Raw genomic sequence first — 144,179 nt, 5'->3', positions numbered from 1 at the left:
GTCTGATCTGGTTCTCTGCCTACCTCCCCAGCATCATCTCTTCTCATGATGGTCCAGCCACAAGGTCCTTCATCCTATTCCTGTTACATGCCAGGCTCCTTCCTGGTTTAGAGCCATCGCTCTTGGCTGGTTATTTTCAACACTTACAAAATGGAGTTAGTGACACTTGACTTACGGAGTTGTTGTGAGGTTCAATAAACATAAATGTAGGGTGCTTTGCATAATCTCTACAAAAGAGGGAGTCAATAAATCACAACTATTATTTCTATTTATTTGCTTCATGGCTTGGCTTAGAGCAAGAATAAGTCCTGTGATAAGTGCCCCATTAATTTTAAATAAAAAGTTGGTATTCTTACCCATCTTGTGAGTCATAAGATATGACAATGTGAGCTTGGTCATGGGGCAGAAAACACATATCTCATATTCACCTTCCTTTCAAAAGTGGATCCAGCTATGTGGCTGCCTCCCCCCTACTGTTCCTCTCCGCCTACTGTTCCCTTCCCAGAACAGAGCAGTCTTTTCATTTTCTGGAAAGTTAGGAAGAACCAATTAGTGGTTCTAGTCAACACCACTGGAGAACCCAAGAACAGAGTGCTAAAGGAGGTGTGAACCATCTCAATCTTCTGCTTGGCATTCTTCTCTTTGCCACTCTCCCAGACCCCTGCAGAAGCCTCTAAAATTTCTTAGAAGCCAACATAACCCACCCAAATGATGTAAAGAGGATGCTGAGGTTTGAGATGTCTTTCTTTGTAGCTCACACTTTAGAGTTCTGTTTAACACCTTCGGGTCTCTTTCTCACTATCTGAGTCAAGGCTGTTTTCTCTTCTCAATGAAGGCATGAATCCCCAGTTTCTTCAGTTTACAGTCTTTAATCTCTGTCACAAAGGCCTTCTTAGTTCATTTATTTAACATCGAGACCTTTGTAGCTCCTGAATCTTCCACCTACCTTCTCTTCCAACCAGGAACAACTTCTAGAACCTTCCTTTCCAGAAAATGTGTACCAAGTTCCCTTCCACAGACTGGAAGTGGTGCAGACGTGGTATTAGGGTGGAGTATGTGACAAAACTGAAACCAAAACGAAGTGAAACTAAAAGATCCTTGTCCAGAGAAACATTTGAGACACCAATTATATGACTATCCAACTCTCCGGTCTCCTTTGCTAAGGTTCTTGTCTTGTGTATGGTGTCTTACATGTGTGGACACTTTCAGAGGTCGATAACATCAAGGGTATCTCTTACTAACTCACATTGTCTTTGAAGTGGTTCACCCACAGAAAGCCAGGGCTGTGACAGAAGAACCAAGAAGTTCTATCCCCTCTGTGATGAGCTGGAGAAGGGGATTCCCTCAGCAGCGCACATCTGCTGAAGGCAGCCCTGGGTTAAACAGAGGGTTTCAGCTACATATAAGGACAAGAAGGGGCTTAGAGTGTTATATTTCACCAAATGTTTAACCATCATCCTATTTAGTTATACTGGAGGATTAAAAAAATGGGCATTAAAATGTCATCACACTATGAATGTAATGAGCACAGAATATATTCAATATATTCAACTGACATTTATAAGAATCTGAAGCATGTCAACTGCTTTCATGTGTATTACTTCATACATTTACCAAAAAAAAAAAAAAACAAGAGCAAGAGGCATGTGGGAAAATGTTTTAAAGGCTATGAAAATGTAAGATGTTATCCTTTTATTTTTATACCTTACAATGAGAATTACCTATCACTTCTTCCTAATTAGTGTTTTTATGTTTGATGGGATTCATACATAATCTGGTAGGATTATGGATGATCAATTTTGTAGAAACTAAGCAGCAAATAAGAATTTTATTAAGAGTGACTTTATCAGGAAAGGTGCTGAGAAACGTAAGAATGCCACTGACCTACCTTCAGGAGTTCTTTTCCAAATCACAAAGTGGCTTCATTCCATCTGGTGTCAACAACATTCCTATAAAATTCTAAGAATAGGAGTCAGCATCCTCATTTTACAGAGGAGACAACTGAATCTCAAGGTAGTCATGTCACTTACTTAAGGTTGCACACACAGCTGGCTGAGTAGAAGAGGCTGGTTTTAAATCCAGGCCTTCTGACCCAAGCTCTTTTCTTCTCACCTAACTAAGACCAGGATGCTGTTCGTGGCAAAGGGACAATGGAAGCAATTCAGGCAGAACAAAGTGGAGAGAAGGAATGAAAGAAGAATCTAAGAGCAAGTCTCACTGCAGAAATTCTATGACCTCGATTTCTAGGACTATATAAAGTATATACATAATATATAATATAATGCAGAGTATGGGTATCAAGCAAAGTTGAAATGCAAAGAGATGAAGAATCACTGAAAATTAATGGGATTTGGCTCATTTTGAGTGCCATTATATAAGGTATAGTTCTGAGAAGTCTCTTTGCATGTGGTGAAAACCTAAGAGATAGGGTTACACAACTAGGGTGAAGTCGCAGCTCCACCATGTATTAGCCATGTCACCTTAAGCAAGGCTCATAACTTTTCAGAGTTTCAGTTGTTTTTGTGTATAAAATGAGGATAGCAATCTACCTTACAGGGTTGTAGTGAAAATTAAACAAGATAAGGTTCATAAGAGAACTTAATAAGCTATAAAATCCTGTAGGAATATTAAGCAGCAAAGAACTATGACCAATGTGTGGAAGTCACAGTGCAGAAGATTTCAATTAAATCTAATAAAGAACTTTCCAAAATGTAATATGGTCCAGTGCAGAAATGGGCTCCCTCACAGTATGGTGGGCCCTCTCTCCAGAAAGTTTTCAAAGAGAAGATGCGCTGAAAACATGTCCACCTGTTGAAAGTGTGGCAAAGAGGACTGCTGCCTTAAGAAGGGAGGTTGCCTTATATTATTTCTAAGATTACTTATGAACCCAGGATCTGCAATGAGTAATTTTTGGCAGTGGGGGCAGTTTCAGGTTTATACATGGCAATTTTAATGCACACTGTTTTCCTTCCTTCTTAAGACTGATATGGAGAAGTCACGTTCGTGAGAAAAGCTCAAGCAGAACCCAAAAGCTGGCTGGCCTCTGTGCCTTTGGTCATCAGGTGAGGAGCTAATCCTTCATGGTACTAACCCAATGATGTGCAGCAGGAAATGAAGCTCTGCCTCCATCACAAACTCTGCCTCCTACATAACAGCAGCAAAACCCTAATACAATAAATGGCACCGCCATCTACCCAATTGCTCACACCATCAGAGAATTATCATTTCTCTCATATTCCACACCCAAACCATCACAAATCTGGTTAATTCTAACATCAAAATGACTCTCAACCCCTCTATTAGCCATACCCTGGTTCAAGCCAGCCATCTTTCATCTGGAGTGCTGAAGTAGCCTGTGTATTGGTCTCCCAACTCAGAGTGTGTTCTCCATAAACAACCAGGGTGCTCCTTTTAAATCGTAAGTGAGGTCATGTCACTCTCTGTTCTTGGCCCTCTAATGACTTACTATGACACTTAGAATAAACTCTAGGGTCAGCCCGGTGGCACAGTGGTGAAGTGGGCATGTTCGACTTCGGCGGCCTGGGGTTCACCGGTTCAGATCCCAGGTGCGGACAGGGCACCACTTGGCAAACCATGCTGTGGTAGGCATCCCACATATAAGGTGGAGGAAGATGGGCATGGATGTTAGCTCAGGGCCAGTCTTCCTCAGCAAAAAGAGGAAGATTGGTGGCAGATGTTAGCTCAGGGCTGATCTTCCTCAAAAAAAAAAAAAAGAATCCAGGTGACAGGTGACAGGTGAGAGCCAGGAAGTCTGCTATAAAGTGAACTGACCAAAGAACAAGGCTTTTCCCTGAAATATCCAGAAATCTTGAAGACTGGACTTTTCACAGAATGTGGGATCGAGGTTCATGTCATTCTATTGAGGCGTAGAAGAAAGGGTAGCCCCATAAAGCTGAAGGACCTCCAAGTGGGAGATGAGGGACCACTGCATTGTGCTTTTCTCTGAAGATGTGCCAGCTACAACGGTGGAGAAATGTCTCCCAGTAAAGGGGAAACTTTGGCAAACATGAGGAAGTTATCACTGAGGGGATGCCTTCCTATCATCTGTAAGGAGCTGAATACTCACGTAACCGTCTATATTTCCAAGACTGGTTGGTGTCTAGGTGAATTCCAAAGGTCCCTGACTACCATGAATAGTTATATTATTTTGGAATAAGGTTCATTTCTGAGTCTGAAGACCCCAAGGAATGGGGTTCTGAATCTGCTTTCCTAGGATCACCTCGTTCTGTCTCTGGATGATCCAAAGCCCTGGGAAAGAAAAAAACATAGAAAGTAAAAATTTCTCTTTAATAACATCAGAACTTCATCAAATTCTTTGGAAAAAAATGTAATTTAAAAGTGGCCAGAACACTTTCTTAGATAAGGACCAGAGAATATCTACGGCTCAACCCCCTTAAGGAAATCTTATAGTCTGGCTTTGAGGAGGCAGGCTTCTCTCTCCAACTCTCCTCTTTCAAAAAGCTAGTGTTTCAAATTAGTCTCTCTCCTGAGGATGGTCCCCGGTAGAGCTCTTTTCCTGTTTAACTGTGGTAAGTCAAAAACTACTTCAGAGAATACAGAGTCACCACTCTGGGGGGCTGGAACAAAAACTATGGTTTTGTGTGTTTTTAGTAGTTTGAAAAGAAAGAAAACCTCAAACTGCTGAACCAGAAGCAACCCTTTGGTTTTTTCTTTGTAAGTGTTCTAGTTTGGGTTTAGCATTTTGTAAAGGAACAATGGCAGATCCTATTTTAATGAGCACATTCAAAAGTTTTAGATTTTTGACACTCCTTATGTTCCTACTGAGGTAAATAAGAAATAACTCAAGGTTCCTAAAGGAACTGTTAATATCCCTTCCCTGAAACTAGTACTTAAAACATAGTAAGCTATGATCCTATCTTCAGAAAATCCCAAAGACATCCTAGGACAGCTCAGACTTAGATGGATGAAATTGCTGGTAGTACCACCACTAGCTGGTGGCATCAGGTCATCTCAGGATGCCCCAGTGCAATTCCCACTTCCTCTTTGCTCTGGTACCATTATCTAGAAGGGTCCATTGACCCAAAAAAAATGATCCAGCAAACTTTCCATGACCATCACAACTGGTGTACTTGATGATTGGAGCCAAAAGAGAAGGAAAAGGATAAGGAGGATTTGATTGTGAGGGCTGGGAATACAGACCAGCAGCCAAAAGAAGGGTGGCTACCTCTCTGATTTTCTCCATGAGGTTCCTGGTCAGGAAGCTGATCACATAAAGCAGAGCAGTCAACAGAGGAATTTTAGGCAGAGCAGGTGGCACGCTCCCACCTGGACCATTCATTTTGCTCATTGATTTATTCAACCAATATTTATTCAATATCTTCTAAATGACAGTTTCAGCACTAGTTCCAGACAGTTTTCTTCAACAGTCTGCTGAATAACTCTTAGTAATGCCAGGAACTAAATTGTTCTTTCCTGCTTTCCAATGCTATGAAATAGGATGAATTATTTTTTTCCATCTGTAGCCTCAAACTACCATTGGATAATCTACTCAATGATGAACAAACACTCATATATATTCATGAGGCAACATTAGTATAGATTCACTTCTCTCAAAAACATACTCACGAACCCAAAACCAGGAGACTTTTGCCTTGTAATTAAGGTTATTCAGTCAACAAATATTTATTGAGTTTCTAATACGTGACAGGCACTGGGTTAGGTGATGTGGATACAGTGGTTAACAAGGCAGAAATGGACTTGCTTTTGGAACTTTTATTCGAGTGGGAAAAACCCAGATATTTTTTCAGTGGTCAAATAAACCATATAACCACAAGTTATGATAACTACTAAGAAGGAAATAAACAGTAATAAATAACGAATAAAAGAGAAGGCTCTAGGATGGTCTGAGGAGGTGGCATCTAAACTAAATCCTGAAAGGTAAGAAGTCAGCCATGTGAGGAGCCTACAGAAGAGCATTGGTGATTAAGGAAATGGAGCCCCTGTGTGTGAAGACAGCCTTCTCAGATGCTAGTCTCTCCAGGGAAAATGATAAATGCAACCACTGCTGGAGAAGGAAGAAGGCAAAGAAAGGTTTGGGGGTTTTTTTGGTTTGGTTTGTCTTTTGTTGAAAGGCGATGGTTGAACGTATATACGTGCTAGTGGAATTGATTTCATAGACAGGAATATATGAGGATGCAGAATAGAGAAGAAAGTTTTTAAAGGGGTAAAGCAGGGAAAACAGAATGAGTCTAGTGCACAAATGGAGGGCTGGTCCTCTCCCTCCACTGTGCAGATGAAAGAAAGAGGTCTTTCAGATACAGGTGGAATTGTGTTTTGGTGGTAGAAGTGAGGTCCCATGATGGGAGGAGGGGATATGGCTGGTTTGCAAGAGGAAAAGATATGATAATTGTCACAAACAGTGAAAAAATATGCTTACCTGGTTCTCAAAAAATTAAAAATAGAAATACCTTATGACCCAGCCATCCCACTGCTGGGTATCTATCCAAAGAACTTGAAATCAGCAATTCCAAAAGTCCCATGCACCCCTATGTTCATTGCAGCATTATTTACAATAGCCAACGTGGAAGCAACCTCAGTGCCCATCAACTGATGATTGGATAAAGAAGATATGGTTTATATATACAGTGGAATACTACTCAGCCATAAAAAAGGATAAAATCATCCCATTCACAACAACATGGATGGACCTTGAGGGTATTATGTTAAGCGAAATAAGCCAGATAAAGAAAGATGAACTCTGTATGACTCCACTCATAGGTGGAAGTTAACATATAGACAAAGAGAACTGATTGGTGGTTACCAAGGGAATGGGGGGGGGGAAGGGCACAAAGGATGAAGGGGTGCACCTACAACATGACTAACAATAATGTACAACTGAAATTTCACAAGGTTGTAAACTATCATAGTCTTAATAAAAAGAAAAAATATATATATACGCTTATCAGGGAACTGGAGACAAATTTCTGGGCAGTGTTGAATGCCCATTTGAGATCTGTCATCACTAATGTAAAGCAGGGCTTCTCAATTGGGGGTGATTTTTCTCCCCACCCCCAGCCTGGCAACATTTAGCAATGTCTGGAGATATTTCTGGTTATCACACATGGAGGAGGGGAAAATGTTACTGGCATCTAGTAGGTAGTGGGGGCAGGAATATACTGCAAAGCACAGGACAGCTCCCTCAACAAAGAATTATTTAGCTCAGGATGTCAATAGAAGCGAGGTTGGGAAACTCTGTGTAAAATGATGTGAAATTTATGTAGAGATCATCTCTGGAAAGCTACATAAGGAGACACTGATCCTCTTTATAGGCAGAAATGGGGCCATGGGACAGAGTAAGAAGAGGAATTATTTTCATCCTACATCTTTGTGTACTTTTACAATTTGTACTATGTACATGTAACACCTATTCAAATCAACCAAAAGATAGAAGTGAATCAGTGAATAGGTAAACAATTAAGTGATCGGTTTAAGCAGATTATGGATAAAAATAAAATGAAATCAATCAGTCTGTTTGGGTAATTTTTCCAGCAACTTCCAGCTGCTAGGATGTCAGCTTAAAGAAAATGGAATTTTTGGAAGAGGATACAGTGAAGGAAGCAGAATATTTTGTAGCTGAGGAAATTTCCAAGGTACTGATGGTAATGACAGATGGTAGAATCTAAGTTGGACGGAGAGAGGAGTAAAGCTAAAGAATGAGCTGATAGATATGTAAGAAAGTCTCAGTGTGGTAAAAAAATATACATATATTATAAGAGAGAAAATGTTGGAGTAATTGAGCTGGAATAATAGGAGATAATGTTATGAGAATAAGATGGCTGACATCAAATTCTAAAGGCGACACTGTAATTTTAATGACGACATAGTCTACGGGGTCCACGGTAGTGGGTGGTTGAAGAAAATAGGAAAAGGTGACTGTGAGCGACAAATGTGAGAATGCAAGAAACCAGATGTTTGGAAGGATCCCCCAGATCAGGGGCTTCTTCTGGAGGATGAAGTGCCTCTCAGAGAGTGGTTTATTAATAATGATAGATGCCATTTTTTGGCATTCTACTTTGTGTCAGATCCTTTATGTATGTATCAGCTCTTTTTTATCCAAAGGAGGTCAAGTGACCTGCTCAGCAACAGCATAGTTAGTAGGCAGAGGAACAAAGATTCAAATTCAGATTTTATAGCCCACAGTCCATGTCTTTTCCACTATGCTATGGCCCTAACTCCAGGAAAAAAACAAGTTGTCATCATATCTTGAAAGCTGGGTGAGCTTAAAACTGGCAATAATATTGGTCATGGAAACTTTGGATAATGGAAGATGGAGAGGGAAGAGACTATAGAGAGGGGAGGAGAGTCTGGCAAAGATGCAAAGATTTGCTTCACAGTTCTTCTCATCCCAGTAAATTCTTTATAAAGTGATCTTAAGTCATAATGAACGAAGAAGCCATGGAGGAAAGAAATAAAAGGGAAAAAATCCAAAACTTCGTGATGTCCAAAAAGTACATTCATAATGTTTATCTGTATTCTAAAATATAATTTTTATTACATGTATTCTTTTCATTAGAAATGCACAAAATGTATATAAATATTTGTTATATTATAGGAAAACAGTATCAACAGCTAACAATCAGAGTTCTGAGGACTATTAGAGTTGGTTGCCGGGAAGCATACAAACTCTGCCACCAAATGCAACCCATATTTTCCTAACATATCCTTCACAATCTCCACATTCTCTCTACTTATGTACCTCTTCTAGTCACACACACTCACACACACCTACAATTGCACTGGAAATATACACGCTGTGTAGAGAATGGACTGAGTTCCCAAAAGATCCCCTTGCTTCTCTGTTGGCATCACCTGGTGGCTCAGGCTATGCCTTTAGAAGTAAAGATGCTGCCGATGGGACACTGCCCTTCCAGTCTCTTTAGCTTATTATGCAAGCCTAGTTCTCTTTTTCCATTCCTTATACACTCATGTCACATCCATATACCTAAAAGACAGCCTCCCCTGAGGTAGACGTTAGACCCATCCCAAAAGGTGAGTTAATAGGTGTCTTTTTCAATGTGCCAAAATGTTCTTGGCCTCACTTAAGATGAGTGTCGAACATGCTGGTAGCTGCTTTTCCTAGCCTCTGCATCTTCACATGGAAGCCCAGGGTTTTATATTCTTCATTCATATTCCTCCTCCTGTCTGGCTCACGGACCTAAGGTGAGATGAGGAATTGTAGATCTGCTGAACCCTGTGGTCTTGAGGCCTTCCTGGTTCATGTCTTCTCACTTGACCTCAAGTGGGCTTAAGAAGACCCTCATTCAAGACAATATTCTCAGTGCCTATAACAAGGAACCATAATGGAAAGAATCCTTAGAGCTTATACAAGCCAAAAAATGTCTTAGATTCCTCAAAACTGACCAGAGAGAGTTCAGATACATTGACATACAAATGGTCAGCACTGGTGAGATTGAACACCGCCCCCAGGTAGCTGCTCCGGGCCCACATCTGGCCAGTAGTGCAGTAATTCATCATCTTCCCCTCCATCAGCACCAGGTCCTGGTGATACTTAGAGTTCCTCATATAGACCTTGTGGTTCAGGGGCTGGTTGTTGCAGGACTGACCCCGGAAGTGTACTTTGGAATACACAAAGTACAGCCCGGTATCATTGATCACAAGGCTGCCCTTCTTATACTTCACCCCGGAAACCAAGGCAATTCCATAGATGTCTTCCCATTCCAGAGGGTTGGATCTTGAGTTGGGTTTGCCTGAAACCAAATCAAAGAGGAACTTTCAGCCAGAAATGTTCATGTAGCCAACAAACTAAGCTTCCAGGGAAAACTTTGGGATCTCCAGAGCAAATGTTTTTTTTACCCAAAATGACACAGCACATATAGAACTGGCTGAGGCGTCAGACTTGATCCATCATTGAATTCTTTCAACACCTTTATCAATTGCCTGTCTCAGTTTTACCATCCACATAACTGGGACAATAATATACACCCCTAAACAATTACAGTGAGAAATTATTGAGATGCGTTTAGCTTTCTGGAACGAAGATTCTATGCTCTTCAGAACCAGCACCAAAACTGTTAGGCTTTGAGGTCCCTCCATGAGAGGAAAGGCCAAATCTCAGGAACTCTAAAGTTCCAAAGCTGAGAAGGACCTTAAGGATCATGTGATCCAGCTCCTCACCGCCAGAAAGGAGTCTTCGGTGCCCCCGTTGCCTTTATACCCCCACACCATTATATAATTGCCTTAAGCAGAGAACTGTCTCCAATACTGAAATTATCACTTATGCACCTGTCTTTCCCTACTAGATTTTAAGCTCCTTGAAGTCAGGAACCATTTTTTATTCATCTTCACATTCCCAAGGCTTGGCACACGGCATGTGCTCAATAAATATCTGTTGATCCAAACTGGATCATTCTACAGCCTCTGCTTAAATAATTCCAGGGCCAGCGGCATACCACTTTCTGTGATACTTTTCAGATATTTATAGACTTTACAGTGGGAGTGCCCGTACCATATTGCTATCAAATCATTTCACTCCACTCCATGACCACATGCTGAAAGTCCACTGGGGTCAGGCCTAGACCTCTCTTCTCACTCCTATTTCTACTCTTGGACAAAGCAGACTGAAGCTCTTCCAGAAAACAAGGGAAGCACTCAGTAAAATAATTTATTATTCCTACCTTCCCAGCTCTCACCTCTTGGATCTGTGTCCCAAATTCTATAAGAGTGGAGAATGATCGAAAAGACTGAGCTCCTTATGGGCAGCATCATTTCATCATCAACTCTACTTCTCCAATTTAGACCAGGGCCTTGCCCAGAGCAGGGGCTCAGAATGTGTGTGAGGTTGACCAGAGAGATGCAACTACTTTGGGGTTTCAAACACTGTTGCTGGAAAGTCACAGCTCCCTCAGAGCACAGTAATGGAAAGCAATCAGCTGTTCTGCTTTCTGCCAAAGTCTTTCCCGAGGACCGCTCCCCTGCCACGCCCAGCCCATACCCTCCAGATACAGACCTGTTAAATGGGCCACTTTCCTTGGCTCCTTTTTTTCAGAGGGTGGATTAGGGTGACCTGTATCAGAGAGAGATGAAAGATATAGGTAAAAATGAGATACCAACTGTTCTTTTGGTGGAACTCTAAACAGAGCATTTAAATAAAAGATATCTTTTCAAAGCATAAATGGCAACAATCAAACATATTCTAATCCTGCAAGTCTAAACTGGAAAACTCACAGCTGCCTGTATTTCAGAAACAGAGAGGTAACAAAACGAACCAAATTAAGGTAGATACATGCATAAATTATAATGTTGCGATAAAACAATATAAAGGTTGATTTATACAGAACTGTCCTATCAGTTACTGTATTTAGAACTTGCTACATCCCTTCCAGATAGAGATTATTGCCCCTCCTTATAGGTGGCAAAATGAGCTTAGAAGTTGGGTGACTTGTCCAAGAAGACCCAGCTACTCAGTGGCAGAGTGGGCCCCACACTCAGGTCTCCTGCCTCCAAATCCAGAGTTCCTCCCACTCTGGCTCGTCTGCCCTCAGAACTCTACAGGACAGAGGCCGAAGAAGACTGCTAATTCACCTCCTGGCCCCTAGGTCTGCCCCCAGTGGCATTCTACGATTTGCCGCAAATTAATTCATCTAAAGTCTCAAAGACCTTGAATGGCTCCTAGTTGAACGTGTAATTGGGTATAAGTCTCCCCCACCACGTGACTGCCACCCAGCTGTCCAGCCTTATCAGCTCTCCCCCCTCACACTGGACACTGCCACATGTCAGGGGTTCTGGTGTGACCTGAATGTACTCAGCTTTCCTACCTCTGTGCCTTTGCTCACGCTGTTCCTTCTGCCCAGATTGGCCTCCCAAACAGATCTCTGTGTCAAATTCCTATCAACCCTATAAACACCATCTGAAATAGCTCTTTCTTTGGGAAATCCGCCCAAGCCTTCTTAATCACATATGATTTTTCCCTCCTTTGAAATCTAGAATCACCTGTCTTCACCTCTTATTGGCCCTGACACTCTTTTCTGTGGTAACTGTGTGACTTGTCTTAGTTCCCCCAACAAACAGCCAATTCCTTACTGTATGCTTAATCCCTCAGAGTTTTTAGCTCAGTTTCTAACACAGAGCATGTGTCCAGTAAATGTTTGCTAAATTAAATTGAAGGAGTTAAAATAGACAATAGTTCTGAAAATAGACACTATTTCTCTGACTTCAATTATTTCAACCAAATAGAGTTACCACTTAGCAAACCAAGACATTCGAGAAAGATTTGTGGACAGGTGTTGGTCCCCATCAGGCCTGTAGTGATTAAGCCTTCCCACCTACAGCACGAGGAGGCCCCAATCAACTGAGAATATCTCCTGAGCAATCATCCCCAGTGTAGCCACCTAAGACCACTCATCATGAATGCGGTGTTAGAGAACAGGAAAGACAAGGCTGCATCTCCTCTCCATTCCTACACCACAAACCCTCTGTGCAGATATCTGGCATTCAGCCACATACTGACAGGAAATGGAACAGAGAACCGCATGTTGCATATCTTTGTATCCTTTGCAGAGCCTTGTACAGTGTTAGTCTCATAGAAGGCACACAGTAAAAATATCTGCTGGGTAAATACTGGAATAAATAAACTAGAAATATATCCTACACTTTGGTGGTGACTGATTCCTGCCCCAGGATCTTTGCACATGCCATTCTCAGTGCTGGATGCTTTCACCTGTCCTCCCACTCGGCCCCACACACATACACACACACACACACACACACACAAACAAGACCTTCTTAGAGGGGACTTTCCAGACCCACTCTATCTTAGGTTGCACTTAGTGTAATTTGAAATTATGCTGTCCGTTTGCTGGCTTTTGTTTATCTTCTCCAGTGTACTAAAAGCTCCGTGAGTATAGACCCCTTGCCTCTCTTATTCTTAGTCATCTCCCGCTACCCAACACCCAGCCTAGCACATAGGAAGCACTCCAAGAACATTGGTGAATGACTAACAGATTTAATGTGTTAACTGTGGAAAAATGGAAAATTAAAATGACGCAAATAAGAAAGCTTAATCTATAATAGTACCTCCCAGGGAAAAATTGCTGCTAACATGTTGGAGTATGAATCCTAGTTTTTCACTAAAAATATGCACATATATTTATATAGTGAATCTTAAACTAAACACACTGTTTCATAACTTGTCTTTTTATCTAACAACATAGAACGCACCATCTTCGTGCCATTAAGTGCCGTTCTAATACATAGGTTTTCTATTTCACTAATCTCCTATTAAGAGGCATTAAAGTTTTTTCTGAATTGTTTGTTATAAATAGCCTTATAAGGAAGTCATGCGCATCCTTATATACAAATTTTCAAGCACATCTCTGATTATTTTTTTAAAATAAATACATTGTGATAAGATTACCAGGTGAATTAACAGCTTTAGTCTTTTGATATATTTTTCCAAACTACTCTTCAGAAAAGTTATAGCAATTTACAAGCCCACTGGCTGTCAGCTAATGCTTAAGCAGACCCTTTTTCTTACATTTTTTCCACTGTGGGTTTTTTTTTCTTTTTAATCTTTACTAATTTGATGGCTAAAAATAGGTATATCCTTGTTTTAATTTGCATCTATTATCTTATCAGTAAAATTGCTGATTCGATTTCCATGTGATAATTCACCAATTTCTGATCCATCTGGGTTGATCTAGAGAAGATAGTGTGGTAGGTAGACCTGACTCATCTGTTCACTTGACTTTTAATTACTAAAATCACTCCAGAGAGTGGGTGAGAGATGAGTAATTAGGTACCTGTTTCACCAGCCACATTCCACTGATTTTCAAGCTATTTTATTTTAGAAATCCTCCAGGGGCTTTATTTTCTAACAAATATTTCTACTCTGCTTTTGTACATCTGAACTTTCTAACACATAGGAACTCGGATCCAGAACCGGGGACCCAAGCATCCTCAGGATGGCTTCTAAAAGAGCTGACATTCTAGGGCGTATGACTTGGTCACATCCTGAGAAATCGGAACAGGTTCTCCTTGCTGGTGACCAGTGCGGCCTTCTGTTTTCTTCCCAGTTTCTAAGGATGAGATTTGCCTATTGTTTTTGCAGAGATATCTTGCTTGTCATTTTTATTTCTCATTCCATAGCCATCAGAGGGATGAGAGTTTCCCTATTTAATGAGGCACCGGTCCATACACTGGAAAGCCCTGTAGCTGACAAGGCATCAAGGCTTGTGTTCCTTTTAGCCCCAGTTCCACACCAGTGGTCTTGGGCATATCACCTAATCTGTCTGGCATTTTGTTTCTCTTCTGAAAAATGAGATGACTAGACCAGATGCTCTTTAGCTCCCTTCCAACACTTACCAAATCTAAAGTTCAATGAATTAGTCTAATGAGCTGGAGTATCCTAAATCTCTCTGTCCACAGTTTCCGAAACTATATCCTGAAACTTCACGAAGTCACTGTTCCACGTTTTCATATTCTTCTTGTCCTGGATTTCATCTAAAGGATTTTCCTTTATTATCCAAAGTAGTTCACAAGTGCCTTTGTAAGTGAAACTGGGCTGCCCCTTGAGTAATGTAAAGTCTTCCCTCATGCCTTCCAGTGACTGCAAAAGAGCCATCCTAAGGTGAATGACTGGTTGCCCACTTTTTAAAAGCTTAGATATATCCTATAAAATATTTTTGGAATAAAGCTTGACTCTTAAAGTCATCTCTTAGAGAGCTTAAAGAGGAGAAGACTTTTCCCGGAAATGTCTTTCTCTGCCCCCACTTCTCCCTCTCTCCCAAGGAGTTCCAGCCACTGCTTTGTATACAGGAACCAGGAGGCCTGAGGAAGGGGACAGGCCTGGAGCCAGCTGCTCAGAGGGCAAAGATCTAACGTTGTATATGTGTGCCTCTTCCCAAAGTCAAGTGGAAATTATTTTTAATCATGTGCAGTACTTAACTACACTGATTTTGAACAATTAACTTAACTTCATATTTTAGGGCAGCTCAAGGAAGCAAAATGACCAGAGATTCAGAATTAGCCAGGATTCCTCTTGTAGCATACATATGACCAAGAACGGGATGGAATTCAAGGCATTCCGCCAACATGGTTCAGCCTGGAAGACTATCTTTGGAAACTCAATACACGTGCAGAGAAAGACTCACCTATTTGCTTCTCCAAAGATGATTCTACATGGCTTTGGCTGATGGACTGGTGAAAGAGAAGAAGAAAAGATGGATAATAAATATGAGGTCCTTGAAGCAAAGGAGATAGAATTGTTAAATAAACCAAGCCCTGGAACGGGAATCTAAATACCTCAGAACTTCTCCTAACTCAGACCTTGGCCAACAATTGTGCCTCGCCATGCCTCAGTTTTGTGATGTGGAATAGTTCCAAGATTTTTAAGTATTTTCAAGGAACTTTAGTTGGGCCATTTGAACACACTCACTTCTAAGCAAGACTCAACAGTTCCTTTTGTTTCTTGAATCACTAAGTGTGAGGTGGGCAGTGGCTCAGCAGGCTGACTTGCCCAGTGAGAAAGAATTGATCCTTTACAAGACAGAAAATATTCCTTTCACTCATTTGAGCCTCCATTTCTCTGCCCATAGAACAGAATGACTGGAATGATCCATTTCTAAGACAGGAAAAAAGGATTGAAAAGTACTTGGCAAGCAAGGCTGTGGTCCATATGGACCCCGATACTCCTATACCCTCCACTGTGGCAGAGCTGTCTTACATCCGCACCTCAGGGCATAGCAATCCACGTGCCATCTTACCTCTCTGAGTTCAGCCAGCTCCTTCTGTAGGTGGAAGAGCTGAAACATCCCCAGCCCCACTCCAACTAGGGCCACCAGAACCATGAAAAACATCATAAGGAGGCACAGGCCTGTGTTGTGGTCACTCCTCTTCTTCAGAGGTGGCAGCGGTAGTGGAGGCAGAGGTGGCCGTGGTGGTGGCAGCGGCGGTGGTGGTAGTGTTGGTGGTGGCGGTGGTGGCGGCCTCCTTTGCCCAGGCCTCCCTGGCACAGTGGACGGGCAGGGGAGTACTGACCCTGGAGAGGCCCAGGGAGAGCTGGCACTGCTGTCCACCCAGTAGATTTGGGGGTACGTGTAATTCAGGTGTTGCTGCATGGCCGTCAGTGACTCAAGCCAGCCCTCAGCAAAGGAGTTTCCTTCTTCTCAATCCGGTGCAGGCCTAGGGGGCAAGAAGGGGACTCCTGTTGCTGACTGCTCGAGAGAAGAGAAGCCAGTTCTCTCTTTATAGAGTTTCCATGGCCAAGGGAAACACCTCTCTTTCGTTCTCTCTTTCTTTCTCTTTTTGCTTCTCAGAGAGACACCCACTCACTCTCTGCCTCTGACGCTGAGAAGCCTCAAGAAGCTCAGCGAGCCTCGGGAAGTTTCCGCCCACAAATTTCTGATGAAAGCCTTCAAAGGTCTGTGCTACCTGAAAGGCTGGTAGGGAGGCTCGCCTTTCTCAGGCCCTGCGAGAGCAGGTAGCACTGGGTGCAGCCCCGTGGCCTCTGAACACTGCCCAGCCATGGGGAGAGTGGCTGAGGGGGGCGTGTCAGGCACTGAGGGGCGAGACCCTGGAGTCCTGGCTGGAGGAGTTGCTGCCGCGTCTTACCTTGTGCAGGAGGAAATCATCCCCCTGCGGCCACCCCTTCCCCACACCCAAGTGCTATTTACCCAGACATTGCAAAGCCCGGCAATTTACAGGTTAAAAACCTGCCCCGCCCACTCTCTAGAGATTAGATCAGAGGTTACAAGCCAGTGGCCCATAGGCCTTATGGAACCCACAGACTTGCTTTGTTTGTGCCTCAGAATGTTTTTGTTTTTCATTTGTTGTCCCCTTTTAAAATTGCGATATTGCCTGTAAAAATACATATTTCTATTCTGTTTTGAAACGTTAGAGTATTAAACATCCTCAAGGCCATCTCCGCAAACCCAGTCAGCTGGAGCTGGGCAGCAGCTGCTCCATGGACGAGACATAGGGGCTCCAGGTCGCCCAGCCTGCACCACCCTCCGCTGGTCCACAGCCCACCCGCCACGTGAGCTGACCTTCCCGGTCCCTGTGGACATTTCTTTTGGCAGCCTCTGTTACGGTTGTCAGATGAAATACACGGTGCCCAGTTAAACTTGAATTTGTTTGTTTGTTTTTTACTAAGGATGGCAACTCTACCTCCAGGTAGACCTCGTCCGTCTCTCATTCTCCCAGCAAACCAGAGAAACCTCCCACAAATCCTTATTCTCCACTCTACTGGAGGGCTCTCCTTTTCAGATTCCATTAGTTTTTATACCGTGCTTTGGCATTTCTGTGGCTGTCATTCTGGCTCTGCACCTGGACCAAACGAACAGCAAACTTCTTTTCCTGCCACATTCAACACACCCCAATGCCATCTACCCTCCCGACTCCACTCCCAATGCAACCGGTTTCACCTAAGGTCACTCTTTCTGATGACATCTACACCTCGTCTCTCTTCCTGCCCCCCAGCATTTAACCAGACACCCAGGACTGTTGCCTCTAGCTGAGACATGGTTCTCACCTCAGCACACCCTCTCCACTCCCATTTTTCCTACTGCTATTGCCTTAGGTCGGACTTTTACTCTCTCTCTTCTGAAACATTGCCGTGGCACCTCCCTGCTCTCCCTGCCACCAGCCTTTCCTAAGCCCAAGTCACCTTGCAAAATGCTGCAAGAAAGATATTTCTAAAAACAAATTCAATTATCTCACATCCTTGCCTAAACCCTTCCATTGGAAGGTCTGATTCCACGAGTGTCCGAACTCCTTAGCACAACACACAGGCTCTTTACAGCCAGACTCCAATGGCCGGCTCTGCCTTCTCGCCAGCACTTCTGCCCACATCCCACTCTCCACTCAGGAAACAGTGCAGCAGAGGAGACCAGAACAACTGCACGAGGGTCTCACTGTCCTCCAGAGGTGGGCGGGGCTAATGTGCTTCTGCACTCACCTGTGGCTTTATTCATAGTTATGAAAAATGGTAAGTTTGAAGTTCATAAGTAATAACCAGGAAAAATAATATTAAGAATTCCACCATGGGGCTGGCCCAGTGGCACGGTGGTTAAGTGCACACGTTCTGCTTCGGCTGCTCGGTGATCACCGGTTCGGATCCCGGGTGCGGACATGGCACCACTTGGCAGGCCATGCTGTGGTGGGCGTCCCACATGTGGGGTGGAGGAGGGTGGACATGGATGTTGGCTCAGGGCCAGTCTTCCTCAGCAAAGAGAGGAGGATTGGCGGCAGATGTTAGCTCAGGGCTAATTTCCTAAAAAAAGAAAAAAGAATTCCACCATATATTCAACCATAAAAAGAAAAACCCTCAAAATACCCTGAAAACACTCTACCAAAAATTGTATATAATCTATTTTTAAAGTTACAAAAATTTTACTGAAAGTGGCAAAGATTCAAATAAATGGAAAAATACCCCACATTGTGGATGGGGAGTATAGAAAGAAAGTGTTGCATGATGGTCAGGGGTGTTGGATGGTTCTGGAGTTAAACTGCCTGGGTTCAGGTCCCAGCTCTTCCACTTATTAGCTGTGTGACATGGACAGGCCACTTTCTCTCCTCTGTACCACAGTTTTCTCATCTATAAAAATGGGCATGATCACAATAGTACCCATTTCACAGGGCCTTGTGAGGATGGAAGGAGTAAAAGCATTTGACACGCTCCGTGATTGCTGAAGAAAAAAATGTATACATTTGCCTTCAAGAGATGCACTGAATACACAAACTAAAGGGATACCTACTTCTTCCCACCCGTCCAGTGTTTTGGCAGGGAAGTTGACTCAGTGGACTGGGGCCCAGAGCCCTAGACATGACTTGGCAGTAGCGTAGAGTGGCGCGTGATGAAAATAGAAGCCGATCTTCCCCAGAGATGAGCAAAGGCCCCAGTATACTCCTGGCTGGAGTTTGCTCACAAACATGTACCCTACACATTTTATGTCACTAAGTGTTTACAGGCTGCCCATTGGAGTGGCTGAATCTGTTGACACCAAAACCAGTTGCATGACTATCTTATAACATGTCTTCATCTCTGCTTGGTATTATTCACTGTTCTAATTTTTGCCAAGCATTATGGTTATAAAGTCGTATCTCATTTAGTGGTTTTTCTTTTTCTTTTCTTATTTTTTAAAGATTGGCTCTGAGCTAACATCTGTTGCCAGTATTTGCTTGTTTGTTTCTTCTTCTCCCCAAAGCTCCCCAGCACGTAGTTGCACATTCTAGTTGTAGGTCCTTCTAGTTGTGGCATGTGGGATGCCACCTCAGAACGGCTTGATGGGCAGTGCTAGGTCCACACTCAGGATCTTAACTGGCGTAACCCTGGGCCGCCAAAGCGGAGAGCGCAAACTTAACCACTTGTCCATAGGGCCGGCCTCTTTCCTTTCTCTGATTTCTCATGAGGTGTAACATCTTGTCATATTCTTATTAGACGTCCACATTTTCCCTCTCATGTATATTTCCTGTTCATACTTCATGCCTACTTTTTTTCTTTCTTTCTTTTTTATTTCTGGTGAGGCGGATTGGCCCTGAGCTAACATCTGTTGCCAATCTTCCTCTTTTTGCTTGAGGAAGATTGTCACTGAGATAACATCTGTGCCAATCTTCCTCTACTTTATATGGGACACCACCACAGCATGGCTTGACAAGCGGTGTTAGGCCCGCACCGAGGATCTAAACCTGTGAACCCCAGGCTCCGAAGTGGAACACAAGAACTTAACCACTAGGACACCAGGCGGCCCCCTGCATCACACCCATTTTTTAACTGGTTTCTTTTTCCTTTGGGGCTGATTCACAGGATTTCCTTGTACTTTATATCCTAGATATTAATCCATTGTTGCTTTTAGACATTGCAAATACCTTCTCCCACACCATCATGAATTTCATATTTAGGCTTTAATCTATCTGGAGTTCACCTTTGTTTACAATATGAAATAAGACTCCATCTTCGTTTTTCTCCATGTATGAACCAGTTATCCCAACACACGTCATCTTTTCCACCACTGAATTACATTGGGATATTTATCATATATCAAATTTACACATATAGTTTTCTGGGCTCCTATTTCTCTTTCCTTGATCTCTTTCTCTATTCCAGTATCTGCATCACTCAGTTTTTGTAATTACGGCTTTGTAGAATGTCTTGAGAGCTGGTATGGCAAAATTCCTCCTCTTTGCTCTGCTTTTTCAAAATTGACTTGGCTATTTGAGAATATTTAATCTCCTGTATATGTATTAGAAAAAATAACTATCATGTTCCTAAAATGTTCTCCTGGAATTTCACTAATTTTGGAGAAATGTGATCTTTACAATGTTCTTGCCCTATCCACAGTTTTTCATGTCTTTCTTTATGATCTGACGCATTCTTAGATGGATGGATGGTACTTTTAGATGCTGTAGTAGGTAGTCTATAAGACGACCCTAATGACCCCCTATCTCCTGGTATTCATGCCCTTTATAATAGCCTCCTCTTGAGTTTGAGCTGGACTTACTGACTCACTTCTAACTTATAGAGTACAGAAGAAGTGATGGGATATTGCTTCTGAGATTAAGTTATAAAAAGACTGTGGCTTCTAGATTGCAGATGGCCGACTTCTCACTGTATCCTCGCTTGATGGAATGAGAGAGAGGAAGCTCATCCAGAGCTGTTGTTGAGAAGTCTGTGATCAATCAACTCCTACTCCTTTTTAGGTATTTTGCTTTTTCCCTCCAGAACCTTTCGAAATGTTCTCTTTGTGTTATTAATTTCACTGAAATGAATATAGGCCTTTTTTCCCAATATAGCCCATGTGGCACTTCACAAGCCCTCCCAGTCTTTTATCTTTCTTTAATTTGGGGGAAATTCTAGGTCATTATTTGTTTAAATATTTCTTCCCCTATGTTTATTTGTTTTCTTCTGAAACTCCTATTATGAGGATGCTGACATTGCTATTCCACTCTCCTCACCTCTTCGCTTTTCTTTTAAAAGCTCTTTGTCTACCTTCTTGATGCTTTCCAGCTTTCAGGAATCTCCCAGCTCAGTGATGCATTCTTCAGCTTTATCTTTCCTGCAGTTTAGCATATCCATTAAGATGTTTGTTTCAACTATTCTATTTTTCAAATCCAATATTTCCAATTGGTTCTTCTTTGAATTGTTGCTCTTGATTAATGTTACCGTATTGCACTTTTATATTTTTAAGGGTATTTCTCATGCCTGTTTTAATCTTATTTCTTTTGGTCCATTAATTTTTCTTTGCCTGGTATAGTTTGTCCAGTTTGTTAGTTTCCTTTAAAGTAGTGTGTTCTTCTGATGTCTCTTTTCTTTGTGAGCTCACGTTTTCCTGGAAGCCTCAGCTGTCATGGAGGATAACGTGTAGCGTGTGTGTGTGAGTTGGGAGTAGGGAGACGTGAGGATGGTTACAGCCCGGGAATCCAGGAGGAACTCGCACTCTTCCTAGCAAGTTTAGGGAGTTGACAGTGAGATGCTCCTTTTGAGGAAGAGCCTCTGGCATTATAATCTGGGCTCAGTCATTCCTGTCTGTGGCCTACCTTGCCAAGTGAACCTTCCTGAGGTTCTGCCTGGCCTTGCTCTTTTCCAAGAGATTTCTTCCTCAGTTGGAGTCACCCGCCTAGAGCTCTTCTCTACCTCAGCCAAATTCCAGCACCATCTTGATATTTCTCCCCACACACCCCTGCTGCTATGGGGCAAGCACCGCTGTTTATCTGCCTCATAATAACAATCAGGCAATGTGGGAAAGAGACACACGCAGAATCATAAAGCTCTGGCCCAACCTCTCACCCTGTGGCATCTGACACTCTTCTCCTCTGAGCTTCTGTACACATACACCCACACGCACACCAAGGCCCAACCTCCACCCGTCTCCCCTCAAGAGTTTCTCATGTTTATGTGAGTTTCTCAGGCCCATCAAGACTCTTCTTGTTTCTTGGAGTTGTTTCAAGGGACAGAGTCAGAAACCCATGTTAGTGTGTCATCTTGTCAGCCCTGCTATGTTCTTTACCTCTGTCACCTCTAGCATTACTGTGGCAATTAATTAAATGAGGTAATTCATGTGAGGCCCTTAGAAGAGTGTCCGGGATATAGTACATGCTCTACATCTGTTAGCTGTAATTATTGTTTATCATCGTCATCATTATTAATATGCACAATCATCCTAAAAGAAATGCATATATTATCTTCATAGATGAATAAAGGACTTGGAGAAGAAAAGCAATCCTGGTGAGGGGCAGACCCGGGATTCATTCACATCCTAGTCTGTCTCATCTCCAAAGGGTGTGCTCTTTCTACTATTCATTGTGTATATGGACCATCTCTGCTCCCACCTCACAAGATCTGACTTGAGGTGGGAGCAGATCTGAGGTTGGAACGACATCTGACTGGCTCAGGAAAATTTGCAAGATGTCGAAGCGTTTCTATCTCACTCTAGTAGGTAGGTGGCCACAACTTGCTTTATGCTTCAATTTGATCTCTTGTCCCCCAAAGAAAAGCGACTTTGAGGCCCTTTTCTAGTATGAGAGGACAAGTTATCAAGCGTAACTCTCATTTCCCCAAGTCAAACCAGGTTGAAGGTGGGAAATCAAGAGGCTGTGGATGACAGCAGCAATGGGGTCAAAATTATCCTTCAGCCCTGATACTCCATGCAACAGTATTACTGGATCTCAAGACTACTCCCTTTCTTTCCCTGTTCCTTGTAAATCAGTTGGGGTCTGGTCAGGAAAACAGAAGACACTCCAAGCATGCAAAGTAAGAAAAGGATTAATGCAGGAATTAAAGGCTGGGTGAGCAAAAGTGACTTTGAGGAAACTTTGAAGTGCAAACTCATGCTGCATCCAAAAGTTTCAGCTGCCAGCAGCACTGATGTTGGTGATTCTTGGAGGACACCAGAAAGCTGTGAGGAAACCTCATACTGCCTCTGCTGTCTCCCCAAGCCTTTCAGTAGCTGCCATGAAAAGCAATGGCTTCACCTCTTCTTCCATCTTGAAAATCTCTTGCAGTTGCCTCTCACTGGTGGAATCCATATGGCATCCCACTTGCAATGGAGTCTAAGAATTGTAATTTTTAGGTTCTATACTCCTGGGCACAGGAAAGAGGGTAAAGAGACAGGGATGGTACTCAGTGTTGACAATTATATGTGATACACTGTGTCTGTCTTTTTCACTGGGCAAAAACTCAACAAATAAATCTTGACTGAATTAATGAATGTAGGAGGGTCCCAGGTCAGAAACAGGACTCTTTGGTGGGAATTAAGATTCTTCTGCAGCTTCATTCAGTGACACTATGTGCTCCATCTCCTCATGACACTCTGCAGGTGCTATTGGCCTGCTGCTGACTTCATTGTAGAAACATGACAACACTGCATTTTCCCTACCCTTCACTGAGATGGGCCATGTCACTTCTTCAGTTGCCACTGATGCAAATGTAGATCTGATCAGGTTGGTCTGCTATTTAAAATAACACTTCTGTGGCTTCCCATTGCCTTTAGAATAAAATCTGAACTCTTTACCATGACTTCCAAGCCCCCGCATTGTCTGGGCTCTTCCTATCTCTCCAACTTCTCTCCTTCTACTCTCTTCCTCTTTCAACACACTAAGACCACACTGGCCTTTCAGTTAATCAAAGGTGGCAAGTTCTTGCCGACTTCAGGACCTTTGTCTGGGATGCTCTTTGCCCGACCTCTGCCTCACTTTTACACGACCATCTCCTAGAATCCTTTAGTCCTAAACTAAATATCACTTCCTCAAAGAGGCCTCCATTGGTCACTACATCTAAATGAGATAATCCTCGTTAGTATTCTCTCTCATAATACTCTGGGGTTTTTTTCCTGTCTGGTCTTATCAAAAATATATATATATATATTCATGTCTATCTTCTGCACTCTATTTTATACCCAGCCTAGCACAGTACCTCACAACTAACATGCACTCAATAAATAAATGTTGAAACAACTCTTAACAGACTCCCCTAACGGTAGGTTTACAGCACCCTCGAGTTACAATTCATTCATTTTCTCAATTTATCATTGATTTTTGGCTCTTAAACCCTGAGACTAGTCAGAAGACATTTGAAAGGAACCACACAGGCTTACTCCCAAAGGCATCCATTCCTGATATTAATCCAACAGGATCCCAGGGCAGTCTTTGGTCTTTCCTGCTTCCAGATGACCTTCTTACCACCCAAAGCGCATCCCAAGAAGCCAGGGAGATATTGTCCTCCCTCCTGGCTCGGCAGTTTTAATATCATTCATTGCATTCATTGTTTCTCTCAGGAGGCTCATCAAGGTCTTTTGTAGTTAGAACCCTAGTGGCTGACCCTGACATGGTAAAGTTCAGGCAGCGGCTGTGCGGATTCACCATGTTTCTTCTCAGTCCTCATATGCAGGACAGTAATACATTGTGCACAACTGGGAGCAGTGTTGGAGGTCATGCATTGCTTACTAAATCTCATCAGTGACTAATTGTCTGAATTTCTCAAACAGAAATGGCTAAACATGAATTCCAAATCTAGAGTACTGCCTGGTATTGGAGATATCCAATAAATATCTGTTGATTAGATGAATATAGATGAGGAAACTGGCATTAAAATAAGTTAAATGACTTGCCTAAAATCACACAGCATGTTGGTGTTTGAGCCAAAACTCTAACCCAGAAAGGACAGAATGTGAGACACAAATGCTCAAGACAACCCGTGAGCAGCGCCCCAAGTGCGCAGGGCTGGGAGCCCACCGCCTGCAGGGCAGTGAGGAGGTCCCGTAGGGAGTGAGGTACACCCTAAACAACAGCTACCAAGACTGGAAATGCCTGCGTCTTGGTCTTGTGGGCTCTTTTATGAGCCCCACATTGATGTTTGAAACGCTTCATTGCAAAAACATGTGTCATGGTGGGTTTGCGGGAAAGTCACATGCACCAAAGACTGACTTAAATGTCAAAGTCGTTGCTTTTGTCACCCACTGTTTCCTTTGATGTTGGTCAAGGCTGTGCAGCTGGATGCCTCGAGAGCCTTTCATCCTCGGGGTCTCATGAGAAGCAATTTTGAGTACACAGCCTCTGAGTCTGGGGTGTGGTTCACTGCCTGTCACAGACCTTGGGCCTGCAGGAAAAGGACAGCCTAAGCCCAGTGAGTGAGGAGCCATAGGCCTTGTACCAGTTTGTTATTTTACAATGAAACTCTCTCTCCTGACCCTTATTTGCTAACCAGCCACATTAGCGTCTTATCAGCCCAAAACCTTCCACGGCTCTAGAATCTCAGTAATGTGGAGATCACCCTGCCACGTCCCTTATTTCACAGGTGTGGATCTGAGCTCCGGAGAAGTGAGAGGATTCTTCCCAGACCACAGCCAGGGGGTGGAAGAGTTAGGAAGGAAAACTGTAATGTCTCCTAGAGCTTCCCACCGCCTCTTCAATGTCTGGAAATGAAAAACAGCAAAGCATCTGTTTCTGTTCAAGTCCGTCCCTACATGTCTTGGGTACCTGACCCTGCCAAGCACCGTGGAGGGTGCAATTCCTTTAGGAGCTCATAGTTTGGTGGGTCATAACCCCGGCGTCATCTTCACATTTCCTCAAATTCACCTGGTGCCTTCTGTCCCTCATAAACAAAACACTAATTCAATGCTCTATTGGGATGGGTGGGGAGGAAAAGGAGAAGGAAAGAAACATTTATTTAGCAACTATATGCCAGGTTCTGCGCTAAGAACTCTGCATGTTACCGTATTTGACTCTCAAGCAGCCTTCTAAGATAAATATTATTGTCTCCATTTTACAAATGATTCAGAGAAGTTGAAGAACCCACGAAGTGGCTGAGCTTGGACTTGAATTCAAGTCTTTCCAACACACCACATAGTCACTCTTTAGCTTTTTCTTCTTCTCACAGCTGTCCTCTGGTCCCCGCATATTCTCATGTGTCTTTAGAACGCCTTTGACAAATAAGTTCCCCTCCCCCAACAAATAACATTAAAACCCTTACTTATCCTGCTGGGGAACCTGAACTCCAAGTTGAAGTTTCTCATCCTCACTTTCAAACCCCCACACTCCCCCGTCTCACTCTGCCACGCCTCCTGTCCTTCTAAGGTCTACCTGCCTCTAGAGCCACCCTCTCAACCACTGGCTGTACTTACCTCCCTCGATGGACTACCTTCCAGGCACTGAGGCTTCTCAGACTCCCCCACCTGCCCCCGCACCAAGACAGGCAGCCCAGGTGTTGTCACTTCCTCTATTGACAGAAGGCAACCCTGGGGCCCAGCTAGGCTGTATCCTTCTACACAGAAACTCCTGGGCCAGCCCACACCTCCACTCCTCGGGGATCCTGCTCCCAGACCTCACTGTACCACTCTGTGTGTTTTGTTCTCATGTCACATGACACATTTCCTGAGATTTTTTTCCATTTTCCAGAGCTCCCTCCATCATTCCAGCCCCTTCCTTGGTTTGTTCCCTTCATTCACAGTTGATCCTATTTTATTTTATTCTCACTGCCTAGTTTAGCCAATATCCCCAAGTTATGCCTGCAAATGTCATCTGCCTACAAAGTCTGCTCCTCTTCCTGGTGAACTTTTCCTTTCAAAGTCGGCTCAGACACCACTGTGAAGCTGTCCCCTGGCACGGGGAATTCCTCCTTCCTTAAGGTTCCTGTAGCCTGTTTATTATAACGCTTAATACACCAAGTCATTGGAAATCTCTCCCATTTCCTAAACTCAAGCATCCTAACCACTGGGACACTTTTTGGTAATTTTGCAATCTGTATTCTCTAGCCCAGAGGCTGGCACACAGGAAATGCTTAATAAATATTTCCTGAGCATTGCTTGTCTCTGTAGATCCTATGGGGTATAACTAGAATCAAACAGTGGAATGTTCTGCTTCTCTAGACTCTGAGCTCCTCTAAGGCGGGGAAACAACTTCTTCCATCCCTGGATCCCCACTGTGTTAAGAGTCACGTGCTGCAGACACGGAATGAGACACCTGGGCTACGGGCAGTTCCCAGCTCCGGGAGATGTCTTAGTGATGGATAAGTGATGCCTTGGCTGAGATTTGGGCAGGGGCTGCACTAGATGTTCCTGAGGTCCCTTCTAGCTCCGAAGATCATGGTTTCTGGGTGAGGGAGAAGTTGGTTAAAAGATCAAAAGACAGATGGGAAAAGTGGAGGATAAAGGAAGGTAGAAGAGAAAGAGGCACCAGGCAGAAAATAAAGAGTCAGTGAGGGAAAGGAGGCTGGAAAAAAAAGGGGATTGGAGGGACTGGCAAGAAGGAGAATGAAGTGAGAGAGCGGGGTCTCATTAACCACAGGTCGGTGCTTGTACGCTGTGCGTGATCAGACTCATGAGATCTCCCCAAGCCTGCAGGCACAAAGTCAGAGAGAAAACTAAAGCTGAAAGGCTGAAAGCTGCTACTATTGGAGATCAGTCAGAAATTCACTTAATGCCCATCCTACCCAAACAGGAACCTAAATCCTAAGAAAATCAGCTGCAGTTGACCAAAACCAAGCCACACAGGGACACAGTTAAAGCACTTACTGCCTTGCGCCATGCGGCCCTTCTCCAAGGTGCTACAGCCTGGCCAGCCCTGTGTCAACATGCCAAGAGCATCAGTCCTCAAGCAACAAAACCTGCAGGGAGGGCAGCCCACCCCCAGCTCTGGGCACCCACTGGCTCCTAACCCATCCCACACCCTCTAGCCAAACCTTATCAAACGTCACAGGTGGGGCCACTGGAGACGGCACCAACACCACCCTCTAGGACCAGTCCAACTTCTCAACAAGGCAAATCATAGGACCCTGCACTCCTGTCACCTTTGCTGCGGGTCCTGCTCTAACTTCGTACCTGGTTCTTATCAGCAAGCCACCCTCTGGTGCCCCCAGGAATGTTTACGAAGCACTCAGGAGTACTAATCTTGACAGAGTCCCCTTTGTGTCCAGACACTGAACCAGATCCTTTACACAGATTATCATGTTGACTCTTCAAAGTAACCCAAGGAGGTTAAATATCCCACTGGCAGATGAGGAGACTGAAGCTCAGAAAGCTTAAGTAATTTTTCTAAAGTTACACACACAACTATTCAGTGGCAGAGCCTGGATTCAAACTCGGGCTGTCCATCTCCAGGGCCCATAACACACTGCCCCCCAGGAGTGGAGTCCTGTTCCCCTACCCATGAGCCCCTGCCCACTGTGCCTGTTCCTCTCACACTTGGGCCCTGCTTTGCTTGCTGCTGTCTTCCCCAGGCCTGCTCTCCTCCCGGCGCCGTGCCCCCAGCCTTGACTGCCCTGACAGATGTCCCATCAGCCTACCCAGACACCTCCGCGGCTGTCTCCTGTCTCATACCTCGCTGCTGTGGAGGCCAGCCTGCTTGCCCTTTTGCTGCCAGCTTCAGAAACCCGCCCCCATCACATAGCAGAGATTAACCTTTGCATCTTGCCATCCTCATCTGATGGAACTGGTTTTAACATTTACTGAGATGCCTAAATGCATCCCTAAGACAATGATTGACAGCTGGCTGAATCACCTCCTTTGCAGATATCTAACCCATGAGTACCCCTGATCCTACAATGCGCTTTATTCTTGTCCATCTCATCTTTCACATATCCAGGATTACCTGATCATCAAGAAAGGGAGATCTCAGCCCTCGACCGGGCACTCCCCAGGCTCCAGTCCTCTAAGGGTAGGGATTTCAGCTGAGGGAGCAAATGTACCAAGGTTTCCTTCACCTCACAGCTCTGAATTAACTTATCTTATAGTTCTGCACCTTCCTTATTCCTGCACTGCGAGTACTTCTCTCACATTTGCATTCTGATGTGTGTGTGTGTGTGTGTGTCTGTGTGTGTGTGTGTTACCTCCTGCAAAAGTCCTGTTCAAGCTCCCTGCACTCAGGTTAACCAACACCACCACGAAAGGCGGAGGAAGGGTTTGAAGAGGGTCAGGGGCAGAAAATAAACACAGATAATGCCCAGTAATTGTGGTCACTAAAGCACTGCCATTTCCCCAACACACCTTCTGTTGATTCTGCTTCAGCTGCAACTCCACAGCGTGAAGGGTGAGTGGGCAGCGGGGAGGGTGGGATACTGAGGAAGTGGTCAGAGAGCCCCAGCAAGCACTTCCTTTCTCAGCAGTCCTTGGGGGCAGAAGCTAAACGTGATGACCTCTCTTTTCAAAAATCTCTTCTCCTGCCACACAACCCATTTCTCTACTTTACAGACGCACATTTTCCATGTTCTCCATTTTTTCACATCTTCCTACACCCATGTACTGTTTTCCCTCCTGGTGGGAGATCTCTGTGTTCACAGTCATGGGAGTTAGAACTGGAATTAATCTTAGTACTTAGCCATATGTTCATTCATTCATTCATTTGTTCACTCTGCACCTATCACATGCCCCTGTGCCAGGCACAGACCCCACTCTTGGGTTTCAACACAATGTGATTATTCAGTATAACTTCCTCAGTGTCTAGTTGGAAATCTTGGATGGAAAGACCTTCCCAAACTGAGCGTCATGGCTGGTAGCATATCAGTTCCGATAATGAAATATCTTAGAGCAATTAAATATTAATTATATTAAATTCCAAGGCTCCCTGTGCGTGGATGTCCTTCTCCTTCCCTGTCTCACATTCTCCATATGTCAACCTTGCAGGAGGCATCTGCTTATGGTTGGGGGCAGCTTCACACCACGAAGTGGACACATAGTAGTTGGTTGATCGTGTCCTAGAAACTAAGTGTGGTCCATGCTGGGTCTGAAGACATCCATGTCCTAGCGGCATCTCTTGTCCTGAAAGAAAGATGACCGTTACTGTCACTCACACTCTTCTTCTTGAATCAAGTTGAAAGGTTTTTTTTAACTGTTACAATGCTGCTTGGCCACCTACAAACATGGCAAGATACAACCCAGATTACTATGGATTTTGATGTCACCTAAAAACCAAATGCTCTAGAAAGGGAACAAACTATACTAGAAAGAAAACATCTAGCCCAAAACCTAATGCTAAATTTGAGAAAACTGAGACCCAGGAAACAAGTGAATAATTCAGGCTCACCCAGGATGCCGGCGGCAGAGCCAGGGCCAAACCTCCCTTGTCTCAACATCAGTCAAGGCCAGGTGGGTCCCATGGCTGACTCCAAATTCTCTACCCTCCTGGAGATAGGGCTCAAACCACAGGACATTTTGGTTCCATTCAGACAGATCTATGATGTTTGCCTGTCCCCGGATAATTAGTTTTAGAAACTTAATGTTTGTCCTTGTGGAGGAGCGGAGGTTGTGCTTCTTGATGGTTTCGCTTGAATGGAAAAAAGTGAAAAGTTATTTGATCTCTTGATGATTGTCCTCCACAAGAAAATATCCAACTTTCTAAAAAAAAAAATCAGCTCCTATATAGAACTGGGAGGGTAATAGGAAGGAGGAGACCCAATTTTAGAAGCCCAGCTCTTAGAGCTTAGAGGGAAACAAGTGTTTCTTTTCTTTTCTTTTTTAAATTATTTTTGGTGAGGAAGATTGTCCCTGAGCTAACATCTGTGCCAATCTTCCTCTGTTTTAAACCTGCCACAGCATGGTTTGATGAGCAGTGTCTAGATCTGCGCCCAGGATCCGAACTCACGAACCCTGGGCTGGCCAAAGTGGAGTGCATGAACCTAACCACTACGCCACCAAGCCGGCCCCCAAGAAATAAGTATTTCTATATGAACGCTCTTACATGTAGGAAGGATACAGAAATCCTTGTAGAGTGACTGCGCTTATTCATTATAATGTAAATTTGCCCTGCTACCATCATCCTATTTTTGCTAACAATAGCCCAGTTTTTTTTGAGGAACTCTGTCCTTCCTCTCTGTCCATGTGGTTTAGTTACAGCTAATTCCACCTGGACACCATCCTGCTCCAGGGATGGGCAAAGGACTCAGACTCTGTCATTAAAACCATGAGTCTCACTCACCTCAGTGATTGGATAGAGTTGGCCAAGTGCCCCAAACTGGGCCATTACTGAGCAGCTCCGGGGCCTTCGCTGGAGTTTCTGAGAAAGAAGCGCTCTGGTTCTGCTGGGCTTGTTAATAACGTAGAGAGGAGGCCTGGACCTGGTCATCCCAGTCGTCTGCATAAGAGAGCCTGAAGACAGCAGAGCTGAGAGATGGCAAAGACAGATACTTGGTGATAGCATCTGAGGATCTGATTCCAGCAGGGCCTTATCTTGGAGATTTACCTCTAAATTTTATAAATTGTGAAAGTTATTACATTTTCTTTCTTTCTTTTTTTTTTAGTATAAGCTTATTTGAGTTGGATTTCTGTCACTTACAACCAAAAGAGTCCTAATAAACCCACAACCAGGACACTGAGTGGATGCTTAAAGTGAAGAAGGGTTCAGTGAAAGGGTAGTGATAATATTTTGGGCAACTGGCCTGAGTCCTGCCAGCTCCTGAGAAGAGGAAAGGCTAACCCCACCCAAATAGGAGTGCTGCCCTAAGTAGGGAGCCCTCGTGGCAGAGCAGAGCTCACCAGGAGAGAAGGGCTTATCCTGGGCTGACATCTACTCCTCCACCCACCTAACCTTCCAGTGAGATTCAGTGTGAGAATGTGAAACTGCTTTGATGAGGTTTCGCCTACCTCTGACTCCCACAATGCTTTCCAGGTCCCCAGAATGAAATTTTTAATTCAGAGGAACCCAAAGATGCCTAAATTGGGGTTCATCACCAGCCACATTTTCTCTATTGCTGAACCCAAGCTTCCACCGTTTATAACAGACATCTGATCTCAAAGTTCTCCTTTCTTTGCTATTGCTGTCCCTCCTGGTGTTCACCCAGCATAAACGGGGAGACACCAACCCTTTAACAAAGGCATAGCATTAGTCCTTCGTGATCTACTGCAGATCCTTCTTTTTGAGTAGATGCGTTGATTTCCTGTTGCCTCTCATCATTGATTTTCTGCAGATCATCAGTCCCTCCTCCCCATCTGGAGTTGGAGAGAGGGGTCAGATCACAGATTAATGAGCCACCACAAAGCCGGGAGCCAGTCATTCTACCAACCCCTACTGAGCATCGGGCACCACATACCATTGTGGGGATACATTGGAACACAAGATATCCACTGTCCTCAAGGAATTTTCACAGAACACCGTCAGTGGCGATCTTGCTTGTAGCTCTCAGATTAGACAACGGCTGTAAAAGTTACAGGCAGTCAAAAGACACAACACGTTTCTGAAGCTCAGGCCGTCCTGTGTGCTCCACCAAGCTGACCTGATCTATTTGAAACATGTTGAGAAGACCTCCTGGCAATCTCCTTCCCAGAATGTGGCCAGGGCAGCCCATCAGTCACCGGGAGGGGGCAAGGAAAAGGGGGAGTCTAGGAGTCCTTTGGTTCTACCGTTCATCAGTGAGCTCCTGCGGGCTAAGCTGGGTGCTGCCTTCCTCAGGGAGGCGAGAGGAGCAAGCCGGTCCTCGCTGTCAGGTTGCCCACAGTCAGAAAGTAGCACGGGAGCAGAGAAGTCCTCAGGCAGCAGTAACTGCCTTATGAGGCCAACTGTGATCAAAACTCTGGGTGCCTCCAAATTCATATTGGGTTAAAAAGGAGAGAAGCCATACTGGGACTGAGGGTGGAGGAATAGACAGATTTGGTTGCTGAGGAAATAGCTCATGGAGGAGACTGAATCTGAGATGAGGCTTGAGAAATTATCTCCATTCATTTCTGTCTAACAACAACAACAAAAAAACTTTGGGCCTATCAATTAAAAAGGTCATATGAAGCAAGTAACCAGTTGGAGAGAAGTTGTGAATCCGATATGCAAGCTGAATCCTCATTGCTCAGTTTGATCAGAACCCAGCCTGGCTTGGCCGGTTCACTGAGCAGCAAGGTTAGCTGCAGCTGCAACCCCGCACTGTCCGTCCCCGTCCACGACCAGCCCTCCTCTCCCCAGGTAAGGCACACACAAGTGATGCCGGTTAGCGGGCCTTTCCCCACAGCCACCCTTCCAGGGCACAAGCTTCCCAGGCAGCCGCCTGTTCCCCTAGGCTGCTTCTCACTTCACGCAGGGTTCACGGCTGGTCACTTTCTTTTGGGGCGGCTCTGACACAGCTTGAAAGTCAGGGTTTCCAGAGATGAGACAGATCAGAGGCAGATCTGCCCACAGCACTCTGCGGTCTGCGCTCGAGAGCTCAAGCGTTCCAGAATGCAGTGGAACATGTGCGTGCTCTGCCCGCCGTGCAACAGAAATTCAGCCCTCATCTTGTTCCATGGGGTGGCAACACACAGGCAAAGGGAGCCCCAACCCTGGGTCTTCGAGAAAACCGAGTCAGCCTCCAGGCACACTCACAGGGTTCTCAGAATGTTAGACAAAAGAGGCCTTAACCAGTGAAAACTCAGGCAGCAGGAGCCAGACTGAACCACAGCACACAGCAAGTCAGAGATGCTGGTCAGAGACGGGGCTGCACCAGGAGCAGCCTTGTCAACTGCAAATATGCATCCTGTTTACCTAAGTTGCCTAGTACAACGGCACGTGCTTAAGTCTCAGCCTGTAGGCAAAGGGGATATATTTTTCATCTTCTTATGTGTATGAATGTGTGCATGAACGTGCAAATATGAATGTGCAAATATGAATATATGAATACACAAATACAATGAGTATATTAGCATCTGTCTCACAACCAGGTAAAGTTAGCTTTGGCTCCTTTGACTCACTGGTAATATAAGACAATATTTTATACTCATTAATAACCTGCCCCTAAACAAAAAGGACATAAACAATGTCCTTTAACTTGATTTTCCTAGTAACCACATGCACAGTTCTGTGTTTTGACAGCAGAGGAAAGTACTTTTCTTACTGGGAAAAGGAAAGAAGAAAACAGGGCTGGAGACTCTCTCTCCTACCCAGCAGTTTCCTTAGTAAAGATCCTCACAAAGAAGATGTTCCCCCAAATAGCCAAAGCGATCCTGAGAAAAAAGAACAAAGCTGGAGACATCACACTCCCTGATTTCAAAATATACTACAAAGCTATAGCAATTGAAACAGCATGGTACTGGCAGAAAAACAGGCACACAGATCAGTGGAACAGAACCAAGAGTCCAGAAATAAACCCTCAGATCCATGGACAGTTACTTTCAACAAAGGACACAAGAACATACAACAGAAAGGATAGTGTCTTCAGTAAATGGTGCTGGGGAAACTGGACAGCCACATGCAAAAGAATGAAAATAGACCATTATCTTACACCAGACACAAAAATTAACTCAAAATGGCTTAAAGACCTGAATGTAAGACATGAAACTCCTAGAAGAAAACATAGGCAGTAAGCTCTTTGACGTTGGTCTTAGCAGCATCTTTTTAAATATGTCTCATCAGGCAAGAGAAACAAAAGAAAAAATAAACAAATGGGACCATATCAAACTAAAAAACTTCTGCACAACAAAGAAAACTATCAACAAAATGAAAAGACAACCTAACAATTGCAAATCAAATATCTGATAAGGGGTTAATATCCAAAATATGTAAAGGCTCGTGCAACTCAACAACAAAAAACAAACAACTGGATTAAAACATGGGCAGAGGATCTGAACAGATATTTTTCCAAAGAAGACACAGAGATGACCAACAGGAGCATAAAAAGATATTCAACATCAATAATTATTAGGGAAATGCAAATCAAAACCACAATGAGATATCACCTCACACCCATCAGAATGGTTATTATTAAAAAGACAGGAAATAACAAGTGTTGGAGAGGATGTGGATAAAAAGGCACCCTCATATACTGCTGGTGGAAATGTAAATTGGTGCAGCCACCATGAAAAACAATATGGAGGTTCATCGAAAAATTAAAAATAGAAATACCATATCACCCAGCTATTCTACTACTTCTGGGTATTTATCCAAAGAACATGAAAAAACTAATTTAAAAAATATATGCACCCCTATGTTCATTACAGCATTATTCACAATAGCCAACACTTGGAAACAAAGTGACCATCAATGGATGAATAGATAAAGATGTAGTATATATGTATACAATGGAATACTGTTCAGCCATAAAAAAGATGAAATCTAGCCATTTGCGAAAACATGGATGGACCTTGAGGGTATTATGCTAAGTGAAATGAGTCAGACAGAGAAAGATAAATACCATATGATTTCACTCATATATAGAAGATAAACAAACAAACACGTAGATACAGAGAACCACTTGGTGGTTATCAGAGGGAAAGAGGGTGAGGGGAGAGTGAAAGGGGTAAAGGGGTACATTTGTAAGGTGACAGATGGCAACTGACTTCTGGTGGTGAGCACAATGCAGTCTACACAGAAGTCAAAATATAATGAAATACTTGAAATTTACACAATGTTATAAATCAATGTTGCCTGAATAAAATAAATAAATCAATGAGAAAAGATTCAGAGGATTATTGTGGGAACTGAATAAGAGGATATGTATTTATCATCCAAAACCATATTTCTTTTTATTTTTTTTCAACCTTTTATGTTTTATTTTAAAAGGTAAAGATCAGGGCCAGCCCTGCGGCCAAGTGGTTAAGTTTGTGTGCTTCACTTCAGCAGCCCAGGGTTTTGCTGGTTCGGATCCTGGGCACAGACCTAGCACCACTCATCAGGGAATGCTGAGGCAGCGTCCCACATAGCACAACTAGAGGGACTTGCAACTAGAAAATACAACTATGTACTGGGGGGCTCTGGGGAGAAGAAAAAGGGAAAAAAGTTTGGCAACAGATGTTAGCTCAGGTCCCAATCTTTAAAAAAAAAAAAAAAAGCAAAGACCTGGGAGCTAGCCTGATAGCCAACTGGTTAAGTTCGACATGCTCCACTTCGGTGGCTCTGGTTCAGTTCCAGGGTGCAGAACCACACCACTGGTCTGTCAGTAGCCATGCTCTGGTGGCAGCTCACAGAGAAGAGCCAGAAGAACGTACAACTATATACAACTATGTACTGGGGATGTGTGGGGAGAAAAAAAGAGGAAGATTGGCAACAGATGTTAGCTTAGGTGTTAAAGCTTAGGAAGAGGTTAAATCTTCCCCTTCAAAAAGATAAAAAATAAAGTTCTTGGTCTCTTTTAAAAAAATAGGATGTTTCTTCAATCAATAAACAGTTAAGGAAATATAGAATCCCTCAATTTAGTCACTATCTGGCAGGAGATACTGAAAAGTAAATATAAATTTAAAAAACAGTTATAATCTCATGGTAAGAGCAGGCACGAGTGCCTTGGGAGCCAGGATGAGGGTCACAAATCTTCAGGAACAGAGTGGGGAGTCAGAGAATATGTCAGAGGTCACGATGCTCAAGCTAAGGCTCAAGCGACAGGCGGGAAGCAGCTAAGCTGTGAGGGAGGGAGGGTCATTCAAGGCAGACAGAAGAGCCTGACAAGACAGCAAGGCATGTTCCACAACCTGCCACATTGAGGCTCACCCTGCTTTATTTTTCTCTATGGCACTCAGTGCCATCTGACATTTTGTACCTTTATTTACCTCTTGTCTGTCTCCCCAGCTAGAATATGAGCCCCCTGAAGGCAGAGACTTTGTTTTGTTGCCAGTTGTGTCCCAGTAACTAGACCGTGCTTAGCATATAGTAGGAATTAATAAATACTCCTGAATGCATGGATGTTGGAGAGGAGTGAAAAATGAAGCTGGACAGTCCAGCAAGGTCACTCCACAATCCAGAGGGCCTTATGTGCTATGCTAGCGAGTATGGACATGACCTTCGAGATCTAGCACAGGGTTTACAGACTGTCAGCCGAGGGGTCAAACACAGGAATGTTTTGCCTGACCTATACTGTGTTGTTTAAATTAGGATATTTTATTTTTTAAAAAATCTAGATTTCTGGCTTCCCTTAAAAAATGGGAGGGTGCAGTAATGAGGGCTGTAGTCTTGTAAGGCAAAGTCAGCGGGTGCCGATAGCAGGTGGTCCTCTCAATTGTCTTGCGTCAGGCCCTCCTTGCTCATATGTCACCTGTCTGATCCATCTGGATCAATGAGTTTGCAACCTCTAGCCTGGGATCACAATGTCTGGTTTAAAAATCCCACCCTGATAGCAAGTCTCCAAAATAATCTCCCAATGAACCATACCTCCCAGTATTTATGCACTCCCATGGTGGATCTGAGCTGGTCCTGTGTAACGAATAGAACGGGATGGACATGGCACTGGGTGACTTCTAGGGCCAGGACATAAGAAGCTAGTCATCACATCAGAAGTCTGACTACTCTGAGGCCTCCATGCTGTAAGGAAGCCCAAGCTAACAATAAGGAGAGGCCACAGAGACAGAAAGAGAGATGCCTGGGCAGTCCTCAAGGGCTCTAGCCAGCCCATCTGAGATGCTAGACATGTGAAAGCCACCTTTGACATCCAGGCCAGTTGCCATCTGAGTACAACCATATGCAATCATGCAGGAGACTCCAAGAGAGAACCATCCAGCTGCACCCATTCAACCACAGAGCCATGATAAATAACAAGAAATTGTTTTAAGCCAGTGTGTTTTGGGTGATGTGTTACACAGCAATAGATAACCAAAACACCTACATTACCATGTATTAAGAATGTGGCTTAGGCACAATATTCAGCATCTTTAAGCATCAACTTCCTCATATTTGAAATAAGGATAATAGTAGTGACTTAAGAGATTTTTGGAATTCAGATTAGATCACGAATGGAATGTACTTAGCCTTGAAGCTAGCACATGATAAGTGCTCAATGAATGTTAATCATTATTTTATTTTAGTTCTCATTAGTATTATTGTTGAAGTCTGTCTAGTGGGTAGCATCTCCTAAAACCAGCATGCCGAAAAGGGAGCAGAAGCAGTGATGGTACTGACAGACAGATCACGGTCAAGGAGGGTCAGCATGGTGTGTTTGTCTTGCTATCCCAAACTCTGGAGTGCTAGGCAATTGGCTATCTGCCTCATTTTGGTGTCTGTACTAAGGATTCTGGAAACTCCTATTAAGTTACAATTCATTAACTCATAACGCATTCAAAAATATTTATTGAGCACTGAATCTATATGTAAGGCATTGCTCTGGGTGCTGAGGATATAGCAATGAACAAATAGATAAAGATTCCTACGTTCATGAAGCTTCCATTCTAGTGCTGGAGAAGATATCAAACAAATAAGTAAATAAGTAAAATATGTAATATGGCAGATGGTGATAAGTACAACGGAAAAATAAATAAGTTAGGGTGATAATGAGGGTAGGGTGAAGGAAACTTGGTTTTAATTGCAAGTAAGTAGGTCAAGGAAGCTCTCCCTGAGTACAGTGGAAAGTGAAAGAGGTATCTTGGGTCAGGAGGGACCATCATACAGAAAGATCCAAACATAAGAAAGAGCTGGAGTCTCATGTTATTACATCTACTCATTATCAGTCACACTGATGGATATAGATGTTTTCTCCCAATGATTATGTAAGACAAATGTTATTCTACTTTATCCTTAATCTACTCAGTCACCTTTTTTCCTATTGTGCCATATTTCTCTTTAAGCTACTTTAACTTATTTTTGGAACAAGGCAAGATGATGTATTAGTCAGGTTAAGTTAGGCTAAGTGACAAACAATCCCAAAATCTCATTAGCTTAACACAACAATAGTGTATTTCTTGTTCATACAAAGTCCTTAGTGGCTGGGCTCCACAGTGTCTTCATTCAGGGACCCTGGTTAGCGGAGGCACCACCGTCTACATTGCCAATCCCTGTTGCAGGAAGAAGGAAAGACGGAAGATTGGCACCAGCTCTTAAATGTTGCTGCTGGAAGGGACATAAGTTATCACCTCTCTTACATTTCATTGGCCGGAGCAGGTCATGTGTAGCTCTGTGTGTGTGTGTCTGTGTGTGTATGTGATCGTCCTAAATGCCTAGAAGGAAAAGGAAATAGATATTGATGGATATTTTTTGTCTACCATAGATGGATAGAACAGAAATGATAGATGATAGTAAATGATAAATGATTGATTGATAGAAAGATAGATAAATATAGATAAAGTAGATAAAATAAAACTGAGGCTTAGAAATGGTAAGTAATTTGCCCAAGGTCAAACAGTTTGTAAGTAGCCAAGTCAAGATAAAAACCTAGATCTGTTTGGATTTCAAACTATTAATGACAGAGTACACAAAATCTATGGTGCTGAACACAGTTCTTCAAGATCAGGTCATATGTTAGCAACTGAACATGGCTTTCTGACTGGGTGTTAAGATTATCTCTGAATTTTGTTTTCATGAAGCACAATTTGAGAACCTCAGCTGTTTTTTCAGCAAATTTTAAAAGCTATCATTATTCAACTACCATAACAGAGGACCTCAGTCAGCTCAGCAGATCCTGCTGTTCCACGGGAACATAGTTTGAGAATCACTGTGATGAAAGCCTCACTCTGGGGTATTTTCTAAAACCAACAACCCTTTCTCTGATTCTCCAGACACCAACTTGGTGTTCAACAATTCAATTTTGGGCTGTCCCCATGGCCAAATGGTTAAGTTGGTGCACTCTGGCTCAGCAGCCCAGGATTTTGCCAGTTTGGATCCTGGGCGTGGTCCTAGCACCGCTCATCAAGCCATGCTGGGTTGGCATCCCACACAACAGAACTAGAAGGACCTACAACTAGAATATACAACTATGTACTTGGGGGCTTTGGGGAGAAAAAGAAGAAGAAAAACTTCAATTCAATTCTGACGATAACTTCCCAGAGTTAGCACAGACCCCTCAGCTTAAGGGCTTAGTCCCACAAGACTGCCCCCTGACTTCAGATGCCTGTTCAAAGTCCTGAGCCTCCTGTACTTCTAACTGACTGCCTATAAATCAGGGCTTCCTTGCCCTGTTGGGGCACACCACTCTCCTAGCTCCTTAATCTCTTTACCAACCTGTCATCTCTCCAGACTCTTTTGTTTAGGTGTTTTTATGGAGGTTTCATTACATAGACATGATAAAGTGAATCATTGGCCATTGGTGATTAACTCAATCTCCAGCCCTTCTCCTCTCCCCAGAGGTCAGAGTGGGGCTGAAAGTTCCAACCCCCTCATTACGCCTTGGTCTTTCTGGTGACCAGCCCCCATCCTGAAGCTATGTAGGGGCCCCCAGCCACCAGTAACCTCATTAGCACACAAAGATTCCTTAGGTTTAGGATAGGAGTGGCGTGCCAGGAACCCAGGACAAGACCAAACATTTATTTCTATATCACATTCATCATGCTCAGACTAATTTCATTCCAGAATATCCAAAATGTGCAGCTTTGAATGTGGAGACAATTTGTAACTTTCAAGCAGTAGAAACTAGATGGGGTGGGAGACAGCTGAGAGAAACCAATGTCCTCAATATTTCAAAAGTTGTTAAGTTGAATTGCTCCTGGATGTTACTGAAACTAGACATCACTTAAACTGGACGTCAGTACTGGAAAACTTCTACAATGATTTTCTATTAGGTGGTGTGTGCACGGTTTCTACAAAGTATGATATCCGTTGAGTTGTTGAGATGTGTACATGTATATATAATACGGATTTCAATCACTCTTCCATAAAGGTCTGAAAACTGGGAATTTTTCATGACTCATTTGGCAGTGAGCCCTAAATTGAATGCATTTGATGACAATATTTGACCTCAACTGCCATGAGGCTATTTAGATTCTTTATACAGAGTCTTTCTTCCCCAATAGTTTGACTATTCATATAACCAAAATCAAAATGTGAATTTTGATCAAATACTAGCTTGACCATGGAGAGCTTCCCCAGAGTGGAGGTGTTACATCTTAACAAGATACATATCGTGTTACATTTCTAAAAGAAAATATTTTTAAATTTTGAAACACATTTTACCCCACAGATTGGAATCAGCAATTGTGACCTAGATTATCACCTTTCCTGGTGATCAAACTGTCCAGGCATGTCACCCATGGCACCAGTTTAGAGCCAGCCTTCTCCCCTTGGCAGGGATGTCTTTTCTTACTTCCCCAGGCTGAGATGAGATACAACTATTCTGCCTTGTCGCTGGTGTCCTTATCTTGTCTTTGTTTATCTTCCTCTAGAAAAAAAAGTCCCTAGGGTTTCGTGATGCATTTTTGCAAGCTTTGCCTCACAGTTTTCTCTTTCTTCTGATAGTTATACTTATTTGCCACGCTCTTCTGTGTTCACGCATAAAACCTCCCCCTTCTGTACAGGTTCTGTTTGTATCTGAACCAGAGGAGAAATAGGGGCCTCTGTAGATGTTGTCTTCCCATTTCTTCCTCATTAGGATAATTTGTGACGTATTGCCAGAGTTTTGAAAGCAGCCCGATGGAAAGTGTTCTGATGTGATCATTTGTCCTTCAGATCTGTCTTTAGGGAAATGTGATGCCACATTGAAGGGAGGCTCCACCAGCTTTTTTCCTCCCACCACCAACTCCCATCCAAAAAGGAAGGAAGGACTTAAAACACATTGTATTAACCTCAGGGTTTTAAACCTGTTTGGGATTGACAGAGCCCTTTGCAAAACTGTTGAAAGTCAAAGACCCCAGACAAATAAGAGTAAACTCAAAATTTGCATAGACTTTCAAGTTTCTCAGACACCCTATATGGAGCCCGGATTAAGAACTCCTGTCCTAGACTAGTGGTTCTCAAAGGCTAGGGGCCCTGGGAGGTCCATTGGATCCTTGGGCAGCAGGCTCACACTTGACACAACTCTCCCCTCCAACTCTGAGATGCACATGTGGCATCACCATCTGAGAAACCTTTTGCATAATGGGAAATGGACTCCACATGTGGCCTCAGTCATGAGTTACTCAAGGAGAATAATTTCTCCAGGTGGGTTACCTCTTTGCTGTGAAAGTTTTTTCCTGTAAGGGAAAGTCATAATGGAAGGGGAAGATTTGCCTGAGATAAATACCTATTAGGATTGATTTTGTCCTTGAGCCAGACTTCTGAACTCAATCTCCCTCGTCATTTGTATCTTTAGTTTCTTCCATGCTGATTACTATTTAAAAACTAAATTTTTCTCTTATATTAACTTTGTGATTTTTTTCTATGTCCTCTGTGGAGAAAGACAATGAAGAAAATGAGGAAGTGACTCACTTTTCCCCACCGTTTGCCCAAAAGGGGTTAAAAATTCCCAGGGTGCCCATAGATTTTAGAAACAGAAGTTAATTTATTTGATTAGCCCAGAATAGAACCAACAAGGACCCCTAAGGATCCATAATCAAAGCCAAAGACTACTTCCTTGATCCCAGCCTGCCATCATCTCAAACATAAGCCTGTGGTCACAACAGGGCTACATAGTAGTTTGGAGGCCCCTCACCTACTAATTAATCTCCATGAGTAGAAAAGCTCATGACAGTGGCTCGCAATGGCATCTTCATATGATGCGAGAAAGCCAAGAGAAGATACAAGAATCTAGTGACCTTTGCCCTGGGAAAGAAATTGAAATCCATCTGGTCAATAACCAGTTATGGCTATGAAGCTTATTGTACTTTATGCCTTTGGGCTTTTTAGGGCTGTTTCTGGATGAAATGCCCTCTTGATGCCCACTCCGAACTCCTACCCTCCCCGACAATGCCCATCACCACTGCTTCCAGTGCCTGGTAAACTCCACTCATTCTCCAGGACACAGCTCGAAAGGCAATGACTGTGAAATCTGCCTTGCCAGGCAAAATTACACCCTCCTTGTTCCTATAGCTTTTCATCAGACCATTCCTGGGGCAATTATACATGACATTATATGAATGGTCATTTGTCTGCTCTTCTTTATCTACCCCTGCTCACTAGACTACAAGGTTCCTGAGATGGGGGACTGTTTTTCCCACATAACGTAACACTTAAAACAGCTCTGCCTGAAGCATCTGCACTTGTTTTTCAGGAGGCTTCATAACTGCAAAGTAATCTAGATGAAGATGTTTCAGAAGAGACTTTAATGAGGAATACATTAGTCATGACTTTTAGCTGAACTACACATACCTTTAGGCATTATTCCAGAACTTCAATCTCACAAGAACCTCACAGTTCTAGTAAGGAGGAGTGGATGTGGACCTATAAGCAAATTGTTGTCATCATAACATTATGATTAAATGTTAGAATAGAGGTGTGTGTGGAGAGATGAAGATGGTTAGAACATTTTTTTCTAGATGTGCATTTAGAAAGTCTTTGTCTGAAAGTTATGGTGTTTTTTCTCTTGGAAGGCACAAGCACATGCCAAGCATGTGTGTGGGTGCCGCACGCCCAGGTAGACTTGTCCAAGCTGTGCCCACGGGAGATGGGAGCAGGCCCAGACGGAGGCAGCGGGGTAGGTGGGCCTGACCTTCTCTTCTTCTCAGCCCACACCATGAAAGAAAATGGGAGAAGACTTGACACAACCCTGCAGCACCTGGACTGGGCCTGCTGGACCCCTCAACCCCTTATGAGGATTTTAAAGGACTGGGTTGTGCTACTCAGGAAAAGTTTTGAAATGGGTCAGGCAATAAAAGACCTTCTGTTAGGCCCTTTTTGAACTGAGAGCAATAAATCAGTTGCTAACAGTTACTAGATTCCACAGAGAAAGAGCCCTAGGACCTATAAAACGTGTGATGAAAGAAAGCAGATTATAGATTTGGGGGAAATTAGCTCACCTAATTGCCAGTGGAAGTTGGTGCGTCTGTAGTTCCTCTTATTGGAAGTATGAACTATGTTAGCAATTAATGTTTCTCAGTGAAAATCTTGACGCCAGGAAATCATTTCCTTAAATTTCATTTGCTGGATTATCTTTTAGTTATGTGACCCTTCTTTCATAAACGTTAGAGAATGGAAATGCAAACCCACAGTCACTTTTCAAGAGGGATGTGCTATTTCCTTGTCATAAACAACAGTTTGTGGATCAGTTTACAGAATCACCATAGGATTGACTAAAGGTGACCTCGTTAGTGCCAGGCTCAGACTCTCACTCCTGATAATACACAAGAGGCTTCCTAATCTTTACAACCGAATAGCCAGGAGGGATGGCCCTACGCTGGTCTCTCCTCTAGTGAAACATAAATACTCTAAAATGCCCAGTTTTATTTATTTGATGTAACTATAATTAGGTGAAAAGTAGTGTGACAGAGCTAGGCTGGGATAGGCAATACAGCCCTGTGGCAAATATTTCAGGTATTTCTGAGCAGCTTGACAAGCTCAGTGACTCTGGGATACCTAGGGACACGCCGATCAGAGCTAATGAAGCCCGGGTGGGGCTCGTGCCATGCATGTGAAGGGTGCTCTGGGCTGCAGGGGGGAGATCAGAGACTCTTGGGGGAAAAGGAGAGCCACAGTTTCCGTTCTCTGCTGTGCTGGTAGTTGTTATTTTTAAGTAAAGCCGCTTTGATGTGATGAACATTAGCATTTCATGCTCCCTCAAATCAATATTCTTTTTCATGTGGGGATTTTGAGTCATTTTTGTATTTCCTCTTTTAAAGTTCCATAAACCCCATAAATAAGAATTCTGATTGCCTACTCCTGGGGGAGCAGACTTTTCTTTACCGTTGACATAAATACTGTACATTTCTCCTCTTTGCTGCCTGGTTCTTAGAACTGGACTGTGCGGACTTCCTGACCCCTTACGGTTTCAGGGCTGTGGCAGTCTCTGCCGTGTCAATACAGTTCATTAAATACTTATTTCACCTCGTTGAACAAAATACTGCTTTGAAAGAAGGACTCCTATATTTTCATCTGGTAACTCTATGCTACCTGCCTTCTTGGCACATTTTTTTGGAAATCGCATCTTTTCTCTTAATGATTTTACTTCAGGCTCCCAATTTCATGGACCAATTCAAATTTTTTACTATTTTTCCATTAAGAAATTTGGTACTCAGAATCTGTTCAAAGAGCATTGTGAGAGTTCCTCCCCTCAAGCACTAGTGGAAAATGTAATTTTGGAACTTTCCTGATAACTAACTTTTTTAAAAAGTAGTACTGAGAGAACAGATGCTAAGTGCAACATTCTGTCCCAAATAGGTGTCGAGAGTATAAAGTTAATGCATTTCAGAGTCCTCCGCCTCACCAGGCTGTGACTACCAAATAAGGACTTTACGGGATGAGTTCCACCGGCCTAATGCCAGAAGGTGGTGCTTCTGCAAATGGTCCCCGCCTGCTCCTGAGCTTCTCAGAGGGCTCTCTCTCTGTCGGGCATTCTTGGTAAGCATCCCTCATGTCTCCACCAGGAGGCATTACAGCCTGGTGGTTAGGAGCTTAGGCATTGAAGTCTCACAGCCAGCCAGGTTCGAATCCCTGCTCTTCCACTTACTTACTTTGTGCCCTCTCTGTGTTTCAGTTTATTCGTCTTAAGCCTGGGACAATACCAGCACTTACATATGTAGATCGCTAAATAAGAGTATACCCTGTAGAGTGATTTAGCATAGGCTTGGCACATAGTAAGCATTATTCTATTAGATGGGAGGCTTTTGGCAATAAGTAACTCAAAAACTCACTGAGAATGGCTTACATATAAGAAGGATTTATTATTTCATTTAACAGGGAGTTCCTGTGGGGTGGCTCTGGGATGGGTTGGTTCAGTGACTTAGAGTGATGTCCTGAACAACTTCTTTTCCCACTCCGTCATCTTTACCATGCCAGCTTTTCCTCATATGGACTCCCATTATGTGAGAGATTTACATACATCATCCAGGCAAGAAGTGGTCCAGAGGGGAAATGCCCATCTCTTACTATAATTTGCTTTTTAACAGAAAAGAAAGTTTTCTCAGAAGCCCCTCTCTCATCAGATTTCTCTTCATTTGCCACTGGCCAGAATTTTGCCACATATCCATGCCTAAACCAATCACTGGTAAGAAGAATGGATTTACCATGATTGACTTAACCTACCCAAGACTTACCCCTGATCTAGGAATAAGACCGCCTCCCCCAGGAGTGCGTGCTCCCTGGAGTTAGCGAGAGAAGGAGCACAATAGGCCTGTGCCTGAAGTAGAAAATTAAAAAGTTGAGAGACTGCCTTGCGAACTACTCTGACGGTGTGCTACCATGTTGGGATTGGGCAGCATTCCCAGAATTTGTGGCCAAGGATGCATGTTTTCTGTAGACAAAAGATGGGCCACACAGGAGAGCCACCTGGCACGGGTTGGACTGAGTGTTCTCTATTAGGAATGGAGGAAATGCCTGAAGGAGCAGCAGAAAGAAGCTAGAAGTATTGCTCGATTCCTAGGAGCTGGGAAAGGAATAACTGATAACTCAGAGACTAGCATCTCTTCCATATCAAGGGAACACAAGGGAGAAAACCCCAGCAAGGGATTCCTCCAAAATACCCCCCGAGAGTGTCGACGAGGGGAAAGGTCATCTTTAAATGCCTGCCAGATGCAGAGTCTGAAGCCATCAACAGTACCAGTCCAGTAAGAGTTTTCTTGCTCCCTCTACCTCTCCTTTCCTTCGTTCCAATGCTGGAGGTGCCTGAAACTTCAGTTAGCAAGCTGAGGGGGACGGACGGAGTGGAAAAAGGAGACAGAAGACGCCAGCTATGCTCCTTTCACACAGGCTTCTCACCTACCTCATGTCTTACCTGGGAGCAGGAGAGTAGCTCTAAATTTGAATGAAATTGGAAGCTTTGCCTATGATATGGGACTGGGCATTCTAAACGGTAATTTGAGACTGCCTTTTGTAATTTAAAGTGCCCAGAGAAATGATGAGATCTGTCTAATTTTTTATCTAGGATCAAGGACAGAGTTAGCCTCACCAAACAGGTAAACGAAATTGTTGCTTTTAGGATTACATCTGTTTCCGCTTGTTAAATATATTAAACTTAATAATTCACAACTTTTGTAAGAAATGTCAGCTCAATACTTCTCTACAGGCCCAGACCTTTCCTTAGACCCCTTGAAATGGCCAGTGCGCCATTACCCCCAGAAATACACTAGGTGTCCTTCTGTGAGGGTTGGCAGTAACTCCTTAGGAGTCATGTAGGTAAGCGGCCTCTGGCTGTTAATCTCAGAGGCAGCATCTCCCAATATTTCACTAAAATGCCTGTAAAGCTATAGGAGAAGCTAAATATATGTCTATTTTACATAAATTGTGTCATTTTATAAATTATATCATTAAATGTATTGTTATAAAATATATTTAAATAAAATTTCTATCTTTGCTTCATACTTTCAAAAACTCATTGGGAGACATATTGAGAGTGGGGAAGCCCCACTCACAATAGCAACAATAACAACAAAACTCTAAGCAGTAAACTTAATACAAATTACAGGATTTCTATGAAGAGAATTACACCACCAAGAAGACTTGAATAAGTGGAGATGTACTATATTCCTGGATAGGAAAACTCAATATTGTAAAATCAACATTTCTCTACAGATTAATTCATTGATTTAATAAAATTATAAACAAAAGTTCAAAGGGAAATTTGAGGAATTTGACAAAGTAATTCTTAACATATTCACTCAGATATAGAAAACTACTATGAACGTTTTTAAAGAGATAAATGTGATAATGAAAACAAATCATTGGCTCAGCAAAAGACAGAAACATCAATGGAATTGATCCTCACTTGAGTTCTGGCTGGACTAATAATAAACCTGATACAAGACCAGATTAACAGGAGCAAAAACCAATTTAATACGTGCACATGGGATATCATGTTAATGATGCTTCAAGAGTGAGCAAAGCAGGCAGTTTATATATCTCTATACAAAGAAACAATAAATTTGTGAGGAAATGACAGGACAAAGAAACTTAGATTTGGGGTACTTAATTAATGAGGAATTTAAACAGTTTAGGCTGGAGGTAGTAAATTACTAAAAGTAACAAGGTTTGTTTATACAGGCTTCTTGGCCTTGAATTCCTTAGCTCTGTTGGTTAAGGATGTTTCTGTTTCCTGGTGCAGGTAGGGTGACTTTCACATGGGAGATTTCTTTCCTGCTTTGACGGGGAACAGAGGGTGGAGAGTCAAAACTTTAAGTCAAAACAAGTAACTTTAATTCAAAATAATCAATACGCTATTGTGGAATATTTTAGGGTGGCCAGCCCTGGGCTCCAACAGAATGGAGTAGAAAATCCTGGAACCGAGTCATAAAAACAGGAGTACTCAGCACAGGAAGTGGGTGAATATGGACTAGAGATGGTAGAATTGAGCCTTGGGGCAATCTAGCAATGAGAGGACAAGAGAGGAGAAGAGCAAGAAACCAAAAAGGAGTGGCCATTGTTGTAGAAGGGAAACTGCAGTGCCCCCTGAAGACGAGTAAAGAAAGTGTTGCAGGAAGGGAGTGATCAACTGAGTTAAATGCTGCTGATGGGTCGAATAAGATGAGAACTGAGGATTGTTCACTGGTTTTAGCAATGTGAGATCACTGATGCTCACAACAAGGGCAGTTTTCAGTAGAGTAATGAGGTCGATAGTCTGAGTGGATTGAGTTCAAGCAAGAACAGTGAGAAATTGATGATGGTGAGGGTAGACATCTCTTTCAAGTTTCGCTGTAAAGCAGAGAAGAGAAATAGGCAGCAGCTGGAGCGAGAAGTGGGGCCAAGAAGGTTAATAACAGGAGGGAGTAACAGTATGTTAGTATGTTGATAAGAGTGATCTATTTGAAAGGGGAAAAAAACAATGGTGCAGAACAGAAAAAAATGAAGCAATGTCCTCAGAAAGGTTAAATTAGGCATGAAATCCAGTCCACCAACAGAGCACTGGCTTTAAGGAGGAGACAGTTCATCTAAACTAACAGGAGGAAAGACAGGTCACATGGATACTGAGATGGGAGCTTGTGAGAAGGTCTTTGATTACTTCTATACGTTCTCAGTGAAATAAGAAGGTCATCAGCTAAGAGTAAGGACGTGAGAGATGGCATTTTGAGAAGAAAGTTTGAAATAGTTGAGGAGAATCAAGAAACGAACAGGAAAACGTACTATGATTGCCTGCAGCAGTAAGGGACCTACTTGAGATCAATAATCAGGAACTGAAATGAGAACGGTCATGGCGATGCTCCCTGGTCTGCTGTAGGATGCAAATGTGCAGTAGGCAGAGAATTGAATTTAACCAGTGTTGCGCTTTTGCCTAGCTAGTACATCAAGGCAAGAGAAGGGCAAGGAAGTTGAAGGTGTATGCCAAGGAGCAATTTTAAGGATTGACCACAGAATTCAAGCTAGGTGAGAAGCGGAGTAAAGACTTCAAGGGAGTGAGGGACAGAGCAAAAGTGGTACAACCAATGGACTGTAGGATTGAGTGAGATCAAAGAATTGTTAGAGTTAGGGTGTGAGGGGGCATGAGCTAGAAAAATGGGAGTTGGTGGCCAGAACTGGATGCTTAAAATTGATATTAAGGATTACAGATATTAGCAATGACAAAAACTAGGATTCAATCATGGGAGTAAGTGGCTGATACATACTGAAGAACAAGATCCCTGGAGAAGAGATGGAAGTTAACAGAGAAACTAGAAAAAATAATGTAAGGTAGACATTGAAATCATTAAGAATTATGACATAAGCAGTACTGGATTGACAGTGATCCCAAGAATGAAGATGAGAGGGCTGAGAGAAAACAGGGGTTCATTTGGAACAAGGAGAAATAGTGGATGGATAAGTTGTCGATACAAGATTCAAAGTGAGGAATTTTAGGGCACTGTAGGTTACGGAGACCATGTTGTCTATCTCCAGGCCTACCGGTCTAACTGGTGTGGAAGAAAAAAGCGACCTCCTAAAAAGTTCAAGACAAGTAGTTTCAACTAGAACAAGGAAGTGAAAGGAAGGCTAAGAGAAGTTACAGATCTAGAGAATTTTACTGATGATAGGTTTTGAGTTCCTGAGGGCACAGTGGACGTGTTTTAGGAGTTGGTGAGGGAATATGGATCCAGAAAGAAGGATGGGAAGAGCCAAACAGGGCTTCTTGTGCTGATAAAATTAACGGAAATCAAGGGCATAGGAAATTTGCCTTAATGGTTTTAAGGCAGAAAGTTGTGACAAGACCTCACATTGAGGAGTAGAAAGGGGTTGCAAGGTCTTTCTGGGAGCCCTACAGAGTTCTGGAGTGGCTTATTGACCCTTGTGATGGAAGCACTGAGGGATGGTCTTACTCAGAGTGCATTGGGCTCAAAACTCCCTGCTCACCTTGCTAACAGCGGTGTAGACTGAGGCTGGAGATGACAGTCTTACATCAAACATGAGCTCCTTTCTTGACCCCTGTTGGTAGATGCTCAGAGACCAGGGATAAGATCGAACTCTGAGCATCCAAACGTTAACAGCTAACATTGTGTGCTCTATGCTGGGCACATGATAGTTTTACATGTATTAGCATACTTGATCCTCACGATGATACTTCCAAGTAGGTACTAATATTCCTATCTGAGGTGAGAAATCTGAGGCTTAGTAAGACTGACTGTGATTTGTCCAGTGCCACACTCAGTAAGAGGCAGACAGCAAACATGAACCCAGGCAGTCTGACTTGAAAACCCCTGCTCTTAAATCGTATAGTACACCACCTACCTGGGGAATTATTTTAAACCATCGTGGGTTTAAAACTTTTTACCCCTATTCACTTAAAAATCACAAATGCTTATGCTAGCTCAAATAGACATTTATTTTATGAGTGTTTTAACAGAATGCATTTGCTTGGATTTTAAAAGCTGATTTGTTAAAAAAACAGAACACAAAGTTCATAGTCAGGGTGTGTGACCTTACAATCACAAGTGATGAACTCTGTTGTAAACAAATATTCTAAAGATTCATTTTGAAAATAATGAATTAATGTGGAGTATAATGTGGAGGTCATGAAGACATGTTCCAACAGGATATTTTTGGAAATGTCCTAATGTGTTAGAGATGAACACTTGTGGATTAGGATAAAATTTACAGTGACAGTATCAACCCATCACAAAAAAGCTCTTAGTGCCCACTTTGGTAGCCCGTAGACTAAAACTGTCACGATACAGAGAAAGTAAGGATGGCTCTTACAAACAGTAGACATGCAAAGTCATAAAGCAATTTGAATTCTTTTAAAGAACCTAGATAAATAATATAACCATATGTTGTACTGATTGTCTTGACTTGACCTTGAACCAAAAAAAAAACTGTATGCATGAGGACAACTGGAGAAATCTGACAATGGATTGTGTATTAGATATTACGGAATTATTACCGCTCTTAGGTATCATACTAGTATTGTGGTCATGAAGGTGAACATCATTCTTCTTAGAAAACACATGCTTAAGTATTTAGGGGTGTCCCAAATAACTTTCAGATGGTTCACAAAAAAAACAGTGTTTATTGTGTGTGTGTGTGTCAACATATATACAGAAAACCTAAAAATGTTAACTGTTGAATCTGGGTAAAGGTTCATGAGCGTTCAACATTTCTATGGATTTGAAATTTTTCAAATTAAGAAGGTGGGTAAAATCACGAGGTTTTTGTCGTTCCATGAAATGGAGAGTTAAAAGCAGTATTTCTAAATTGACACGTTACTTAATATACTATGATCTTAAATAGATTTGTTCAACTGGGTTAACAAATGTTTACATCTATTTCATCTTCATGCCTACAAGTTTATACATTTATACTGGGGACACATCTCAAACTGGAAAATTAATAAGTGGCAAAATAAGCACAGTAATTGGAGACACAGAGTTGAAAACAGTTGCTGCTGGGGAGCAAGAACTCCAGGGGGTTGGGGGGGCGGGCTGTGTAGCAGGAGAGGAGAGAGAATGGCTGTTTTTCGGTACAACCTCGTACAACCACTTAATTCCTCAAATTATATGTATGTGTAACGATATTTTTAAAGATGCAATTAAAAGAACTGTTTTACTTTGTACCCTTGCTCTCACTGATCTCTCTGTTTCCTCTTACTTCATACTGTTTTAATGCTTTACTTAACATTACAAGAAGAAACAAAATGAGGCTATCCAGGAACAGTGCAAGCCTATTAACTATATGTAGCTTTGCTGCTCACCAGGCGCAAGTCCACTACTGACAAGAATTGTCACTTTCTTTTCCTCACGTAGGTATAATCTCAGAGGAAAAACAGATCCCAAATTGTAAAATGTTATGCTCTATTTAGATATGGAAAAAATTAAAAATTAGTAGCCTTAAATATGGCACCTAAAAGAGAAAAGCACACACACGTTATTCTACTAAATATTCGAAACTCTCATTTTAGTGTCTGAAATGGTAAAATTATGATTGTATAGGGGACAAAACGTTTATGTGAAAGTTTGTAGTTAGCTAAAATGTGACCAATTATTTAATGGGATGCTGCTGCAAATGGCAAAAATTTAAATCTACGTTCAGAGTAACAAGTTTGTAAGTTCTCTTTCAAAGAACAGAAAAGCCAGTAATTAATAAAGACAAGTGTTCAGATTTATTTGGAAATTCACAGTTTCTAATGGCACTACAGCTCCGTAGTTACATACTGAAAGTCGTCTTTCCACAACACTGGATGCTGCACACAGATGGTGTAACTTCCCGCTCAACCTCTGCTCTCATCTGGACCTCTTTTCAATGGGTTTCTATACAATCAGGCCCTCTTGCTCTCAATGGCTAATTGTACAGACTGGAAAAAAAATTAATCATCTAAAACATACTGTTAACTGAAAGCAGCAACTTAAACAAACAGAAAAGGCTTTAAATAAATCACATTACAAACAATACCTCCAGAAAGGTATTAGACAAGTTTAAAAACAATTACTAAAAGTGCTCAATAAGTTATAACGTAAATCTTATAATACAAAATGGTCAATTCTCTCCCTTTCAAAAAGAAACTTTCCACTTTCACTCATTACTGTACAAAGACATACTAAGAAATCATTTTATTCAAACATAGTTGCTGCCAATTATTTTAAAAGAAAAAAAGACAAAATGAGACAGACACATTGACATCACACATGTACACCTTTGCACATGTGTAGCCAACACAAAGCAAACATTGAGGAATAATAATCCCTTTAGACTTGACCAGTTAGACAAGGCCTGACAAACTCACTAGCTGGTTCTATGCATATGTACGTAGGCAGTGATTATATCATATGAGACCCAGACCACCGTGACAAACCCTCAAATTTTTCATAGTAACAGAAAACAATTATCTAAAATCTGGAGGATTAGCACTTATTATGAATGTCTGAAATGTAATGTAGCTAAAGAAAACCTTTACTAGTGATTAAATGTGTCTAAAAGGTGAATTTATCAAAAATTTATTTGTAAATACCAGTCACTTGCAAGAAAAGATCCTGTAGTTCTTTTCTCATTGAGTTAGTAACTAAAGAAAACTAGAGTGAATAAGTTATATGAAAATAACATTAATAGTGTCACCACTTACCTAAAAGAATAGATTTTAAAATTCCAGCAAGTGTTTGTTTCAAGTGAGTTTGCTAAACAGAGGTCTGGTGGGCAAGTCTTTAGGACCCTTACATTGTCTGACCCACATTACTGAACATCAGGCACAGATCACCTTAAAGCCTTGTAGTGTTTGCAGCTTCAAAAACTAACAAAGTTTATAAAAGAAATCAAATGACAGAAAAAGTTCCCCATCCTCTTCCAGTGGCATTATAAATAGACAAAAGGCACATAAATATGGGAAGGTGCGAGAAACAGGAACAAAGCTAAAGGAAGAGGTTTAGCCTTTCATTCCTATCCCACCCCAGGAACCGGGCTTCCAAATTACTTTTGTCCCAGTGATTAATCTGTGAAAAACATCTTTATAAAATGTCTACCATTGGCCTCGTAGGAAGTGATCAGTCTTGTAAAACTGCAGCTTATTAACCAAGATTGACACAATCCCACCTACTTTTTAAAAAGGCAGGAACCATAATTTCTGAATACTTTTTCCATTAATATTTTCTCCCTCCCCCAAACCCTTCAAATACCACAGACTGTTCTTCAGAGAACAACATAAAAGTCCCCGGTACGAAAAGGTTGATTAATTTCAGATATGTCCCGATACCGCTGTAACACCAAATGTTCCCACGGTGATCTCTTTGTTTCCTTTGATTATGTCATGCAGGCTCGGCAATGATCCTGACTTAGTCTGTATTAGAGTTTTTATCAATTTCCCTTGGTCTTGGACTTTAGATCGCCGTCGTTTTAAAGCCCTCTTCTCAGTTTTTGTCTTTTGAGACTGTCCATTGCACAGACTTGTGCAAGCTGAAATGCCACAAAAATAAGACTCTTCTGACTGTGATGAAGTTTCTGAGCTTCCTTCCGATGGAGGACCCTTATAGGAAGAGTGATAAACCTCTCCCATATTAGAAAAGTCTCTCTGGTTCGTAAAGGGCTTCCTTCCTCTTATGTCTCCATTGGCTATGGGGTGCAATCGATCTGCTGGCTTTATGGTCTCAATTTTTTCAGTTTTGTACTTGCAGCGTTTCTTCTATCACACAAGTAAAAGAAAGGGTGGAAATTAGACCTCCGGTAGTTACTTAAGCAAACATCTAGAGAGCTGAGCTAATGGAGGAAAGTGCCACCTCCTGGCGACAAGTTACACAGTATTAGGAACAGCATAACACACTGTTATGTTCTGTGTAGACACCATCATTACCCTCCGATTTTGTAAACACTACTCAATCAAAACGCTTTACTTATCTGCCACCTCTGAACACAGATTTAAGCGTGATAACTAACATCTGAATACCTATCATGTGCCAGATACTACACTAGTTCCTTTCATGTGTATCTTACTTGCTAACTCTGAAAGGTGAGTATTTTATCCCTGGTTACTAAATGAGAAAGCCAAGGTTCACAGGTTTGGTTCCCTGCGCAAGTTACAATGTAGCGAAGTGGCCAAGTTGGGATGGAATCCTGGGCTACCTGACTCTAAAGCCCAAGTTCTTTCACCGAGAGACAATTACCTTTAATCAAAATGAGCACAACTTACTCTGAGAGGCAAAATGGAAAAGGCACAGACTTTGTAATCAGAAAAACCTAAGTACATTCTGCCCTTTGCCACCTATTTAACGGGTCATTTAAAGAAGACACAAACTCTCTGAGTTTCCGTTTTCTCACTTAAAAAATGGGGATAACATCCTCTTCAGGTTGTTGTGAAGATCACAGAAATAGTGCACACACTGTGCCTGACATGCACTGATGATAAATAATGACTATCAGCCAGGGATCAGCAAGCTGCTTCTGTAAAGGGTCAGACAGTAAATATTTTAGGCTTCACAGGCCACATACTGCCTCTCTTGTATATTCTTTTTTATTTTACAACTCTTTAAAAATGGCCCATACAAAACAGGCCATACAAAATGGCCTGTTTAAAAACAGGCCCATACAAAAGAGGTCTGTGGCCTCTTTTTCATAGTTTGCTGACTCCTGTAAACATTTACTTATATCATTACCATGACTGAAAATAAACAGTAAGTTTAAGGATCGCCTGAAGGTTTTATTAAACCTTTCAACCTATTTCTTCATGTACTACCACATAACACACCAATACACTTAAAAAGAAACAAAATATTACCTTTTTTTCTGGAGAGAACTTGAGGGGTTCTACGATGTACAAATCATTTGGGTCTACTATAAAGTAAGAAAAAATAAAAAGCAGATGTAAAATGTAAAGTAGATTATGCTATGATTAAACACTACAAAATATCATATTATCCCTTAGTGATTATCTTCCTAATAGAACCAATGAATTTATATTTACACCAGGTTAACCATATATTTATACATTATTAAATTAGTAAGCCAAAGGCAGCAAGGTGGGAGATGGTACTATTCTTATCTTGGGCTCGATTGGTCACCTTCAAATAACTTCCCTAAGTTTTTATCTAACAGGTGGCTACCAGCCAAAACAGCAAGGATCCTACTTTGGGCCCAGCCCTACCCTCTTACCTGATGAGAAATAACATTATGGGTTAGGTTAATACCAAATCTACAGATGGTATGAATATTTCCCTAAAAGACTAAACTCTACACTGTGTTGTAAACGTGGGTTAATAATGTGCAACCAGCTGTTGTGACCACGTCTGAAAGCCAGTTAGAGGAACATACACACAAACAGAGGTCGAAGAAATTTTTTCCAATTGTTTTTTACTACGATTTACTATGATCAAAGCTATGAACTCCAAAATCAAAAAACCACTTGAACATGCAATATAAATGACAAAGTAATAATGAATCAACACTTCTGGCACGGTGAGTAAATTAGAAATATTAGTTTTAGGTTTCTAAGATTGCATTACTTTAAATACATTCAAAACAGCCCTATGCCACCCCTATACTGACAAGGTAAATATAAAAGGGGAGCTATGAGACTTTAGTCCTATTCAATCCATTAAAAATAAAGGATTTATGGTCTTGACAGAGGCAAAAGTTTTTAAGTAGTAACTTCACTATAAAACTTCATACACTGGAAATTTACTAACAACATGATTCAATTAATTACAATTTTTTACATTATGTCCTAGAAATTTGTCAAGAAAGCCATCAAATACATAAAAATATCCAAACATTCCTTTAAATAGTCATTTCTATGAGATTACTAATCTCACTCACTGCTTTCAAAAAACATGAAATCTACTTCTGGGAATAGTGGTTAATATTATTCAGATCAACTTCTCCACTGAAAGCAACTAAATACAATGGTTTTTTTTTTTTTTTTTAATCACTAAAAACACTGAAGATCTGCCAAGATTAAGTAAGCAATCTCTAAGCCAAAACTGAAGGAAAAGTATGAATCCAGACAGTCAAGTGGAACACAGAAGTCATTTTTGTCCTGAGAGCATTTGTCAATTCAGGAATATGTGATGTTTAGTTCTGATTGTATCATAAGGGAATGGATCAAAAGTCAAACCTCAAGGCCCATCCAAAGTACTAGTCTAATAAGATACCCTCTCTCTCCACACAGTAAGCTGGGACTCCAGAGGTCTATATCCTCAGGGAAAGAACGAACCCATGCAGGGACTTACAGTCCAAATTCCCATCACCAGGTGGTCCAACAGACCTCAAGCCATGAATGTAAAGTATTTCTGAGTGTCAAGCACACACAAATATTCTCTGGAATAAGGACCTACATTCTAGCCCCTAAAATGATCTCTACAAAAAAGTTTTCAAAGAGAAGGCCTAGCACACAAAGGTAACCAAAATAACCTACAAATGAACTATTTGAGTAAAACAATATTGCAGTATATAAAATCAATATAAAAACCTAGGGACTTCCAGTTTCCAGTTTGGCATGAAAAAAGCTGTCCTAACAAGTGAAAAACTAAACAAACCGAAAATCAACTGTTCTTAGGTCAGAAAAATGAGGTCACAAGGCAAACTGCTGTCCCCAGACCTGGAGACAAGCAGGCAGACATTGTGAATCATTAGCTGGGCACAACCCTCTGCGGGAACCAGTGACTGGGTACGAAAACCTAAACTGTAACTGACAAACTGCTGGACACTGAGTGTGGACACGCTGTGAGTAAAAACTCCAAGGGGAACCCAGTCATAAGGGGGCCCCACACTTTGTTGAGTTTTACCTGCAGGAGATCCACCAGGCCCTCACCATTTTGAAATACTCCAGAGCATTCTGTTCTTCTTAACAAGGCCCACCTTTAGGAGAAAGTATTTTACCAGACTCTAACCTGCTGGGGATTTACTGGAGCCTAACCTGCGTGGGAAGGGGAAACCTGAGAGGCACTGGTGAAGTTCACAGTCAGGGACACAAGTCCACCAGTGGACTGAGACCTAATCATAGGACAATAAACACTTTCTCTACCACCACACCTCACCACCACATCACTAAAGATCTGTTTACCGCAGTTCTTTTTACCGAATAAGTCATGTCCCCCCTTCAACAAAAAAATTACAAGGCATAAAAACAGGCAAAAAACACAGTTTGAAGAGATTAAACAAGCATTAGAACTAGAGTTAGATATGGCAGGAATGTTGGAATTATCAGACCAGGAATTTTTAAAAACTATGATTAATATGCTAAGGGCTTTAATGGAGAAAGCAGACAATATGCAAGAACAGATGGACAATGTTAGCAAAGAAATTCTAAAAAAGTACCAAAAAGAAATTCTAGAGACACCTTTGATAAGTTCATTAGTAGACTGGACAGAGCTGAGAAAGAATCACTAGGCTTGAGGATACAACAATACAAACTAAAAAGCAAAGAGAAAAAAGATGGGAAACCACAACAACCCAGAACAGAATGTCCAAAACCACAGAATGACTACAAAAAGTATAACATGTGTAATGAGAATACCAGAAGGAGAAGAAAGAGAGAAAGGAACAGAAGCAATATTTGAAGTAAAATAACTTAGAATTTCCCCAAATTAAAAGTCAGACACCAAAATACAAATCCAGGAAGCTCAGAGAACACCAAGCAGAATAAATGCCCCAAATGCTACACCTAAGCATATCATGTACAAACTTCAAAACATCAAAGATAAAGAGAAAATTTTGAAAAAAGCCAGAAGAAAAACATACCTTACCTATAGAAGAACAGAGATAAGAATTACATCTGACTTCTCCTCAGAAACCATGCAAGCAAGAAGAGAGTGGAGTGAAATATTTAAAGTGTTGTGAGGAAAAAAAAAAAAATCAAGAATCCTGTATCCTAAGAAATTATCCTTCAAAAGTGAAAGAGAAATAAAGACTTTGTCAGACAAGCAAAAATTGAGGGAATCTGTTACCAGTAGAACTGCCTTGCAAGAAATATTTAAAGAAGTTCTTCAGAAAGGAGGAAAATGATGTAGGTCAGAAACTCAGATCTACATAAAGAAAGGAAAATCATCAGAGAAGAAATAAGGTAAAATAAAAACTTTTATTTTTCTTATTCTTAAATGATCTAACAGATAACAGTTCATTCATAACAATAATAGCAACAATGTATTTGAGTATGCTTATGTACCTTATGCTTCTGTAGAAGTAAAAAGAATGACAGCAATGATACAAGAGATGGAAGGGAGGGATTAGAAATATTTTGTTATAAAATATCTGCACTAGCCATGCAGCAGTATAATGTCATTTGAAAGTAGACTTGGATTATGTTGGATTACTTGGATTAACGTATATTGCAAATTCTAGGGCAACCACTAAAAAAAAGTAAAAAAAAGAAGTATACATAGTATATGTTATAAAAGGAGAAAAATGGAATTGTATACAATTCTCAATTAAAACCACAAATGGCGAAAAAGTGTGGAAGACAAAAACAGAAACAAACAACAAGGGTAACAAATAGAAAACAGTAAAAAATGTGGTAGATATTAATCAACTGTATCAATAATCACTTTAAGCATCAATGCTCTAAATACACCAATATAAAGACAGAGATTCTACAAGTGGATCAATAAACAAGACTCAATTCACGTTGTTTACAAGAAACACACTTTAAATATAAATACATATAACAATTAAAAGGATAGGAATGAAGAAAGATGTACCATGCTAACACAAATAAAAAGAAAGCAGTAGTAGGTATACTAATTTCACAGAGCAGACTTCAGAGCAAGGAAATTTATCAGGGATAAAGAGAGGCATTTCATAATGATAAAGGGTCAATATTCCAAGAAGAGATAATAATCCTTAATGTGCATCTGCCTCACAACAAAGTGTCAAAATATACAAGGAAAAAATGATATAACTGCAAGAAGAAACACATGAATCTACTATAATAGCTGGGACTTTAGTAGCCCTCTATTAGAAACGGACAGATCCAGCAAGTAGATTATCAGCAAGCACACAGCTAACCTCAACAGCACAAAATCTATTGTATTTCTACATATGAGCAAAAAACACACATGCGCGTGTGCACACACACAAGATATCATTCAGAACAGCATCAAAAAATATTCTAGGAATAAAACTCTCAAAAGTTTGACTTTTTTGGAGTAAACAGAGATATGCTATGTCGGTCTCAAACTGATATGTAGAGTCAAAGTAATCTCTATAAAAACGCTAATACTTTTCTTTAATGAAACATTTAATAGATTACTCTAAATTTATTTACAAACATAAGGAGCCAATAATAGCCAGGAAACCTGAAACAACTGAAAGTATAAAAGTTTATACAGGAACCCCTACCTAACACCATATACAAAAACATCCATTCCAGGTAGATTAAGGACCTAAAAATAAAAGCCAAAGTAAACATTTAAAAGAAAATATAAGAGAATATCATCCATAAACTTGGAGTAAAAAATTCTGTTTAAACAAGAGATAAAAAGCACTAACCATACAGAAAAAAAAATTCATAGATTTGATTACATTAAAAGCTTCTTTTAAAAGACTAATTAAAATTAGTAATCAGGTAAATGCAAACTACAACTGCAATGAGGTTAACAAATACTTTAAAACTTGACATTTCTAAGTGTTTGTTGGCAAGAATGTAGAGTGGAAATTCTCACAGTACTGGAGGAAGCATACACTGATATGACCACTTTGGAAGCTGGTCATCATCCTACGACCCAGGAATTTTACATCTAGGTAGTATTCCTAGAGAAACACATGCAACTATTCCAGCGTACAAAGAAATGTTTACAGCAGTATAATTTGAAATAGCCCCAAACTGTAAGTAACCGTAGAATGGATAAATACAGTGGTATTTAGTCAATTGCTGAAATACTATACAATATTGAAAATGGAATGAAATTATGTATACGAATCTTACAAATAGAATGCCAAAAGAAAGAAGATAAAAAAGAATACATATGCTATGACTCTATTTATCAAAAGCTCGATACCAGGCAAGAATCAAATTATATTGTTGAGGAATCCAAACGGTGATGGTAAAACTATTAAGAAAATCAAGAATACGATTATTTCAAAAGTGAAGATAGTTACTTCTGGGAGGAGCAATACCAAGAGTGCCGTGCTGGCCTTGTTCAACCTCTTGATCTGGGTGTTAGTTACAAAGGTGTTCACTTTGTAATCACTTGACAAGTTGTACATTTTAGGTTTTATGTACTTTTTTGAATTTCACTTATATTTCACAATAAAAATGTGTTACAAAAAAAATAAAAATAATTTTGGCCCACCTGGCTGGTCAACCAAAGTGACAGAGTTGCAAATCAAAGTATAAATGTGAAGAGAGAGAGGGAGGACACTAAGAAAGCTTATAATGAATTAAATAATTTAAGTTATTACAACATAGATCATCTAAGTCCACCTATTACACAACCTCAAATGCTTAAGAGGTAGGAGATTATGTAATTTGCCAAATGTATTAATAGATATCAACTTTGTACAAAGTACTAACCTTTATATAAAGACATGAGGAATTACAACCAATGCCACAGAAATAAAAAGGATTATAAGAGACTACTATGAACAACTGTACTCCAACAAATTGGAAACCTAGAAGAAATAGATAAATTCCTAGAAACACAGACTTACCAAGACCAAATCATGAAGAAATAGAAAATATGAACAGACCAGTAACAGGGAGATTGAATCAGAAATCAAAAACCTCTCAACAAAGAAAAGTGCAGGACCAGATGGCTCCACCAGAGAATTCTACTAAACTCTTAAAGAAGAATTAATATTAATCTGCCTGAAATGCTTCCAAAAACTGGAACACTTCCAAGCTCATTCTAGGAAGCCAGCAGTATCCTGATACCAAAGCCAAAGGCACTACAAGAAAAAAAAACTACAGACCAAGATCCCTAATGAATACTGATTTAAACGTGCTCAATAAATACTAGGGAACTGAATTCAACAGCACATTAAAAGGATTATACACCGTGATCAAGTGAAATTTATTCCTAGAATACAAGGATGGTTCAACATTCAAAAATCAATCAACGTAATATACCACATAAATAGAGTGAAGGACAAAAATCAAATGATCATCTCAATTGAAGCAGGAAAAGCATATGATGAGATTCAACATCCTTTCATTCTAAAAATACTCAATAAATTAGGAACAGAAAGGAACTACCTCAACATATTAAAGATCATTTATGAAAAGCCCACAGTTAACATAATACTCAATGGCGAAAGACTGAAAGCCTTTCCTCTGAGATCAGGAACAAGACAAGGATGTCCACTCTCATCACTTGTATTCAACATAGTACTGGAAGTCGTACCCAGAGCAATTAGGCAAGAAAAGGAAATAAAAGGCATCCAAATTGGAAGAAAGGAAGTAAAATTATCTCTGTTCTTAGATGACATGATCTTATATGTAGAAAACTCTAAAAATTCCGCAAAAAAACTGTTACGACTAATAAATGAATTCAGCAAAGTTGCAGGATAAAATATCAACATGCAAAAATCAGTTGCATTTCTACACAGTAACAATAAACAATCCAAAAAGGAAATTAAGAAAACAATTCCACTTATAACAGTATCAAAAAGAATACTTAGGAATAAGCCTGACTAACGAAGTGAAGGACTTGTACACTGAAAACGACAAAACATTGATGACAGAAATTAAAGAAGATACAAAGAAATGGAAAGACATCTCATGTTTATGACTATAAGACTTAATACTGTTAAGATGTCCATACTACCAAAAAGATCTACAGATTCAGTGTAATCTCTATCAAAATCCCAACAGTATTTTTTGCCAAAACAGAAAATCGCATCCTAAAGTTCATATCAAGTCTCAAGGGACCTCAAATAGGCAAAAGAATTTTGAAAAAGAAAAATAAAGTTAGAGAACTCACACTTCCTGATTTCAAAACACATTACAAACCTACAGTAATCAAAACAATGCGGTACTGGCATAAAGACAAACAGACAAATGGAATAGAAAAAAGAGTCCAGAAATAAACCCTCACACATATGGTCAAGTAATCTTCAACAAGGATGCCAAGGCCACTCAATGGGGAAAGCACACACTTTTCAACAAATCGTGCTGGGAAAACTGGATATCCACACGCAAAAGAATGAAGTTGGACCCTTATCTCATATCACATACAAAAATTAACTCAAAATGGAAAAACTAGCCTAAACCTAAGACCTAGAACTATAAAATTTCTGGAAGAAAAAATAAGGGGAAAACTTCATGACAGTGGACTTGGCACTGATTTCTTGAATATGACACCTAAAGTACAGGCAACAAAGCAAAAATAGACAAACAGGACTACATCAAACTTAAACATTCAGTCCATCAAAGGACACAATCAACAGAGTAAAAAGGCAATTTATGAAATGGGAGAATATATTTGCAAATCATATATCTGATAAGGGGTTAATATCCAGAACATATAAAGAATTCCTACAATTAAACAACAAAAAAATCAAATAATCCAATTAAAAAATGGGAAAGGTATTTGAATAGACATTTCTCCAAAAATAATTTTAAAATGGGCAACAAGCACATGAAAAGATGCTCAACACTAATCATCAGAGAAATGCAAATCAAAATCACAATGAGCAATCACCTCATGCCCATTAGGATGGCTTCTATTAAAAAAACAAAACAACAAGTGTCGGTGAGGATGTGGAGACAACTGGAACGACTGTGCACTGCTGTGAGATTGTAAAATGGTGCAACTACTATGGAAAACAGTATAAGAGTTTCTCAAAAAATAGAACTACCATATGATCCAGAAATCCTACTTCTGGTTATCTACTCAGAGGAACTGAAAGCAAGGTCTTGAAGAGATATTTGCACACTCATTTTCATAGCAGCACTATTCACAATAGCCAAGAGGTGAAGGCAACCCAATGTCCATCAACAGATGAATAAACAAAATACGGTATAAATGTACAACAGAATATTATTCAAACTTAAAAAGGAAAGAAATCTTGTCACATGCTACAACATGGATAAACCTTGAGGACATTATGCTAAGTGAAATAAGCCAGTCGCAGAAAGACAAATACTATATGATCCCACTTACATGAGGGAGTCAAATTCACAGAAACAGAAAATACAGTGGTGGTTATCAGGGGCTCGGGGGTGGGGATAAAAAGGGAGTTGTTTAACGGATATAAAGTTTTAGATTTACAAAATGAGAAGGTTCTGGAGATTTGTTTCACAACAATGTGAACATACTCAACATTACTGAACTGTACACTTAAAAATGATTAAGATGGTAAATTTTATGTCATATCTTTTACCACAATAAAAATAAACAAAATAAGACAGTCCCTTCTCATAGACCTTACAACTGAAAATAAGGCATGTACAGAATGGCTAAAATCAAAGCAGACTATAACAACTGCCATAAGAAGAGATTTAATTCAAACAGGAAAAGAAATAAATCAATTAACTAACAGGAGAATGAGAATTAAAGCCAGTTTTCTGCCTACTGTACTCAACTTTTTTTAATTGTAAAGATGAACATGACATAGTTGTTTAAAATAGAATTTTATTATCAGGTACAAAAGGCTACTCTATTTGGCCTTGAAGAGTCACATAAAGAGAAGAAAAGAGAAATAGTAAAATAGTCATGATTTCAACTAATTTAAGATGAGACTAGAAATGCTGAGAAGGAAAAAACATCTCTAACATACTTCCTAATTACATGACTAGAGCTCAAATAATTAATGCATAGACACCCACCAGAATGGCTAAAAGACCAAGGATACTAAGGTTAGTGAGGATTTGGAACAATTGGAACTCTCATACATAGCTGACGAGAGGGCAAATTCATACAATACTCTGGAAAACTTTGTGGCAGTATTTATTAAAGCTGAATATGATGACTGAGCAATCCCATTTCTAGGTATATACCCAACAGAAATGTACACGTGTTCACCAAAAGATATGTAATACCCGTAAACTGAAAATACTCCAAATGTAAATGAATACTGTGTAGTATATTTGTCTCATGGAATACTATACAGGAATGAAAATAAACAAACTACAACTATACTCAATGACATGGCGAATGTCATAATCAACAATTAGAAGTCAAAACTGTGGCCACCCTGGGAGGGAATGGCTAGTAACTACAAGAGCACAAGGAAGTTTCTGGGATGTTGGCTAACGTTCTGCTTCGTAATCTGGGTGTTGGTCACACAGGTGTGTTCAGTTTGTGAAAATTCATCAAGTTTTTACATATGGTAATTACACATTCTTGTATGTAATACTTCAATTAAAAATTTCACTTATAAAAAGACATAGTCAAAAGAAGAAACAGAGAGAGAGAGAGAAGCAGGAAGGAAGAAGAGATTTACTAATCTTAAGTAAACACACATGTTAATGGGTTCAGTCTGTAAAGCTCTGTGATAACAGTAAACCAGTAAAGCTCTGGGATGATTACTTGAATGATTTAATCAATTCGAACATGCTGCTCAGTTACTAAATCCTAAAGAAAGAGGAGCGAATGATTATTAAGAAAGCACTCCTGATTGAAATATATAATTAATTTGGTTATTTCAATATAGGAATGAAGATAAGTCTCTTAATAAGCACTAACTAAAGCACAACTTATAAAAGTACTAATATAGAAAAATACACATCCATTCATTTAAATTTCAGTATTCACTGAGTGTTAGACAATGGAATGCTATTAGAGACTCTGGGCTACAAAAAAGAAGCAGACCAGATTATTTTTCAGAAAGTGCCTCACAGTCCTAAACTAGAGACAAAAGGAGTCCTACCTGTACAGGAAGAGGAGGCAGATAAGCAGAGGATGCTATGGGAGCACATTCAGGTTTTCCATATCTGCTGAACTTTCTCAAACATCCCTTTCTAAAAAGAAATACTTCTAAACAGCAGCATGTGCAAACCAAGCTACCAATGGCTAATTAAACTAAGCCCTCCCCACCCATCCTCTGGGCTTTTAGGAATGAAGGTAGATACAAAGTATGAAAAGGACAAGGTGGCTCTGACACAGCACAAACACAAAAGTTACATATACCCATTATTCTGTTGCAGATTGTCTCAAACACAACATTGACATTATACTTATGCAAGAAATAAATTAGATTCACCTTTATATATACATATAACACATCCACAAATATCTACCTTCTTTTCCAGTTAACTGCAGAGACTTGGATCTGATGAGTGGGAATGAAGTTCTCCTTTTCAAATTCATATCATCATAGGAAGAGAAACACCTAACATATTAAGAAAATGCAACATTGGGCACAATAAGTAAACTACATATAATTATGGGGCTAAATCAAAGCTATTGAGAATTGTACATGCCACAGAGGACTAATCTCTAAGATAACACTCCAGTTTTTGTTAGTACATGTAAAAAAAAAAAAAATTTAAGGCTCATTCTCCAAAACGTGCTATATTAAAATACCTACACCCCTCCCCCTTTGAATTCCACATTTTTCAAGCATCTTTCACAAGCAAAACATGTCAAAAGCTTTTATGCACTTACTATTAGTGTTTTCTCTATTACAGTCTGAGAACCTTCCAGGCATAGGACTGTCTCACTAGGTCCAATGATGTTTTTAACATTTTGGTTTCACGATAATCATATGGGGAAAGAAATTACCTCAGTAACCCTTTATTTGCTAAAATTTCTCAGAAATATAAAAGCATAGTAAAAAAAGAAAATTGTGAAATATAATGTTGATATTACCTTTTAGGGCTTGGATACTGGTTGCTTTTAGGAAGTTTTGAAATATAATCGCCATCAAATGGAGAGGTGTTACGACAACGCTGCATACAAAGCATCAGGCCCAAGACAACACAGAGAACCAAAGATATGACCAGATAGCTTTGTCGATCTGAAACCTGAGATGAGAAGAGAGTTTAATAAAAATTTAAAAATCGCACTAGGAAAAAACACAGTGGGATCTAAAATTTAAAGGACAAATCATTTTAAACATTTTTCTCAATGTGCTTCAAAATCATAAACGCAGGGCATGCTCTTTGAAAATGCACTCCTAAGGCAATCTTTCACTTTTTCTTCTTTTTCCCCCAACTCTTTGACAATTTTCAAACCTATGAAAAAGTTTTAAAAATAGTACAATGAACAAATTTATGCCATTCACCGATTGTTAATATTTTGCTACTTTTGCTTTGTCTTTCCATCTGCAGTATCTCCTCCTGGGGGTGAAAGAAAAAAACTGTGCTCTTAGCTAGTCTTTCTCATCTTATAAAACTAAACCACCAAGCATCCAGTCACTTAAGCCAAAAAAAAAAACCTGAGGATCATCCTTAATTCCTCATCCCACACATCCAATCTTTCAGCAAGGCCTGTCTTTCTACCTCTTAAATACATTCTGAAGTCAGTAACTTCATCCTGTTGTCCATTTCTAAAATCCTAGTCCAAGGCAAGGTTACCTCACCTAGGCTACTGCAACTGCCCCTAACTAGTTTCCTCCCCACATCTGCACTTGCTGTTCCCTAAGAGACAATTCTCCACAGAGCAACGAATGGGGAGTTTCCTAAAGAGCTGTCAATGAGCTGATCCATGTCACTTCTTTACTTAATACTTTCCAATGCTTGCAATGATTAGAATAAAATTCAAACTCCAAATGGCCTACAAAGGTCTATATGACCAGGGCCCTGCCAAAATCCTGAACTCATTCCTGACCCCTCTCTTCTCTCATTCACCCGCTCCAGCCACACCAACTTTCTTTCTGCCCTCAAACACATCACACTGTTTCTAATCATGGGTCTTGTGCCCTAGTTCTGCTAGTAACAAGTGTGGTGTAACCCCAGGCTCTATGTGGCTGCTAACTCCTTGTGAGCACTCAGTTCTAATGCCACCTCCTCAAACAAGCCTTCCAAGATCACTCTAGCTAAAGCAGCAATCCTTACCACCACCACTCTACACACACACACATTTCTTTTTCTATCCCACTGTCCTTCATATATATTTACTGTATGTACTCATTTGCTGTCTCCCCCAGGAGAGAGGGCCCTATGAGGCCAGATACTATTCACACTGCTGTATGCCCCAACCTCGAACTGTACAGCTCATGCCTCACATATTTGCTCAATACATACTTGTTAAATCAATGAAATTTTTGCTCTGTTAAGCACCTTAATGAGCCTTTTTGAACTGAAAATGAAGTGTGCATGGCAACTATCAATGGTCTGCAAAAGGCCTAAGAGAATTGCTTTATAGGTGTATTTTAGGTAAGACGAACTACCAAAGCCCTGCTTTCCAAAGATTATGGTAATTAATATATTCCCAAAACTTTATGTCACATTCTGCTGTTCTGAAAAAATTCTCCATAAATGACAGTTTTGTTTGGCTAAAGTTCTTAGATACCATGTTCTTAACAAGACTGCCTTAATAACCACCTCTACACAAGCACTGTGTCTGATAAAACCATCGGGAACACTTACCTCACGTTTGAGTTCTGCTACTGTTGTTGATAAGTTCGACACAAGTTGTGTCATGTTGGTCAGCTGTGCCTGGAGCAACTGGATGGCTTCAGTTTGCCGCTGATCCTATGATAAAGGAAGACCTAAGTATTATTTTTCTTTGTGTTTCACCTGTACATTAACTATTATAAATTCAATCTGGATAATCTAACAAATTCCTCAGAGAAAAAAATATATTACTAGGAAGATTTCATGAATGAATATCATAAACTTTGACCAGAAATTTTAAAAAAACAAAAGATACTTCAAAAGAATCTGAGACTGTCAACTCTCCCCGTCCCTGAAAATACCATGCAGAACACTGTCTAACAGAAGTTAGTAAACGTTCAAATTGATATGGGCTCTGTATGTATAAACCAGCACATAACCAGCTACATGCAAAAGAGCCACTTAGTCAAATATGTGTTTTAAACCAAAACACTTGGCACAAAGACATGTTGAAAACTTTTTGAAGAATGTTTCTGGACATAAAGCAGGCTCAAGAAGGTTTTAAAGTTCTATTTTATAGTATATTAGGATGGAACTTAGGATATCACACTGTCAAAACCTACAACTGATCATCTAATCAATACTAGAATATCACCAATGAGCAGAAATTCACCAAAAACACCCATCTTCCCCAGCTCTGAATTTTAGAAACTTTTATAATCAACAAACATGTCTTGATTTAAAATATCATTAGCATGCATATTTTGGGGAGTTATGCATCGTACTCATATTTATGAACCTCTATAAGTAGACTGTACTGAAATTCAACTTATTAATGAATTTGGAGAGGAGGAAAAGAGGACAGGAAGAAGTCAAGGAAATCTAACACTCTCATTTAGGACCCTATATGAAATAGCTACATAACCATTTATTATTCTAGATATAGTTTTTTAAAATTTAGACTTAAGTTTTAAGTCTCAACTGTCTATGTGTGTGTGCATGTGGGGGAGTGGATGTGTAAAATTGTAACAAAAAAAGTTTCACTTACTTCCCTTACTGTCATCCACTGTACCTTTTATCCTCATTTAGCTTTTTAAAATGCTGAATATGACTTATTAAATTGTTTCTTTTGATGACACATTTGACAAACACTCATAAAGCTTAGACAGTTATAAACATTTAAAGGACAAGCTATTTAAATTTAATAAATTATTATATTTATAAGTTGGTTAACACTTCTAATCAAGATTTATTTACAGTAGTGTTAATAATACACAAGATTATTTAAAAGTACTTTAAACAAGTATTTGAGACATAAGGTATAGAAGATACATATAAAGCAAAGAAAGTATAGAGGGGAAATCATTGTATTAAGATTAATGAAGAACTAAATAAATATTGTGTTCATGGGTCATATGACTTAATACTGTTAAGAGGTCAACTTTCCAAATTGATCTATAAATTCAACACAATCTCAATTAAGATCCTAATAAGTTTTTTTTTTTTTGTAAAACCCGACAAGTTGATTCTAAAATCCATATTAGCCAAACCCAGATTAGCCAAAACAATTTTGGAAAAGAACAAAGTTGGAGGATTCACACTGCCTGACTTCAAGAGTTCCTATAAAACTACAGTAATCACAACAGTGTGGTATTATCACAAAGACAGACAAATAGATAAACAGAACAGAAGAGAAGCCCAGCAACAGACCCACACATACACACGGTCACTTGATTTTTATCAAAGTGCAAAGGAGGGGCCAGGCCACTGGCGCAGTGGTTAAGTTTGCACGTTGTGCTTCGGTGGCCTGGGGTTTGCCAGTTCAGATCCCTGGTGCAGACCTACGCACTGCCTGTCAAGCCATGCTGTGGCAGGCGTCCCACATATAAAGTAGAGGAAGATGGGCACAGATGTTAGCTCAGGGTCAGTATTCCTCAGCAAAAAGAGGAGGACTGGCGGCAGACGTTAGCTCAGGGCTGATCGTTCTCAAAAAAAAAAAAGTGCAAAGGAAATTCAGTGGAGAAAAGAGTCTTTTCAACAAATTATGTTGGAACAAATGGATATTCATACGTTTCTCAACTCTCTCCCCCCCAAAATGAACTTTGATCTATACCTTGCAACACATAAAATTTAAAATAGATCATAAACTTAATGTAAAACTAAAGCTATAAAACTTCTAGAAGAAACAACATGAAAAAATCTTTCTAACTTTGGGTTAGGGCAAAAATTTTGTAGAGTGAAGAAAAAATGGATAAATTAGGCTCCAACAAATTAACTTCTGCTCTGAGAAAACAAGTAACAGACTGGGAGAAAATACTTGCAAAGCATCTCTGATAAGGGACTTATATTCAGAATATGTAAACAATTCTCAAACCTCAATAATAAAAAAAAAAACAGTAAGGGAGGAACTTTGCATGGACCCATGATTATAATGTGCTGTGAATTGAGTCAGATACTGCTAAACTATCCACAACCTGAGGCCTCCTCACCTCACCTCACCATCCCCTAGTTCCAGATAACCTTTTAGAAAACTGTAAAATTTCTTTATCGTGGTAATGGTCTATAAAAACTTATTAATAAACATCACACTTAATAGTGCAACACTGAAATTGTTCCCTTGAAATCAACAAGACAGGGGAATGGCCACGATTGCATCACTCTATAGGTCTAGGCAAGAGAGAAGAAAAAAATAAAAAGGTATAAGGATTAAGCAGAAAAAAGAGAGTTGCTCTTATTTGCCATTACTAAGATTATCTACATAGAAAGCCACAGAAGATTTCAGAGTGTAACAAAGTTGCACAAAAGTCCACTGCACTTCTACACACATACACACACACACAAATCTAGAAATGCAATAGGGACAATGCTCAAGAAAATTTTCCTTACAGGACATGTTGATGCTAATAGCTTGGTAAGTTTCCAAACATGACATCACATAACAGCCTTGATAATTAGCTATCAGAGGAAAAAGTGAACCAACATTACTTATCCTTCTTACCAGCGAGATCCTACAAAATTCAATGGAAATTTATGTAAAAAGTAAATAAGGTATGAAGATGACCAACCTGCTCCTCTGCTATTCTTGAAGTATTCTGAAGTTTAACTATTGTTTTATTGAAAGCCTTTTGCATTTCTTCCATTTGTTTTCGGTACCTGTGGAGTAAGAATTGATTTAAATTAGCTTTAATTTCTTATTTATTAATTTATTACTGGAAATACACTTCTGATTTCAATATATGAGATAAATCCACTTTTCTGAAAATGGCTCTTATTGAGGCCCATGCAATACAGGAATACTTACAAAGGTAGACTAAAAAGGTCCCTCAAAGTTTTCGCTACCTCAACATCAACTCTACGCACCTCACTGCCATATAAGATTTATTAGTTACATATATGGTCAATTTATTTACTACAAAGGAGCCACGACTATACAACAGGAAAGGACAGCCTCTTCAATAAACGGTGTTGGGCAAACTCGACAGCCACACACAAAAGACTGAAACTGAGTCACTATCTTATACTATACACAAAAATTAACTCAAAATGGATTAAAGACTTGAATATAAGACCTGAAACCATAAAACGACTAGGAGAAAACATGGAGGGAAGCTCCTTGACAACAGTTTTGGAGACAGTTTTTTGGATTTGGCAACAAAAGCCAAAATAAACAAATGGGAGCACATCAAACTAAAAAGCTTCTGCACTGCAAAGGAAACCATGAAGAAAATGAAAACGCAACTTACTGAATGAGAGAAGATATTTGCAAATCATGTATCTAATAAGGGGTTAATATCCAAAATATATAAAGAACTCATACAACTCAATAGCAAAAAAACAATCTGATTAAAAAATGGGGAGAACGGGGACTGCCCTCGTGGCTTAGTGGTTAAAGTTCCATGTGCTCTGCTTCAGCAGCCAGGATTCATGGGTTTGGATCCCGGGTGTGGACCTACTCCACTCATCAGCTATGCGATGGAGGTATCCCTCATATAAAGTGGAGAAAGACTGGCACAGATGTTATCTTAGGGCTAATCTTCCTCAAGCAAAAAAAGAGGAAGACTGGCAGTGGATGTTAACTCAGGGCAAATCTTCCTCACCAAAAAAAAGCAATGATAATGGGCAGAGGATCTGAATAGATATATTTCCAAAGAAAACATACAGATGGCTAACACGTACATGAAAAGGTATTCAATATCACTAATCATCATCAGGGAAAAGCAGATCAAAACAACGAGTTATCAGCTCACACCTGTTAAAATGGCTATTATAAAACAGACAAGAAATAACATGTGGGCAAGGATGTGGACAAAGGCAACCCTTGTGCACTGTTTGTGGGAGTGTAAATTGGTGCAGCCACTATGGAAGACAGTATGGAAGTTCCTCAAAAAATTAAAAATAGAACTATCATATGATCCAGGAATTCTACTTCTGAGCATTTATCTGAAGAAAACGAAAACACTAACTTAAAAAGATATACGCAACCCTCATGTTCACTGCAGCATTATTTACAACAGCCAAGATTTCAAAGCAACCTAAGTGTCCACTGATGGATGAATAGATAAAGAAAATATGGTGTGTATATATATATAATGGACTATTATTCAGCTATAAAAGAAAAAAAAAATCATGCCGTTTGCAACAGCCATGGGTAGACCCTGAGGGCATTATTAAGTGAAATAAGTCAAAGAGAAAGACAAATACCTTCTGATCTCACTTATATGTGGAATCTTTAAAAAATAAAAAAACAAAAAAACCCCCCAAACTCATCAATACAGAGAAGAGATTGGTGGTTGCCAGAGGCAGGGGGTGGGCAGTGGATGAAATGGGTGCAGGTCAAAAGGTACAAATTTCCAGATATAAAATGAGTAAGCCATGGCGATGTAATGTAATAGCATGTTGACTACAGTTATAATACTGTATTATATATTTGTTTGCTAAGAGAGCAGATCTTAAAAGTTCTCATCACAAAGAAAAAATTTGTGGTGATGGATGTCAACTAGACTTCCTGTGGTGACCATTCTGCTACATTCGATAGAAACATCGAATCATTATGTTGTACACCTGAAACTAATATATGTCGATTATACCTCAATTAAAAAGAAAAAGATTAGTGATTTCTGTGGTTCCTTTATGGGGATGGATAGGGGTGCAGGTGGGGAGGCAAGAGCAGGTATGAGGTAGCTAAGTGGGCATGCACAAACACACACACACACACACACACACAATTTGCCAATAAAGTTATGTGTTGATTAGGAAGAAACCCCCTTTAGGATATAATGACTACCTTTGTGACAACTCATTATTAGCACTTCAATTTAAGAGGAGTAGGAAAAGGTAGTGTTTCAGAAACTCTGGACAGAAACTTAGTACCTAGGTGGTTACAAAATCTTGAAGGAGAAGCCCTAAGGACATTGGACGCTTAAGGGATAAAAAAAGAGTTAGGTTTAAAAAATGGAGAACTGTGCCTGGGGTCTTAATCACTTTACAAGCACACTGGCACTGCCTCTGGCACTTACGAGCACAAGAGCATAAATTATTACAACTAGAACTAGGATTCCAGGATTTGTTTGAAAGAGTGCAAATGTTCTCTAATTATCCAGTTCAGTCTACTCTACTCTTCACTTATTTAAACTCTTAAAATGATATCTTGGCAAGTTCCACCAAGAGCTTTAAGATCTACAGACTATAATTTTTCCCATGAGCTCTCTGGGAATCAAGCAGAAAAAGTGGCTAAAGTTAAACAAGAGAAGAAAAGGAGAAGCTGATTACAGATAATTCAAACATTATAAGCCTAATAATAAAAGTGTTACATCCCTTAGTACTTTTAAAAAAGAAAAACAATTCTTTAAGTCACTGATTGACATCCAAGTAGCTTACTTTCTCTCTCCAGCTAAAATAGCACTTACTACTATTATATCATGAGAGAATTAAATCCTCTCCTCCTCTAGTCACAGATCATATGCTGCTACTTAACTCACTATGCAAAGTAGATTGTGCTAATTCATAATACACCTTACCTTTGGCTAAGCTCCTCCAGATAGCGACCACTGAGAGACATATTAACTTCTAAGGCTTTAATACGATTATTAAGTCTCATAAATACTGACTCCTTTTGATTTGATCCATGTACAAGATTTCCATTAGCATACCCTAGATCTGTAGAATTTTGTAATTCAGCATAAAAATCTGTAGCTGTCCTCTGTAACCCTCTTAAAAGGGCATCTTCTGGAGACTGTTCTTCCTCTTTTACTTCAGGTACTGAAGAAGAATCTACAACAGGAGTCAAAATTTGCTTTGGTGTGTCAGCTACGCTCATTTTGGCTTCTCCATCTTCACTGTCTGGCACAGTGGCTGTGTTTACAGGTGGCACTATTGTTTCAGTTAGCTTTGTGATAATTTGCATGGAGTTTAAGTCTTCTTTTACAATATTATCCATTACTTCATTAAGTTTATTTGTTTCATAGATCACAGTTGGCTTCTCTACAGAACTAAAACTCTCAGACTTCTTTTCTGTTTCATTATCAACTTCAACAGAACTCTCTTGGGTAATCACTTGTGATGGTGTATGTCCTGCCTCATATTTAATAGGCTCAGATAATTCTGTTTTAGATAATGAATTGATTTCCGGAGTAACATCCAAGAGAACAGACTGAGAAAGAGTTTGAGGATGGCTTGGTTCAAGTTCAATTGCATCTACTGTGCGATTAATCAAATCACCTTGGTGCATATCACTTACGTCACCCAGAACAGTAGTTTCAGTCTCCTTTTCCTTACTTTTACCATCCAATTCTCCACTCGGAGGTTGCAATACTGAAACGTCTACTGATTCTGCAGGCAGTAATAATGGTGGTTGAGCTGACACAAGATAATCTTTTTCTTTACTCACATCAGTTCTGCTGCGTTGCCGATAAAGAGCAATTCTGACTGAACACCATTTATATATGTATTCCGCAAAACTAGAAATACAACAAATTGTGGTCAATTCACTGCAAAATATTTGCGTCTCTGACTCAAACCAGGGTGATGATTCATCCTCCTGTTCACCGCTACCCAAAAGGGTCACTGTAGATGGACTGGCCTCCTCTTCTTCTTCTTGCACTAGTTGTACAATAGGACTCTCTTTGGGAGTATCTGGTGATGATGGCTCTGTGTCATGTACACGTCCTTCAGTGGTTACAAACCTAGAAATACATACGATAATTACAAATCACTTTAATTAGAACTCTAAAGCTAAAATTATGTTTATGGAAAATAAATGTATCATACACAAAAAAGGCAGGAAATATAGAAGAAACTCAAATTTTTTTGCATGAATTTTTCCCCTTCAAATCATTTTCATTATAAAAACAAATATTCAAAAATGGTAACAGAAAGACCATTTATCAAGTGACCAGCCAGGTGACTCAAATGATCATATTTACCAAATCAACCTTGCTTTTCTTTAATCTCTGTTTAAGAACCATTTGTATGTGAATACTTCTACTTACTGAATGTATCGTGTACCTTTCCTCCCACAAATAGTCACTAAATCTTTTTCAAGCCTCATCACCCATTACATAGAAATTGAGCAACCCAAGGACTATAAAGTCTCAGAGCTAGAACTAGAATCCGGGATTCTTAATACTTATGGACTTTGTGCTTGAATATGCAGCTAGATTGATCAAAGATAATTTTTCTGTGGATGATTGAGGAATTCCAACGTGGCATTACACACTACACACACACACACTCACACACACACACTCACGATTATCTGCTTTAGGGAGAAGAAACATATCCCTCCTCCCCAAAATAATCTTAATATCATCTGGGCTAGTTTTTCATTATTTAAAGCCAAATACTTAACCACTTTAGTGAAGATCTTGACTAATAAACTTACAGTGCCACTAACTCAATCCCATCTTTGGGCTCCAGAGTATGTGTGTAGGGTACGGAAGAGTGGGGAATAGAGCTAGTGGGAATAGTGCTGTAATTATGTCTGTGGTTCCCTCCAAGAGAAAGAAAATGAATTTCTGGGTGTGGCCCTTACAGCACAAAAGGTACAACCTGGAAAAATAATTTGAAAACTAAAAAGAAACATCTTCATATAAAAATTTTCCTACTCTGAAAAATTACTAAGAATGCCAGGAAATGTCTTCAAATAAAGACTAATATCACAATAGCAAAGGTAGGAATAAACTAGACAATATCTAAAAGCTGGACTTTCATTTTGTTGACAGGAATAGTAAATAGACCAAACTAAAACATAATTAGGCTACGTTTCTCCAAAGACAATACAGATATATACACAAGATCTCTAATAACATTTCTTACATACTCAGGTGGTATGTAAGGTGGTATGTAAGAAAGGTGCTTATTATCTACTAGATAACTATGACAGTAGAAGGAACAATGTCTGAAGAAGGGGAGGGAGAAAAACTAAATTGAACTAATTTGGTAAAAATTAAGTTATATAACATCTATGTACAACCTAATTGGAGCCATACTTAAAAAAAAACACATCAAACTTGGGAAAAGAAAGTCAGTCATCTTTTCCTAACTTCATCAGTGACACTCTACCATGGATTCTTTTATTTTCATTTATTTTCTTTAAAGGATTGCCATATAATCATCAAAAAGAATTTAAGACAAACATACATGAAGAAACATTAAGTAAAAACATAAACAATTATGTAAAAGTATCTACTAAAAACCAAACTCTAACATAGAAAAGTAAAAACTGCTACATTAGCCTGATGTGTTATCTTTCAACAAATATTCATACATATATATATGTATGAATATTCATATTCATTCATATTCAACAAATATTCATACATATATATATATATGTGCTGTGTATATGTATGTATGTGTGTGTGTGTGTATATATATATAGGTAAAATTAGTTTCATTTAGTTTTGAAAAGTAAGACATACTATGTGTTAACTGAGGAAGCATCCAAAACCGGGACTAGCAATCACAGCTCCACATAATCAAAAACACCAAGAATGACTCTCCCAACTAGATTTCTTAGGACCTTCTAAGAATGACACATAATGCTACATAATCTCTCTAACCACCCAATAAATGCCTTTAGACACTTTCAGGATTAACATCAGAGAAAACAAATTTGTCACTGTGCCCATCAAAGCACAAAAGGCTCATTTTTCAATTAGTATGGTACTTACGAATTACAGCTCAAAGATGTACTCCACATTGCAGATTTCAGTACATATTACCTTGCACTAACTGTGTCATGTTCAAATATCTTATCCTCTTGAATAGAGCACCTCTGAGAGAAGGGCTTTCAAAGTTTTACAGGGCTATATCTAATGAAACATACACAAACTAAATTTACAATAACTACACCCAATTACCCAAATCATTATGAGCTTATCTATTATAAATTAGAAGTAGAGGTGCCAAAAAAAACCTTACATCATCTCTGGTAAAGAACAAAAGATGAGGATATTTTAGACACTACCTACCATATACACCTCCCTGCCCAAAGTGCCCCGCTGCAACCTAGGGAAAGACCTATATCATTCAATTTGAGAAACTGAGCACTGTACGAGTTTGCTGTGTGACCAACACATTATATACGGATCACTGTTCTAGCTATTTCAGGTACCCTTTAGAGCTTTTCTAGGCATAGCAAAGATACTTAACCAATGTTTTTAAATTTGAACTTAATAAAAACAGGCCTTTAAAATTTGTCCTCAAACCTAGACCTGTAGAGTTAGGTCAATTATTTGCAATAAGGAAAAGATTCAACGTCATGAATAATAAAAAGTAGTACATAATATCAAAACAACAAACATTTGATCTGCAGTGAAGTATATTCCTAGTACCCAAAAAGCAACTCAAAGATACTTTAAGTAGCTGTGGAATGTCTGCCCTATGACTCAGAGCTTTCTATAGATAATCATTTCACATGCAAATCACAAGTATCTTTTTATGTACTCATATACTTAGTTCTCCACTTTAATAGAACTCTAATATCACAATATGACTTACTCAGGTGATGGAACAGGAGTTGGAACAGGAGCTGATTCAGGCATTTTAGGTGCAGTTGTGGCAGTGGCATTCTCAGATATACTTTTATTTCCTATTTTAAGAAAGATGCCCATGTTGAGTTTAATTTTAAAAAGCTATATCATGAAAATATTTTACTATAACAAATGAAAAAATCTTTAGTTTCTCAGGGGAGAAGAAAAAACTCGAAGAGGTTTGCTACTGCAGACTTTGGATTTTTCCATCAAAGCTCTTTAAGAAAGAAACAATCGTACCAGGTCACAACTACTAGTACTGCATACTTTCTCAGCTTCTCAGATAATTAAAGCAAGTCAGGTGACTATGAATTCTGTGTAATCTTATATGATTAATGTCTTGTAGACACCTGAAAGAGTTACTAAAGAGAATGAGAAGAAATAAATGGGTCATTTTAAGTTGGCACTTGGAATTAAGTATTTTTTTAAAAACAAAAAAGGCAAGATTGTTTCTCTTTGTTAATAATATTATTTGGCATTCTGTAAGGAAAAAATTGTTTTCTATATCGAGTAGCTATTTGATACATAATAGAAAAGGTTACGTGAAGTATCATTAGGGCATCAAAACCTCAGGAAAGAGATAAGGGATAAAACCATTACTTCTACAGCAAGGAAGAGTCAAAAAACAAATTCATGAATTTTAGACAGACAGGATCCTATTATAAAAGAGAACTTGTGAAATTCAAACAATGAATTAACAGAAGATTAGAAAGTTCCTCTGGATCATTCCTATATTCCTAAATGAAAAATCATATTACTTGGCTTATTAATTAATTTTCCTAACTAGAAAGACCCCCAGAGTATGTGATATTTAAAAGACCCATAAAATGATTAGGTACCTTCCATCAGGTCTTCAGTTTTTGCTCCCAGAATATTAGCGGCAATATTCACCATATTTAGAATGGCATCTAAAACAAAATTCAATCAGAAAAAATACCAATACTCCCAAATATTCTCATATAACTTAATATCAGATAGTCAAAAAACCATTGATAATGGTCTTTGAATTTTTTTGGACTAATTACCTTTTTATTTATTTTACTATGTAAGTCCAATATAGGACACAAATTTTGGCCAAAAAGTATAAAGCATAAGTCTCAATTTTTATATTCAGAAGGAACTTAAAATTTAAATATACTTTTTTTGTAAAGCTTCCCCAAACATTTTATCAAAACACTATCTTCACCATATTACAAAATTCAAGTATAATTCAACGCATCGCCTATACTGAGACCAGAAAGAAATGTGACAACCAAAATTTATATTTTACAGAAAGTCTGTTTTTCTTTAAAAAAGGTTCTACAGTTTAGGGGCCAGCCTGGAGGCACAGTGGTTAAGTTTGCACGTTCTGCTTCAGCAGCCTGGGGTTCGCCGGTTTGGATCGCAGATGTGAACCTACGCACCGCTTGTCAAGCCATGCTGTGGCAGGCATCCCACATATAAAGCAGAGGAAGATGGGCCTGGATGTTAGCTCAGGGCCAGTCTTCCTCAGCAAAGAGGAGGATTGGTGGCAGATGATAGCTCAGGGCTAATCTTCCTCAAAAAAAAAAAAGGTTCTACAGTTTAAAACAAAACAAAAAAGCTGGAAGAAACAAAAGCTTTTCCTAAACAGGTGATGATAATGGGCAAAACTAAACAAAATGAGGAGATTATTATCCAAAGGACAGCAGAAAGATTTTGTTATTTTTAACTACGAACATGTAATATCTACTGGTAATATGGTTAAATCCCAAATTGATACTGAATAGAATCAAATTTCTTCGATGACTTTTAACAATGTTTTATGGATAATAAATCACACAAATTCTTCTGTGAATTGGGTGGGTATGGGCATGGGCAGATTAACTAAAAGTCAAAGTCATAAAATTCTAAGTGTTGCAGGTAGAGCAATCTGCAAACTTTCTAATTATGCCTCTCTTTCCAAAGAGGATATTTGGAAGATGAATAAAGTGGTACAAACCTTAGTATCTACTTAAATAGCTAAAGGTACATGAGGACCACAAAACAGCAGAACTCCAGGAAAGGCTGGTGTTGGGAACAGGAAGCTTCTTGATGTAATTTCAAGGAAAATTAACTTCCAATCCCAATCTAATCTCTGAAATTCCACCAGAAGCAAATTCATCAGTCTCAGATATTTCTCCTATTAAAATACTAAAATCTGGCTGGGGATAAATATTAAGCCACATCAATTATTTCCGTCTTAGTCTCCTTTCCTAAAAGGGATCCATAGGGTTTTCATCACACTTTCAATAAAAAACAACAAATGTGACTCAGCCATAAAAAAAGACAAAATGATCCCATTCGCAACCACATGGATGAACCTTGAGGGCATCACGTTAGGCGAAATAAGCCAAACAGAGAAAGACAAACACCATATGACTTCACTCATATGTGGAATATAAACAAAGTTACGGGCAAAAAGAATAAATTAGTGGTTACCGGGGGAAGGGGGGTGGAGGGTGGGCACAAGTGGTGAAGGGGCATACTTATATGGTATATGATAAACAATAATGTACAACTGAAATCTCACTATGTTATAAGATATTATGACCACCATAAAAAACACACACACACACAACAGATGTGAAAAGTAGGAAAGGATCTAAGGGGGCACAAGCTAACACATCAAGAAGGTTGGGAACAACCCAAGCACTGTCACCTGGAGCTGACCCTGTAAATACAAGCTTTACAGTAGGAGAAAGTAGTAGGAGATTTTACACTGCTTTAAAAGTGGTAACTAGTAGACAGTTATTAATTACAATCTTTAGATAATTATGATTCTATAATTTGAAAGACAACAAAGCAGTGGTACCTTGTTTCCAATCATTAGTATAACACACAAAAGCTTTATATTGCTTTTTAAATGTCTAGGATTATAGGTCAACCTTGCCCTTTGACCCGGCAAATTGATAAATAGAGAAGTGGCCTTGGCTCTTAGGCTAAAGAGATGCCTCAGCATGAGATAAAAACAAGAATGGAAACTCCGTATTTCCTCACAAACCAAGATAAAGTAGCAATGGAAACTCTGTTATTCCCTCATAACCCCGCTTTTAATGCCAACCAACACAGCAATGGTAGGATGTGATCTTCTACTTAGCCCTCAGGCGAAAGTTTGGTCAAAGCTGACTGCTTCACAGATCCCAAATTTTGGAGTCAAGTCTATACTCTCAGATTTCAAATTTTTTGGCATTTATTATCAAAGAATTCAAGAAAAGAACATATCTATTAATCTGAGTAAAGAAAGTAGCTTTAGAGTATTATTTTTTAACCTAAATTTTAATACTAGCACCTACAATAAGGAAGATTTACACTATTCATCATTTTAAAATATTATTTATTATCACCATTTCAGGGGGCCACTTAGTAAAAAAAGCAAAATTTGGCAAATTTCTACTTCTCAGCCTATCTAACCTATAAGAAATAATTTTGCCAAGTTCACAGAACACTGCCAAATGTAGTCTAATTTTTCGTCTTTTGAGAGAAAGCAGCTTTTTGAATATTCTATTCTTACCATTCTCAATTTGCATCTAAACATATGACAGCTTGTCATGATAATCTGCCCACTAATAAGCATTCCAAATAGGCTAAGGTAATAATCTGGAATATAGTGCCAAACTAGATACCTGTCCCTAATTTCTCCTGGATTAGCCAACATCTTTATCTTTGAGTTGGGCAACTATTCATTCCACCTCATTCCTTCAGGAATGAATCCTCCTAGGGACCAAATATCAACATGCTATACTCAGTTTCCAGCACACCAATGGGTCTTTTTGAAACAGAAAATGAACCACCTATGCTACAACATAACAAGACAAAGCAACAGAAAAACTACTTCCTCCCATGTGTATTCAGCTACCTCTGCAACATGTCCACCTTCATTCTCTCTTCTTTCTAGGACCTTAAAATACATACATTCATAAGGAATACTTTGACTTAAAAGAAAACAAAAGGATACTTTCTTGTTACATGTCTTAAACATATACACAGAATCCTGGTGTTTAGTAGATCTGACAATTCTAACAAAATGCAGACCATATTTAAGAGTAAAGGTAGACTTCCAAGAATATCAAAGTAGAGCGTGATCTGGAAAATCCACACGACAAAGCACAAGGAAAGCAGTCATATGAAGAATTCTTGTTGATGTAAAATATTTAAATGTTCTGGTTAAAGAACGTAACAAAAGAATCAGGCAGAAGCATTGCCAAAACTGGCATACACACAAAGCCAAGAATGCTGCTCTCTCCAAGACAGTTTCTCCCTTTTGGCAGTTAAGTAAATTATATAATATCAAGAATGTCTACATCTACAGTATGCATGCTTCATGACAACCAAGTCCCATCAGAAGCAACCTACTCTGATAACATGTATTTCCCATAACCACTAACTGCTCAACAGCAAAAGGAAAAAGGAGTGTCATTAGGATTAAAGCCACAGAACTCTGTTTGGGAGACACCAGGTAAATATTAAAAGCAAAGTAAAAATTGGTCCAAAACTGACCAATTTCAAGCTAATTTAGAAAGTGGTGATGATTGCAGTTAAACTGGGACATTCAAGTGCCAGAGACTAGCTATCTGGCTTGATTCCACTCTGTCATGTACTCCTTACGGTTACACTACCTTGGAGGCAGTAGCAAGCTCGGGCTTAAAAACAGTCCCAGACCCTTCAGAGAAAACTAACAGGATCCAGGTATAGAAAGCTGCAGTGTTAGGTCATGCCTATAGGCTTTATGACAGCAAAGTCATATCACTCAGCTCCTACTGCCTCTCTCGCTCTAAAACTTCAAGAGATGGAGATCTTTTTAAACCTCATCTTCCACGCTAGGGTCAGTAGACATCCTCCCAACCCATCTTGTCTCACTGTATAAATTCTTGCAAGACCTAGAACACTGGAAGGTAAATGACTGCCTTCCCAGAGAGCCATAGAAGAGATTTTTAGTTAACAAGAAACACACCATCAAGGAGAAAGAGCCAAAAGGTAGAATCTAAAGAAGATTCTATGTCTAAGTAATTAAAACAATAGCTTGGTCAAAGACGTGACTACAAATAGGGAAATGTCCTCTGCTGAAATATAGCTAGGTTTTACTGGTGTCTAGGAGTTAATCCCAAAAGAAAAGAGAAAAAGAAACCAAGAATATCAATAGCGTTTTCCTTTACTATGGTAAGGCATTACTTCCCTAAGGTGCCCCCACCCTTCCAGTAACCACAAGAAGCTAGAGATCTTTTAGTCTGGGACTATTTTCTGGCCCCATAAAATAAAGATGCTCCCTCACAGCTAATTCAGCATCACTGAGCTATGATGACTATTACGTAACAGAATTTTTTAATACAAATTTAAGGACACCAACAATAACATAAATATCCAGATAAATAAAATAGCACCATTTTTCACTCCTAAAAAGCTACATCCTACAGCAGTGAATGACACATCTAATTTTAATGCCATCACAAACTAGATAGCTAAGGACCCTATTAAAAGTAATCAGTAACAGGGGCTGGCCCGGTGGTATAGTGGTTAAGTTCCCGTACTCCACTCTGGCAGCCCAGGGCTTGCAGGTTTGGATCTGGGTGAGGACCTACACATTGCTCGTCAAGCCATGCTGCAGCTGTCCAACATACAAAATAGAGGAAGAACGGCACAGATGTTAGCTCAGGGACAATCTTCCTCAAGCAAAAAGAGCAAGACTGGCAAGAGATGTTAGCCCAGGGACAATATTCCTCACCCAAAATAAAATAAAATAAAATAAAAAGTAGTCACTAATATCTAAAAAGGTGACTAGCAATAGAGTAAAATAAAACACTGAGCTAATATGTAACAAAATTAAATAACAAAAAAAGGATTTTCTTTTTAACACTCTTCTTCCTGTTCCTTAAAAAGTCTACCTAAGTCTATAGCCTTTCATGGAGGGGAAGAGGAGAAGGAGAAAGGAAAGGGGAAAAAGAAGTGACTCTTAACTCCATATACCATAGCTCAGGTATATAAACCTAAGCACTACTGGTTGAGTATCTGCAAGAGACAATGTGCACAGTGAGACTGGGATTCAAGCAGTTCAACTCACTAAGTCAACAAGGGAAATGCACAAGCAGCTAATCTTCAATTTTACTAAAATTTACTTATATTAAATTCAATTTAAAAAGAAAACTTCTTCTAATAAGTTTTATATTCTTCAGGAATAACCAAAAATAACAAACATTAAATATACCTACCCACATTCCAACTGTAATAATATAAAGTACCAGTTGGTAATGGTCTTTCCCGGAATCTCCTTAGCTAGCCGACCACTAGGTTCGGATACCAGGTTGGAATGACAAGAAACTAAACCACTAGTATCTTAGTCATTGTATCTTTAGTTTACAAGGAGTATATTATTATTACTATCATTGTTATTGATTGGGAGTCATTATTATTATAGACAAGAACAGCTGTTATATTTTGTAATTAAACAGGGACCAAATATCCATAGATTAAAGAATCCTCATTTTCTAGGATTTCACTGATACACAGCACCTCTGAAACTACCGTCCAAATTCCTTTCCCATCCAGTATGATTACCCAGATGCTCCCATTCACATGGTCTAGGACCTATTTAATAATTCTTTCCCTAAGTAAATTCACAGCCTTTCTTCACTCTACGGAATTTGCCAAAAATATGAGCATCTAATTATTGTAGAAGAACCAACTTATGCCTTTTTTTCCTCTCCTCATTCTTTTCATCTACTCTTCTATTTTATTTCCACAGAAATTCTTTTGAAAAGCCACTATCTTTGATTTCAACTCAAGTTCAACACTGGGAGTAGGAGCCTCCTAAACTATACCACAACAAAATGTCCACATGTGTCAGGAAAAAAAGTTAAATACTTAATTGTTACTAGGAAAACCCCAATATACTCACTTGTAGCAGAACCAAGAAGATTTTTTGAGGATTTATCCTCCCCATTATTATAATCCAGTGGATAATCTGTTTAAAGAGAAAATGAAGGTAGTGATGCTGAGAAATATCTCCAATAATATATTTAAAAGCTCCAATTATGTCCTGTCAAAGTTAGCTGATGTTTGGGGCCAGCCCCACAGTGTAGTGGTTAAGTTCGGCACATTCCACTTTGGCAGCCTAGATTCACGGGTTCAGATCCTGGGCATGGAACTATACCACTTGTCAGCCATGCTGTGGTGGTAGCCCACATATAAAGTGGAGGAACACTGGCATAGATGTTAACTAAAGGCTAATCTTCCTCAAGCAAAAGAAAAACAAGGAAGACTGGCAATGGATGTTAGCTCAGGGCTAATCTTCCTCAGCAGAAAGAAAAACAAAGTTAGCTAATGTTTAAGACAAATTTTGTAATAAATATTCACTATAAATCTAAAATATGTTCACATTAAGAAAATGAGATTCCGAAGCCATTTATCAAACAGATGTAAACCAAGGAAAATAATTCTGCTGCTTACCAAAATTTTAATCCCTTTTATAAGATTTTTATTCAAACTCTCAATGTAATTTACCAACCCCTAGTAAATATCTTCATTTCACTTACGGGAGATCTAGGGAAGGGAAAATTTAGATTGTCTAGATTATGATTTAAGATATTTTAAAACAAGGACTTGATAAGTAGAAATGGAGGGTGTCATAAAACCTTCTCCTATCCCCTCAACCTCACAAGAGTTTCTCAAAGGCTCAGGCCTCGATGTGCTTGCTCTTGGGCTCAAGACAAATCAAAGGAATTAATGCTCAATTCTACTATTTCAGTTACCTTATGAGTTTAATAGGTTTTCAGGCCCGGCATAGGGATACAATCATAATTTATAGCACTGATACTATGGAAGGAAGTTCCAGTTACAAATAACTGATTGATAAGCTTGGAAAGCAACTCAATTTACAAAGCAGAAAATCATTTTAGAAAACAGGTTTAAGAAAAACTTAGTCATTAGGGTTAAAAACAATGAAAAACTGGGGCCGGCCTCATGGCCGAGTGGTTAAGTTCACACGCTCTGCTTCGGTGGCCCAGGGTTTTGCGAATTCAGACCCTGGGTGCAGACCTAGCACCACACATCAGGCCATGCTAAGGCGGTATCCCACATGCCACAACTAGAAGGACCCACAACTAAAATAAACAACTATGAACTGGGGGGTTTTGGGGAGAAGAAAGAAAAATAAATAAATAATTTATTTAAAAAGAAAAAGAAGAAACTAAAGTCTAAAGACAATCATCATAATGATTTTTTAAAGGCACCTATACTTACCCATTATTATTCAACTTAAAAAAGCAAAAATACATACATAGTAGTTACCTGTTTGAAAGCCACTTACCATAGTCCTCATCAAATAGTTCTTGGCGTTCTGACTGATACTGGGAATCAGCAATCTCTTCGTATTCTTCCACCATGCTAGTGCCAAATACCCTATTAACAACAATTTTATTAAAGACTTTCAAAACAAAACAGAGTTCCTACGACTCACCTCTTCACAATAAATGACAAAATACAGTAACTTTGGTCATATTTTGAGGGCCATTAGCTTTTCGACTCCAAAATAATGACTGCTCCTTACACTGAAGTCATACACTTTTCCATTAAAATGTAAAATTAATCTATTTAAGGCATTTAAAAATATAATGACCAAGTACTGATTTCAGTTAAAATGTTTACATATATTATCATGACAGCAAAATAGCAAGCAAACTAAACCAAACACATAAAATGATGATTATTTTTTCTCAGAGGAAATTTTGGCATTTTTCTAAAATGTATTCAAGAGCAAGAAAGGCTTAACAGCTTACATTTCTATGGTATACATAAATTTCATATAATGGAAAATTATTTCTTCACTTTAAACAAACTGGGATTTTTGTGTATCACTTTTTTTAAACCCACTCAGTAGATGTATTTTGTTCTATATTACCTTATAAGACTTAATGGACAAAAGTGCTCTGATCCAAAATGTGATATCAACTCCACCTAAAGAATAAAATGACATGAAATGGGAAGCCAGCACCATGCATGTGAGATTATCTAACAATATATTCAGTTTTTTTCATTACAACATTTATAAAAATAAAGTCCTATTTCCCCCAAAATCAATACTTGTAAAGTTCTGCTTTTTTGCCATGCAGTAACATGCCACGCCCTGTTATTTAATATTGCAAAAGAGAAGGTTGCTAACCTTTATGTACTTGATGAACATCTGAAGCAAGAGAAAGGAAAAGAAAAAGAAATCAGTTCCAAAGTCTGGATAACATGCCATAAGCAACATTTAATATTCGTAAATCATATTGCATAATTAGAGAAAGCAATGTACTGTGATGGATAACATTGTAGTACTCTTAATTCTTTGCAGACATCAAAGCAATGATTTAATTTTTACCATCACAACTAAAAAGTATAGTCTAATTGTAATAAAATAACTTTTTGGTTAAGTTAAATAACCTAAAACTCAATTGCTGCTGTTTTGTTTATCTGTTAGATAAGAAAGCATTCTAAAAGTAATTAATAAACAGTATCTAGAGACAACTTGCGCATTATATAACTTTAAATATTATTGAGATGTATCACGTTTATATCTATATATGAATTTATATATTGATATATGTGGACATACCCATGTACATACATACTGATGAAAAGATTAGCTAGCATAATATAAAATGGTATTTATTCTTGTATAACACTGTATACAAATTGTTTTAGGGAAAGCATGAGTTTTTGGTATGCTATGTTATTTCAAGTATAACTCAGAGAACTAGAAGCTGGATATTAATCCACTTTTAAAATACAAACTATTAAAAAGTAGTTTGTAGATTTGGGTTTAGTTCTTTTGGGGACAAGGAATACCCAGGTCAACCTGTATAACATTTATTACTATAACATAAGAATCAGAAGTAATTAGTTTTTGCTTTTAGACTTAATCCTACCAAAAAGGGCTTTTTAGAAAATTAATTGTCAAAATGCTCTAGTCTCTCACCATAAAAGGGAAAAGGTACAGAGGTTTATATGGCATTTTTTTATGCCACCAATAAAATGTTCTTCCATTATTAACAAAGTGGATGCTATAAAGAATGATCCTTGAAACTATTTTGTAACATGTGAGTTGTCTTATTTGTAAAATTAAATGCAATTGTATCACCTGCCAAATAATTTTTAACAATTGTTTCCTATAACTATCCTATATAAAAAGGTTATTAAAACAATTGTTTCAGGGGTCACTTTGAAAGGAACTAAAAATGTACCTTCATTTTTCTGAACATCGTTGAATCATTAACTGAGAATATCAATTGCATTTTAAAAATAGAATTTAGCATGTTTATACTGAGACTAGGAATACTACAAGTTTACCCATTCATAGAAGCCAATTTAACACATGCTTAAAAAAGACACAGACAGTAAAATCCCAGAAGACAACTAGATAAGTTGTAAGTTCTCACATGTGAAGAAGAAAAGACAGAAGTTAGAGCTGCTGTCATTCCAAAGTTCATATTATTAATGCAGCAGTACTTTAAGCTGTGGCTATTATTTTAAAGAAAACAAGGAGGGGAGGAGAGGAATAGGAAATTCCCATATTTTGTCTAAATCCAATTCAAGAGTAACAATTCTACTTGATTTATCAGTGGAGGAAGCAGCAGAAACACTGAAAATAAATGTCTAAAAGTTTACTTTATTTGAAATTGGTATTTTTTTAATTGAATATACAAAGAAATGGCAAAATCTATAATAATGACAAATAATTGGACACTAAGATTGAAATGATCTTAGAATCAGGTTCTAATCAACACGTTAAGAAATCAGACTTACTTCAAAGACTTCAGTGACTAACAATGATTTGGGTTTTGAAATAGAGAGAAATATAACATTATGAACATTTTATATAAAGACTCAAAAAATTAAGAGTTATAATGTGGAATTTCATCAGAGCCACAAATATCAAAAAACTGGCCTCGGTTTCTAGTTAAGCAGAAGGGAATGTACTGATATTTATAATATTAATAAATAATAATTTGCCTCATAAAATAATATATCCAAGCAAGAATTGTTTTACTAAATTGTATACTGCAGTAAATTTCCTCTTAATTTTTCTGATTTCTGAACAGGTATGGTGAGGTATAAAGGATGAATAACACGATAACACGTGTATTTTCATTACAGAAGACAGTCCTGTATTTATTAACATTACCTTCACATATTTTGCATACATCTGCTCATCTAAAGGGAAACTCTGGACATTCCTCTCATCTCTCCCGTGAAAAGTACCCAGCTTAATCCACTTATTTGTAGGGTATCTAGAAAACATAAAATATATTCTTTTAAAAAAATCATAAAACATATATTGAGAGGTTCCATCTCATGTGCAAAATATATCCAGTGTATCTTTTTTTCTTCTCCAGGTGAACACACTGCCATAACATAGTTTAAATCTGAGTTAAACATTGAGTTGAAGAAATACATTTTCTTTTCCAATTAAAACTAACAGGTTTCTCTTTGCAAGGAAAGAATATCTTGAAAAAATCACACCATTGTCAAATGCAACGGAAAACAGGAGAAGACAAAAGTAGGAGCAAGACGTCTTCCTGGGGTTTGAGAGGGCTTCCTAGCAAACTGGAGGGTTTAAGACAGAAAGTAGCAAGAGATTGTTTTGGAAGAAGAAGGTACTACTCTTCACGTACTGACAAGTGTCTGATGATAGAAAGTACAAATAAAACTACTGGTGGAAAGGAAAACAGAAAAATCTCTCTAACATCATATTTAAATTTCACAGATCTTACAGAGCTACTCCCCCTTTAAAAGGGAATCTAAAAAAAGAAAACCTAAATATTATTTTTGTTTACTACAGCATTTAAGAATTCCTCAAGTAATGAATGCTCTATCACATTAAAAAAAATACACTTCACTTGTCAGATCTGGATATGTCCATTGACATATTACAGCTTAGAGAAAAGGAAGTGATCTGAGAAGCTTAGTGGAAGAAAATGGAATTCTCAAGAGGTCTTGAAAACTAATTTCAGAAACTATACACATGAAATGCTAAGTGTGGAGTGGGGGAAGAAACACCTGGAAAACCTTTAAGGATCAATGATAGAAGAATGGTTAAATAAATAACAGAATCCTACACGGCATATCGTGAGCACTCAAAAAGTACTTATGGGGGCTGGGCCCGTGGCCTGGTGGTTAAGATCAGTGCACTCTGCTGTGGCAGCCCAGGTTTCACTCCCAGGCACCGACCTACATCACTTGTCAGTGGCCATGTTGTCACAGCGATCCACATACAAAATAGAGGAAGACTGGCACAGGTGTTAGCTCAGGGCGAATCTTCCTCAGCAAAAGAAAAATGTATTTATGGAATGAATAAACACCTCCACTGAGGGGGAAATATTAAGTACTCATTTAAAATATGTGTTTAAAAGACAACAGGATATTCTCAGGATGTAAGCCATAAAAATTGAATATTTTTGGTAAGATTAGTAAATAAATATAGAAAAGGCTGAAAGGAATATATTAAAATGCTAATAATAGTTATCTTTGGTTGATAGGACTATGGTTCTTTACCAAATTCCTTACAATGTATGTTTATTCCTTTTATAATCACACACCCACATAACACAGTTTTAAAATACACTTTAACAAAAATATAGCTCACGATACAAAATGAATGTTTGTTTTTTACGTGTGTTTGTTTTGAATGACTCTCAGAAGAAATATTTGGAAGCAACAGAGCACAGTAACTAAAAGTAAGGACTTTAACGCCATACAGATCTAGGTTTGACTCCTGGTTCTCCAAATCACAAGTCACGCGACTGGGCAAGCTAGCTAACTGCTCTGTCTCCTCACTCTAAAGTAATAATACAATATGGTTGTTAGAAACACTATATAAGCTAATGAAAGTAAACTGATTAACAAGTGTCTAATTAGAGTAGTAGTATTAGTGTTCTTACAAATTGATACATTCAAATGAAAAAGAAAATGATTAAAGTCTTAAAAAGTGACTCAATTTTAAATTTTTATTCTGGAGATCCAACATAAACTCGTAGAAATCAGCTTTAGAATTTACCTGTCACTGATAGAAACCAGAAAGTCTTTAGGAGTAGAAGAAAATAATTCATAATTTGCAATATCAAGTTGTTTTACTTGAATTGGTTCACAAAGTTCAATAACAAACCTTCAAAAAGAACACAAGACAATTATTTAGATAAACCAACCAAAATAACAGTTCACATTAAACATGACATTAATGGTTTGTATGAACTAGATTTCCATTAAGTGACTCATTAAAAAAGGAAGGAGGAGGATTTTCGACCTTAGTTACCCATAACGGAAAGATGACCAAGATATTTTTAAGCCAAAACTTAATTCAAGGTGAAAAATAGTGTGTATAACATACTAACTTCTGTGAAAAGCAAGAGATAAATTAGAATCCATATTTGTATTTGCATAAAGAAATCTAAAACTTTAACACTGAATAGGAAGACAGATGACAGACATTAGAAGGACATTTCTCACTCTAACTCCTCTACCCTTTTTAAATACCTTTTTGTATTTGAACCATGTGAATGTATTACTTATTTTTTAAATTACATACTTAATTTAATTTAGGATTCATATCTGCCCACAGGCTCAAATGATTTAGAGTTGAGTTCCAAACTTAGAACATGTCTTATGATGCAAGGTTAGAAACACTGTCTTCAAAATAAGGAATAAGATGAGATTGCCTACTATCACTATTTCTACTCACAATTTTCTCAAGGATCTAACCAGCATGTGATGACAAAAAAAGTAAAATATAATAAAAAGGATTAAAAATTTTTTAAAAGGAAAAAAACAGAGAGAGAATCTATAATTTTCTACACAGAAATCCCAAAGGAATTTAGAAATAACAAGAGAATATAAGAAGGTAGCTAGATATAAGACCCATATATAAAAACAACTGTGTATCTGTAACAACAAATGTAATTTTTTAGAGATATTTACAATAGCAACAAAAAATAGCTGGCTACAAACATTTAACAAAAGATATACAATACTTTTATAAAAATTTTTAAAAATAATAATAACCTCATTGAAAGACATTAAAAACAACTTAAAGAAATACAGACCCTATCTACAGATAAGAAACTCAGTATCTGACAGTCATCTAAAGATTCAATAGAATTCCAAACAAAATCCAACACGACATTTGGGGAATTCAACAGGATAAATCTAAGATACATAAAAAAAAGCAGAAGCAAAAGAATAGCCAAGTTAGTCCTTAAGAATATGGTACAAAAACTTGCCCTACGAGATATTAAGATGTATAAAGCTAAAGAAAATGTGGTGTTACCGCAAGTAATGATAAACTGACCAATGGAACAGAACAGAGTCCAGAAAGAAACTTATGCATACAAGGGAACTTTATGATAAAGGCAGACTGTAAACCAGAGGGAAAAATGTGAAATATTGAATAAATGATTATCTCAACAGAAAAATGGGGAGGGGAGAATGAATCCCTCCTAAACATCATATAAAAAACAATTCCACTGGGATTCAAAAAAGAACTAAATGTGAAACACAAAACTTTTAAACTCTGGAGAAAAGGTGAGATACTATCTTTTTTTAATATCAGAGAGATGTGACTTAAAAAATCCAAAATTATAAGACAGATAAATTCAACCCCATTAAAATTAAGTTTCTATTCATCAAAAGACCCTATTAAGAAATTAAAAGGACAATTCACAAGCTGTAAAAACTATGTACAACATATATAACTTATATATCCCATACAGAGTTAAGATAAGCTGTTACATTGTATCCATTCTGTAAGGTAAACTGCTAAATCACATTCAGACTTTTACTAGACAAGTAAGAAAAAAACAAATATACCAAGAGAAACCATGGGAAAAGACAAGCATTTCAGAGGAGAGGAACAAGTGGTAAACATTAAATTATGCTCAATCTCATAAGTGATCAGGGATTGACACCTCTCTAGGATGTAAGATTCACAGCAGCAGTGATCTCAGTCTATTTTTTAATGTTACTCCAGTGCCAGCAGCATCACATAATACGTGCTGAGTAAACACTGAATGAATGAATGAACGAACGGACAGACTAACAAAAGAATAGGAAGACTCAAAATCCTATATTGTAAATTCTCCTGAAATTCATCTAGAGATTCAATACAATTCCAACAAAAATGCCAGCATGAATTTTTTTGTAGACCTTGACAAAATGATTCTAAAATTTCAAAAGAAAAAACAAAGGGACAAGAACAGTGAAGACACTTATGACAAAGATGAGGTATATAAACTTATTCTACCAGATATTAAGACTTACAAAGCTACAGTGAGACTGTGCGGTCTTGATATACCTTAGGTGGGGTAACCCACTTAAATCTGGTGAAGTGAGTTAAAATTGCTCTGACGTTCTTTAATTATACAGTGAAGAGACACACATATAAATGAGCAAAAAGTAAAAGACACAGTAAACACACGTATACAACTACATGCTGCTGGGCAGAAATGTTAAAACACAAATGGACAGCTATGATCACTTATTCTGCAAACCAGAATAAAGCAAAATGATTGTTTCAGAAACTTCATTCTAGCATGTCTTTGCTCAAAATACAAAATTTTGCAGCATAAAAAAAGGAGTTTAAAAAAAAGGACTATAAAAGCTTTTACAAATAAAAACAAAAACTCAAAAATAACATTTTGATTATGATCTCAGACAATCATTTTCCTCACATTCAATTTACAGACCAAAAGGCAAGAGGAAAAATTAAGTTTTTTAAATTATCCCCTAATACTCTTAAATAGTTTTAGTGTTAATTTTCAAATTGAATCTAAATGTACATATTACCAAAAGGGGTGAAGGCCAAGAGTAGAAAAGAATAAGCATTATCTTCCATTAAACTAAAATAATAATAATTTTATATATACATACACATACATATTTTTTTTTTTAGTAAATCAACATGATGGTGATTTACCTCAGTTCTTTTTTTTTTTTGAGGAAGATTAGCCCTGAGCTAACTACTGCCAATCCTCCTCTTTTTGCTGAGGAAGACATGCCCATCTTCCTCTACTTTATACGTGGGACACCTACCAAAGCATGGCTTTTGCCAAGCAGTGCCATGTCTGCACCTGGGATCCAAACCGGTGAACCCCGGGCCGCCGAGAAGCAGAATGTGCGCACTTAACTGCTGCGCCACCAGGCTGGGCCTCCTACCTTAATTCTCTTTTAAACAGAGGCTTTTAAGCAATGAAATCAATCTAATAAAACTTCGGTATACCAAAGCATTATTTCCCGCCCATAAATCTGTTCCTTTGCCTATATTCTTAGTTAATGGCAGAATCATAGATCTAAGAAGTAAAGTCAAAATCCTGGTAGATTTCCTCCATGCTTCTCTCTTGTTCATATCCAATTACTAACCAAGAGCTGTCAAGTTATCTGCTATAAACAACTTTCAGATAAATCCCTCCCTCATCTGTATCCAAATTGCCAATGCCTTAAAGTCCTCATTTCTCACCTGAGCTATGACAACAGGTTCCTAGCTGGTTTCCCTGCTTTCAAATACACTCTGCTGTAGGCCACCCTTTGAGGACAAGCCTCTTAAAATTCCAGTGGGATAATGTCACTTCCATACTTAAAGGCTACCCCCCTCCTTGGCCTTTAGATAAACTTCAAAAAATTCTAAGCTGGGTATACACAGCATCGGATGGCCTGGTTACCGCTAAACTAACTCTCCTGTCCCATCTTCCTCAATTACTCTAATTTTATCTTTATTCTTGTTATGACTAAAATAACTTTTTCAGGCTGCTTCTACTTATAGTTGCCCAGAACTATGTTCCTTTTAGCATTGTCCCCTTATTCTTACAGTTCCTGAATCTCTCTGTCTCCCTCAATGCCACTTCCTATGAATCCTTCAAGACTCAGCTCAGAAATTACCTCTTCCAGGAAGCCCTCTCTCACTCTCTCTCGTAGTCCCATATCATCTGCTCCTATAAAACCTTTTCAGCAGTACTTTTTACACTATTTCATAATAGTTTGGCTAGATCTGTCCTTGCTTTTTTTCACTTTCTTAAAAGGAAAAACATTTTGTCTTCAGTTTTGCATCTTAGGATGTAAGTACAGTACCAGCACCAATCAATCATAAATGCTTATTAAGTGATTAGATGAACAAATCAATCTAACCCTTACATAAAAGTTTAACACAATATCTACATACACAAAATGTGCTTTATTAAATTTTATATTACTTACCAAATTTTAGTGCTGCAAGGATTTAACATATAAAGATCCATATTTTCTATAAGAATAGCAGATGTGCTCTGTTTTAAAAAGGGGGGAGGGAATAAATTACTTAAGGAAAAAATGTCTATTTCAATTCTTAAGCTTTCTAGAATTTCTATATTTTTAGATATTAAAATACACTTAATACTCTGAAAAACTCATTTGGCTAAAATTTACCAGTTATGGTTATAGCATTGTTAGCTTTATAACAAAACATTTAAAATTAAATTTCTGTTAACATAAAAAATGATTTTCTATTAACTATTTCCTTTTTAAAATTTCACACAGGTTTTAAAAGTTAAAAAACAGGGTGTATGACCTTCAGTAGGTAAATGAATACATAAAACCGTGGTACATCCAGACAACAGAATATTATTCAGTGCTAAAAACAAATGAACTATCAAGCCATGAAAAGATAGGAGGGAAACTTGAATATTACTAAGTGAAAGAAGCCATCTGAAAAGTATGATTTCAACTATATGACATTTTAGAAAAGCCAAAACTATGGAAACAGTAAAAAGTAGTTGCCAGGTGTTGCAGGGAGGGAGGGATGAATAGGCAGAACATAAAGGAGTTTTAGGGTGGTGAAAATAGTCTGTATGATACCATAATAATGAATTCCATGGGTTTGGACATCATTATACATTTGTCCAAACCCATAGAACACACGCGTGAACTCTAATGTAAACTATGGACTTTGGGTGATAATGTGTCGATGTAAGTTCATCAGTCGTAATAAATGTACCACTCTGGTGGAGGATATATTGATAAAGGAGGAAGCTATGCAAGTGTGAGGGCAGGGAGATATGGGACATCTCTGGACCTTCTTCTGAATTTGCTGGGAACCTAAAACTGCTCTAAAAGAATAAAGCCTTTAAGAGAAAAAAAGAAAAGAACAAGGTGCAATGTATTAACCAATATAAGAAAGAATTCACACAAGAAAATGTTTTTAAAAGCATAATCTTGCATAGTTCCCAGCAAACCACTGCCTATATTTAATAAAGTCACTGGTTTCCTATATACATAGAAGAATTTCATACTTAAGTACCTTGGCTTCTGGATTAGCTGCCAAAATTTTGGCACCACATTCTACTGAGGCATAATTATTTCGATTTTTCTGGACCTTTTTTGTGGCATGTAGACCTCCATTAGAAGATGGATGCATTGACTGACCTGCAGATAAACCATATTATAAACATATATAGATGATAATTATGATTGAAAATATCCCAGCAACACAATGATCTCAAAAGTAACAGGCTGCCACCTAGAGAAGAACCAGTTTTAATGCTTAAGAAAATATTTAAAAAATCCATTAAGAAATTCAAAATGCTTATCTCAATAGCTTTAAAATATCCCTAACAAACAAATTAACTACAAAAATCCACATTACTTGAATTACGTCTAAGTAATATAACTCACAAAATGAAGCTTATCCATAAGAATCACAGCTTTTAAAATATAAAACATATATTTTATTCCATTGAGTCTGAATGTTATCCTTCTATCTCTAACCCCAATATTAAGAATTCTTAACTCTGAGAATTACTCTACAAAAGCAAACAGACGGTGTAATACTTTAGCTCAACTCTATTTAAAGTCTTATGACTCAGAACTTTCCATGCTTCAGTTTTCCTCTTATAAATCGTGATGAAAATCACTGCTCTGCCTTCATCTTATCCTCATATTCTAAGTTACAAGAACGGATTTGAATAACATTAAAACTATGTATACACAGGTAAGTTACATATGGTTAATCAACAGCATCTTGGTAAGCTTCACCTTTAAAAAGTTTTCAAAAGTTTTATTTTATTTTATCAATTAAATAAAGAGAACAGCATATTTAAACCAGTCCCTTCAAAAAAGAAAAAAATTACAGTGCCTCCTTACTTTTTTCTTTTTCTACTTCCATAACTTTCTTCTTCCATTCATCAAATGTTGGTATATCTTCTGGGTCTTTGGGACTTGTTACAGATGTAGGGTCAATTTCCCCTGGTTTTGTATAATCAGAACTCTAAAAGGAACAAATAGATTTCAACTTTCAAAGAATACAGAGAAAAGAGATTAATAAATTACAAAAGTAAAATACAAAAGTAAATAAACTGTTTCTACCAAACTAAAGTTGAATTTTATAATGAATGATATATAGTATATTGAAAAAATGAAAAACATAAAGAGAAAAGTTTTGGTTTACTAAAAGTTGAGTTTCTTTTGAAAGAATTAAAATCTTCTATCTTAAGCACCACAGGATGTATTCCCTCACATGTTAGCAATATAAGCACGGGTTGTAGAAAACCCTATATTATATCCTAGGCAAACAGTTACTCACACATAAACTGTACAAAATTAATAGATAGTATAGTTGTAGTGCATCCACCTTAAAATGTAAGTTAAAATAACATATATACATTAAAGCAAGTGAATTGATTTTAGACATAATATATTGTATCTACAAAATCCTTAATAGAAATTACCATTTACATAAAAATGTTAAGGTGGATTTAAAAACTTAAATGTGATGGCTGGCCCGGTGGCACAGTGGTTAAGTTTGCATGTTCCACTTTGACAGCCCAGGGTTCAGTGGTTCGGATCCTGGGTGCAGACATGTCACCGCTTGTTAAGCCATGCTGTGGCAGGCGTCCCACATACAAAGTAGAGGAAAACAGGCATGGATGTTAGCTTAGGGCCAGTCTTCCTCAGTTAAAAAAAAAAAATCTAAATGTGAAAAACAAAGCTTTAAAGAAAATATGTATAGGAAAATGTCTTTATGATTCAGGCTATAAAAGGATTTAACAACATGAAAAAAGCATAAATCATTAAAAAAAAAGGTGATATATTTGGCTGGATTAAAATTTAAAAATTATATATATCAAAAGACCATAAACTATATGGTACAATAAGCCACAGACTGAAAAAAAGTAGTATTTGCAACACATTCAGCCAACAAAGGATTATTACCAACTATAAAGACTTCCTACAAATCACTAAGGGAAGAGGGGGAGAGGGACAATAAATTCAGCAAAGACAAAATACAAGATGTTCAATTCCAGTAATAATCAGAGAATGCAAATAAAAATCAGAGATACCAAATAAAGTAAATCATTCTGATAGAGGTTAAAGTGTGACAGTCTGTCACCAAGTGTGGCGTGTCTGTTGGGCCATGGGACATCTATTAGACTGCTGCAGCAAGTTTAAAATTTAGCGATATTAAGTAAAGGTGTGCGTACCCTATGACCCAATAACTCCACTCCTATGTATAAATATCAGTGAAAACACACCTAAGACAATATGCATAAGAATGCTTATTGCAGCATTGTTTGTAACACAAAAACATTAGAAATCTAAATATCCATTAACTGAAAAATAAATTGTGGTAGAGTTGAATACAACAGTGAAAACAATGAGTAGACAAATCTCGAAAACAATGTTGAGTAAAATGATACTTAAGGCAAGAATGATACCATTCTATGTTATTCCAAAATATGAAAAATAATAGTATATATTGTTTATAGTAATGCGTATTTAGAAAAAGTTTAAAAACATGCTCTAAAATTTTTTTTAAAAACACTAATTCAAGATAGTGGTTATATCTGAAGAGGAGAGAAAACTGGGGAAGGGTATACAATTCAATCTATAATTTTTTCCTTAGGCTTAATAAACTATGCAAGGATGTTCATTCCATTACTTAATTATGTTTGTCTTCCTAAAATAATGTATAACGTGGTGCACTGAGAAGTGCAGAAAATCTATTTAGACAGCTCACGCTGGTAAACAGCACAAGTCTCATACGGTATATATTTGGATCTTAGGGCATGTTTTTGAGTATTAATACTAATGCTAATTTAGTGCATTAGTGTAATAGTAATACACTAATACAAATACCCAAAATCTCCCCTTATGGAAGACTTAGCAAATTGGTTCCCATACAACCCCCACGTTGGAGTGTTTTGCAGAACAAGTTAACTTACTAAATAAACTATGTGGTTATTGAAAATAGATTAAAGAGCTAGTATTAACATTAATTTAATTTAAAAATTAAATGATAAAAATCTAGTTTGAATATAGTGAGAAAATAAACAAGAAATATATATTTACAAAAATTAACCTAGCTGAGATACTCAAGAGTAAAGCCCAAAATACTAAAAGAAATGCAACCAAAAGTAAGAACATACACACACTTTGAGTCGCATGGAAAGCAATCACTATCAGCTCTTAGCGATAACGAACTAAACAATACAATAGAATCACTTTGTAATGCACTGTCTGTGAGCGTAGTAAACAGTGTCTTGCATATCCTTAAAGGAACAGGCACAGCACAAGATCTACCGGCATCAGAAAACAAACTCGCTCCTGCTCACACAAACTTAACTGGGCAAAATTATCCTGAACTGGATAATACACGAAAGTACTAGATACTTTGTAATATATTCATTATCCGAAAATTTTTCTGAGATATTAATTTATTTAGGAGGTAATTAATTCAGTTAAAAATTCCACCTTTCTACCTGTGAGCAGACTCACAAACCATTTAAGTCTCTTAGTTAATGAAGAGCAGTCTCAGTCTGCTAATGGTTAATGAGAACAAGTGAATCTAGGACAAAACCAGCTGCCACGCTTGAATCTTACATTTGATACTTAAATAGTTCCAAAGAAGACATTTTTATACCGTGTGCCTAATTGTATTTATGACTGTAGTATTTGGTTTCATTGGGAAAACTAGGTCCTTCAGAAAGATGTTGGACTATGAAATGCTGAGCTCCTATATTTACAAGAAACATCATAGAAAAAGCTGGTTCAGTGACAGTAAAAGGCTCCAGAATGAAGTTTTGCTAGGTGTGAGTATAGATTCACCGAAAATACATGAAAGAGAAGGTGAAAAACAGAAGACCCAAATTAAAAACGACAAATGTGGATGTGGTACTTGGTACTTTGAACTTCTCTCTGAATCCACGTTTTATTTTTGTTAAGTTCATGGAGTAGCTTTCATCTCTTTCACTTAGTTATTTCTTACCTGAAGGGAGCCTACACTTCTCTGTCAACATTTCTTCAGGAAATTCTGTACTGGCCTCTACATGAAGTCAAAGTAGAATTCAGAAGGAGAAAAGAAAGTAAAACTGCTACACTGGGATAAGCCCTACCTTTATTGTAAGAATCATATTCTTCAATATAAGCTGGTCTAAGTGTATTTTGCACACAAATAATAAAAGGCAAAATGTCCCTTTAAAATAATTCTGGTTGAAGAGCCTAAATTTAACCTTGCATTACTGAGATAAACTTACATTCTGAAGATACTTAAATGTAATGATCACAGCTGCTTCTATATAGCTCCCTAAGAAATTGCTTAAATAAGGACTTTATGTATCTGGTATCAAATAGTTGATAGCGGCAGAAAACCATTTAATTATATATAACCAAAGAGAGTTCATATTGGAACAACTTTATGTATAAACAGTACACTGGTAACAGTACCATGAAGTAACCACTTGCTCTCAGGGAGCACAGCTCACCTCAGTTCCACATTCGTCATTACCTACTTAATCCCTGATTTTATGGCAAATAGGGTTAGCAAATTACAAGATTACTAATAACAAAACTGCAGTGTATCATAAAGTAGGAGATATTGCAAGTTATATACCCACCTCATTTTTTAAATTATCTGAAGCATTCAACGCAGATTTTGGATCACCATTACTCTGATCACTTGCTGAAACTTTTGATTCAAATTCTGATTTTGTTATCTTTCCTTTGCCATGCGAAGATGACACATTTTCTATATGCTGGCCAACAAGGCTATTTGAAATGAAAAGACATAGTAAATAAACAAATTTTAGCAGAATAACAAGTTTATACAATCTAAACTGTTATAATTATCACGTGCAAAGTAAATCAAGAAAGGAGCACAAAGGGATCAGCTTTCTCTCAATCATAAAGTAGAATTAAGCCTGCACCAAAGTCCATTCAAACATGACACTGTTGTTATTACAGAATCATACAAGGGGCAAATAACTGTTCACACCCACCTTTCAGGTGGATTGACAAAGGCTGGCTGGTCAACTGGAGCATTGGCCTCAAGGGTCTCACCAACATCACAATCAGTTTCAGATTGCTCAGTTTCACGTGGCTTGGCTATAGGAATAGTACCAGATTTTTCTATTTCACTAAAAATAGAAACAAAAAAGACAATCTGGCAATTTAATAGACATAATGTAGCAAAGTTAAAAATTATATTAGTGATTTGCAAAACATGAGCCAGAGAAGAATGCTTTACAGTTCTGCAGACTGTTTTCAAGAATTCACTTATTTTAAATCGTGTAAAGTGAACTGTTTACTCTTGCTCTGTTAGTGCCCCTGGCCTTTAAATAGCTAATTACCAAATTTTAAAACAAAATATTTCAGGTTAATATTCAGTCTTGTCAAAAATAAGATTTTTAAATTATTTATTCTAAATGCATCTTACTCTAACATTTCACTTCTGTTAGTATATTCTACCAATGTTAAGAGTTGTTGCCCACAGTATCAAAAAAATTATCTCAAAACATTTCACTAAAGCTCTTAAGGCACTTTTAGAATTTAACAAACATATACCTAATATTTCTTCCCTACTTCACTTCTATTTCATTAAGTAGTCACGTTAGATATAATGGGAAAAAAAATGTACCATTCAGATGTGTAGTATCTAGCCTTAAACTCCTTCTGGAATAGTTATTTAAAAATTTTAAATACTATCATTATTTCTAAGCATGTCTTCTGATCCCCTGTCCCTTACTGGGACAAACTCCTAAATGGTAACTATAACATCTTTGTGTACAACTCCTTCAACCTGGTCCCTTACATTCCTTTTTTTTTAAAGATTGGCACCTGCGCTAACATCTGTTGCCAATCTTTCTTTTTTTCTTCTTCTCTCCAAAGCCCCCCAGTAATAGTTGTATATTCTAGTTGTGAGAGCCTCTGGTTGTGCCACATGGGACGCCACCTCAACATGGCCTGATGAGCGGGGCCACGTCTGTGCCCAGGATCCAAACCAGTGAAACCTTGGGCAGCTGAAGTGGAGCACGCGAACTTCACCACTCGGCCACACGGCCAGCCCCTCCCTTATATTCTTGAGGAGAATACATGTTTAAAAAGTGCTATGGGAGCCAGCTTGGTGACACAGCGGTCAGGCTCATGGGCTTCACTTCACCGGCCTGGGGTTCGCCAGTTCAGAACCCAGGTGCGGACCTAGGCACCACTTAGCAAGCTAGGCTGTGGCAGGCATCCCATGTATAAAAAATAGAGGAAGATGGTCATAGATGTTAGCTCAGGGCTAATCTTCCTTCTTCCCCTGCCAAAAAAAGTGCTGTGGTAGGGGCCCGCCCAGTGGGGTAGTGATTAAGTTTGCACACCCCGCTTCTACAGCCCGAGGTCCACAAGTTCAGATCCCGGGCGTGGAGCTACACACCACTCATCAAGCCATGCTGTGGTGGCAAACCACATACAAAATAAAGGAAGATTACCACAGATATTAGCTCAGGGCCAGTATTCCTCAAGCAAAAAGAGGAAGATTGGCAACAGATACTTGCTCAGGGCCAATCTTCCTCACCTAAAAAAAAAAACTGCTGTGGTTAAAAAAAAAAGTAGAGATAATAATAATGATATTAACTGACACATATATTCTTATTATGCATCAGATATTATTCTATGCACTTTATATATATTAACTTATTCGATAAAGGAAATGTTTCACGTAGTATTAAGAGAAGAGAATTTTGTTCTTTGTAGTGTTGCTAGAGGAAGCCAGGAGTACACAATAGATTTTCTAAATTAAGGAAACTTTAAGCCTAGATATCCTGAATATTTATTATCAAGTTTGAAAAAGGCAGCTATTCACACAAAGAAATAACTATGAATGGAATGTCACAGTGATACTTAACGGAAATGAATAATTGAACATTTGAATTTTTAATAATTATAGGAAAGATTATTCAAATAAGTACTGTGCTTCCTAAACAAGTAGAACCTCACTTTACCCACACGATGTAAAGATTTCATGGTTAGGAATCTAATCAGCTTCACTGAGTTAAGCAGCAAAATAAATACTCATTATAAGATCATTACATTAAAAAATAATAATAAAAACACACAACACAGGCATTATAACTTAGGTCTGCTATATTGCCTAAACTTCAAAACTGAGTACCAAGCTGCCTTATCCTGTAAAGAAATTCTTCTATCATTATCTAAAGAGATTCTTTTTTTTTCTTTGCAACGACTTACTCAAGCTTTGAGACCAGAGTGATCTCTGAGGTAGATGAGCTGGAAGTATTTTCAGTGTTTTCACTGCCCACAACTACACTGGAAGAATCTTCATGAAGATCAACTGCAGGGAGCGTCTCAATCACAGAAGGACTTAACTTTTCTGATTCCGTATTCTGTTTTTAAAAAAGTCAGTTATATTAAATGTTGAGATTAATAAATTATCTCTTTAGCTGAACAGGATTTTATAAAATGTCTCAAAAGTGACAATATAAAGAATTCTCACTAAAAAGTACTTTTAGAAAAACTTCTTCCAACATTACCACCCAAAAGAATATATAAAACTATAAAAATACAGGCTCTACATGTTTTTCATGGCATTTCATAAACTAGGACAAAGGAGCTTGTCTTTCTTCTTTCCTATTTCCTATTTTGTATAAGGACCCATAAATACTTCACTTTTACTGTAATTAATTAATGCCAGTAGCAACATAGAAATCCTATGTAAATATACAAAATAGTACAACAGTAGCTCTTGCCTGTAAGCAGTTTAGACCTGTAAGGAGTTTAGAAGATAACGTGTATCAATAAACAACAATACAAGGCATTTACAAGTAACATTACAAAACAATACATGATTCTTGCCTCTCCTTCAGTCCTGGATGCTCTGGGCCAGTCACTCCTCCAAAACACAACCTGCAATCTACCTAATCCTAAGGCATGTGTGAAAACCCCCGTCAGCACTCCTCCCCCACAATCACGCCTGAACTGAAACAGCCATTCCCGTTCCTCTCTGCCTCCACTGGTCTCTGTACAGACTTGGATGACGGCATCTATGACACCTCAATTGCCTGTATTTACATCCCCTTCTCGTCTTCAACTATGCTATACATGTCCTGAGTGAGGAGTACGTTCTCTTGATCTTCATGTTCCCAGTGTCTAGCACAGTACCTAGCACACAGTAGGGATTTAATGCTTACTAAATGAATATCAAGTGAGAGGTGCTCATGCTCAGTTCAAGGGAAAGAGAGACTACGGACTATTATGGACGAAAAGAACCAGGACTCTGAAGACAGGGAAGGCCAGCATGGGAACAGAAAGGAAACACAAGGCATAGAGTCAGAAGAATATAAAATGTGATCATTTGAAGAAGTATTTACACTGGAATGAAAAATTCACAAAGGAATGCAAATAGTTTGTATTTTATGGTGGAGGCCTTGAGAAAAAGACTACTACATTATTACCAAATATTGTATTACCATTTCAACATGTATTCAATATAAAAACATTGAGATATTTTACATTCTTTTTTTTTCTTTTACTAAATCTCTAAAGTCTGATGTGTATTCTATACTTACAGCAACTCTCAATTTGGACTAGCTGAATTTCCAGCGCTCAATAGCCACATGCAGCTAGTGGCTACTGAACTGAACAGCACAAGTCTACATACTGCTGTAAGTACTTCAAAGTATTTGAGCAAGAGTACACCATGATAGAAATTCTAGAAAATGAACAATGGCAGGATTGTTCAGGATAGTCATATAATTAGAAGGACTACAGAGTTTATTCTTCTCTTATTCTTATGCAGAAACCTTTGGCAAATGTCTTCCAGAAGCCAATAAAATGAAACTCACTACATCTCCTTAGATAACCCAATTAAGTCATAAAACAGCTCTGGGTGTATTGAAAAAAGAGAACTCTCACTCTCCCTCATTTTGAGCTGAATTTTGTTTTTGTTATTATTTGAGATATTTAGTTTTTCCTTAATCCTTTTTCCTCCAGATCAAATACCCCCAGTTTCTTCATCCATTCCTGATAGTAAACAGTTTCCAGATGCTTCAGCATTCTGGTCAGCTGACATTCTGGTCTAGTTTTTAGTCTCTCTCATAAAATCTGGTACAAAATGGAAAATAATATTCAGGATGTAATATGAGAGGAAAAAACATTTTAATGCATTATTTATTAATTCATATTCCACACTAAGTGATAAAACTTTGATATCAAAAGACTCTGTTCTACATACAAATACTTTCTTTTGTTGTATGTTAGAAAAAATTTCCAGACATCTAAAAAGACAAGACACATTATAGTGAGCCAAAATGGAACCTAAGAAGAAATGATGACTTACACCCAAACTTTTACTACAAATAAAATGGTCACATTTTTTATTAAATGTGTAATTTTGCATTTTCTCCAAAACAGTAGTCATAGCAGGTGAATAGTATTAAGGTGAGTTGCATGGTACTTCAAAAAACACTAACAATACACAATATGTTGACCAAAACAGAGGTTTTCTATCTCATAAAGTAGTTTGAAAAGGCATTATCATTAAAAATTAAAGCAATACAGCTTACTTGTACATCCACAATGTAGTCATCTTTTAATTTATGTTCTTCTGGAGGAATAGGTAAGTTTGAACCCACTTTTCCTGATAATTCGGCATTGATAGGTCCCTCTCTTTCATCCTATATTGCAACAAAGAATAAAGGCTAACTGATAAAATTGTTTCACAAAACAGACCTGAAGCAATATTGAAGACCATCTCTTTCTACACTTCACAACCAAAACACTGTCTGGTAAGCATTTGACTTCAATTGCCTTTATCTGTTTACGTGTTTATTGTCTATCTTCCTGCATTCTCCTCCTTACCACCACAATTAAAATGTACACTAAAGGGCTTTAGGAACTTCATTTGATTTCTTAATAAGTACTTTAGTCCGACCATCCAGCACTGTGCTAGGCACATATTAAGACTTTAGTAAATATCTGATAAATGAGTAATGAATGTACATATGGCTCTTTGTGTCATCTCTCTTTTGACACTCACTTCTCAAGCTAGGATTTCAGATACCTTTATGTCTTTAAAAGTATCTTCTAGAGTATAAGTTTCAGAAAAGCAGAGTTCGTATTCATCTTTGTTTAATCTAAGCCTGTGTAGCACACACTAGATACCTAAATGTTTGCTAAACGAAAATGTTTTCCTCCCCTTAATGCTTCGCTTAAATTCATTCTTCCAACACGTATTCTTCAAATTTCGCAAAGAACAGATTAGATCTAAGTCTCATAGACTGTGAGTGAATGCATAAAATTATACTCTTTATGGAGAGATATTCAGCAAGTCTTCAAAATCCTAAATATATTCTGCATCCCAGAAAAATATTCTACATGACTCAAAAATTTAAATAATCCACTTTAAATATCATGCCAAAAAAAAATCCACCCAAGCATGTAACTATAAGTATGTATGTTTACATACACACACACACAACTGTACACACAACACGCATGCACACACACACAGCTGAGAAACAATGGAAGTCTGTCAATTAAGAAACGTTTTATACATTATGATGTATCTATACAATGGAATAAAAATGTAGCCAGAAGATATTCAGAAGAATATAGCAAGATAAAAAGTTGTCCATGAGATATTATTTGGGGATGGGGGAAGTCAATTTGTAGAATATTTATGACCTTTTAATGAAAATAAAAATACTAATTTGTGAGCTATATAATGGTATAATCTATACCCACAGAAAATGGTCGGAAAGTTTTCCAAGAAACAGTAAATTGTGGTTTCTTTGGGAAGGGGAATAGGATATAAATATGAATATTTTACAGTCAGTATAAACTACTTCTCTATTTTACATTGATTTTGCGGGGTAAGCCAAATCTAGTCAATACTCACCTTTCATCATTTAAAACGATAAAATAATAAATGATTTAGAGAACATCAGGTTTTTTGGACTCTATATATTAACTCCACCCAATTATATATGAACAATTTTATAAATGAACTACATAGACACCAATTGCGGACTCTCTCTATAATTCTCATTTCTAATAGTTTTTAATTTATAGGACTGGGGTTTCTTTAGAAATCCTTTCTATTCATAGTAGCATTACAAAGTAAGCCACTAGTTTTCAGTTCTCTGAATAGACGCTATTTTTCTCCCTATTATAGGACTAAGAATGTTATGACATTGCAAATATAAGCAATAAGAATAAATATATAAATATCTGAGAGGTAGCTTAATTGCAGAATTACCTGAGTAACTCCTCAGATTATAGCAAGGAAAATTACAGATCTCCACCCAAAATTATGTCATAGTATTTCTGAAATTACTTTTACTCCAAATGTTCTGAGGAAGTCTTAGAAAACTGACACACAAATTATATCCTCAACTTTATTTAAAGTACCTTTTTCTGGAATTGTACATCTTCATTTTCTAGTGCGCAATTGTCATCTTGAGAGTAATATGATGAAGCTGAAGAACTCTCTTTACAACATACACGCCAACTGGGAAGCCTGTAAAATATCCACCATCACCACCACCAAAAAAAAAAGGAGGAAAAGTTGTTAAGCCAAAATATACCCTACTATGGGCTAGAATTTGAGGCAATAAACAGATGGTTCCTATCCTAACGTCCCTAAGAACTTAACGATTTAATGATGAAGACAAATGTACACAAGAGTTTTTATTTAATGCCCCAAGAAAAACATCAACAGTGTTGTTAGCATTCAAGTAAGGCATTATGAATTTCTTGACAGTAAAAGAGGAAAGACTTCAAGGAGCAGAAAAAGTTGTCAGAGTTAACCTCCTCAAAAAGCACCACATACCAATGATATTCTAAATCCTACCAAATGTTTAAGAACAGCTAACTCTAAAGCCACCCAAACTATTTCAAAGCATAGACATAAAGTTTTCAATTATTTATATGGAGAGAACATAACAATGATATAAAAAACTAACAGAAATAGCACACACAAATGAATACTACAGGCTAATAATACTTATGATATCAGATGCAAAACTTCTAAAGAAAACAATAAAAAAGTCTCTAGGAACATATCAAAGAAATAATATACCACTGTTATGATCAAGTAGAGTTTAACTCTGATATTCAAAAGTGGTTCAGTAATAATAAAATCTATTTATTTAATTTGCCATGCAAAAGTAACAAGGAAAAATATCTTATGATTATCTCCACAGTCACGGAAAGACATCTGATAAACTTACATATCCATCAAGATTTTTTAAGTCAACAAAATAGGAATCAGTAGATATTTAACATGGGAAACATATATGCATAATACACAAGCCTAAAAGCCAGTATCATACTTGGTGAAGAAACCTAAAAACACCCCTATTTAGATCTGAAGCAAGACAAGAAAGTCCATTATCAGTAGTATTGCATAATATGAAGATAAAAGAGGTGTAAAAATGGAAAAGGAGATAGTAAAATTATCATTAATTGCAGATAATGAGTTTATATAGGTGGAAAACGAAATAAAATCACATATTAAAAGTCTTAGGTATAAAAATTATATTCCTAGGTATAAAATTAAGAAACATATCAACAGACTCACTACTCAAAGCATCACCACCAGTTACACATTGTAACAGGAGTCCCCATTTACAGAAGAAACAAAATACTAAATATAAACTTAGCCAGAAATAGTCTATTAAGTAGAACTGTTTGAAACAGTCAATATGTATTTGACAATTCTTTAACTTGAAAAAGAGTCAATTTTACACAATCCAAGGTAATATATGGAAGATTTGAAAAGCACATACTGAAGAGGTAAAAAAGGACAATTTTTAAAATTAGGTAGGCTGACTTAAGAGTATATAAACAGTAAGAATAGTCAAGAAGATTTTAACGTGAGGGAACTAGATGTCTACAAAACCACAATAATTACAACAACATGGTTCTGAGATGAGAGAGGGAAAGGGAATCCCCAGGTGGCTGGAAAGAGAAATCCTAGAATGACAGCCATACACAAAGAACAGAGGACAACCAGTCTAAACTGGATGTTTTTCTAGAAGAGCCTTCTGACAGCACACTTGATGAGTCTTTCAGAATCTCAAGTACAGATTTATATAACTGGCAGATCATTTGTAATTAAATAGAAAAATAAGCAAAACAATAAAACAAATCAAATATTAGTTCCAGGAAGAAGGAAACTACAGAAAAGAAAAAGTAATCATGTTTTACTAGATGGTTCAGTTGTGATTAGCATTCATATAGTTATAATAATATAAATACTGAATACTGATCTAACTCAAATTATGACAGAACTATATTATTACCAGCATGTAGTCAGAGAATCTGATCAGCTGCAGTAGAATAATACTTAAAAATGACATTACAGCAATTATTTTAGAGACGAAGCAAATATAAAATTAATCAGCTAAGAGATGAAAGTGGTTTCCATGAAAAGGGAAAATGAGGAAAAGAGGAACAAGGAATGGCTTCTTTGCAAAAACACACAAAAAACCTTCTAGAGCTATCTGACTTTTTCATATGAATACATTATTTTGACAATTAAAACTAAAAAGAAACCAGAGGGAGAAAAGCAAGGTATATAATAATATATACATATACTATGATACCATGTGTGTACATGTGTCCTACAGGTATTCATATGTGCATAAATTTCTCTGGAAGAATTAAAAAAAAAAAAGTATCACCTTGGTTGCCTCCAGAGAGGAAAACTGGATGGCTGGGTGACAAGGGCAGTAGAAGGATATTTTTCACTCTATAATACTCTACGTCTTTTGAACTTTGAACCACAAGAATATATTACCTATTTAAACTTCAAATAGATATATCATTTTTTATTAAACATTTCCTTTATTAACAGACTTTTGCACTGTTTCTCAGCTGTGTGTGTGTGTGCACACACGCATGTCTGTTTGCAGGTACACTTGCGTGTCTGTATGTCTATATTTGGGACAGCAAAAAGTTTTAGATATCCAAAACTGTGAATATTTGAATTTTCATGATTATGTCCCCTTATCTTTTTATCCCTTTCTATACTTTCTAAATTTCCATCATGAACATGTATTAGTTTTATCATCAAAATCTCTGCATGTGTGTACATGTATGTGGGTGTATAAGTCCTAATATTCACAGTTAGTGTGAAGATGGCCAATGGACGTTAACTATCATAATCAATAAATCTCACGATTGATTTTACTATTATAAAATCAAATCCTATTACCCAAAATTCTGAGTTTTTTGGAAATGAGATTAGCATTTGAATCAGCGGACTCAGTAGACTGCCTTGCCCATTGTGGGTGGGCATCATCCAATCCTTTGAGGGCTGGAATAGAACAAAAGGTGAAAGAAGAAAGATTTTGCCCTTTTTATTCCTGCCTCATTGTTTGAGCAAGAACATCTATATCATCTTCTCCTGCTCTTTTACTGGGATTTCTATCTTCAGCTCCATTGATGATGAGGCCTTTGGACTCAGCCTGAACTATAGCACTAGCTTTTCTGGGTCTCCAGCTTTCCAACAGCGAATCGTGGGACTTCCCACCTTCCATAATTGTGTGACCCAATGCCTCATAAAGAATACATATGTGTGCATCCTACTGGTTGTGTTTCTCTAAAGAACTCTAATACACCTGTCATTAATATGTTACACATTCTTTACCTATCTACCCTATTCCTCCTCTTAATTACAGCTTTATATATGGTATCACTTAAACACCTCTAACATATTAGTCCTTACTTAAGGATGGATGTGAACTAAGGATGGACCTATAAGAGATAACCTTAACTTTCTGCATAAGAAAAAGTCTAAAATGTATAAAAATTGTCACCAAGAAGTAACTGTCAAGAAATTTTAAATCACCAAACTAAATGAAATACCCAAACCCACTCCAACTCTACTGCAGATGAATGAATCTCTGTAATGGGGTCCCTACTTTCAACAAGTTCCCCCAGGTGAATCAGATATGCACCCTTTCTCTTAAGAATCAGACGATTACACTATAATGGCTGAGGGCACTTTGGTGCATGACTAAATGGGTCTAATTCCATGCTATTTAAGCAACTTCCTAAAATAGTACTACAGAAATTCCAAGCCTGATGAAATGAGTTTCCAGACTTTTAAGAAGTTCAACACCAGAAATTACATCAAGATAAATGGTAATCTGTGAACCCCTGAGACTATCTCTCACTTCAAAACGACTGACAACTCCATAACTTAATACTCTTTAGTTGTCCTACAAAGCTTAAAAAACAAACTCTTTGAGAACCAATTCCATATTCTTAATCACTTTAACTCCTCCCTACAAAGCCAAGACTTGCAAATACAAGGTGCTTAATAAATATTTGTAAAAATGAATGAGGGTTCTGCGGGGAACTGTTTTGTAGCACATAACAGAAAGCAAATTCAGTCACTTTTTATTCCTGTCCCATCACCATCATAACCTCCACCACTACCACTCCGCAGCTCATCACACACAGCTCAAAAGAGAGAATCTGGAAACCAAGAGGATATTTATTCCTTTTTGTCAATTTGTGACAGAGGATTCACCATTCATATAGAAAAGTATTAACTTTTAGAGTAGATGTAATTAAATATCTTGTAAAAATCACATTTGAGCACCATTTATGATAACAAACTTTTACACATTTTAGTGAAACAAGTGTACCATATATGCTGGTGTTGTGCTTACTGAAAATATCACTAACATCAAGTCTGAAAGTCTTAGTAGTCATAAGTACTAGTAGTTATAAAATGTGTGCGTGTGTGTATGCTTTTCAACAAAAAAATGACCATCTGGTTTTGAGCAAGAAAAATGTTTAAAGGAATTAAAAACAGTAAATCTATAACAAAATGAACCAAAGTAGAGTCTACATGGTTGAAAACTTATCTTTAAAAGAAAACTTATAAAAGAAAAACAATTATCAAACAAACCCAAAACAACAACAAGAAAAAACAGGCAATAAAATCACTTGTAAGGTAAAAGTATAGCAAAGGCAGCAGATCAACTACCTGTGAAGGTAATATAAAGGTTAAAAGACAAATGTACTAAAATTACCTATTTCAATGATAAGAGGGTAATGGGTATACTACACACTAAACAAAAGACTATATATGATGTGAAAAACATATAATGTGGGAGGAGGGGAGTGAAAAAGTAGAGCTTTTAGAAAGAGGTCAAGCTAAAGAGTCTATCTACTCAATATAGACTGTTATATGCATAGTATATTAAATAGGATCCTCATGGTAACCACAAACTAGAAACCTATAACAAGCAGGAAAAAAAGTAAGACAAAAGCAATCAAACATATTACTAAAGATAACCATCAAACCACAAGTGAAGAGAGCAAAAGAAAAAGAAAGGAACTGAGAAGAACTACTAAAACACCCAAAAAAAAAGAAAAAGTGACAAAATGGCAATAAATACATATTTATCAATAGCTACTTTAAATGCCAATGGATTAAATGCTCCAATCAAATGCCATAGGGTGGCCAACTGGATAAAAAAACAAGATCCATGTATATGCTGCATACAAGAGACACACTTCAGACCTACAGACACTCACAAACTGAAAGTGAAAGGATGGAAAAAGATATTCCATGCAAATGGGAAAGAAAAGAAAGCAGGGGTAGCAATACTTATACCAGACAAAATAGACTTTAAATCAAAAACTGTAATAAGAGACAAAGACAGGCACTACATAATAATAAAGGGAACAATCCAACAAGAAAATATAACACTTGTAAATATCTACGCACCCAACATAGGACCACCTAAATATATAAAGCAATTATTAACAGACATAAAAGGAGAAATAGTAACACAATAATAGTAGGGGGCTTTAACACTCCACTTACACCAACGGATAGATCATCCAAACAGAAGATCAATATGGAAACACTCGCCTTAAAGGACACATTAGACCAGATGGACTTAGTAGATATATACAGAACATTCCATCCAAAAACCACAGAATACACGTTCTTTTCAAATGCCCATGGAACATTCTCCAGGATTCATCACATATTAGGCCATAAAACAAGTCTCAATAAATTTAAGAAGATCGAAATAATATCATGCATCTTTTCTGACCACAAAGGTATGAAACTGGAAATCAACTACAGGAAGAAAACCAGAAAAGCCACAAAAATGTGGAGATTGAACAAAATGCTACTGAACAATGATTGGGTCAATGAAGAAATCAAAGAAGAAATAAAAATATTCCCGGAGACAAATGAAAATGAAAACACGACATGCCAAAATATGTGGGATACAGCAAAAGCGGTTCTATGAGGGAAGTTTATAGCAATTCAGGCCTACCTCAACAAGAAGAAAAATCCCAAATAGACAATCTAAAAGTGCACCTAAAGGTACTGGAAAAAGAACAACAAACAAAGCCCAAAATCAGCAGAAGGAAGGAAATAATAAAAATCAGAGCAGAAATAAACAAAATAGAGACTAAAAAAAAATAGAAAAAAATAATGAAACCAAGAGCTGGTTCTTTGAAAAGATAAACAAAATTGACAAACCCTTAGCTAGAAAACCCTCACCAAGAAGAAAAGAGAGAAGGCTCCAATAAATAAAATCAGAAATGAAAGAGGAGAGATTACAACGGACACCTCAGAAATACAAAAGATAGTAAGAGAATACTATGAAAAGCTATATAATCTAGAAGAAATGGATAAATTCTTAGAAACACACAACCTTCCAAAACTGGACCAAGAAGATGTAGAAAATTTGAATAGACCGATCACCAGTAAGGAGATCAAAACAGTAATTAAAAACCTCCCAAAAAATAAAAGTCCAGGACCAGATGGCTTCCCTGGTGAATTCTACCAAACATTCAAAGAAGACTTAATACCTATCCTTGTCAAACTCTTCCAAAAAATTGAAAAGGAGGGGAGGCTTCCTAAATCCTTCTACAAAAGCAAACATTATCCTGATACCAAAACCAGACAAGGACAACACAAGAAAAGAAAATTACAGGCCAATATCACTGATGAACATCGATGCAAAAATCCTCAACAAAATACTAGCAAATCGAATACGACAATACATTAAAAAGATCATACATCATGATCAAGTGGGTTTCATTCCGGGAATGCAGGGATGGTTCAACATCCACAAATCTATCAACATGATACACCACATTAACAAAATGAAGAATAAAAATCACATGATCATCTCAATAGATGCAGAGAAAGCATTTGACAAGATACAGCATCCATTTATGATAAAAACTCTAAATAAATTGGATATAGAAGGAAAATATCTCAACATAATAAAGACCATATATGACAAACCCACAGCAAATATCATTCTCAATGGAGAAAAACTGAAAGCTATCCCTCTAAGAACAGGAACCACACAAGGATGCCCACTGTCACCACTCTTATTTAACATAGTATTGGAAGTCCTAACCAGAGCAATCAGGCAAGAAAAAGAAATAAAAGGGATCCACATTGGAAAAGAAGAAGTGAAACTGTCACTCTTTGCAGATGACATGATTTTATATCTAGAAAACCCTAAAGAGTCCACTAAAAAACTTTTAGAAATAATAAAGGAATACAGTCAAGTTGCGGGATACAAAATCAATGTACAAAAATCCGTTGCATTTCTATACACTAACAACGAAGCAGCAGAAAGAGAAATTAAGACTACAATCCCATTTACAATTGCAACAAAAAGAATAAAATACCTAGGAATAAACTTAACGAAAGAGGTGAAAGATCTGTACACCGAAAACTACAAAACGTTGAAAGAAATCGAAGACACAAAGAAATGGAAAGATATTCCGTGCTCTTGGATTGGAAGAATTAACATTGTTAAAATGTCCAACCTTCCTAAAGCAATCTATAGATTCAATGCAATCCCTATCAAAGTTCCAACAACATTTTTTACAGAAATAGAACAAAGAATCCTAAAATTTATACAGAACAACAAAAGACCCCGAATAGCCAAAGGATTCCTGAGAAAAAAGGACAAAGCTGGAGGTATCACACTTCCCGATTTCAAATTATAGTACAAAGCCATAGTAACCAAAACAGCATGGTACTGGCACAAAAACAGACACACAGATCAATGGAACAAAACTGAGAGCCCAGAAGTAAACCCACACATTTATGGACAGCTAATATTCGACAAGGGAGCCAAGAGCATATGACGGAGAAAGGAGAGTCTCTTCAATAAATGATGTTGGGAAAACTGGAAAGTCACATGCAAAAGAATGAAAGTAAACCATTCCCTTACACCATGCACAAAAATCAACTCAAAATGGATTAAAGACTTGAATGTAAGACCCGAAACCATGAAACTTCTAGAAGAAAACACAGGCAGTACGCTCTATGACATTGGTCTGAGCAGCATATTTTCAAGTCCCATGTCTGACCGGGCAAGGGAAACAAAAGAAAACATGAACAAATGGGACTACATCAAACTAAAAAGCTTCTGCACAGCAAAGGAAACCATCAACAAAACAAAAAGACAACCTAACAATTGGGAGAAGATATTTGCAAACCACATATCAGATAAGGGGTTAATATCCAAAATATACAAAGAACTCATACAGCTCAACAACAAAAAAACCAACAATCCAATTAGAAAATGGGCAAAAGATCTGAACAGAGATTTCTCCAAAGAAGATATACAGACGGCCAACAGGCATATGAAACGATGCTCAACATCATTAGCTACCAGGGAAATGCAAATCAAAACTACAATGAGGTATCACCTCACTCCGGTCAGAATAGCTATAATTAACAAGACAGTAGACAACAAATGTTGGAGAGGGTGTGGAAAGAAGGGAACCCTAGTTCACTGCTGGTGGCAGTGCAAACTGGTGCAGCCACTATGGAAAGCAGTTTGGAGTATCCTCAGAAAATTAAGGACAGATCTACCATATGATCCACCTATTCCACTGCTGGGTATTTATCCAAAGAACTTGAAAACACAAAGGCATAAAGATACTTGCACCCCTATGTTCACTGTGGCATTATACGCAATAGCCAAGACTTGGAAGCAACCTAGGTGCCCATCAAGGGACGAATGGATAAAGAAGATGTGGTATTTATACACGATGGACTACTACTCAGCTATAGGAAATGACGAAATCCAGCCATTTGTGACAGCATGGATGGACCTTGAGGGTATTGTGCTGAGTGAAATAAGTCAGAGGGAGAAAGTCAAATACCATATGATCTCACTCATAAGTAGAAGATAAAAACGACCAAAAAAAAAACAAAACACATAGCATTGGAGATTGGACTGGTGGTTACCATTGGGGAAAGGGGGGAGGGCAAAAGGGGTGATTAGGGTCACATGTGAGGGGATGCACTATAATTAGTGTTCGGGTGGTGAACATGATGTAATGTATCCAGAATTTGAAATATGATGTACATCCGAAAGAAATAAAAATTAAAATAATTAATTAATTAATTAAAAGAAAACTTACATTGAGCAGACCTTGGATTTTAAATTTCTCTTTACACAAAGTTAGAAATGGAGTTCTTTTTTGGAAATCCTATCTACATACCACCTTATCAAGACAGTAGTGTTGCAAATGTTCTGCCAATCAAATTGTGATTTCCTTTTACAATGTAGTTGACGTTTTAATTTAAATGATACAACTAAACAACATATTTAGAAAACCTAGCAAAGGCACATGGCAAGTATTCAACAAATAATCAAGTAAATTCTTCTCCCACACTTTTCAAAAACCATTTTCAACTAAAAGTATGTGTAGGAATACGCTCACACATACTATACTGCATATGGAGAACATTCTTATGCAAAACAAAATCATTTTCTGGGTAGGAATTTTGAGGCTGAGGGTGAGAGGGGTAAAACTACCACTACATCCAGATTTGGTTCTCTAGCTTCTTATTTTCTTGAACAGTGAACCACAAAAAAAGAAAGAGCCTTTCAATGAATGCCTAAGAACTGTGACAAATCAGTTTTACTTACACAAGTAACGATAACTTTTTTTAAAGTTTTGCAACAGGAGACCCAGTTACAAAAAATTAGCACTATTCTCTTATGTTTAAAAACAATAAGAAAAACTCGCAGCAACCATTAAGTTGATTAACAAATTTCATGAAATAATAAAATAAAAATAACTAGATAAAATTTCAGCTGATATAAAGTTAGAATGACCTAATTAGAAAAAATTTATCTAAGAGCTCCAATTTCCACATAACTTCCTCAAGACCTTTAAACAATAACAATTTCAAAAGTTCTGGCCTATAGCAAGTAATTACTGGGGTCCGCTGGTAAGTGAAAAGTAATAAAAATAAAATTTAAGCTAGAATAGCATTTAAAGAACACGCCTAGTGTGAGCATGGCTATCTCTCATCAATCTTTTATTCAAATATTTCCTGAAGAAGTGCCTCAAAAAGTTTATGAGCAAATGAATTACTACTACCTCAGCTATGTTATAGTGTAAAATTACAATTACTACTACAATTGACAGGCGAGAGGTTTCAAATCATGACCACTGACATTGAATTTGGTACTCAAAATAATTATTAATGGAAAAACAAAGATAAAACTTCATAAAACGGATACAGCAGTGAAAGTCTTTTCATTTCTTCAGGAGGTCATTTGCACGTGATTTCTAGGTCAATTTACTTGATTGTGTTGTTAAATGTTGGATTCTGGCTTTGACACTAACCGAATTATACTGATGAATTCAAATCAGTAGGTAGTTAGGTTGGTACCCCATATGTGGAAATACCTCCATACAACTGCCTTCAAAAATGTGCTCACTTTTATTGAAGTATTTATAAGATAGGATGTGATAGTTTAAAAATATTCCACCACCTGCCTCTTCCCCCAAAAAATTATTAGGCAAAGAGTTGTAATGTATGACATAAAAAGCATGATGTACCAATGTTAATTTCTTAGTTTTGACAAATGTACCACGGTTATGTGAGATGTAGTATTCAGGGATGCTGGGTGAAGGGTACACGGTAACTTTCTGTGTCACCTTTGCAAACTGTCATAAATCTAAAATTATTCCAAAACAAAAGTTTATTTTAAAAGTACAAGCCATGAAAGAAAAAACTGATAAATTGGATTTCATCAAAATTAAAAACTTCTGTTGTGCAAAATATACTTAAGAAAATGAGAAGAAAAGCTACAGACTGGGAAAAACTATTTGCAAAGTATATCTCTGATAAAACATTTGTAAAGAACTCTCTAAACTCAATAAGAAACAAACTTTTAAATAATGGGCAAAAGATTTCCATAGTCATTTCACCAAAGAAGATATAGGATGGCAAATAAACACATGAAAAATGCTCAACATCATTAGTCATAGGGAAATGCAAATCAAAACCAAAATGAGATACCACTACGTATCTATTACATGGGCTAAAATTTCAAAGACTGACCATACTAAGTCTTGCAAAGACTATGGAAGGACTGGAACTCTCATATGCTGCTGGTGGGTTTGTAAAATGGTACAACCCCCCTGGAAAACAATTTGGCATTTCTTTAAAAGTGAAACACTTACACGTGATCCAGCCATTCTACCCTTAGGTATTTACTCAAAAGAAAGGAAAACAGAAAAGTTCACAGCAGCTCTATTTGTAATGATCAAAAACTGAAGAAAAACTCAAATGTTCACTAACAGGAACATGGATAAACAATTTGTGGTATTCCATACTACTCAGCAACAGAAAGGAACAAACTTGGTACACAACACCGTAGATTAATCTCTAAATAATTATGCTCAGTGAAAGAAACCAGATAAAAAATTAGTATATAGTATATGATTCCATTTATATAATACTACAGAAAAGTGCAAAATAAACCATAGCTACAGAAAGCAGATCAGTGGTTGCCTGGAGGAAGGCCAGGAGGAAGGGATTACAAAAGGGCATGGGAAAACTTCTGAGGGTAATGGATGTGTACACTGTCTTGCTCGTGGTGATGGTTTCATGGATGTATACATATGCCAAAAGGTACCAAATTGTACAATTTAAGTAAGTTCAGATTATTCTAAATCAACATGCCCCCAATAAAACTGTTTTAAAAAGTGGAGCAGAGGGAAACAAAACAAGATTGTTAAAAAGTTCATCATTATTGAAGCTAGGCATTGAGTACACGGGGATTATTCTTTCCATTACTTTTTGGTATTTTTAAGTTCCCATAAGAAAAAGTTTTGGAATTCTGTCAATTTTTAAAATAGAAAAAAAAAATTCAATGCTGTACTTACTCTCTACATATATTATTGTAATACCCTGCACTTGGTTATAGTTGCCAGATTGGAATTCTTTAAAATGGACAAAAAGTATCTGATAAATTATAAACTGTATAAAGCTTAACAGCAATAGAAATATGATTAGAAACTGCTGAGCACTCCTTTTTAATTTATTTATATCACTCAACATTTCACCTTTTTTTCTTTGCTTTCCAAGAACAATGCTTTACGTATTAATAGAGATTACACGTCTTCATCTATTTTAATGACAACTATTTGTTGCTTGCCTATAATTTCCACAAAACTTCTTTTAGATATGATCTTAACAGCTATTAGATTAAAAAAAAAATACTACAGGTACAGAAGGAATGAACATCTGCATCCAAATGAATGCCTGCGTTCAAAAGGCATACTTTAGAGACTTCAATCTTAAACGTGATTGCTTTCATTTTAGAAATTATATTTCTATATAGCTGTTTCTCGAAGGGAGGTTTTCAACTTGAACGTATAGGGACTCAAGTTTTTCTTGTGGTGGCAACTCACAATCTAATATTGCTAGGCATCCTGCTGGGTTGGTTGGTTTGTTTGTTTTTTGAGGAAGATTAGCCCTGAGCCAACATCTGCCACCAATCCTCCTCTTTTTGCTGAGGAATACTGGCCGTGAGCTAACATCCATGCTTATCTTCCTCTATTTTTTGTATGTGGGACTCCTGCCACAGCATGGCTTGACAAGTGGTGTGCAGGTCCACACCCAGCATCCAAACCAGAGAACCGCGGGCCACCAACGTGGAGCACTCGAACTCAACTGCTGTGCCACCAGGCCTGACCCCATCCTGCTGTTTTAAAGGGTGTGTTATAACTAAATGTTTCAAAAAATAATGATCAAGGTTTAAGTGTTACAGTATAAGGGGTATCAATTAGTTCTTACCAAAGAGAACAAGAGAAGGACACAGGAAAATATTTCTACATGACTTAATTAAGCCTTGAAGGGCCAAGGAAGACTTCATTAAGAAGGGAGAAAGCATTCTTTAATGTGAAAGTGATTGAGGAACCATTTTTTACTATCAACGGCTTAGAATGACAGCATTTTACATCTGCCTACCACAGAAATACTGAACTAGCTAACTTTAACAATTACTTTTTATAATCTTATCAAAGAAATCCAGCAAAATAACAATAATAAATTCCAGGACACATCAATGTGCAATAAAGAATAGGCTAGTATGCAAATGAGCCAAATCTAATATTGCAGGGGAGGTGGGAACTAAACTGGAGTCTGCCAAACTTTCAAATGAGTTACTGCTGTTTCCCTCTGAACTACACTGAAGAAACTATATAAGTACTTAAGACTCTACCCAGTAGGTACCAAATATTATGTTAGATACAGAGCCTTATTAGGAAATTTTAGGCATAATTTTCAATCACTAAAAATCTGAGTTAAGATATATTGAGAAAACATGACAAAAAGGTAGCAATTTTAATTAAGTAGCCAAAATTGAATTTAATTTAAAAACATTATGTCACTAAAAGAGAGATTTATTATCTACTAGTAAAAAGATATAATGAACATAAATATATATGCACCTAACAACATCACTTCAAAATACATAAAATAACCACTGACAAAGCTACAGGTAGAAAGAGAATAATCAAAAATTATGATTGCCTATTTTAAATTACCTCTCACAAAACAGATGGACAAAACTTAAGGAAACATGAGATTCATATTACATATGGAAATAAGCTTCATCAAATATACACAACTTTAAAACAAACACAAATTAAACATTCTTATCCAGCACACAAGGAGTATTTCCCAAATAGTGAGTATACACTAAAGCTTCAAAAGAAGACTCAAAATCTGATAAACTATACTCTCCAACCACACTGCAACAGAATATAAAATAATAAAAGGATAGCTAACAACATCCTAAGCCTGGAAACAAAAATTATGCAGAAGAATCCTTTGGTTAAAGAGAAAACAATAAGGAACACTATGAAGTATTATAGTGGAAAACAACTGGTCAAAATTGGTGTACTGCAGGGGCCGGCCCCGTGGCCTAGTGGTTAAGTTCGTGCTCTCCACTCCAGCGGCCCAGGGTTTCGGTGGTTTGGATCCTGGGCGCAGTCGTGGCACAGCTCATCAGGCCATGCTGAGGCGGCGTCCCACATGCCACAACTGGAAGGACCTACAACTAAAAATACACAACTATGTATCCAGGGGGCTTTGGGAGAAAAAGGAAAAATAAAATCTTCAGAAAAAAAAAATTGCTGTAACGTAGATAAGACAACAGCAGAAAAACTATGCTTTTGAACACATTTGGAAACAAACTAAAAACAAAAGAGCTAATCTTTCAACTCAAAAAGATAAAAGATAGTGTAAATCCAAAGAAAAAAGAAAGGATATAAGAACGGAAATCACTAAACAAAGAAAAGGAAAGATTAAGAAAACCAAAAGTTGGTTCTTTGAAGAAAATATTAAAAAAAACCTCTGGCAAAACTGATCAAGGAGAGCTGGTGATGTGAATTAACAAAATACGGTATAAAAATAGGAAATAACTATGGACAAAAGAGATATTTTAAATTATAAAATATTGCAAACTATATACAAATATATTTGAAAACTTAGAAGAAATGGATGTTTCTAGAAAAATAGCAAAATATACAAAAATTGGAATAAGCTAATGATAATTAAAGAAATTTGGGTGGATCAGTCAACACCTCACACAGAAAAGGGGGAAATCCCAGCCCAGTTTTTTTCACTTTTTATTTGGAAATAATTTCAAATTTTCAGGAGAATTGCCAGCATAGTACAAAGAACATCCACAAACCCTTCACCCACATCAACATATTAACAGATTGCCCCATTTGTTCCATCATTTGCCATTTGCACCTGACAAACTCGCTCACTCTCCCTCTCTCCCTGCTCTGTGTAATTTATATCTAAATACCTTAGTATGCATTTCCACAGAATAAAGATATTCTCTTACATAACCATGGTACAGTTATCAACTTCAGTAAATGTTACACTGACACAATACTTTAATCTACTGTCCATATTGCCATTCTGTCAATTAACCCAATAATGTCCTCATAGCATTTCCCCCCCAACACCCCAAGTACAGAATTGAGTCTAAGATAACGTCCTGCATTTGTCATCTGTCTTCAGCCTCCTTTAACCTGGAATAGTTCTTCGCCTCTATCTTACACGGCACTGACATTTTTGAAGGACAGTCCTTTTATTTTTAAATAACATGGTCCTTATTTGAGATTTCTCTGAAGTTTCATCATGACCAGATTCAGGCTATGTATTCCTGACTGGAATCCTTCATAAACGAGGCGTGTCTTTCTCAGAAGCATACGATATCCGTCTGTTTCAGCTCTTGCAATTCCAATTTTAGGTACTTCTCAAGAAAAATGAAAACTGTATCCACAAAACATCTTACACAAAAATGTCTCCAGCAGCTTTTACTCCTAATAGCCAAAAACTGGAAGCAGCCCAGATGTCCAACAACAGAAGAATAAACAAACTGTAGTATAGTCATACAATGTACTACTACTTGCAAAAAAAGGGAATGAATTACTGATGAATGAAACAACATGGATAAATCTTGGAAACATTATGCTGAGTGAAAGAAGCCAGACACAAGAAAAAACACTGTATAATTCCATTGAGATGAAGTTCCAGAATCAGCAAAAGTAATCCACGGTGATAGAAATAAAATCATTGCTTGCTTCCCAGGATTCACCACAAAGGGACATAAGAGAACATTCTGGGGTGATGGAAATATTCTGTATCTAGATAGGGCGTGGGTTACACAGATTTATGCATTTCTCAAAACTGATCCAACTAAATAGTTAATACTGTGCATTTCACTGTATGTACATTATCTCAACTTAAAAACAAAAGAAACAAAAAGGTCAGTATTTTCCTCCCCAGTAGTAACCAAATAGAAAATAAACTATTAACAATAACAAAAATTATAAAATAATTTAGAAATTAACCTAAGAAAAATAATACACAACTCTTATAGAGAAAAATTTAACTCTGCTAATAACCATAAAATGAAGAGAAAAGTAAATAAAAATAAATAGGGTAAATAGGAGTGACACTGAAGATAACAAAGAATAATGATGTAAAATGGAACAAAAAAGTGGACCCATGCAGAATGTGGCATAAACTGAGTATGATCAATCCAATCCTAAGCATCTGATGTCTCTAGAAGAAAAAAAGAGTCATGTTTTTATTTTTTTTAATTTGTCAAGCCCTTTAAAGTATAAACCTAATTTTTACAAATAAAGAAACTAAAGCTCAGAAGTTAACCAGGCCAAAGTCACTTAACTTGTAAGTGCCAACCTAGATCTCTCTCTCCAAAGCCTATGATCTTTCCGTATTATTATGTTTTATATTTAGTATTCTCTGGTCAACAGATTAAACAATGGTGAGAAAACAACACTGATCCACTCACTCAAGAACTGATGATATTAGTCATGGTTAGTTCTTCTGAGTCTCTTGATATGCTGCTTCTGCTCACTACTTAAATTCTGCCGCTTCCAGGGTTCTCTTCTCAGTCTTTCCTTTACACTCTATGCATTTCTCAGGAGATTCTCATGGTTTTCAAAGGATGGCTACCAAAACTTTCATTTTCAGCACTGATTATCTTCCACTAACTGGTCCATTCCATAAAACCCTTCAATGATATCCTATATTAATGTGGAGAATGAATTAAGCTCATTTAAAAGCTGAATCTCTCTTCCTTCATGTTCCAAGATACCTCAAAAACAACAAATTCATGGGCCGGCCCCATGGCGCAGCAGTTAAGTGTGCACGTTCTGCTTCAGCAGCCCGGGGTTCACCGGTTCGGACCCCGGGTACGCACGTGGCACAGCTTGGCAAAAGCCATGCTATGGTAGGTGTCCCACATATAAACTAGAGGAAGATGGGCATGAATGTTAGCTCAGGGCCAGTCTTCCTCAGCAAAAAGAGGACTGGCAGCAGTCAGAGCAGGGCTAATCTTCCTCAAAAAAAACCAAAAACCAAAAACAACAAATTCAAACTTGAACACAGTATCTTCCCCTTCCAAATCTCCTCTCCGGATTGATCTCACCACGTGGTACTGCTTATCTACTCAGTCCTCAAGTGAGAAACCCGAAAAACATCTGTACTACTCCTTTTCCTCCACCCTCTTGCCACCATCTCTATTTTACCTGAAATTTCTACAATCTATTTCTCCACCCCTGTCATGACTGCCTTAGCTCAAGCCCTCATCTCTAACCTAGAGCAACCTCCTAACAGAGGTCCCTAATTCCAATCCTGCTACCTCTGCAAATCAATCCTTCACATCACCGCCAAAAACGTAACACTAAATTGTCAGACTACCATTCCCCTGCTTAAGACCTTTTATAGACTCTACACGACAAAATTCACGTTTCCTTGCATGATACTTAAAAATCTCTAAAATTCTTCTTGGCTTAAGTCTTCAGCTTCCTATTTCCTGCCACTCCCTGCCTCCCACTTTATGCTTCAGGGATACAGAGCTACTTGTACCTGTTCCTTAAACACATACCGTGCTGTCTCATGCTTCTATGTCTCTGGCCCATGCCCTCTTCCAAGAATGTTCTGCCCCTGCTCTCACTCCACACCATTCAAAACCTGACTAAATTCTTATCATTCTTCTTTTCTTTGGGGGTAGGAACTATTAGGGACTAGGAGACTTTCCTGATTTCCACCAGCTCGGGTTTGGTAGCCTTCCTCTAAATTCCCACAGCCCTCAGGTATATCTATCTGAGCACTAACTACAACTCTGAATTGAAAGTAACTATTTATATTTCTGTTTCTCACACAACATTGAGGACCTCGAGGGCAGAGAATTACTGCCCTGTTCTCAGCATAGTGATCTACAGAGCTCTTCCTTTGACTATGGATTGGAACAGCTTTAAATAAGAGCTTAGAAAAGGGAGAGCCCAGTAATCAAAGACTTTATAGTAAAAGAAAGAACTGAACTGGCAATGAAAAAATGCTTCTTAAACGTAAGTAAAAATCTAATCCCTAGTACAGAAACATAGTGCCAGCCATTCAACTAGGGCAGTGTGTTTAGAGTAAGGCCCTGCCCACAACCCCCTTAAACAAAAAGGTATTCCAGGAGAGCTATCTACACGAAACATGGAGGTGTGCAAGTAGAACTTATCTTTCAGGTAACAGTGAAAATTATAGTTTTTTGAACATTACTGCCTGGAAATCTGAAAAAAAATAACAGATATTCTACAGCACTGAGAGACTTGTGGGAAATGGGTGAATAATATGGAAGCCACTTTGGTCAAAAACTGGCCAAACAAGACCAAAAGATCACTGGGTCTCCAGTGCCTTTGCTTACTAAGCACAGTACTTTCTTCCAATCACAATGTATTAAAAGACTCATATTCTTAATTTATTATTAGCTTGGGGGTTCTTTTAAGATTGTTTCTCTTCTGCTAGTTCCATTTGCTGGTACGTAAGAGGTCATCCCGTGCCCCTTTCTTCTCCCACTTTTCATTCTATTTGGTTACCTCACCACTCCCCAACCAAATCACATGGAACTGTAGAGCTTGGCTGAAAAAAACTATGTTCTAGTGTTTGCTTCTAATCAAACGCTTGAATTTCAAAAGTTCTCATCTTTAATCTTTATTCTCATGTAGGACTCACCTTAAATTCTCTTAGCTTAAGTATTCCACATAACAAAATCTATTAGAGGACTATTTCACTAAATTGGCCTATAAATTCACGCATCCAACGTGGGGAAGTGCTTATTAGACAATGTGGTATTTTGGTTTTTATATCTTAACATGCCCTTAGAAATTCAGCCAATACAATTTGTCCTCAAAGCTGCCGGAAATAATTATATACTAAACTTACTCAACAACGGTATACTTTAAGAAATTGCATAAGATGCATTTAGCCTATAAAACTCAAACCACAATACCTTTGCTACCTTAATTTTCAATTCAAAACTACAAAGACAGTACCCAAATAAATTACTTCCAGGCTAACAGGTCAGCCATGCTACAACAGAAAGCCTATCTAAGGAACAGTGGAAAATAAAGCTACAAAGGTAGGTTTGGGCCAGACTTTAGGCCTTTAACACGAGGGTTTAAATTCTTACCCTTCAGGCAAAAGGGAGCCTTTGAAAGATGTTTTAGCAAGGGACTGGCATAATCACAGTTGTGTTAGTGCGATAAATCTAGTGGCACTGTGTAAAATGGGGTGAAGCACACAAGTACAAGGCTACTCTAGTCTCTTCTACCTCTCTGGCTGCCAAACAAATGTGTGAGAACTCACACCTACCAGCTCTCCAAATATCTTCTATTTCCACTCCCAAAAGCTTATCAATCACTTCCCTCTTTTGAAAACAAGGCCCTTTTCTCAGTTTTCAAGCTTTTCAGCCTTATCTGAGACATTTTATATTGCTGACCATTTAAATTACCTCTTTCCCATCTCTCACTTCAAACTAGTTTCTTCCTTCCCTTCAGAGCTTTACTTTGCTTGGCACCTTTCTTTACTCTAAGGCTCTGCAGAAGCTCCATGTTCAATCAAATTTTCTGTTTCAAAAATGATCCCCTCTGAGGATAACTCCAGCCCAAATCTTACCTGCACTGCAGTCTGCATTTTTAAGTGCATACATAATGTCTCCACTTAGATAATCCCCTCACCTCAACTAACTGCTCCATCTCCTTTCAAACCCTTTGTAACTCTTCCATTTCTTTTCGAACACCTCCAATTCTTCTAGTTGACCAAGTTAAAAAAAAAGTTAACTTTTCTTCTCTTTTTGAACTTTACTTCACAGACTCATAATTTTAATTTATTTATTATTTTGCCGAAGATTAGCCCTGAGCTAACTACTGCCAATCCTCCTCTATTTGCTGAGGAAGCCTGGCCCTGAGCTAACATCTGTGCCCATCTTCCTCTACTTTATACGTGGGTCACCTACCATAGCATGGCGTGCCAAGCGGTGCCATGTCTGCACCTGGAATCCGAACTGGCGAACCCCGGGCCACCAGCGCCAAACATGCGAACTTAACGGCTGTGCCACCAGGCCGGCCCCTCACAGGCTCGTAATTTTTAGATCCTAGAATTTATTCTCTTGACCACAACAGTATCTAAGAAGGCAGCCACTTTGTTTTGTCAACCAGAATCCTGCACAGAACGCAGCATACAGAAACCTGAATATCTCTTGACTTTGAGATGAATGACAGAAAGATGGTGTTGAAGAACAAGATCTGGTGAGAGGCAATCTAAAACCCAGTTGTTTTGAATTCTAGCCCACTGCTATTTCTACTACATGGCATTGCTAGCTTGCCAATCTATCACCAAACCAGATCATTTACGTCCTCAAAATCTCTGCACAATGTACCCTCTTCATCTCTACTGCCACGTTAAGTCCTTGTTATGACAAACCTCCATAACTCCAATTGCTTTCTATTTAGTATTCATCCCTCCAAGTCTCTTTCTTGTAAGATACATCTAGCACAATGATCACAAAATAACATTCTCGAAAGACCACTTCTCTTGCTAGATCTTTATTGTCTAACTCCTTTTCTTAGCTTGAAAAATCCCTCACAATCTCCAAAATACAGCTTTTACTTTCTACCCAGGCTTGCCTGCTTACTATCATTCCCACCTATATCAAGTACATTACCTCTTTCACTCATAAGTCTTTTTCACTTTGACAATTAAGTACTCTCTGTCCACTACACACACACACACACCAGGAGAAAGCCACTATTCCTATTAGCAGCACCAGTACATCTTATTTCAGATCATGAAGTACCTGTATTCTACAGAAGCAAAGTTTATGAACCACACATCATTCCCCTTAAACCCAAGTCAAGTTTTCCCAGACAACTCCAGTGTAATTTTTCCCTTCTTTAAACACTTAACAAACACAATTCAGCTTTTTGTATTGTTCAAATCAAATTAATGTTCAAATCAGATATCTCAGAATGTTAAAAGTAAATAAAATCGGGGCTGGCCCCGTGGCATAGTGGTTAAATTCGCAGGCTCCGCTTCGGTGGCCCAAGGTTCACAGGTTCGGATCCCAGGTGCAGACAGAGCACTGCGTGTCAGGCCACGCTGTGGCAGCATCCCACATAAAACAGAGGAAGATGGGCAGAGATGTTAGCTCAGCAACAATCTTCCCCCCAAAAAGAAAAAAATACAAAAAAAAATCTCAGAATTCATCTAATCTAGTAGTATCGACTAGAATACACAGAATAATATTCCAAATTTACTAAGACAAAATCTCCAAGGTAAGAGTCGTAGGCATGTATATCTTTTTTAAAGCTTCAAGAATAATTCTAATGTCCATTCCTTCTTGAGCCAATTGCAGTCAGCCCCATTTTCAGATAAGAAAACTGACACACAAAGAAAAGGTGAAGAAACTTGCCTAAGGCCACCTACCGCCTATGGGCAGCATAGAGCAGCAGTTAAAGAGAACAGGCTCAGCCTACTTAGGTTCTGGTTCCTTGCTTTAGTAGGTGTGAGAAGTTGGGCAAGTGGGTTAAATTTCTTTTTGCCTCTCTTTCTTCATCTTTAAAATGGGGGTGTCTGTCTCAAAAGAGCTGTAATGAAGCTAAAATGAGTTAGTGTTATGTAAATCACTTAGAACAGAAATAAGCACCCACTAAATGTCCACTAATAATAATGTAAAGAAAGTATCACAACCGAGCTCTAATTTAATTTTATGCCCTTTCTACCACACTGGTACCTATATTTTAACAACGAACTGAGGGCAGAGCTCAAGTCTCCTGCTTCTTCAGTATCCCCCACCACACCACTGTTGGTAATCAAAGAATATTTTGAACAAATTTATGGATTCCTATTTCTGAACGCTGATGCCTCGGCCATCCTACTTTTATCAATGTACCCAGAGTAAATGAATAATAAGAACTTAAATGAGCAAGGCATTGGGTTAAGCACTTTACATATTTTCTCCTGTCAGATTACAAATACTCTATAACAAGAAATACAAAATTAGCTTATAACCCATGAGCCATGTTACTGCTACAAAACATTATGTAACAAAGCTAGGTGTTACTTTATGTAAAATATAAAATAATTTTAACTAGTGATTCATTACAAAAACAAAGTTCTAAAATAAAAAAATCTGCATTTATGAAACAAGTTTATCCCAAGGGATTAACATTCTTTACGGCAAATATTCAAAAGCAATTTCCAGTTTCCTTACGCCATGTACAATTTTATTTTTTGAAACTACTTTAAAATATGGCCTTGAAAGACAAAACAGGTAACATACAATTGGCACTAAAGTACAATCTGCAACGCATACATATTATATTTCAAATAGAGAGTATTCTGTTTCTTTCTAGTTATGTATAAACTAATAAACAAAAGTATTTTTTTATATATACAAATATTTCTAACTAAAGATGGCTTGAGAGAAGAATAAAGCACTTAATTTTTTAATAAATTTCTCCCTTGCCTTTCGTTATTAGCACTAGAATGTTAGCTATACTATCGACTGACTTCTCTATTCACATTGTTGAGAAAAGTGAAAGAATTTTAGGAGTTCATGAACAACTGAAAAATGAAACAAACAATGCCCAAAGGTAAGTTAGGCGCTGCTATCTTTTGTATTTTTCGTTGCCTGCCAAATCTACTACCTGCATTCATTCCAATATATCCTCAAATGTTTAATAATCTAAAGAAGTTATTATGAAACACACCCAGCTCTTTTAAAAATAATTCAAGTCTATTACAAATAAATTATTTGCCATTTTTTATTGGACGCAAGCGTTCGAGTTTTACACAAAGACACCGGACCTTCCCATCATGGTTTCTTTCACAGTCTTTTTCCTATTTAGGCAATCTGGCTTCATCTAACTTGTCTGAAGGAGTCTGACACTGTTCTTAACAACCCAATACATCTTCTAAGTACCAGACACTTTCTTTGGAATGTACACCCCAGAGCAAAGATAAACTTTTCTTGCCAAAGTTTTTCACATTAAGTTGCACAAGAAAGATTATTTTTTTATTGAGATATAAATGGCATATAACATTACATTAGTTTCAGGTGTAAAAGATGATTCAATATTTCTATATACTGCAATATGATCACTACAATAAGTCTAGTTACCATCTATCACCACATAGTTACAATTATTTTTTCTTGTGATGGGAACTTTTAAAATCTGCTCTTCTAGCAACTTTCAAATATATAATACAGTATTATCAACTACAGTCACCATGCTGAACGTTATATTCCCAGGACAAGAAAGACCATTTAAAAAAAAGTCATCAGATGATCTGGAGAAGAGTGGTTATTTTATTATTTTATTTATTTTGATTATTTATTATTATATTCAGAAAAGAAATTGATTTAGAGTCTTAAAAAAGTTATAGAAATAAGGGAAAAAATTTTTCCAGATGAAAGATAGTTAGGATTTTCAAGAATATTTCTAATCATTATCTCAAAAAGGAAAAAACTGCTTATATATTTTTCCAGTTTCTTATTTTTCTGCTCACTCATGCCTATCAACAAATGAGCAAGAAACCAGCAAAATTATCAAAGACAAAGCAAAACAAAGGTACAAAGAGAAAATCACAAACCAAGAAATAAACCTCTTAAGTCACTGAAAACTGGGTGACATACTCAGAAAAATTACTACTAAGATTAAAAAGAGCCAACAAAACAGATCATCTTGATTTAGACATTTATCAACTCTCTCCTCTGGTGACTTAAGGCTCACTGCCTCCAAAGTCTGTCCCTTATGATCCACTCTAATCCCCATAGTGATCTAATTAAAAGATCAATCTGACCTCACTCTCCTGTTCTCCTGTTTAAACTACTTCACTGGCTCATCCTCTCAGTCATGTTAAAATCAGAGTTCATCTGCACAATAATCAAGTCCCTTCAAAATGTGGCTTAGCCTCCCTTCCCATCTCTCCCCACTTATATCCTAGATAAGCCACCAGGAATCTTTCTTTGACCTGAAAGAAAATTCTCCCATCTTGAACTATCCATCCTGCAAACCATTTTATGATTGAGAACTGAAGCTCACAGAATAACTTGTCCAAGGACATACAGCTAGGGACAGAACCATAACCAGAACACAAGTTCTTCCCTTGGTGTTGCTAAAGACCTTTCTAACTACCTCCATTATATTTGTCAAATGTATGAGAATAGTTTCAATATCAGGCTCTTCTCATTAGCTCCAAATACGAGCTTCTCGAAGATGATCCTTTTGGGTTTCAGGAAGAATAGATTTTTATTAGCGTTAAAAAAATCAAACCACTCTGGTGGGGGATGTGGTAATGCAGGAGGCTATGCATGTGTGGGGGCAGACAGTATATGGGAAATCTCTGTACTTCCTGCTCAATTTTGCTGTGAACCTAAAACTACTCTAAAAAATAAAGTCTATTTTTAAAAAATTAATTAAGCTTTACTAAGATTAATATAGGGATTCATACTTGGCGTGAAGGTCAGCTGGTCAGTCATACATCAAAAACAGCAGGGACTATGTAGTCAGAAACCTGAGGAAAGAGCGGAAGTTCCACAAACAGTGGGGTTTGCTTCCAGCACACTCTCATTCACTGCAGTTCACCTGTGCCCAATTAAGTAGATTTAGGGATTATGTATATTATTTAGTTTTAAGTAAATCGACTCTCAGGACAAGGAGGAGTCCTGCAAAGATAATAACTATGCAAGCACAAGCCAACAAGAAAATGGCAGGGTATAGAATCCCAACTAGTACTAGCTATCCTTCATCCACATTCTGATATAAAATAATCTAGTCAGTGAATCACACAGCTCTCACCAAAAATTATTTCTTTAATGAGAGAAAAAAGGTACTGTTAACAGAAAATATTAGGTTATTTTCTTTCTCATCTTCCTTAAACATCTAATTTGTGTAATTTATTACGTATACAATATATTATTAGTATACTAACATACTAATATCATATTGTATGTGCATAACTTGTATATAACTTATAAACAGGCACATATTAAAGGTGCATGCACAAGGCTTTACTGATTGGGGGATACACTACAAAAATTTTGAGTACCTACTGCTTAAGGCACAGACCAAGTCTATTTCCTCTTTAGGTGATGATCAATGTTCCTAGTTTGCCAGGGCTAAGGGGACTATGTTAGGCTGCATGATGGCCCCCAGAAATGTCTGAGTCCTAATCCCTGAATACGTTACCTTACATGGTAAAAAAGGTCTTTGCTGATGTGAGTAAATTAAGGATTTTGAGACGGGGAGATAATCCTGGATTGTCTGGGGCGGGGGGTGGGGGGGGGGGTGGCCAATATAATCACAAGAGTTTTCGTAAAAGGAGGCAGGGGGATCAGAGCCATTAGTACATGGGAGGACTGAAACAAGACATTAGAATGATGCGAGGAAGGAACCACAGAATGCAGTCAGCCCCTAGAAACTGAAAAAGTCAAGGAACAGATTCTTCCCCTCAGAGCCTCAAGAAGAAACTAGTCCTGCTGATGCCTTGACTTTAGCCCAGTTAAGACTTATTTTGGACTTCTGACTGCCAGAACTGTAAGACAATAAATGTGTATTGTTTAAGCCACTAAATTTTTGGTAACTTGTTACATCAGCAATAGGAAACTAATACAGGTGATTCCTAGGACATGGGGTTTCACCACTAAAATCAGGATAAGTTGGTCACCCTAGTTTTAGGTTTTCAATGCCCCTAACAACATCTGGTACACAATATGCAAGAGAAAAATCTTTGTTAAATGATTTTATGATGAAATATTTACATAATACACCTTTACTGTTTTACAAAGATCTGTCATATGTATATCTCATTTCATCCTATCATCTCTGTGAGGTATGAAAGAATTGGTTTTTCCCACTTTTAGAATATAAGAATTAAGGTTCAAAGAAATTACATAACATGTCCAACAACGAATATCTAGTAGCTGATGGAGCCATATCTACAATACAGGCCTTTTGATCTATAGTCAAAAGATCATGGCGAGCAGGAGCCCATGCTACGAATCAGGTTGCCTAGGTTCAATCCAAACTCTAAAACTTAACAGCTGCTGAACCTTAGCCAAGTTACTTAACTTCTTTACTTCCTCAACTATAAAACGCAAAATGAGGTTAACAATAATACAGTCATCTGTCGCTTAACGACAGGATACGTTCTGAGGATGTCTTAACCGATTTCGTCGTTGTGCAAACATCACATAGTGTACTTACTCAAACCTAGATGGTATAGCCTAATAAAATTAGTACCATATAGTAAGCATAAGATTCATACCACTAATAAGATTGGGACCACCATCATACATTCGGTCCATCATTGACCGAAACGTCATTATGTGGCACATGACTGTACTTATCTCACATCTCATAGGGTTGTTGTGACGATTAAAAGTGCTAAAATGTGTAAAGTACACAGCACAGGCTTAACACAGAGATAGCTGACAGTAAATATTAGCTATCATTATTACTCTGTGTTATAACTATAGTATATTTATGCCTAAAATACTCTGTACTACTTGATAAAGAATCACACAAAGTTTGCAAAAGGAAAAAACAGCAACCAGAATGAATAATAGGAGGGCTTTTTTATGAAAATAATCTCAAGTTAGGACTCTAGGCTGGAAAAACAAAAGGAGAAGGGAGACATAAGATCTATAAAAGTGTGACAGCATAAATAAGGTGATAACAAAACAAAGTAATATCGGTAGGAGGCAGGGGCGGAAACTTAAAAACCAAAGTATTGTAGTATAAGCATATAGCACTCATAAATCTACACAATGGTACAGCTTAAAAAAGAAATGGATCACAAAATCTGGGGACAATTTATGAATGACAAAGACGACACAAATGGCTACTACCAAGAGCTTATCAACGCTCTTCAAAAACCTTCTGTCTAACCCTACAATGGCTTTAGGTACCCATACTGGTTAAGTGGGAATGGAGACGTTGGGAAATGACCTAACAGACCAGATTGTAGCAAGAGTTAGACCCTGTGCCAATCACAACCACACACCACTCCTCTTTCCCAATATCACCATCACCCTTCCAAAAAACTCTCAAGCCTAAATATCTTATTTTACTGCCTTTTAATGGCTTCAGTAAAGAATAATTAAAATGTCTCAAATTGGCAGTCGAAACAAATCTCAAAATATACTAATCCAATTGTTTCTTAAGCTAAAATTCCTTAAACTTTTCACACTCTTTACTTAAACCCTCAACATCCATTTTTCACAAATGGAGTCAACAAACTTTACAGACCTTTATAACTATTTTCAATACTAGCCTGACTGATTTTCTCCCTAGTAGGTCACGATCTACTAACTATTGCCGATGAATAAAGGTGAGGAACCATATTGAGATTAGCTTAGGCAAAAGATAGCCAGAAATCACACAAAGTAATAGAAGCATGGTTAATTTAAGTCCACAAATGATTTTAAGAACCACATTGTAATGTTTGATTTCATCTCTCCCATCAAATTAAAACACCAAAAAAATCACGTTTAAGGGTACAGACTTGCAACTAGTAGATAAATAAGTCTGGAGAGCTAATGCACAAAATAGTGAAAATAGACAACAATATTGTATGATAATCATTAAACTTGCTAAAAGACTAGATCTTAATTATTCCCATCACAAAAAGAAATGATAATTATCTGACATGACAGAGATGCTAACTATCGATACAACAGCAATCATACCACAATAAATAAATGTGTCAAATCAACATGTTGTACACCTGCAGTTTACACAATGTTATACGTTAAATACATATTTCAAAAAAAAATCCAAGATATTCGTATGTTTTAAACTTGAATGAAAAGTGTAACCTCTTTGCCCTATCAGCCATTTCAGGAAGTGCCAATGAAGAATGACATGGTCTAAAGATGAGCAAGATCAAGGCGAAAGGGGAAAGAAAAGAAGATGTACAATCTACACAAACAACTAGGCAGCCCCAAGAAAGAGGCAGATATGAATACAAGGTTTCAGTACCTCAGCTACAAATTTAAATTTAAAATGAGGCGCATGCACTCCTCTCCTACACGCACTTCTTGGTGTCCGACATGACACTAAAAAGCAGAAAGTGGGGGATGATGTTGCTCTTATTAAAAGGGTTTGGAATGGAAGACAAGAGGCCAAATTTCTTGTTCTCTAAAACTTCTATCAGCCTTCCAATCAAAATTCCTCAACCAAGTAAGTGTTTTCTTTTCCTCTTATTCACGTATTATCTTATGTGAGCAACAACGCTACAACTTCAGTGTCTTTGGAATCCATTAGTTGCCCATAAAAATGAAAATACTGTTGGTGTTTTGCAGAAGTAAGCTAAACAAGAAACTTAGTTTATCTAGATTTCAATATAACAAACAGCAAATCACTTTGGCTAAAGAAGTTATCTTTTCAGTCAGCAAATGTCACACATTCTAAAGAAATTCCCTGAGAGGGAAAAATGGCTTTTCCAAGTACAAAGATACCAATCCTTTGACTGACAAGTTCTCTTTGCTCCTCAAAAAAAACCCCCAAATGTGCCAGGGATTAAAACAGAAACTCCATAAACTTTAGAGACAAAGCCATCTTCTCACCTTCAAAATACAGGATTTCTCCTCCTATTACTAAAGGGGATTACCCAAGCCACACCAGCAGAAACTTCTGTACACACTACACCTAGGACTCTACTAAACTAACGCCTTCCCATCATCTAGCCCTTGAGAAAGTGCTCCATAACGCTCCCCAAAGTTTCCACCAACAGCAGCCCCATGAGCACTCGAGGCCAAAGACTGTGCGAGAACCGGCCAGGAGAACTACTGCTTGTACATTACTCTCACTCTCGTGACAACTCCCGCATTTCTACTCTCCTGTCGGGAACGTGTCACAGGCGACCTGCTTTCTGCCCTACCACACTCTAAAAGCCAGGGGCTGGCAGTAACTGCCGAGCCACTTACCTAGCATCCACGTGCACACCACTCCCACAGCCCACCGCCTCCAGGGCCCGAGGGACTGAGTACAAAGGCATTCGGGCGGTCCCTTTCACCCAGGCACCTTTTCCCCCGACTTGGTCTCTGTAAACCCCGCAAACACCATGAAAATCACGGCACAAAGTGTCGCCAGGCCAGTCGGCGGGAGAGTCTCGGAGTGATGGGTCTGTCGCTTCACAAGGGCCTTGGAGACCCGCACCCCAAAAGCCAAGATGACTTGGGGGTGTGACCTGCGTCCCTCCCTCCCCGCTTCTCCCCTCCCGGGAAACTCCCCTGGTGTCGCAGCTACTTACCAGACCAGGGAGCAGAGAGAGAGGCAGGAGACCAGGGCCAAGGCCCGCCGGTACTTCTTCATCTTCTCCTCCTTCTTCCCCCTGCCAGAAGGCGGCACATCCTCCCGGCAGCCGCCACTGCCGAGGCCAAGATGGAGGAGCCGGAGCAGGAGCGCGAGGATGGGAACGAGAGTCCTACGGGCAGCGGGGCTAGTGGAGCGGATGCTCCGCGGCTCGCGTGCGGGCCGCCCTCTCCGAGGGGCCCACGGCGGCGCCGACACGGACGCTTCACAGGACTCCGGGCACTGCCGCTGCTGCCGCGGCCGCCGGCTCGTCCGCGCTCGCCTCCTCCAGCCGCCGCTGCCGCCACTGCCGCCCCATATCCCCCCCGCACGCCCTGGCTCTCGCTCCGTGCTGCCGGCGACCAACGGCCGCGGCGCACTCGCCTCTCAACAGCCAATCGCCGGCGGGGCCGCGACACCTCACACACCGCTGAGCTGGAAGGAGCCGCGTCACCCACGTCCCGCGGCGCTCGCGCCCCCACCAGCCTCCGCGCGGGCCACGCCCCCTCCGACGTCTCCAGCAGAGGAGCCGGAGGGAGGAGGGCACAAAGCTCTAGAGCCGGCGCTGCCACCGCCCCACCCACCTCAAGTCCCGCCCAGTTAGTAGCTCACGTTCAGGAAGTCGGAGAGGCGCCCCGTGACCCTCAGCCTTCTTGCTTACAACGGCCCGCCCCCTCGCCCGAGGAGCGCCGAGTCCGCGCAAGGCCCCTTGGGAGTTGTAGTTGCCACTCGGAAGCCTCCTGTCCCTTTCCCGGCGCCGCTTAGTGTATATCACAGTTTTGAGGGAGAGGTCTATAATTTCGCTTCTCAACACAAGACTGACCAGCTTTGGAACTGTTACATTCAGTTTTCCTCTTTTGAGCACAGTTCATGGGATAGCCTAGAATGACGGTGAGGAAAAAAGCTATGCAAATAAAATTTAAAATGCTTTTTCCGGGTGTCAGTCGGCCCGGCCCATCGAGCTAGGTGCTGATTGGTAGACGGAAAGGGGTGTGCCAAGATGTCCCGTCACCTGATTGGTTGAAGCGGAAAGTCTTTTGCTTCCTTTCCGCATCAGGGAGAATTTCGCCGCCCGACAGATTCCTTTGGTGGGGTCGGCTCTGTAGGTCTGCGTTTTGGGGAATTCGTGCTTTGGATGCGCTGCGGCGGGCGGAAGGGGAAACTGCGGCTCCGGGTGGGGGAGCGTCAAGTCCTGGAGCTCACCGAAAGCGGGGAAGGCGGTCGCGTACGCGCCTATTGCTACGTTCTAGGGCAAGAAAGTGACTGCTTCTCAATGTTTAGTAACGAGCAGCGTGCACACCCCGGATTTTTATGCCACTGAGGCCCCTAAAGATCTCTCAAAAGCTAGTTTAGGGACACTCTGCCTGAAACGCCAAAATGCTTGACCATCTTGACGTAGCTCTCTCCTCTCAGATGGTGGAGAGTATAGGGAAAGAGACATTAGCTTCTGCTCAGAGAAGACGACGTTTGGTCTCTGGCCTAATGGGTTCCTTTGTCTGTCTGTGGAGATATATTCGTTTCAGACTCACGCTAAGAGGGAAGATAGTCGCTACCAAAGCACATTTCTTTTCTTAGATAAGAAATATAAAAGTATAACTCAATGGTGTTTTTCCTTCCTTTCTCAGCTGTCGGGAGACTCAAAAGTATCTTCCCCAGGAAGCAGCCAGAAAAATGGCGGAATGGAGGCTCCAATTGTCTGTGCCGTAGAACATGGCATAATGTTTAGTGTAAAAGATGTTTGAAGCAGGTGTTAATTAAAGCACAGGCCACTCATTGCACATGCGGCCATGGGGGGGAAAACGCAGTAAAATGCCCATCTAACGCCTAATTTTGAGCCATGTAATTTCCTTATGAACCTTCTAAGTTGAGTTAGTTGTTAATTGTATTCCCGCGGAACTGAATGGTTTAACCCATTCTGAAATTCTTCATATAAGTCAACTGGATTTTAGAAAAATCCCACAAAGGATGATTGATTTTAGAGGAGTTTACCCTAAACTAATTTTTCTGGCAATAGTTAGATAACAGTTCCAATGATCGGTGGATGCCACTGAGTATATGACAATGAAATCCTTTCATCTCTGTTTCTCATTGCAGTAGGCAAGCATTTATCCCACCCAAGAGCAGTATCAAATGATTAATATGCAAGTTAAAACGGAGGTAGGGGCATAGAAGGATAGGGATTATTTGACATTCTTTACCGTATTGGGCACCCTGGTCTTTTCACTCCGAGAAGTAGGTTATTCAGGATAGGAAACAGGTGCTCCTCAGCTGTTCCTCAGTAGATCACAGCCACGGGGGTCCTATTAGAATACACGCTCTTCTCAAGCTTGGCAAGTTATCAGGGGCCCCCTCTATCTCCTCTGCTCCTCCACAAGCCCACCCACTGCTTTTCCACCAAGTCCCTGCAAATGATCTTTTGGAATATACAGCTAGTAGATGGAATTTTTGTTTTTCTTTCTTTCTTTGCTTCTTTCTTTCTTTCTTTCTTCCTTCCTTTTCCCTACAGTTGGGACTTTATCGGTACCCCCGTGGTAGGGTTTCCATTCACCTAATCATGATTTAATCATTAGCTTTCACTATTTCGATAAATAAATATCCTTTTCTCTTTTTGCTAGCTTCATTTCCATAATTTCATGTTAAGGTTTAAATTTTCATTCCTCTGAGCATTTTCGTTTTTCTCTTGGATACTTCATACTTTCAGTTCTCAACTACACTGTTGACTCCCAGGTCTATATCCTAACCTCTCTTCAAGTAGTTGCTGGGCATAACATTTAGATTTTCTACCATCACTTCACGTTTTACCTGCATAAAATAGAACTCATCTTCCCCATAAATTAACTGCTTCCCCTGACTTTCTATTTGTGTTAATTCTCCCTTGTTTTAAGACTTCAGATATTGAGAATAAGAGAATTTCCATGGAGCTGTCTTTGAAAAATTGATAGATGTTTTTCTATGTGGTTGTTAAATATAACAGGAAAAAAATTATACCTCAATAAATATAAGAAAATAAGAATTACATAAAATGAATTTAGTATGGGTAAATGTCAGCATACTTAAAAGTATAATGCATACCAAAGAATGGCAAGAGAATAGAAATATCAAAATGTGTATATAATCTTTAAGGTGCAGACTGAGTAAACACCATCTACCAATGCTTAGTTATGCTACAGTGGATTTCAACCAGGGACAGTTTTTCCCCTTGGGGAAAAAAATGGCAATGTCTGGAGACATTTTTGGTTGTCACAACTGAGGAAGTGCTACATCTAGTGGGTAGAGACCAGATGCTGTATACTACAATGCACAAGACTGTCCTCTACAACAAAAACTTATTTGGCCTGAAAAATCAAAAGAGCCAAGCTTGAGAAACAGAACCTCTCAATTCAATAAAATCTATAAAGCACTGACCGCATACGTGATAACTTATGTGCCCTGCAGATCCTTGGATTATTCAAGGAGTTACCAAGGACTAAATTGCATGATGAACATGAGTTCTCCCATTCTTAAAAGGTTAACTACACAGAAACTCAGGACAGCTCAAGACTCTCCCCCTGATAAGGATCAGATACTCATAAAGATCAAATACACTTATTTACTGATGGTGAAAGAGAACAAGCAGATCTCAGAAAAGGAGCCAACCCCTCTGGCCATCTCCTTTGTCCTTTATCTCATATATAAATCATCCTTAAGAGGCCCCAGAGAAGAAATATTTGTCTTATTTAAGTTTGTGGTATTTGATGGGCAAACCTTGACATATTTTGAATTAGTTGAAAAGTATCTGCCCCACTCAGTATTATAAAATGCTGAGAAACTATGTGTCTCAGAGAGGAACAGCTGAGGCTCAATGAAATTAGATGCTTCTAGTGTAAAAGCCAGTTAGGACAAAAGCTCCCTGGAAATCAGCAAATAAAGGTCAGGAATTGAGAAGAGACTAATAGAGAGACAATAACAGGGACCAAACCAGATGGAAAGAAGGATGAATGTGTCAATCAGCACTTACATGTTAACTATATATAGACTCAGTATACACAGAGCTTTCTTACTATTTGTTCCTACTCATTTTCTTCTGCTTCTTTGAGTATGTGTAAATATGTGCACAGAATAGCATACACCTGTTTTATTTACTTAGTTACTCCCTATCTGAAGAGAGCCTAAACTACTTTGACAAATCTACTTTAGCAGAACACTGATAATGTGGCCACTTCAGGAGGTAAAGGTAGAACTCAGAGAGAGATAAGAAAATAAACTGGGGCTGGCCCCATGGCCGAGTGGTTAAGTTCGCACGCTCTGCTTCAGCGGCCCAGGGTTTCACTGGTTTGGATCCTGGGCACGGACATGGCACTGCTCGGCAGGCCACGCTGAGGCAACATCCCACATGCCACAACTAGAAGGACCCAAAACTAGAATATACAACTAGGTACTGGGGGGATGTGGGGAGAAAAAGCAGAAAAAAAAAAAGGAAGATCGGCAACAGTTGTTAGCTCAGGTGCCAATCTGAAAAAAGAGAAAAGAAACTGCTTCTCTAGGACAGCCTGAGAACTCAGTCCCTTAGCAGATAGAAGAATCACAAACTATGATGTTGGCTTGCTCAGTTCTGTTTATACTGTAAATAATAAAAGATAAGATTTCCCTTTTTAAAAAATTCTACTTTATGATCCCAAACTTAATCTTCAATCATTAGTTAACATATGCCTACTTTGAAGATAAATGAGTTTAGTAGGCTAGTAATGGAATCAGCCAGAAGAAGGATTACTCAGGAAGTGGGCAATGGAGAGGGAGAGATCAAAGATGGTTTCTAGGAAGGTGTGTGGTCGTTACATGAATAAGAAAGTCAGGAGTCACAGGTTTGTAGGGAAGATTAGTTTGGTTTTGGAAGCACAGTATTGAGCTCAAGGTTCTGGCAGAAGTATCTACCAAGCATTTACAAATACAAGTTTCCAAATAGGGAGAGAAAAGTAGCAACTGAAGACAACATATTAGGGGCTCTAACTGCTGTGCCCTTCACTACCTCCTGTACAATGCTCTCAGATGAAGCTTCCAGAAACATTACCTTCGTCTTGTCTTTGCTTTGATGCAAAAATCTCCAATAGATCTTAAATATTTGTGGAATAAAGTCTTGCCTCCTTGACCTGGCATTCGAAGCTTCTCATTATCCAACCTACTTAATGGTTCAAGACTTATCCCCCACTATTTCCTTTTCTGACTCAACGTTCATACCAGACCACACTGCTTGCCGTGTCCTGAAACACCTGTGTTCTCAGTTCTTGTGATGTTCTGTCTCCCCAACTAGTGTACAAATTCCTTGTGCAAAGAAATCATGTGCTATAGATATAAAATGTAAAGTTTTTTTATTACAGGGGCCCAAGAAATAATTTTTTACTTAATGATTATTTCATTTGTCTAATGATACTGAATTACAATCTACCCTATAATTTAAATTCCTGGGAATAGCAAGCCCCGAGCATGGGAATGTTTTATGCAATTTGCTAGTCTAGAGCCCATAGCCACTAGCTCTTCCACTACAAATAGCCAAATTAGCTTTTTAGCATAACATTGTTTGACTTGTATGTGACTAGACTTTTCTGAGTTTAAATTACCCTGCATAACCTGGAGAAATAATGTGTTCAGCAAATATTTATTGAGCCTTCATGTATGAAAGGCACTGCAACAGATATTTGCCTCCGAGAAACTCAGTGTCCTGGTAGGTGTCTTATCCTTCTTCTGGACTGCATTCCTTTGGTAATCTGGTGATGCCCACAGACCACTTCTCAGAATGTTTATAAAGGTATAAAATAAAATAATTGGTTACAAAGGTAACCAATTATACTGAAATACAGTTATGGAAATGTTACAAAGCAGATTTGAGATGTAGTAATATATGTACTTTTTTATTAGCACATTAAATAACAAGCCTTAGTCTCAGGCCTAGTAACTTCAAAAATTCCCGGATAGTGATGAGTATGCAAGATATTTCAAGATACCCACAATATGCCTAATGTGATATGAAAAAAATGTGAAAAAAATATGAAAAAAAATTTCTGAGATTTCTATTAGTGAAAAAGTTATAGACATTGTTAGTACCACCAAGGTTAGTTACCTACATTCATGGTAAGAGAGAATTTTAAACTTTAGTAAGAGGTTAATGAAAATAAAGATGTAATTATTTTTCCATCCAAGTTCATCAACAAGTGTGCCAAACTTTAACTGCTAGACCATCAGGGCCAGCTCTAAAATATTTGTTTTAATCTGGGTTGCAGTCAAAATAGAGTGAAAGCCATTGCACTATGGGAGATGAGATACATAAGACCTGGAATAAATGCCACAAATAACATAAACCGTGTGTGTCACCAGATTTTAGAGGAAAAGGAAATTACTTTTTTTCTTTTGAAGAAATTATCAGGGAAGACCTAAAGGCAGAGGCAGATTTGAGGTGAGCCTGGAAAGATGAGTAGGGTTTTCATAGATAGAGATGGGAGGGGAGAAGCCACTTCAGGCATAGGGAACAATAAACCCTAGAATCTGATTTAAAATTATCTTAACACTCTTTATCATATGCCTTCTAATTTTGGTTTACCAGACACTTTTTTGGTATTCTATATTTGAAATAAACAGTGATAGTGAGCTCGAATCAAACAAAATAAACAAATATTTATTGAATACTCACATAAAATACTTCACTTTAGGTCATGTGATGACTTTAAAGCAGAGGCATTAGAGAAGCTATCTTCTTTGAAGCAGAGTATTCAAGAGCATTAAAATAACAAAATGTGGTACAAGCTCAAAGTGATCAAAGTCAGTTCAAGGTAATTAAACTGGGTAAAGATGATGCAAAGATAACGCAGTTGAATGCATGCAATTACCTTTACTCACAAAATCCCATAAAACAACAGGACAGTTTTGTTTGTTGTTTTTTTACATAAAGCCACAAGGATGGAGAAATTAGGTGAGAGAACCAGAGAACAAAACTTTAAAGCTGGAAAGCATATAGGTAAGGAAATGACTTCCTAAAGTGATCGTGTGCTAGTCTTCCAAGGACTGTCCTGGTTTACCCCATTAATAGTTCTGGCATAATGAATAATGATACCAACTTTACTTTCAAATGTGTTCTGGCTGGAAAGATAAATAAGATAGTCATCCTCAAGACAGCAGACATGAGAAAATTGAACACTAGTTTAGCAATGGGAAATGGCAAAAATTGACCCAATTTGTGACACAGCATCTCCAAAGAGCTCATTCAGGAAATGACAGCACTAAGTGCCACTGTAAGCGAGGATAAAGGTGTGTTTGGTGGTGGTTGTAGTGGGTGGTGGTAGAGGGTTGCAAATTAAGAAATGGTCAGAGACCCTCCTCCACTCTACATGGCCAGATGACCGCCCCTCCTCTTTCCCCAGCAAAAGGCTCTAAATTTATTATGAGGGGAGGGTAAGGGTAAACCTAGACTAGGGAACACA

At 38.3% G+C, this 144,179-nt stretch overlaps 2 protein-coding genes across 6 annotated transcripts; both read right to left on the bottom strand.

Annotated features, from left to right (window-relative positions):
* Positions 1 to 8,622: 8,622 nt before the first annotated feature.
* FASLG (Fas ligand) lies at positions 8,623 to 16,309 on the bottom strand. 2 transcript variants are annotated; one of them, XM_046683418.1, is made up of 5 exons: positions 15,762 to 16,309; positions 15,150 to 15,195; positions 11,009 to 11,065; positions 9,431 to 9,749; positions 8,623 to 9,323 (listed from the first exon to the last, which is right to left on the bottom strand). In XM_046683418.1, exons 1-5 carry the CDS (start codon positions 16,113 to 16,115, stop codon positions 9,317 to 9,319), a joined length of 783 nt encoding a protein of 260 aa, XP_046539374.1. In that variant the 5' UTR covers positions 16,116 to 16,309; the 3' UTR covers positions 8,623 to 9,316. The 2 variants fall into 2 exon arrangements, with proteins under 2 accessions (XP_046539374.1, XP_046539372.1); XM_046683416.1 differs by having other exon boundaries at positions 8,623 to 9,749.
* A 35,851-nt stretch (positions 16,310 to 52,160) lies between these two features.
* SUCO (SUN domain containing ossification factor) lies at positions 52,161 to 137,099 on the bottom strand. Of its 4 annotated transcripts, XM_046681884.1 has the most exons (24): positions 136,691 to 137,099; positions 107,641 to 107,749; positions 105,795 to 105,905; positions 103,462 to 103,616; positions 101,229 to 101,366; positions 100,848 to 100,998; positions 97,099 to 97,222; positions 96,257 to 96,381; positions 95,179 to 95,246; positions 90,995 to 91,102; positions 89,123 to 89,228; positions 87,119 to 87,139; positions 86,858 to 86,913; positions 86,267 to 86,358; positions 84,857 to 84,922; positions 78,807 to 78,875; positions 77,936 to 78,026; positions 73,954 to 75,117; positions 71,002 to 71,089; positions 67,970 to 68,074; positions 66,249 to 66,403; positions 65,678 to 65,769; positions 55,280 to 55,335; positions 52,161 to 54,190 (listed from the first exon to the last, which is right to left on the bottom strand). In XM_046681884.1, the coding sequence occupies exons 1-24, from the start codon at positions 136,750 to 136,752 to the stop codon at positions 53,747 to 53,749; spliced, it is 3,756 nt and encodes a 1,251-aa protein (XP_046537840.1). In that variant the 5' UTR covers positions 136,753 to 137,099; the 3' UTR covers positions 52,161 to 53,746. The 4 variants fall into 4 exon arrangements, with proteins under 4 accessions (XP_046537840.1, XP_046537838.1, XP_046537839.1 ...); XM_046681882.1 differs by lacking the exon at positions 87,119 to 87,139 and having other exon boundaries at positions 136,691 to 136,884; XM_046681883.1 differs by lacking the exon at positions 105,795 to 105,905 and having other exon boundaries at positions 136,691 to 136,884.
* Between the last annotated feature and the right edge of the window lie 7,080 nt (positions 137,100 to 144,179).

The sequence above is a fragment of the Equus quagga genome, chromosome 13 (genome assembly GCF_021613505.1).
Source record: "Equus quagga isolate Etosha38 chromosome 13, UCLA_HA_Equagga_1.0, whole genome shotgun sequence".
NCBI classification, from domain to species: domain Eukaryota; kingdom Metazoa; phylum Chordata; class Mammalia; order Perissodactyla; family Equidae; genus Equus; species Equus quagga.
This window is presented reverse-complemented; position numbering and strand designations above follow the sequence as displayed.

Coding starts and splice junctions, on each gene's coding strand:
- FASLG (XM_046683416.1), bottom strand. CDS start 16,115: ATGCAGCAACACCTGAATTACACGTACCCCCAAATCTACTGGGTGGAC. Junction 15,196..15,761: donor AGCTGGCTGAACTCAGAGAG/GTAAGATGGCAC, acceptor CTCTTTCACCAG/TCCATCAGCCAAAGCCATGT. Junction 11,066..15,149: donor ATCTTTGGAGAAGCAAATAG/GTGAGTCTTTCT, acceptor TCTCTGATACAG/GTCACCCTAATCCACCCTCT.
- SUCO (XM_046681884.1), bottom strand. CDS start 136,752: ATGAAGAAGTACCGGCGGGCCTTGGCCCTGGTCTCCTGCCTCTCTCTC. Junction 107,750..136,690: donor TCTCTCTGCTCCCTGGTCTG/GTAAGTAGCTGC, acceptor GATATTTTACAG/GCTTCCCAGTTGGCGTGTAT. Junction 84,923..86,266: donor ACTATTTGATGAGGACTATG/GTAAGTGGCTTT, acceptor CTCTTTAAACAG/ATTATCCACTGGATTATAAT.